The sequence below is a fragment of the Harpia harpyja genome, chromosome 7, assembly GCF_026419915.1.
Source record: "Harpia harpyja isolate bHarHar1 chromosome 7, bHarHar1 primary haplotype, whole genome shotgun sequence".
Lineage (NCBI taxonomy): Eukaryota > Metazoa > Chordata > Aves > Accipitriformes > Accipitridae > Harpia > Harpia harpyja.
This window is the reverse complement of record NC_068946.1, coordinates 44,906,819-45,029,207: the sequence shown is the minus strand read 5'-3', so window position 1 is coordinate 45,029,207 and position 122,389 is coordinate 44,906,819. Positions and strand designations below refer to the sequence as shown.

Here is a 122,389-nt window from a genome sequence, read left to right as displayed (position 1 = left end):
TCATGAAAGGTTCTCCAGTCTCCTCCATGTTTTAGCAGACCTTTTCTGTATCTGTTTCATTAAGAATCCAGCTTGCTTTAACGTGATTGATCAGAATCACGTTTTATTCTAAACAAAATCTTACTGGGGTCTTATACAAGGACATTTATGCTTGTCTTCCAGCTCTTCTGGAAATGTCTCTCCTATTGCATTTAGAGTTTCAGTTGCCTTTTCCATGCCCACACCGCACTGGGGCAAACGGTTGGAAATCTTTCTGTGTCATTGCTGGTTTCCTGCAGAATTTTTTCTGCTGCTAGGTCTCTTACTATTTCTGTGGCCTTGCTCTTCAAGGACATTCAGTTCTTGCTGTGGGATATTCTGAACTTTCTCTACACCGATGATACCTCCTAACTTTGTGACTTCGATAGATTTTAATGATCAGACACCTCTGTTTTCCAAATGGGTCATTAGTGAAAATAATAATAATCGGTCTTAAGATTTACTTTTTAGGAGCTCTGAATAATTCCCTTTCGACACAGCTCAGCTTCTCTTCTTCTAGCACTGTGCATGCCTTGCAGTTCCTCTATAAATCTCGGACTTCTCCAGGTAGGAGATATAATTTTATACTCGGTTCCTCATCAGCTACTTTATTGAAGTCCAGACAGTCAGATTTCCCTTCTTTGTCTAGCTAATTACTTACTGTATCAAAGAAAGCTATTGAATTAGTCTGGTATTATCTAGCCTTAGTAAATGTCAATTCCATTTTATTCTGTTTTCCAGCGATTGTCATGACTTCTATAATTGTCTCCTCCCACATTCTTTCCTAAAGCCTGACATAAAACATTCATGTACACAAAGCAAAATATATCATGACTTTTGAGTGAAATCCATGTTTTATTTGTCTTTGGTATGGATTAGTTATTTATATCAATATGTATTTTTGACTAGCAGGTAGGGTTGAGCAGCAGTTGTAAACATATTGGATGCCTTGCTGTATTCACTAGCAGAAATGTATATCCATCCTTTTTTGTTCTAAATATTGCTAGTACCACTTTTTTTAAAAGGATTGGAATATAAATTCAGCAGGCTGCTCTGACTGAGACATGGCCTCACATGGAACAGGGTCTTTTCCTGAACAACTCTGTAGTCCAACTCAAACATGATGCATGTTGCAGAAAATCAGAGGACAACATGTACAGTGACTTGACTTGTAAGGTGATCACAGGCATTGGGCATGGAAGAAATACAGGTTTTGAAGAAACAGAGAAGAATTGGGGAGGATTTGGCTGAGAGGTACTGGATGATTGTTCCAGATGGAGATAAATTACACATGGTATTGTCTTCTTCGTGCTTAATTTTTAATTACATTGTGGGCAGTACAGAAATTGAAAGAAGAGCTGGTAAGAAACTAAATCGAGACTTGAATTTCAAGTCCAGTGCTGACCCACAGACTTTGCGTGTCCTTGGGCAAAATGCTTTCTCGGGTTTTTTTCCTCTCACTGCCTCATCTGTAAAACAGAGATAACACTACTTCTTTTTTCCCAACCTGACTATTTACATAATAAAAGCCTTTCCATGCATGACAGCCTCTTATATATTTGTACAGCATCTAGCATAATGAAGACCTGGATTTTGGGACTACAATACAAACAATGCACAACAATTAAGATTATACATCCATCCAAAATATACCTAATGCACCTAATACTGCGGTACCTCACCAGAGAGAGATGACTTTATTACACAGTGAACTCTGCTTCTGTGACTTCCGCAGTCCCTCCTTTTGTTTTGCTCTCTCGCCTAAGGAAGGCTTTGCCAGGGAGGTGGGCTTCAGGAAAGTTAGGAGCCCTCCTGTGGCTATCCTTTTATGGTCTTCTGCAGGTGGAAGGAGGGATGGACCCCGAAGTCCTAAGGGACCTGCAAGGAGCTGGGCAGCATCATGCTGAGGCTCTGCATTTCTGCAGCAGCTCTCCCGTGGCCCTGTTCTCCTCCCACTGTATCAGGGAAGGTCTGCCGTGAAGGCAGCTTGTTCCTCTTTGAAAAGGGAAAAAAAAGGCCTTAGCCCGCAGTGTCTTGTCCATATGATCACCGGGGAGAACTGTGTACCCACTGCAGGCCAGCCCAAGCACAGAGCTGTCCTTTCCCTCTCAGTAAGCAAATCCTACACTCTTGGAGAGGTCTCAGTACTTTCTGGGGATGCAGTAGGGAACACTGGACCTGATCAACCTGTTCCGTGCTCATGGCGGGTGGGTACAGTAATAGGCATCCCCTCACCAGCAACCTGGATGCTACAGGATGGGAGCTTCATTATTGTACTGCACATTTTCCTAGGAAAACTTAGCTCAAGAAGTTATGCACATCTTGGAGAAAGACAGCTTCCCACATCAGAATTTTTGGGAAACGGGAAGCTCTTTCCCCATAACCTGTGTGGCCAGAAGATAATGCCCAAATATGGCTCTTGCTGGAGATCAAGCTGTGTCTGTGCTGCAGTTTCTCTGCACGCTGAGAGAAAATAAAATGGAGGGTGCTTGGCTGGCCCTAACTGGCGAGTTCAGGCCTTGAGGCTGGGTTGGCTCTGCAGCTACTTGGCATGAAGAGGAGTAAAAGCATGCATAAATTAGGAGCTCTTAAGGCCAATTTCCTTGTTTGGTCCCAGAGTAACTGACTGAGGGCACTTAACATTTGCAGCAGTAGACCAGCCCCTCCCATAGGCAAGGTGACATTTTTTAGTGCTTCCTTTGTGCTGGCAGAGACACTATTACATTAATTTAATTGTGCAGCACTGCCCTAGCTAAAAAACACAGACATTTAAAAAAAAACCAACTAATTTCACCCCCCCCCCAAGTTTTTTGCAAACAAAAAAGAACAAGAAAAGCGATGATAACTGGATTATTGATAATACATAGTTAGTAACTGCTTAATTTGGTTTCACGTACTGTGCAAGGAAGACTGCATTGTGTTGTGGCTATTGTTGTTTTATGGGAACTGAGACTAGATATCAGGTGTCTGTTACAAATGTTAGGCACAAAATTAAACACCCACACATACCGAAACGACCATCAACATGACAGAAAAAATTATTCATTTTGCAAGCAGAAAAAAATGACAAAGCAGAGGAATGACAAATGCTCTAGATAAATCCAGAGCTGCAATTTAATGCATGGGATAAGGACCTCTTTTTCCACGTAAAGACTTCCAACTCTTGCAGTTTCTTACTTCTCCATAATTTAGCTGTGCACATATTTGGCATTTGGAGTGTGACGGATTTACACATTTGCTACCAAATGAGCTGCAAGAGCTAATCAGCTCACACAGAATTGCACATATTAATGAAGAAGGCTCTTCTGCATGCCTGTGATGTAGACACCCACTTAACTGGGGCACCAGAGACTAATTTGAAAAGATTTTGTTCATGTAGAAGCTTTTTTTCCTATGATGAATGCTTGCAGGGAATTATGTGTTGGAGGGAGGGAGGGAGTGAGCAAGCAGTATCTGCAAAATCTGACTAAATGGTTCTCATTACTGAGTGATGGAAGAGCAATAGGAAAGATAATTTATTAGTGGCTCAAAGCTAATAAGAATAATTAGCACTATAATGCTTTCTAAGCAAACACAGAGTAACTGTTCCTTAAGGAGCACCGTCCCCCTGCAAGAGTGGCATGTGCTCTGGGCAGGAGGACAGAGGACTTCCAGGGGCCGGAATCTTACAAACCAAGGACCAGGTCCAGCAGCTGGGTGGAAACACCCAGACATCCTCCTGGCTTTAATTATGGGCCAGCACTGGAGCTGCGATTCCCTAAAATTTGGGCTAACAGACCATCTTTTTTTCTGACCTCAAAAACAGCTACACCGGCCTGATGAATACACCAAGTTTACAGTTCAGCTTAACTCCTCGGAAACCAGAGTCTGGAAATTGCTGCCTTAGATACTGAGATTTTTTGCAACATTGCATCATACAAATATATACATTTGGCATGCCTGCCAAAACCTTGGCAAAAGCCGAGCCAGTCGAGGGTGCTTCGCAGCAAGTATTTCAGCAGCAAGTATTTCAGCAGCAAGTATTTCAGCAGCAAGTATTTCAGCAGCAAGTATTTCAGCAGCAAGTATTTCAGCAGCAAGTATTTCAGCAGCAAGTATTTCAGCAGCAAGTATTTCAGCAGCAAGTATTTCAGCAAGCATTTCAGGCGTTCCAGGAGTCCCAGTTGCCAGCAGATAAAATGGCATTTGGAGTAATTTCCTTTGTAGGAACACTCAGGTACCCTCCTTCCTTAACCGGTAAATAAAAGCAGGATGCACAGAAAAAGCATAGCATCTTCTTACGACCAGCCAAAGAAAATAGCAGGAGAAATTTTAGTTTCCAGTCAGTTCCAGCACAGGACAGTTATGTACACAGCCAGAGTAGCCAAAGGGCTGCACACTCGTGGTTCCAGTGGAGCCATGGAACGCTCAGGGATGCTGGGCTGCCAAAGGCAAAGGAAATGCCAGCATTTGGCCCCAACGCTCAGCACCTGCTGATAAAAGCTAATTTCCCCCCCTCTCAGTTTTCAGAATTTACTCTTGCAATCCCAGTGTACCATTACAGACCCAATCACACTAAACTAAGCCCATTAAATTAAAATGAGGTGCATGTGGACAACAGTCCCCACTCCTCTGAGTGTCGTTTTCAGCGAAGGGCTTTTTTCATTGTTTGTAAAATGCAGCTGGCAGGGATTTAGTATTATTCTAGGAGATCCATATAGGCAACGTTTCTTTCTCATACTATAACACTATCAAGAATATGGAGTGATTTTGCTTTTTTTTTTTTTTAAAAGGAAAACAGACTAAGAAAACACCTGTAGGCTAAGTTGCCAGGTCTTGACTTCTGTTTTGAAAAGCAGTTAGTCTCTCAAATCAAAATCACCCATGAAGCAATTCCATCTGAAATGAGACTGAAACATTCTCTTAGAGCTTACTCATGACGGGAGTTGCATCTGCTTTTTTACTCCCAAATTAAATGCTGTAAAGAACATAAACCTTACCCCTCTAATCTTTTTTCACCATTAATATCAATCCATCTTTGTGGATGACTATTGAGACAACTCAGTCAGCAAGATCCGGGGACCTAATTTGGTCTGGGTGGGAGTTTAGAAAAATTCCCAAGGCTGTTTTACCCAACTGCAACTAGTTAGGAGGGACTTGGGGGTCAGTGGGGCTATCAGATCCAGAATGCAATTTTATAGGGGGAGGAAATAGAAAATGGAGATTTGCTAGGTTGCTTTTCTTGATTCAGATAGGAAAGCAAGTCTCTTCCAGTCTCTCCTGTAGGAGTTGCTCTAGTTCGAACAAATAAGGACATAGTTATTGGGTCAGAGATAGATGGATAACTCCTTTACAAGAGCAGCCAAATTACCTTCTCGGGTTGCAGGGGACTGGGATATAAGCTTATGCTCATCTTGGGACTCCAACCTGGGTCTCCCATATCCCGGAGTATTCACTCTCCTGGGATCTTGTCCAGGCTCCCTTTTTCCTCCTTTTGGTGGATGAAACAAATCCAACATCTCAGGCTCTTTCATTAGATGGGGAAAACATTTCCTATCCAGCAGCTACTAGTCTGCACAAAACGCTTCGTCCTGCTACCCTTTGTCTCTTGGTCCAACTACACAACAGGACTAACACAGACCTGTAGGCTATTTATATCTTGTTTCAGCCAACGCTGAGGAACAAAGTGCTACACAATCCTTGCTCAGCCTCTCTGCTGTGTATACGTTTTATCCCTCCTCAACAAGACTTAATCTGTAGGGTTAACGGTGTAGCAGATGTCCAAGACCTTTGAATCACACTTTAAATGGGCTGAAAGACCTAACCCGTAATTGCAAGTGCAGAATCTCTGATTCACTGCAAACCATTTGTTATCAGCAATTAAGTTTCTTGCTGATGATTCATGATTTGAAAGCCCAGATTACTCACTTCTAACCACGGCAGAAATTCTATGTGGTTATGAATGCCTGGGCTATGCATCTACTACGACAGGCTGGAAAGTCGGAATGTGTGAAATGCCCAACTGTTTAATTACACAAAATAAGAGCTCTTACATATAAGATACTTTTCATTCACAGTTTGTAGAAAAAATTTGAAAAGCATTTCAATTTCAACTTGACTGATGCAAATATAAACATAAACTGACTTCACTAGCAAACATAAACACCATTTTTTGCTTTACTGGAGGCAACAGAATTACAACAGTGTTAACTGAGATCCAGACCTGGTCTACTAATTAAAAAGGCTTGGAAGCAAAGCTCCTAGCTCATGGTACACTCTAGTTCACAGTAACTGAGGCTTTTGTCAGCCATTTGATGTAATCGTTTATGGTGTTAAAAACTGAGTCAGATGAGTCAGGACCCTGCAACAGAAGGTAAATTATTCTCAAATATTTTATATTTGTGCATTAACACATGATTAGCCAAGAAAAAATGAATGCCCAAGTCTGAGAAGTAACTGACAAAAGACTGAAGGGAAAAACAAGAATCCTTAATTTTAATTTTATTATGGTGTAACCAGCTGTAAGGAATTACTGGTCTGAAGCACAGTGTGCAATTGTCCTATCCTAAACATTTACTAAAGCCTATAATTCAGAATGATCCTGACTAGTGAAGTCACCATTGGCAAGCTATGATATTTTTTCTTTTTTTTTTTTTTTTTTTTAAGTAGTCTACATTTCTCAGCAATTAGCACAAACATAGGCACAGCCTATGCACAGATATGCTCAAGCATTTCTGGACGCTGCATTTCTTTAATGCCAGCTGCTTTGACTCTGAGATCAAAAAAAATGCAGTAAGTTCTGGACTGATCATACTTGATAGTTTGCTGGTAAGCAAAAGAATCTCTGCTTGAAATCAAATGGCATCAATATGTATTATTTCCTAAATACAGGGCAGAATGCTTGCTACTAATGTGAGGATACCTTAAATGAAAGAATTACCATGATCTTATGCAAAAATACTTAAACACAACATGAAGTAACTATGCTAACAGAAAAGAAAAAAAAAACCCAAACACAGTAAGATACTTAATAAATTAAGCTACTTTCACACTAGGATATTATATACTACCAGGCAGCTGATTTTTTGAGTGAAGAGACTCATCAGGTGCCTAATAAGAGAAGATTCTTGGCACAGCTCCATCGCCATTCAAATTGATGTCATGGTTAACAAGCTGGCTACCATACAAGGGCAATCAGGCTACCGGTATTCCAGATTACTCACTAATGGCTTCAGCAGCTTAACGAGTGCCAAACACACAGTGCCATTAATTGGGCGAGAGAGAGGAGGAAAAAATATCCAGGAAGGAGGTAAGATGCCATTCACCTCCTGAGCAGCACAGCACCAAGTTGTCCATTAGCACAGCCTCCACCGAGGATCCAAACTAGCAAAAGAAAACGAGAGGGGCAGACTGAGGAGCAAAAGGAAATTTCAGACCCAAGGCACAGTTCTTCACTGTAAAGAGCTGTTTCATCCGCCTGTTGAGTGCCAAGGCAGATGGAGGCCAACCCTTGCGCCACCGAGCACCCCGCCGTACTGCCCAGCACACCTGGACACCGGGCCGGCCCCAGCAAAGGGGCGGTGGGCGCCCGTCCTGTGCGCGCTGGCTTTTCCTAAACCACCACCAGCTACTACGGTCATTCACTCAGCAGGGAAGAAGCTGAACAAGGCTGATTAATGATAAAAATACTTGTCTTTCTAAAAATTTATTTTTAGGTCAAAGTGAATCACAACTTCCTGCCCCTCCCTCTCCCCTCCTGTGAAGACATAAGTACCTCCAGATCAATGTCTTTTTTCTTTTTGAGCATCAAGAGTGTAACACATTTCAACTGCTGCTAATACAGGTTTTACAGTGATGATTTTGTCAGAAAGAGATAGTTTATGCAACTCCTTAAAGAGCAAAAAGGAAAGATCCCACATACAAATGCAGATAAACTTTTGGAATGTAAACACGTAATATACATAATTGCTGCACTATCAAAAGTATTACGCATTTATCAAAACAGTTGACCATAACACTTTCCAACTCATATTTGATATGGCCCAATCATAATTTGAAGGGAGACTGTATACCCTATAAGGGTAACTGTATACCCCTATAAGATAATCACTCCTGCCGTAACTTACAGATGCATTTGACAATATTGATGCCAAAAAAGGAGGGTTTAGTTTAATTTTACCCATGCTCTGCTGATTTTTGATACTTGGCTTAATTCACTCGATACATTCTATAAAGGTATGTAAACAGTCCTGATTTAAAGACCAAAGATATTTAAATGAAATCAACAGATCTGGACTGGTCAGTGTTAATGTCTTCATTAACTCAGATATCTTATTTATCCCTGAGCACCTTAAAATTGTTCCCCCAAATCACACTGAAGAACATGTAACTAGTTCACAAGAATGTAAAACTGCATTTGGATAAATCTGTGTCTTACAAGTCCCATTTTCCTTCACTGGTTTAAAAAAAAAAAAACAAACCAAACCAGAAAACATGTCCCCTCCCCTTTGTTTTTTACATGTACTACAATACCTTTAAAAAAAAATTCACCCTATCAGACAACATCACCTACAGACACACTACAGACTACAAAAATATTGCATAGGAGTGTCAGTGGGCATAGTCTCACAACATGAGAGAAAATGCTAAGTTTTCTTTAAAACATTATGGCAACATTCTAATTTATTTTCCTTTTAAAAATCAAGTGGTTTCACTTTATTTCAAAATTGTACAAAATGGCCATGGCTGTTTATAAAAAAAAGTCTCTGTCTTGAGAATATGTGAAGTCTCAGGTGCATTAACAAAAGACCTGGAACTATTCACAGTGCAGCGGAAAGCTTCTTTTGAGGCAGAAACTACAATTCATCCTTCTTCTTTCCTACTCTTTCATGGTCTCTTTCTCTCAGGGTTCGCATGAAAGTGGTGAATCCGGACTCCTGGTTTTGGAGAAAGAAAAATATGGGTCATATTTTTACAAACAAACCAAAACAATTTGTCAAGAACACTGTTATTCTCCGTATCCCACAGCCCAATATAAACTAAGGAGCGGTTATTGCTTCTGCATTGCCTCATAGTGCAGTGCTCTGGTCCAGTGCTGCTCCACTGCAATGCAAGGGGAAAATATCCATGCAGATTCCACATGTCAAACTTTGAAGAGATGGGACACAGAGAAAAAGCCCCTAAAACTTACAGGACAAGGTAAAATCTGTCCATAGAAGTGCCATTGATGCCTTTTTGTTGAAAACACTCTAAAACATTCTCAAGCTGCATTTGTATGCTACATGGGTCATTTTGAAAGCAGTTAGTGCATCATTTGTTGGCTATACCCACAATTGCCACCATTCCTCATCTCTTAACAGTTTTGCTCATGATCTTTGTCCTTTTCCACATATTCAGATGATGGGAATTAAATTTTTTCAAGTTACTATCAAAATTATTGTCAAACAATTTCAAACCTGGATGCCTAGATGCCGATCTCCGTATTTCAACAACTTATGATTTCTGATTATCTAAGGCTGTTGGATGCCAGCGGTTTCCTTTTCCAAGGAAAGCTCTGAACACAATTTGCAGGCAAGTAACACTGATCCCACCCAATGTGACCATTTTTACTTTTAAGCAGTCCCAAACCACACCAGTCAAAACTGGTGATAAAAGAGGGAAAATACAAAGAGGTAGAGAACAACAAACAGAAGTTTGACTTAAAACAATGTTGTGGAACAACAAAAACCAGAAGTTTGACTTAAAACAATGTTGTGGAACAACAAAAAACAAAACAAAGAAAACAAAATAAAACAAAACCAAACCCCAAAGCTGGGAAGCTTTTGAGAAGGCTGAACAACAAAACACTCTTCTAAAACTATTCACTATTCTTCCACTGAAAAAAAGTGAAGTGGCAAGTTTTGGCCATATGTCATCTGGAGACATCTGGCAATCAACAGCCCCCATGAAAAGACCCCAGTTTCCAAAGCTGTGTGTCTGGAAGTCATTTAAAGTTCACTTGGTCAGAGGGTGTCCTCGCTCTTCCTTGCTTGAGCTGCTTGGGGTGAAACACCCTACAGTCTCTACTCTGGAACTGCAGTTCCCTTGGAGGTGTGGAGGACCCCTTACAGGCTACCTCTGGGGGTCATGCTCTTCCCCATAGCCAGGGTTCCAGTGTGGGGTGGCAAGGAGCTGAGAGCTCCTGCTCTACTGGCCATGGCTCCTGCTGTAGCATGTCGTGTTGCTCCCACAGCAGCTGACATTGCCTCTCTTCTTCCCTGCCCATGTGAAATGATGATACAACTGGTGGATCACACTGAACTAAATGCTCAGGGACGTCTACTGATTTAGTGCCAGAATCAGGAACAGAACACAGGTCCACTGGCTCCCACTGCTCTCTCCTGGGATTTCTTTTGCAAAGTAGGAGGCCGTTGGCCAAGGTGGTTCAAAAGGTGTTGTCATGCTGATGAGAAGTCCTTCAACAGTGCAGTCCCTTGTTACTGAAACAGATTTGTGAATAGACCTGGGAACTCCATGGAAGGCACTGTGCTAAGCACTGCCTCCAGCATTACCATGATAGATAAAAAAACCCTAATTTGATGCTGCACAAGCAGAAGACCATAGGTCCCAGGAGAGGTGGGGGGGGAACACAATTGCCAGCAGCAGAGAGATTGTGATGTTCCTGTTGGGTAATTTAATTCTACCCAAGAAAGGGTTGGCTGCACATATGGGATTAGTCAGTCCACTTTCCAGCATAGGGATAATCATCTCCCAACTGCTGTGGCCTCAGAGCACTCCCGTCTTGCTAAATTCTTTTTATCAGCCACCACAGATCCTTCCTTTCATATATCCTTCCTATAAGTATGGATTAGAAATACAAAAACTGCAGCTGAAATTTTACTTAATTGTTGGCTACTGTACCCATCTTTACTGTTAAGAAAAGATCCACAATTGGAACTAAACACAGTATCCATAACAATGCCTGGAGCAGCACCATAAAATGGTCATTACTGGGGTCCTAATGCTGGAGAAAACTGGGAGGCGAAACCCCATGAAGACTTCCCTAAGATCCTGACTGACAAAGAACCTCAGAATTTGGCTTTTTTCTTCATGCTTCTCTATAATTTGGTGAGCTGTAATAGCAGCAATAACTTTCAGGCAAGGCTGTTTTATCAAAACCACTGGATGGCTTAAGACCCCAAGTTTTCTTGCAGACCCTAGCTTCTCCAGGCTATCAATCACTGCTGAGGAGTAACCTCCCTCTAGGAGGAACACACACAAATAATTGGATTGCTCCCTTATTTTCAGGCACTTTACAACCACAGAAGGCATTATGCCATTTCTGCCCCTTGTACTCATAGCATATAATTAGCTGGCCACAGCAGGACAAAAGAATGAAACTTCAGCCCATGGGCTAGATGGCACAACTGGTCTTTCCATCCTGAGCTCCAGGAGTGAATCTGATTCAGGGCGAATGAGATATTTAGTTTCCCCCAGTCTCCAAAGGACAGCTTTGCTCCTGCTATAAAACCAATGGTCTGTCACCGTTTGGCAGCCTGGTGGACCCATAACATGCTTCCAGTATATGCACGATCCACATCCGGAACTGATAAGAGTAAGTTCTGTATTTTCTGGCATTTCTGCACCTAGCAGCAATAACCCTTCACTTTCACTTGGTCCAAATTCACTTGCAGACTTCAGCTTAAAGAATAAAATGTACAACAAAGCATTACCAAATCTACTCCTTTTTCCTCTTCTCACGTTCCTACAATAGACCAAGTATGTTCCTAATGCAGAGATGTACAGAGGTGTGGTACACAATGATTCAGCCATGTAAGACAGTAACAGAAGCAGTTAAACATCTTTTCAGCATGGTAAAAATTTACTCTGCAGTTTTCATTTGCAAGGCAGTACAGGCAGAGGAGACCTTCCTCCCTCTATCAGGTGATGACTCTTGCTTTCACTTACCCCTCTTTCTCCAGTATATTTTTCCACAAATTTCCCATAGTTGTAATAGTTGAAGGTGGGGTAGCCATCAACCCCCTCCTGCTTACACAGGTCGTGATTCTGTCCTTTGGCGCAGTCCACTGCAGCGTAGGCGATCTGAAACACAAGAGATCAGCATGAGGCAGAAGACAACAAAGCAAGACTCTACTTCATGGTTATGCTGCTGCAGCTTAGACTTAACACTAGGAGAGACCCAAGTCTTCTGCCAAAAACGCAATGGCTCAGCTGTGGAGGAAGATCACAGGGTGGTCATCAGGTCAAGGCACACAAATGGAAGAGCAGAAGCCTGCTCCCTCCCAATGAAATGCTGTGCTGCTCACACAGCACCCGGCCTGCGCAGCTGCAAGGTGTGTTCAACTCACAGAGCAGAAAATCACCTTCCTAGCCTCCCCATTGAGCACTGCGTTAGAATCCAAACGGGAAATCCAGAGGCTGTGTTAGTAAAACCGAATCTAAGCAAGGCGCTCACAGCTCTATCACGCTGCAGTATTTTTCCTGTACTTTGGTTTTAAGTGATGAACAGTGACAGGGTGACTTTAATAATGGTAACGACCCACCTAACCCAACCTCCTTCCTGTGGCATGGCTAATGCTCAGAAAGTTACCTCTTCTGTTCTTGGAGAAACATGGCTGATCAGCTATGCAGGCTATTAATAGATTAATGATTTCTACCCCAAATAGCTTTTGTAAACTCCATTCAGTTCTCCCAAGGTAAAATGGACATGGGTGGGAGACCAAAGCACTGTCTACCAAGTAATGCACATAGAGAAGAAGGGTGCTTGCTTGCCATCTCAGCCTGGGTTTATGTTTCCTTTCCTGTCTTTTTTCAGTCTATCCTTTAAGGTAAGGGACCATATGTTATATGCAGCCATTAGCAAAGTGGGCTTTAATTCCTTTTGAAGCCTCTAGATGCTACTGTCACACAAACAAACCCTGAGTAGGAAACAGCCTGACGTGCTCTCAGCCTGTTGGCAGCAGAGCAACACCCTCTGTCCCTGCCTGCTTCAGCACAGGCAGTGCGAGGAAGTGCGACCTCACAGCCCTTCAGCATCAGCTCAGGCTAACCCTAGTTTAGAGCAGTTGACATTTGAAACCTGAATCCGTGAAGTACTGAGGAGGGGCTGCATTTCACATTTCTGATGTTGAAACAAAATACAATTCATAGGCTTCTACTTAAAGCAGCCGAGCCCTCTGCTGTGATTTCACACTGACTGTTCCCGCGAGCGGCAGTTCTGGCTCTGAATGTACACGGCTGCTTACGCAGGCTTGCCTTCCCAGCCCCGTTACATGCTCTGCTGAAGAGCAAACAGGTTTAAGTACAAGCTATGTAAAAAACCCAAACAAATTAGAGGAACGATTTTTGCAATTGTGGGTTACAATGTATTACGTGCTAATTTCATAGCAGACACATCTTAACCTGAAATTTCCATTCCACAAGCCTCCTTCAAACAATCTGATCAAAATACCTTTTGCTTGCATGACTTTAGGGTTGCAGTTGAACTGTTCTTCCATAATTAAAAGATCACTTAATATTCCACAATGCCCTCCAGTTTCATGGTGACACTGTCAAAACGAGAAAACCTGATCTCATTATCCTAGCAGTAATTAAAGAGATTGGCAAAGCCAACTTCAGTTAATTTGCTTGTTTTGTTTTGGCTTTGAAAGCCTGACAAGACAATACTCGGTAAGATCTCGCTTGGGTCTATCTTCAGATGGAAAGCACTATATAAAGTGAACAGTGTTCTTACCTTAAATATTTGGTTTCTGTTTTCCCATTTAAAACATTAATAAGGCTATTACAGAAACAGGACTCTTGAGAGCTGTTAAAACCATGCATGATCACACTTTTTTTTCCTTTTCGTAAACAGAAAGACTCCTACTCATTCAGGGCCAATTAAAACGAAAGGTTAGGAATAATACACTGCAAAAGAGTTTCATCGAAGTATTTATGCCTTCCTGACCTTAGCAGCCAGCCAAAGTTTAGAGCTCTGTTGGCTACTTCTGTGTAAAGGAAAGCTTACAATGGAGACAAACATTTATTTCATGTCACAGTATTAATGTAGAAAGAATACTGGAAGTCCTGGTTCCCTGAAAACAGGAAGAATAAACAAACCTGTTTTTTCCTCACTGCTCTAAATATCACATGGGGAGAGATTACAGCCAGAGAAAGGGGAAGGTATATCTGCACTCATCCAGATATTAGTAGCTGGTCTGAGGCATGAAACTGTTGTGACTTATGACCCATCTGTTCTTAAATTGTCTCTTGGAGATAAAGAAAATTAGGTTTTAGTACATTGGAAGGAAGAGGAGCCCTCTTTATCTGTACCTCTCTGGAAACATCTAGACCGGCTTTGGTTGGAGCAAAGAGCCCAATTTCATTTACAAAAGGCTTTTGTGAGAAAGGCCCCCAGTGAGGAGAGGGTGCACTGGAGGAATGCAATGCCATAAGCCACTGTTAACCTTGTTCAGCACATCTTTACTTGTTGCCTCAAAACAGATGACTGATGAACTATAAGGAGGTGGCTTCTGAAAGAAATGCTTAGTAGTCTGCTTGAGATACAGCTCTCCTCTACAGCACATGGAAATCTAAGCTGGTCCATCTGTGCATTTGTTGTGCACTGAAATAATACACAAAGATCCCAGCCTAAGTCTGGCCACAACAGTCACATTAGCCTAATGCTATAGCTAATCTAATAGGTCTAATGGCGAGGGACACGTACATCTGGAGTAGCGTTTGGAGGACATGTCCGTGGTCTGTCATTCTCTGAAATGCTCATGACACAAACTCCCACACAGCCCCATGGGCTCGCCGCTGCTCCTGCAAACGTCATTTTGAGCTCAGCTCTTCAGAACATACATTCCTGTTGGGTTATTTTTACAGCCAGTGAGAGAAGAGAAACAGCAATTTTCAAAAGCCTTGTAACTCATACAGACCTGAGCAAAATTTCATAGAGAGACATCTAATTCCCAAGACTGTATCCGAGGCTGCATTTCAAATGCCTGCTGCCAACAGTAGCTGAGTAAGAGTACTTAGGAGAGCTTGAGTGATTACTTTAGAGTGGAAATGTTAAGGCAGCCTAAATATAGAGGTTGCTACCATCTCTATGCACTCATTACCATAGCATCAGAGTCCTAATTGTCTTGCCTGTCTCACAGCGGAAGATCAAATATAGTGCACTGCAAGAAAAGAAAAGTAATGCTGAAAAACATTTGTCGCAAAACGCACTTCTGGACTGAGGACCAATTCCAATCTCGGTTCTGTCAGCTTCAGACAGCTGAACTCTGAGACGTACCAGAATTTCAGCAAACAGCACCAATGACCTTTGCTTCATTCTGTTTGTGTTTTCATGGACTGTGACTATTAAACTCCATTTCTGGTAGAGGAGTCTCCTACAGTAGTTTTCAGTTAGGGAGAATTACTTCATTACTATACTGAAAGGCTGCACATAAAAAGATGCGGCCCACAAAAAGAAAGGCTTGCTTGACTCCTGGCTCAAGTGAGCAGTGATACACTGCAGGGAGGTTCTCCTCTCATTTTCAATCTTCTTAGCAACAATCAGTTCTTTTGCATCACTAAAGAAGGAAATTGAGTCAGGAAAAATAACAACCCAACAAACCCTCTACCAAAACGTGGTTAAAGACTTCTGGAGAATATTACTCTCAGAAATTATCTTCATATTCAACTACCAGCAACAAGTTCCATAGAAGTTCACCGGAAAGCATAGGTTAGCAAGACCTATATGCTTTGCCTTGTAAAAACACTAACTTTATTCAACCTGAAATTTCAAACAGATTAAGCATAAGACATCCCTGATATGTATCCAGGAGCCAAGACACTTTGCATCACCTCTCATCATGAGGGAAAAAACCTGTAAAAATCTGTGAGGGGGGTGTCTGTGTCTGTGTACACCCCCCCCCCCCCCATTATGGAAAAACCCAGTGTAACAGGTTTCAGAAGACAAGATTGATTTTATGGAGATTTTGACTGTTAGGGCTAAAATTTAATTTCTTGAGCTTTCCTAACTTTCCTCTAACCAGAGGGAAAAATCCACTGAAAAAAACACTTCAGGAGGAAAAACACCTAAGTGTCATACCTGCAACACGCACAAAACTCCACAGCGTTATGGATTCTCCATAACCCAATGCTGCGCTGCCTTAGATATTGACAATACACCATTATATACAAGTTCTCTCCCCAGAGGCAATGCCATTCAGGTTTATCACCATCCTGTTCAGTAGTTGTAGCAGGAATAGAATAGTTACCAAATGAAAAGATAGTCAATCAAAGACTGTGGACCCCAGAGGAAGTTCCTTGGAGTACATCCAGCTTTCTTAATGTTATTGGTAGTTCCTCACAACTGGTATGCAGCTCATAAAATTAATAATATCGGGTTAGTATGCATAATAATTATGCATAAAAATAATAAAAATTAAAAAATATTACCAGATTAGTGTGCATTTCTCCTTTATTCCATAGTCAGTATAGTTTAACGTGACTCTAGCAACATCTGAGACTGGAAAATACCTTTATCTGAAAAGGGAAGTCCCACAGCAACATTTCATGGTTTTACCAAAGAAGTGGGAGCTTAACTACAGAGTTGCAAACTTAACTCCGCACGGCATTAGAATGTGAGCAATGTACAACCAGCTCTGAAGAGCTACTAAAAAAGGAAATAGAGCATGGCATATTGTTCAGATTAAGTGGTCTGATCACGAACGCTGAGCTGTTGCAAAAATCAGAACTTTTCATTTAAGTGCTTAAATAGAAGTGGAGCTATGCTGAAAATGTGACCATTGATCTCCGTGTGCCTCAACTGTAACAGAAGGATGATGCCTTATTTTTTTTTACTGCGTAAGTGTTAGAAGGAAAAAGGACTTGCAGTATCATCTAATCATACATCAGGAATCACAGTTCCCTTCCAACAGAATTACGAAACAACTTTTTGCTCTAGAGGGATCTTGCAGGCAAAGAACACAATTACATCCAGCGGTTCAAATAGATGTGTAGAAAATTGAAAGTGGGATCCCTTGACCTTCCAGGTAACTCGTCCTTTCTATTCTTAAACCTCTTTCGTTTTAACAGTTCGTCTCCCAGTCACCGTATGATGATATAGTAAAAATACCCCCTGCAATCCTAGTTGTTCTCCTGTTAAAATATGGACTGCCACACACTGGTTTATTGATTCAAGGAAATAAATCTCTCCTGGAGCTAATATTGACTTTTGTTATGAAAATGGAAGTGAGTAACTAACTGAATATTGATTTGAGAGAGGAATGATATATGATAAGCTTAAAACAAATTAAAATAAAAGTAAAATTGCAGCATGGAAAAGAATGCTTCCAAGCAACATTTTTAAAGTATAGTCAACTCCTGTCATCAATAGATGACAATTACCTGATTATTAGAAAAAAAAGTCTGTTGTTGCCAAATGTCTTAAAAGCACCTACGAATAAGACAGATGCACATTCTCTATGATTCCTCCACAGGTTTCTATTTATATTACCTGTTCTGGATCTGAACGGCAGTTATGAGCTGGCCTGCTAAAGCCTGTTGCAAATTCAGCTACTGTTCTCAATGTGAAAGGCCTTGCAAATCAAAGATTCATTATTATCTGCCCTGATGTGCCATAGCAGCATTACCATAGCTGCAATTCATCAGCTATTCTCAAGGCAGGCCTATTTGCAAAAGGAAGATCCATGAGTAGGCACCATGATGTACAGTGCTAACATCACCATATTTAATGAGTCTAATTAAAAAGAAATTCAACACGTGCTTTTTAAGCAAAGAGAGGTCAAATTCTTGGCCAAAGTAAAACATTAATTCATTTGGATAACTCTGTACAGTGATTTGGTTGACATAATGATTTTAAGCCATGGTTCAAACCATGGTTCACCAGTACGCACTGGGGACTCACCAGTTTCACTGCTGTCTTTGCAGCCCCCTCGCTAGCACCCCAACTCACCCCATTAGCTGCACCCTTTCCAGCAATCTCGGCCACAACTGTTTCCGTACAAACTGACTAGAATGCAGCTGCAGTGCTCTAATTTAGGTCAGTGCGTTTGTACAGGAACAGTCTTCTGTGAAAATGGAGAAGATTGGTCAAACAGCAGCCCCTTTGGGGGAGTTCCAGAGATTTGTTACTGAGACGCCTTGAGAAGTCAAGAGCTTTCCTTCAGCAAATCCAAGCTGGAGCATCACAAATCAGTTCCTTCAAGCTGAACTTCAGGATCAGCCAAAAGGCAAAACACAGATTTTTTGAAGATTTAACTCGTGCCCTTTCAAGAGTCTCTGGAGTAGTTAGTGAATATGCCTTCCTGCTCTTCAATCTGTTCAGCAAAGTGACAATCCTCACATTTGCATTTTCTGATGTACACTGGTCATTGCCAAAACTCAAGCTGTGGAGCACAGGCCAAAGGCTTTCCCCTGGCAGCTGTATGTAAAAACCACAGCACCCCAAGGCAAGAATGCTCCAGATGGCTTTTTTTTTTTTTTTTTTTTCTCCTCTCTTTTTAAATAACTGAAAGCAATATGGTAACTGCTTCACTGGACTAGCCTCTCCACTGCTCTGGCCCTACTGGCACTGAATTTCTCCAGGTACATGGAAAGACACGGAGGCTCTGGTTTTTGGGTTACACGCAGAGCCGTGTTTTGCAATAGCCACACAACTGCCCTAGGCAGGCGAGCAGGCTCAGGATTTCTGCTAAAACCACTAGCAGTGATGTGGCCAACAAGAACTGACATTTGGGGCCAATGTTCTGAGCACTGCGTTTTTAAACTCCAACTCCAGCAGTGCAGATGATGAAAAAGTACACAGCATTACACACAGCCCCAGGGGAGGGGGGGCTTCTGTGCCAAAACCACCCCCTTACAGTGAATCTGCAGAGCCAAAGACACGTATTTAACAGCTTCAAGCTCTGCTCATCTTCAAAATTCCAATGTAAAGACTCAAAGTCTCCCAAAGGATACCTTTTAAGATACCATTTATAACCAATTCAAGGCTGGAATGTTTTTGATTGTTCTTTGGCTTCTGCAGAATTAAATGTTTAATTAAAGGACCACCCCTGTTGAAAAGAAGATACAGTTTAAATGCTACCATACTCTGTTAAAGTAAAAAAACCTTTCTCCAGGGAAAAAAAAAAAAAAAAAAAAAGACACTACTACAGACTAAAAATGAAAATTAGTAATCTCTCCCTGTTTTTGAAAGAAGAAATACTTCTTCCCTCTTAAGCAGTAATTTTACAGAAGTTTGAAACCCTACAGAACTATGAATTAGCCAAAGTTTGAAGGCTCAGCTCAGTTTGAAACATGGGAATATGCCCCATGCTGCTTGTGGGAACAGCCATGTGCCCTTCTGAAGTCTTAAACAGGTTTATTTTCTTTTCCACAAGGGCACAACTGGCAGCAAGAAGCACCTTGGCAGGTTATGGCTGTACACAATTAAATAGGGCTTCCCAGATAATCAATCCCTGGCACTTTCATAAGTCACTGGGGTGGAATAACGTCATTTTCCCTAACTGCATAGACCTCTTTGAAACTGTACCAGCCTAAATATTCCCTACTGGCTCTCCTGTTCCAACTCATTACATTTTATACCTCCCCACTTCAGCCTTAAACTGAAGTCAAGAGTTGCAACCGTCAATCTCTGCTCTGCTCTCGGAGTCCTTTCATAACCTGCAGTCTGAACCGAAAGCTTCACAAGCCTTCATTTACCACCACCATGTCCAATAAACTGCACCATGATTCAGATTGCTTGTTAATACATCCTGGGGCTCTAATAAGCAAGTTTCACATTGTTTGGTACATTTCCTTCACCTCCTCTGACTGAAATTTTAATGAGTTTAGGAGAGAGAGGCTTCATTGGGAACTACCAGAGAAGTGGGAAAACAAGGATACTTTCTCTGAGATCTTGAAACAAACAAGTAACCAAAAGGCATCTAAGCACACAAATTTACAGCAGTAAGAGAACTGAAAGCTGCACGCCTCAATCTTCTGTGTGCCAGAGGGCATAAGTGATGGACTTCTAATTTTATGCAGTCAGTGATATAAGAATGATTTGTTTCTTGCCAATCTGATGCATCTTCTGTGAGTTACAGAAAAGAGGAGAGGAAGAGAAAAAAAACCATGACAGAAATTCTTCTGTTATGGTAGCAGGCAGATTAATAGGGATATAACTGTTACAAAATTACCTCTTCATTTAGAATAGAATATAGAATAGAATAGACTATTTCAGTTGGAAGGGACCTACAACGATCATCTAGTCCAACTGCCTCACCAATTCAGGGCTGACCAAAAGTTAAAGCATGTTATTAAGGGCAAATGCCTCTTAAACATTGACAGGATTGGGGCATCGACCACCTCTCTAGGAAGCCTGTTCCAGTGTTTGACCACCTTCTCAGTAAAGAAATGCTTCCTAATGTCCAGCCTAAACCTCCCCTGGCACAGCTTTGAACCATTCCCACGCGTCCTATAACCGGATACCAGAGAGAAGACATCAGCACCTCCCTCTTTGCTTTCCCTCCTTAGGAAGCTGTGGAGAGCAATTTCCATATTAAATTGCCAAATCTTTTCCATGCCACACCTAAACACAAAGCAATCGTGAAGTTGGAACAAAATCGGAGCTCAGAATGAAATATGGTTCATGCAAAGATAATAAGCAGGTTTCTAGCTAGTTATCTGGTTAAATCCAGTGGCTCAGGTGTTGTTGTTTTTTTAATGCCAGATATGCACACACTCAATTAAAATGGTTCAGCTGATGCAAGGATATTAACTGGTGTGCTTCAGCCATCAGACGTATTTTCAAGGGAGAAGCACAAGGGTTCTAGAATGGCCCGGCATCCTGGACTCAAGTCAGCCAACTTACAGAAATACATTATATTTATGCTATGCAAGCAAAGATTAGTTATATAATTGAGGTCTTCAAGACTGTCACACAACTTGTGGTTTCTCCACATGCACCCCAACGGCTGACAAAAGTTGAAGGGGAATGGAGATGAGGTAAATTATCTTTTATTAATCTTTAAATGAGAAAGAATGTGTTTTGCTTCATAGAAAAGAACTCTTACCCAAAGAATTAAACAGAAAAGACAAAAAATTAAGGAAAACAGAATAGCTTAAAAGTGTAACTCAGTTTGACCAAAAAAGATGCAACCCCTCAGATGCAGATACATTTCTATTAGTGTAACAGCAATTTTATCTATAAGCCTACCACCTTCTCAATAAGGAAAGCCTATAAAGTACAAATGGTGGAAAACATTCTTAAATATCTCAGAAATAATTAACAGCAAGTTACCTTTCGATCTTCTTTAAAGACTTCGGCAGCAGTTGTAAAATGCGGAATGGCATTTTTGCAGTGGGGACACCCTGTTTGATACAGGAAGAAAAAAAGAGCATAAACATTAGTTGTAAATAAGATACTGGGACAAACTCAAGACACAAGGTGAATTAGTGGAAAATTTGTATTAAAAATAATTCTAGACAAGAGTTCTCCAGTTCTGGGAAGAGCGGGACAAGGCATCTGTAGATCATGTGTCAGCTACATGAACTTAGGCACATGTTTAAAATCCTTCTGACTTCAGGCAGTTTAAGTGTATACTTACAGTTACATGACATCCCATATAGAGACCATGGTGCACAGGGCTTTTCTCTATCGCCAGTCCCTTAAGATCATTTTAAGATCACTGGCCACAAAAAGAAAAACTATTTCCCTGCTGCTCTACCTCCTCATGGGTATTACTACATAGGTTATTACCGCTGTTGCCACAGATACCAGCTACATTTGGACATGGGAATAAAGACAGCGCAGTTGTGAATAGGAGGAGGTTGGAAGTTGGAAAGGAAGTCGCCAGGAGCTTTTAGAAGTGTTCGAGAACTGCCTGTGTTAGAGCCAAGCCATCAGGAACACAAGGGAGGGGAAGAGAAGCAAGTCCAACAGGATACACATCTTTCACTTAGGGAGAGCAGAGGTCCAGTCCCAGGTTAGGATGACTGCTGCTGGCCTTCCTGGAGACCTTCCTCCTGTTCACCACAAACAGGCAACCCCAGAAGAGTTTTACAGACACAGCACACAAGAACCCCACAGCTCTGTGTGGGAGATGGGCTGATACTTGTTTGTACTACCACAGCATTGAACAAAAGGCCAGTTCATCCCTTGCTTGCACTTGCATATGCTAAATTTACTCAAACATTTCAGAAGCAGCCACAGAAAGGGAACAAGAACTGCTCTCTCGATTCCAGATTCAGATGAGAGTGCTCTTAATGCAGAAGCAGTGTTTACTGTCTATGATTAATCTAAGCTACTCTCAAAATATCAATACTAAGTAAGGCATTGAAAAGGAAAATACCTGCATATGCATAACAAATTACTTTTTTCAAACACAGTATAAGAGTTTGTTCCCAAGCAAAGACTCAGGATGCTATTCTTTGCTTAGCTGAAGGGAAAAAAGGAATGGACACACTTCTGTCAAGCCTGTATGATGCCAGCAAAGGCAAAAGAGTTCATCCTGCTATTATTTCTAGATAGGAACAGAACAGAGCACAGATGAGTTGCTCACAAGCTCTGATCACAGCTTCTGCTACTGTTCTTTACCAGTATTTCACAATTATGAACAAGTGGCTGTGTTACTTTTAAGTCAGTACTGAACAAATGCCCTCTTAGGAAGCTTGCAGCCACCCTCTCAAACTGCACTCACCCTTTTGGCTGACAAGAAAAACAGTATCTGTGAATAAACACTACACACCTCTTTCCACAAAGGAAAGGCTGCACACCCCTTTCATCTTCACCAAAATGCAATTTCATTGCTTACCTGCACTGCTTTGAATTTTAGAGTATTTTTTTCTTCAGAATAGGATTTTCAAAGCACTGCAATGACACACATGTGCATAAATACACTGAGAGTCTATGCAGTAACTAAGAATACCAAAAAGTCAAGGGGACATATCCTGGGCAACTGAGGCACTTCTGCAAATCCATATTAATGGCTTCAAACTCCTTATGCATCATAATGGCAGTCTATCCTGATGGCAGCTGTGTTTCAGTAGGGAGATAGTGCAGGTCCTCTACAGCTTGCAAACTATTAACACTGTTGAGTCATTCGGCATTTGCCTGGGAGAAAATGGTCAAGAAAGAAAAGGAGGAGGAAGAAGAAAAGAAGGAGGAGGAGGAGGTGGAGGAGGCTAGGGTTCCAGGCTGCTCCCATGTCCATCAGTCTACTTCGGTGACCCATTTTCTCTCTCACCACTTGCCTGTCCAATCTCCTGATACTGAAAAGCCTTTGGGTCAAGCCTGCCTCTTGACACATCTTGGATAATTTCCTGTACTGTGGGGTGACTGCCTTCGTTGACTTATTAACACTGCTCTACACAAATACATCAGAACTGGTGACAACATCTAAAAAGAATTCCAGGGACAAAAAACCGAGAAAGATCAGGCACCCCTAAAGCAAGAACACTTGTTCTAGTCTACATGCTTACATGCTGTAGTTTACCGGAAAACACTTCCAACTGTTACACTAAACCATAAAGGCTCCTAAAAACTTTAACCTTTCAGGTTCCCCTTTCTACTTATGATCCTGAGCTTGAAATGTAGATTTCACCAAACAGCAACTTCAAACCCTCAATAAAAGATATTTCAAGAGAAACATAAGACTTCCTGTCTTCTTATTCCCCTCTAATACCTTTATGATACATCAGTTGATGTGCTTCCCATCTCGCGGGTGCTGGATCTACAGAGGATGGGGTATTTGATAAAGCCTCTCTCTAAGCCCCCACTAAAGTTGCAGCACGTAAGAGCTCTCTGTAAGTTATGCTTTTCAAGAAAACCAGAACATGATTCAACAAATAACAAGCATATTCTTTCAGACAGAAAAGTCCAAAAGCTATTAAAAATGCAATCTGCCATTTTACAGGGGCCAACAGATAGCTGGTAAGAAAACAGCCCGAGTGGCTGTTTAGCTGGTGACTGCTCAGAGAAGCATCAGCAGCTGCTTAAAGTCCCTTCCACACTAGCGAGTCACCACTGCACATGCTGCTGCACAGTGTTCAACAGGTGGCATCGAGAAGAGCTTTGAGCATGGTTCTCAGCAAAGATGCACATCTTGTAAGGCCAAAAGGAAGCATCTGATTATCTAGGCTGTTACGGCATTTTGGAAAAGGCAGGCAAAACCAAACATGCTTTGAGGTTGTGGTCAACACCACCACACAGAGGAAAGGCACGCCACGTAATTCAAAACAACTGATAAAGGAACCTATGCTCACAGCTTTTGTTTCCTCTTCTCTCTGATCTTCTCATCTTCCCACTCTAATACCAAATAATAAAAAGTTACCTTCATTTACCAATGTGAAGCTCCATCCCTCCTCCCCTCACTTCTCTCTTGGCCCAACCTCCTTTCTTTACTGCACTATGCTTGCAAAACTAAAACACAACCATATGGCTTTTGGCACAGCTGACTCAAAGTCCAGTAGGCATTTTGTTAGCCTTGGACATCCATCCATGGAACAGATGTGAATGCTATGCTGAATTCCCAAGGAGTTTCAAGGAGTCACCAAAAAAGGGGGAAGGAGCACATCATATGGAATAGCAGAACTTCATCTGTTACAACTTACAAGGATTGCCAAATGCAGCAAACACTTGGAAGTCACCCAACCCAGTCATTCTATTTAAAGCACACATGCCAAAAAAAATAAGAGCAGAGGTTGATGTCTTCATTTTGACAGACGGAAAACTTGTTCTCCCCATTCCCTCTTCACACCCACTATCACACATTTATTTTAAGTGTTAACACTATCTTCCAGATTTGAAAGTGCAAAGAAAGGAAATGTACTGAGCACTGTACATGAGGATAGGAAGCGTGCAGGCTTCTTACAAAGGATTTTCCAGATGGGCTGCAATGGAAAGAGATTAAACTGGTGGCATCTGAAGGTGTGGGTAAGGTGTCAAGAATCAAAAGGTCCTGCCCCTTCTCACTAGTATTTATAAGACAGTAAGTTACTATGGACTAAAGAAGTGGGAAGATTCATTCCATTTCATTTTAGCTGAATAATTTGGGTGCTATGGTAGGCACACAGGCTTTCTACAAGGCCAAGAGGTGGACTTTCAATTGAGCAGCATTGGAAGTAGCACTTCTGGGAGCAGAGCCTTCTAACATAGGTCCAGGGCTTTGCTTTACCAATTTTCTTTCTTCGCTTTTACATCATTGTCAAATTTGATCTCAACAGGGTTAACAGCAGATGTGAACTGAACAGTAATTTCCTGTGCCTGACTTGAGCAATCTGAAAGAAATCTGCTCCTGGAACATCCAGCCTTTCCACAGGACCTCAGCACTGGCGCTCAAAACCTCTAATCACTTGTGCAAATCTTGAGCTAACTTCATTTCCTAATGCAGAAACACACTTGCATCACCTGGCAGGAAAGCAAGAGAGCTTGACATCTAATGTACATGCAGTAGCATGTGTTAAGGCCATTCTCTGTTCCCAAACAGCAAATGATACAGCTTTATTACACCTCTGGCCAGATGTTCTCACCTCTCTGTCCTCAAAACTTTGCATTTTGGAGGCCCCCCCAACATGCAGCCCATGGTGGTATCTGCTCTACCTGACCACTGAAGCCTGCCAGCAGATGAGGGCTGCCTGCTTAAACCACAGGTCTGTGGATCCATAAGACACCACCTACAATGAAGGGGTTCTAATTTCTCTTTACCTTCACACTACAAATTTAAAATTTTACATGAACCCAGTATTTTCTACAGGTTTTTTTTTCCACCATTCATGCTGTAAAGTTGGTAAGGGCTGGGAAGGCACACTGCAGTACAGTCACAGTAGGCACCATCACACTCCTCACCCTAAAACCCAAGCAGTTCTCAACTGATCCAGTACATGAAAAATATGGTTTCTGTGGGTAAAAATTCAAGAGGAATGGCTGATGAACAGCAGACAAGGGAAATCAAGTAGGCAAGCAAGCAGGCTTCATTCAGACCCATTATCACTGAGGGGGAGAGGGAGTCAGATTAAATCTCCTCTAATTAGAGAGACATTTAAAGGAAAGCTAGTGGGTCTTTTGAGAGATGAAGTGATGGAAAATATATATTGCCCAGCTTATTTTCTGTGGACTGAATTTACTGACAGCAGGAGCAACCGCACAGTACAGGATCTTCCCTGGGTGTCTTTGAGGAAAGAACCAACGAGCCAGCGTTGATTTGGGCACAGAAAGGTGTTGGAGAGGCCAGCACAGAAGCTGGCTTCATTCTCACAGAAACACTGGTTTGAGGACTCTGAAGAAATAAAGAACTGTAGGGTTGAGCTGGATGTGGTTTCAAGCATGATGCTACAAAACATTTGTATACATGATGTAAAAGAAAGGTATCGCATGGGGAAATAGGAAAAGTTAGTAAATGCTCACATCACCTTGCAAACTATTTTTTTTTTTTTTTTTTTAAAACAAAAAGCAGACTGAGGAAAAAACAATACAAACCCATTTGTCAGGTAAGGTAAGAAAGACACGAAACTGATATTAAAAACCAAGTACACATTGCCCCAAACATAAGAGTAATCAAGCACATGTTGTGGTAGCAGTTCAATAAATCCACAGAAATAATATCCTGTATTCAGAATTGTAAACATTTCCCATAATTGCAGGGTCCCACGGGATGCAAAAGGAATGCAAAGAGGATTTCAAAGCAACGGAACAATCAAGTGAATAACCTACATATCTTTATTACGTTCAAATGGAGAATTTTTCATTGGACAGGGTTTCTTTTTTTAACCAAGTGAATTGTTTAGAGATGACAGCAAGTCAAAAGAAAAACTTAGAGATTCTTAAAACTTCAATGTACAGAAGTATTAGGACCAGATTGCAATTATAAAGATGTCTCCAGAGTAGTGCATGAAACAGATGCACCCTGTTGGACAATAGTCACCGTATTACATTTAAAATAAAATTGCGTGAAATTTTCAAATTGCCTAAAGTAATCAAGTTCTCTTTCCAAAAAACACAGGTTTCTACTTGCTTAAATATGAAAAACGTCCTTTAAGTTACTTCATGCATTGTTTAATTTGAAACTACAAAGCCCAGTGATATAATATAACCTCTCTACAGCTGAACAGTACAAGGTTAATTCAGTTTCCTTAGAAGAGTGGAAGCTGTATTAGCATAGCACATAGAAGAAAGGTGAAGCTGTTTTTTAATGAATATAAATCAAAAGCTAACAATTTGTACAAAATAGATAAAGGAAGCAAATGGACATCAAAGCAGTAACTACAGTCAGCAGAGGTAATAATGATATTTTAAGTATAAAAGGGGCTTTAAATGTATTAGAAGCAAAAGAAATCCAAACAATACTAGCAATATACCTTTGAAGGAAAATGATGGAGTTGTCAAAAGGAACTTCAGTGAATATATAAATGAAAATATTAAGTAGGTGTGGAGAGGGCCTCTATGCCTGGCACCTCCAAAATGCTGTTTGCAGTTCTGGGTCCACAAATCAAGAATGAGTTCAAACTGGAGGGGGCTTAGAAGACCCATAAGAAAAATAACAGGACTGGAAGGCGCATTTCATGGCAAAGGGAGTCAGGAAGCTCAGTGTGTCAATAGCTTAAATCCAAAGATTGAGAAGTGATAGAAATCAAAAAAAGTCAGTCTAGTTTTCATTATGACAAGCTACTCAAGCTGGGTGCCAAAGGCTAAGTAACCTCCAGAGCTGGCTGCGTGCTGAAGCCAGTCAAATTCAGACAGGAAATTCACATTCCCAATCACTAGTGATTTCTAGTCTGAAATGAAATGGTTTTCTAAAAAAGATGCTTTCATGCAGTGGTTCTCCACCTGATCAGACTGCAGCCTGTCCCTGACTCACATCGCCGAGCTGAAACTGCTACAGAGGTGATATGGTTTTGCTGTCCTTGTATCACCGTCTTCCGAGCGGCCGGGAGCTGCGGTGTGCCAGCACTGCCCCACAGGTCAGGTGAGGATGACAGCCCCTGCTGACCCTAACCTGAGCATCCCAACTAAAATGACTCTACACCAGTGCAGATCAGGCATTTTGACTTCAGAAAGCACTGCGTTATACTTTTTGCTCACCATTAATACATAACGATGTATATAACCCCACCCATGTTGTTTCTGTGTGTGCTTTTAGCATCTTGTACATAATAAGATCTGATAAGTAAAGTAACAAAGTGGTGTGCATATATTTTACATGAGATTTTTCAAAGAGATAGTTTAAACATGCATACATTTTAATGTTGTAGACTGTTTCCGTATCAAATATACTAACTTAACCTGTCAGTATTTTCATAGCAAAGTCCTGGCCAGCTCCTTAGAGGGGATGTGAAAGCCCAGTGATTTGCGAGACCATGGCATTTGTGCTGTCTGTGCTCTATTCTCAGCATGAGGAAGGGCTCTGCTCCCCCTTCAGCACTCAGCTTCCTTTAGTACTTCTCAATGGGTAATCGCAAATGCTTTAACTATTATCAATTAATTACGCTTCAAATTGCCCCTAAGAGAGACAGATGTGATTATTCCCCTCTGTCATTACACCCAAGGTTAAATGGAGTCAGGAAGAGGTTAAGTGACTCTCAGGGTTCACAGTTCTGCTTGACAGGGAGAGGGCTGCAAGGTGCTGACTCCATTCATTCAACTGCAAAACCATTGCGGCCTCAGAGGGCTCAGCACGTGGCAGGATGGAGCCCTCAGCATGCAAAGTGAAGAGCAGGGAATGACTTACCGATTCTCCCATCTCTGCTTGAAATCATCACTGTCTAAATAACAGGGGCAGATACTGCCCTCCGTTATTGGTTTTTAAATGACTGCAATTCTAAGCAAGTGAAAGCAGCACATTGCACAGCTATCAAAGCAAACCCCGGAGCTTGTAGACTGCAGAGTAAAGCAAAGCCTGTTTCCACTTCAAGAGTTCCAAGTGATTAACTAGAATTAAAACAAGAATATTACTTGGTCAATCAAGGCAAGACAGGCCACAGACAGTAATTGCACAGATAAGAGCTAAAAATGGGTATACTGCTTAAACCAACACAGTTCGTGTAGCTACAGAAGTTGCTGAATCCACAGGCAGATTTGAGAAAGGCATCTGGGGATGTTACTGAAAGGTTAATTCACTTTTGTTCTACCAGTAGAGAATTGGAGGGCCTTTTAATTGAATATCTGGAACCAAAGCTCATTTTATGACATGACCTGACACATAGCATAACCATATTTCCAAGACACGAGATACTAGTAATTGAAAGAAGGGGGATTTGTCCTTTGATTTGAAAAAGGTCATGAGGTTTTCAGTGAAGCATCAGGTCAACCAGGGCTTGCCTCGCTACTCTTAACAACAACAGGCAACCTACTACCAATTTCACAGCCTGCTGTTGCATTTTGTTGCGCTTTATTCCAAGCTATCTGAACTCTTATTTTGTAGCACTTCGGGGGTATACAGAGGAGATGAGGGATACAAAAACCAAATCTTTGGAAACCACAGCCTTAGACGTGAACAATTGCAATAGCAGCAACAAAGTCATCAGAACAGGCCAAATTGCAAAGGTGAGAAGAGGAGAGACTCAGCGCAGAACTCCTGGACTGCTTTATCCACTACAAAAGGCAAGGATATGACCAACTGCAGTGAATTACAAATTACATGACAGCACTTAGCATTTGGCAACAAGCAATCCTTTAAGATGGAAAGCTGTACAGCAAGCCATCTCTGGACAGAAAGGGTTAAAGAGCAATAGTTACATCCAGAACAAAACTTAAGTGTCAGTTCCAGCAGACCTGGATTTTTCAGATAAACTGTCACTGGCACATGTGGCACAAACGAAGCTGATAACAGCAGTTAACCAAGTCAGCATCAGCCTTGATTAACTGCAAACATAATCAAAGAGCAAAAAAATCATTCTGCCATCTAACACGCCAGCAGATGCAACTGGTAATCAGAAGATAAACTGCTCTGAGTTAGCAGAGGTCCAGCAGAGCACTGGGGGAGGCACCATTGAATTACACCTGTGTTAAGTGAGGCTCAAAAGCAGCCCCTGTTATGATAATGTTGCATCACCAGAAAAAGCATCTGTCTTATTGGAAATGGGTTTGATGACAGTGCATAAGGGTGGGTGGCATATTCATAGTCAAATGTCTCCTAATGTACCCCACACAGACTTTACGTGACATTGCACCAACACAGCTGCGTGTCTGCGAGGAGAGAATTTCATGGGGCAAGGGCAGGCACTTCTCCCTCCCCTTCCACTTCTCGCAAGCCTGAACTGTTTATGTACAGGTAATATTCTTCGTACCAATTCAAGCAGCTGTAACATTTTAGGGTTACAACAGATTTAAAGTGTGGAATTTGTTTTACAAAACAAGAGGAGCTGGATCACCCTGACAAATTTTAGTTTAATGCCACAGCTCCACAACAGCCAACTCTGAGCACTTCCATCATGGCTACATGCAGTCCTGTGAAGTGCCTCAACTTCTAAGTTGAGAGCAGTCAAACCTGTTCTCTCAGTGCTAATTAATATCCTCGACACAAACACTGGGGCTAAGAGCAGTTCTGCCAGCCTGATTGCAGAGACCACTCTATAAATTCATCCTTTATCAAACCCAGCCTGTTAATGGGCTCTGTGGCATCAGCACTATTTACACCAACAGGAATGCACCTTGCTAATGCAAGCCTGTAGCAAGAGCACCACTAATGCAGGAGAGAAACCAGTTAGTGGCAGAGCTAACATATCAAAATTCTGCAGTGCCAGCCCACGCAGGATTTAAAGCCTCATTATCAGAGGGTCCAGACCTCGCTTCTGCCTCAGTCAACAACCAGAAAATCCCTCCTGCAAGGGTTTTTGCCTAGAAATGGATTCTTTCTGTTCAGCATGTTTTTAATAATTTTTTGATAGCTTAAGCTTCATTTACAAACACGCACATTTTGTTCAGGCTCTTTGATACAGCCTCCTAATGAAAACTTAACAAGATGTGCTTGCAAGCGCTGGAAAACCTCTTGGTGGGAGCCAATCCGAGGCCATCATGGGACACTGAATTAATCTGTGCTGCTGCTTTGCTCGGTGCATCTGGACCCATTAACTCAACTGTTGAGTATTTTAGCCCCCTCTGTGCATCCTTCATACAGAACTATGCCACACAGGTCTGCTCAGCACTGAGACTGAGAGTGGTCATCTCAGGCCCAGCAGCCACTGGCTGAAGCCTCACAGTCAGTCAAAATTGCCGTGTTTTGTTACGGCAGTCCCGCTTAGCCAGAACACTGCATTTTCCCACCAAACCTTCCTATGCAAAGGCTGAGATAACGGTGCAACCAGCTTTGTCCCAGCTTACTTCAAAAAATGGGACAGAAGGAAAGTAAACATTACCACTTTAAGGACAGCTTTTTGATGACAGCCTGGATCCCACGAGCAAGCTAGCAGGGCTAGATGAGCATAATGGCCCTCCTGGCTGTTCGCATGAATAGCCAAAACACAGTCTGCACCCACTCTGCACACAGTGCAACCCACTCTGGCAAGGACTTTCAACTAAGTGCTTTTTTGTCATTGTATATTCCTCAATGCATAACTTGGACAGAAGAAACTGGGCAGTTTTTATTGTGAAAAGACAGAGAAGGAGCATACCAGGATACGGAATGATTAATATTTTGAACAAAGCCTGTGGGTAAAATTAATGCAAGTTTGCTTTAGCTCTCAGCATTTTCTGCACTGCTGATGAGACACACAGGGATGGGCAGGACTGATTTAGTCAGAACTGAAAAAAACGTGATCCCAGTCTGATTTCTTCTTACTGTTGAAGAAACCCTTATCTGATTTCTTACTTCTTACTGATGGCCAGGAGATGACCCATCAGACTTGGAAGCCAAAGAATTCTCTTTGTTTTGTATCAGAACAATACCCAGGTACCATCTCTTAGAACAACACAGAGCTTTTTAACGGCTCAAACACCATCCCGAAGTCCTCTGTGATTTAATCTGTGCAACAGATTAAGCACCCCCATTCACTTCTACCAAGTCTGAAAGAAAAACCCTACAAAAAATTTAAGTGAAGAGCTAAGGAGGCTGATGTCTCTTAATTGCACATCCTCTCATCCCAGTACAGCCACTTACTCAATACAAAAATACCTCATTAAAATCATCCTCAGTTTGTTTTATTTCTGGGTGTTCTTTGGGTAACCCCTGTGGGTCAGGCTTCACCAGAAAATAACCTCTTCCAGCTGACAAAAATAATTTCCAGCAAAGTGAAAGTTTCACTGCTGAACAGAGAACTGGAAATCAGCTCCCAGCAAAGTATTTATTAAAAATACCCATTCTGCAAACCCTGTTGAGTCCCACAGATTGAAGCCATTTGGCAAGTTAATAACATTGGCAGCTGCCACCCTTACGAACCATTAAAAGGGAGCATTTTCCCCCTATTATTTCTTATTGCCGCTGAAAGTATTTTCTAAGAACGCTTATTACCTGTGTTTTTACAAAAGTAGGAACTGAATGAATTTGCTCAGTGCCGAGCCCTTCCACTAAAAGTGACTGACCTAAAAAGTAAATGCCCCCGCCCCCCGTTATTTGGACCTGTTAATGACTGGTCTATTATATATAATTCCTGTTTCTGGCACAGTTGATTCATTTGTAGTCTCTTTGCAGGCAGCAATCTCGACAAAAAAATGATACGAATGTGTTTTCATGTTTTGGTCTCATTCTTATAAGCCACAAGTGGATAGCTTCTGTTTCTATGCAAGAATTAGTAGGGGGTGTTATTAAGCCTCTCCTATTAAAAGAAAACCAGAACGCGATGGGAAGGGTAAAATAACCCAAAACCCAAACCAAAACCAACAAAACAAAAACAACCCCCAAAGCAAAACAAAAAACCACTGTGTATTTCAAACTCCAGTGTTACTATTCTTAGAAACACAGCATTGCTGTGGTTGGAAGGCACTTCTGGAGATCATCTACTCCAAGTCCCCTGCTCAAAACCAGGTCAACTCAAGCAGGTTGCCCAGCACTGTGTCCAGTTAGGTTTTTAGTATCTCCAAGGATGGAGACTCCACACCCTCTCTGGTCAACCTGTTCCAGTGTTCAACGAGTCCCACAGTAAAAAAAACCCTCTTCTGTTTAAGCAAAATTTCCTGCGTTTCAATTTGTGCCCATTGCCTCTTGTCCTGTCCCTGGGCACTGCAGAGAAGAGTCTGGCTCTGTCTTCCTTACCCCCAGCATTAGGCACTTACGCATACTGGTAAGATTCTCCTGACTCTTCTCTTCTCCAGGCTGAACAGTCCCAGCTCTCTCAGTCTCTCCTCATATGTCAGATGCTCCAGACCCTTAATTACCACCACGGACCTTCACTGGCTTCACTCCAGTATGTCAATATTCTTTCTGTACTGGGGAGCCCAGAACTGGACAGAGCAATCCAATTGTGTCTCACCAGTGCTGAGTAGAGGGGATCAGCTCCCTTGACCTGCTGGTGATGCTCTGCCTAATGCAATCTATGGAGGATGCCCATCTATGGAGTCTGTGTCCCCAGCTCTGAATTGTTTCTACAAGAGCACAAAAGACCTAGCATAAGTTTGAGGGAGCATCACCCAAGAATAGCTAAAACTGGACAGTCACATCCCCAAATTATGACATCAAAAAGGCATATTAAATCCCAGGGATGAACCAGGCAGAAGAGGGAACCATGTGAGTTTTAGTTAGAGAATGTGATGGTCATTAATTTGGTAGGGGTCTTTGCATTGGCTCAACAAGAAATTTCATATAGGACTCCAAGGGCCACTCCAGACAGAAGTTTGGGTTAAAAACACAGTACACTCCTGAAGAACCATCTGCATCTCCCTATTTCATTGAAAAATGCTCACCTAGCTTCAATCACATTTTTTTTTTTCCTTAATTCAGTTTGAGTAATGCAGCAAAAACATCTCCAACTGAGAAGACATGTTACTTACTGGAACTTTGTTGACCTTTGTGATTCTGACAACTAATCACAATCAACTGCTTCTATTTTGCACAGTTTTCAGTGCTACAGTAGGAAGAGGTTAAAATTTAATCCATTGGCAAAGTCAAACCTCAATTAGCTGGGATAACGGAGTGGAGAGAGCACATAAAAGTAAAAATGCAGATAAAACACATTCAGATAAGCTATATGAACAAACAGTGAGGACATAAGAGAAAGAAGAAAGAAAAGTCAGTGAGTTGATCCCAGAAGAGGCACTGATGCAAACTAGTCAGTCCAGAATGCTAGGCATTTAATGCTGTGAGTCTTGAAACAAGCTCTAGACATAGACCACAGACATGCAGCTAGTGCACTTCTGTCCATAGCTGGTTAAGCACTGCAGTCTAACTGGGCTAGGCTGGATCTATTCTTGTCCATTTGGCTCAGTTCCCAGTCTGGCCCACAGCCCCCCCAAATCCTGATCACCCACATACCAGGCTATGTGTGTACACCAAACTATACTCAGACTAGTTGTCTCCTCTCCCTATTTCTGGACAAAGCCAAGCAGTTACAAAAGGAAACCTGGAGTAGTTGATGGTATCCAGTACTCCAAGGAGTGGTCTATGGAGATAATACAGACACAGATCCTATAAACCCTCCCAAAATGCCTCTCAAATGCTGGTGCAATAAGCTTACTGCTTTCAAATGCTCCTCAAACCCCTCATGGCAGTCCCTGGGACACAACACACACCTGTGGCATCATGCTTCACTTCAGCAGACTGTATCATTGTCCTCCTCTTATTTTAGGCATTTTGAACTCAGAGATAAGGGAGTGGGATGACGATTACATCTTAGGACCACAAGAGCCCCACAAGGGTCCAGAGAAGAGCCAGGCCAGGTGGTGTGCAGCACAGATGCCAGCAGCCTGCTCCAAGTGCTAGCCCTGAAAAACACCAACAAGTGCCAGCCTGCACCACGAGCCTGCGTGGCATGGTGGCCACAGAGGATACAGACCTACCCAATGGACCCAAACGAAGAGCAGGCCCAAGGCAGTTATCAGCACAAGTAGCATTAGCTTTTCTGCAGCTGGCACTTCTGCCCCAAGTCAGTACTGGGGACCTGCCCCTACTGCTGCCTCCTGCCCCGCATCAGTCATTACAGTGCACAGAGATGCCACTGGGGAGGAATGGGAATGTGAAATCAAGAGCATCACTCTCTGTGGGTGTCAAGTCCACAATAGTGGATTTTTCTGCCAGTAATTTCAAGAGTTTTGATTCTGATTCTCAGTCCTTAAAATATTCCACAGGCACCAGGAATAACCTTTATGCTTCACCTACATTCAGGGTGATGGAGTAATGAGTTCTCCATCTTTTCTGTGTGGATGTAGCAGTCTTCTCTTCCGGAGCTAAATCACTGTGAAGCACTGTTCAGGACCATTAAAGCACTGCTCAGCTCAGTCCAGAGTTATCGGCATAGCAGGAGATCAATTGTTCTCCTATACATATTAAGTAATTTGGACTGGAAGCTGCCACAGAAAAGCTGGATCCGATTTTAATTTGCATGTAAGATATATATCTGTGGCCTTTGCCTAAAGGTTTGTCACTCTAGCCAAAAGCTTTACAAAGGTCAGAATATTCAACTTTCTGCTTTAAATTCTAATGACAGATGAGAGATACATTTCTTAGCATAAATATTTATATATAAACATACTTTATATATATATGCATGTATACACACACCCTCAATCTTAAAATATCTCAGCATATGTGTAAGTGTAACAAATACTGTCATAGAGTCAAAAGTGAATGGAGTAACATACTGTGAGTCTGCACTGACCTAAGATGTGGATCTGAATAGGAAAAGAAAATTATTTGAGATAATGGGGCCTGGCAATTTTATCCGTGTTCCTTCTGCACTAAAATAAGCAAGTTAAGACTAATTGGCAATATAAGCTCCAAGAGGTCTCAAGATTGAGAAAATGGTAAACAAAAGCTAATCTATCAAATTTAGCAGGAGGCACATTATCACTGCAGAAACACTGAAAAATAGAATGATTTGTACCATTCTATTGCATTAATGATTGTTTCACAGAAACCAGAGATTTAACATACTCATCTGCTACTTTCCCCTGCACCCAACAAAGGGCAGGCTCGTTGCAATCCCTCTGTGCACCTGCTTTCTCCTTTGCACAGACACTTCCACATTTAGAGAACAAATCTGACAAATCAGAAACTGTGTGTGACCCACATACTGACAACACAATAGCAACGCTGACTGTCTTAGGAGCCACGGGAAGGCCAGAAGTGGTTCCAGTTAACTCCCCTCTGTCCTGTAGATAGGAGGTCTCATGCAGCACTGTATCCAGAACAGTGCAAGAAGAACATGTCTGAAGGGCATCCTTAAAGGACCCAATGGTTACATCATGAAAGCCTTGCTTATACAGCCCGTTCATACAGACAGGGCTAGGCTGATCTTTATTCACCCCTCCTGGTGTAAGGGCAGAAGTCAACCTGCAAACAATGGTATCATAATTAGCCCATCAGGCAAGTTGCCTCATGCTTTCAACCCCGAGAGGTACATACTCATCGTACATAGTGTCTTTGTTTTAAATGTGGCCTTAAAAAAGACCAAGAATTTAAGTGCCTTAAAAAGATGCAGGTAAAAACCAAAAGAGAACTGACTCTCTTCCACAGAAAGTCACTCATCAGATAGAGAAAACTCGAGAGACGGCAAACTTCTAAATCCTACCATCTCATCTGCAATCATTTGATTTTACAGTTACGGCTTGCTCTTAACCAGTTGAGGTCCGTGAATTGGAAATTCCTGGCACATGGGCAATTTTTAGTCAATAGGTGGTGGGAACTGGAGTTCAGAAGGGATTAAGTCCCCTTTCCTTTTCTTTTACAACCTTCCAGAAATCTCCCTTCTGAATTGCACCCCTCCCTTCTCCCACATTCCACATCCAGCAGGGCTTCATGGGAGCCCAAAAGCATTCATGTTTAATTCTCTAACAGAAAAGCAAAATAAGGGGCTGCCTGATTAAACATTAAGAACCTGAGCTTTTTCTCCCTTCCTGGAAAATACCTTCAGTTTAATGGCAACAAGTTAGTAACTGCTTATTTGAAGGTTATCCATGAATTGCAGGGCTGGCTGTGTGATAGGGAAGAATTTTCCTTGCATCTGGGGCGGCTGAATCATGGTGCTATATAATCAAGTTAATACTACCTAATACTAAGTGCCAGGATTATCTTCTCCCTTTGACAGACCCCTCAAAAGTTAAGAACCTGTACCAAGTCTGCCTGTCTCTGGGACAACACAGGAAAACAGAAGAGGTCCCTCCCATTCACCTAATTTATAAAGGGCCTGATTCAAAACTTTTCTAGAAATATTCTCAGGAGCTTCAAAAAGAAAGCATGCGTGCAGTGCACGCAAAACAATCTGGGAGGAAGAAGCTATGTCCATATTCCCAGTGGAGATTTAAATGTAGATTTATTACAGACAAAATTTATTCCATCAAAATTTTTTCTCAGACCCTGGGGACCGATTCCTCCTACACCACTATATCGATTTCACTACTGAAGTGTTGCACTAATGAGTCAGGCTCTCCATGTCCATTGTGCTACTATAAAGGATCACATTTTGTTATATGGACCATAAAATGCAGCAGAGGAAAATAAATCTGTTTTCGTTTTGTACCCCTGCCTGCTTTGGTGTCTGCATTAACGCAGTAACTCTTTAAATAAACACTGTATACTGTTTTGTTTCCATTTATAAAAGATAAAAATGATGGTGCCAATGATGGTCCCATGCAGTTATATTCAGAAGCAGCTATTTACCCTTAAAAGTCTGGGGACAGCAAGGGAATTAATTCAGGATTTCATGAACTGTAGGGTTTATAAAACCCATCCATGTAGAGAGGTATTCACTCACATGGTGCATAGAACATGACAAGGGTGTGCTTCTTCTTCTTCAAGGACTCCCTGAAGTCTTCTCCAGCAAGGTGGATAACACTAGTCTGTTTTTCTTCCCACGCAGGCTCAGGTGGAGGTGGTGCTTCAGGACTAGAAAAGAAATGAGACTGGTTTGAAAATGTTTCTGGAAGCAGGCAAAGGGGCATCACGTCCTGGTCATAACTACCATGAGGGAACTGTGGTCGAAAAATCCTTCAGGGTGACAGTGCAGTAGAAAAACCTGCTCGGTATTTCCAACACCAGATAACAACAAAAAAGATCCAAGTTAATTTCTGTAACTCAATAAAAATATAATTTAAGTGATTGTACTCAGGCATATGAGTAGGAATGCAGAATAAAGATTTCCTACATTGCATCCAGCATCTGGGTGAAAAGAACATTGCTCTTGTATCAGTGTCATCCATAGGCATGAATTGAGAAGAACAGCAAGCAGATGGAATCAAAAGGCAACCAATATAGAACAGCATCTTCCATTCAAACATCCTTTTTGTACTCTTTATCGCTATCACGCAAACTTCTGTAAAGAATTTCATGACCTTCTCTTGAATTCAGATATTAAAGCCAGGATGCAATAATCAGCACCGTTCCACTTGGAAGACTGGGAGTGACTGAACTGGAATATTTTACCTTGATAAAGAGAATGTCAGGTTTCAATTATGACTGCACATACTGACTAGATCAGAGCAATCCTGCACATCTAGAGTGCCTCTAACAAAACTTCTGCTATTCAACAGCTCACAGTCTTCTCTCAGACTCATTAAATTCATTCCTGCTGTATCTTAAATAGTGATTACTTATATAAAATCATCAGAATGGTGCCATGGTATAAAGACCTTCATATGTCGCCTTGGTAATAAATTAGCTTTTCAGACTTTCCTGTCACTTTGAATGACACCATTTTAAATTGTATCAGGTACATAAAAAGCAAGTGGAAAAAACCTCAATTTTTAAAGTCCTACTCAAGGTCATTTGGTGGACATCCATCGTATTTCCATCAATACTGATTTGCCAGTTGTTAGTGAAAGAATTAGGGCAGCTGGTCTGAATTTTCACAGGAACACAGTTGGTGGGAGCTATCATCGATTACAGTTACACTCAGAGGTGTGACTTCATCTCACACAGACTTTCCCATGCTGACCTGAAATAAGCTACCCAGATACTGGTAACAACCTAGTGTGGCAGCACAGACTACAGTCACCGCAGAGGGACCAGAGCTGAAACCTGCATGGCTGCGACTAAACCACTCATTGGGATAGGTTTACACAAGCTGTACTTTTATCTCCAGCCTGCACCCCAGATGCATCCCTATTTCCACCAACTTCAGTGCAGCTGCGACAATTTTATCCCTGGTCAGCAAACAAGGATCTTACTCTATTGCGTCTCTAGTTGGGAGAACATCCAGCAGTCAAGAGCAGGAGACAAGTTGTCTAGGTTTCCCCTGTGTTGCTGACTACCTGAGGCTGCAGACAAAAGTATTGCAGAGGCACAGCAGGATCCAGAAGGGATTAACAGCCCTTCCTTCTTCCTCATTGCTTACTCACCTGCCAATATGTACAGACAGCATCAACCTGACTCTTTAACTCAATATAAATTATGTAGCCCTCAAAATACTCCAGCAAACTGGTGAAACTAGGACAGTAACTTAACATCCAATATTGACACAGCAGCCTGGAGCCTGAGTATGCAGGGAGGCTGAAAAGGAGTACTGTGTCTAAATGTAAAATATAGATAAAACTTCCCAACATGCTACAAAGATGCTGCCAGAGCATATCTATTACCTGATTTGAAGCACGAAGAGAAGAGACAACCAAAAAACCCCCCCACACACAACCTCTCTCCCCCCACCAAGTAAGAGGGGAAAAATTAAGATTACATTCCTCAAGCCAACTACACTTAATGGTTAAATGATTTAAAAACTTCACAGAACACTGGCAGTTTTTTTCCCATTGAATAATGCAGAAAATACATTAGGCTTACAGTACCTAAAGGAAATGCATATTTTATTCTGGAATAAAGAGAATTGTACCAGCAATTTACTTCTCTGAAATGAAATTATTTTCATAATACATCAAACTTAATTCTGCATATTTTAGCACACCACCCAAGAAAAGTTTGTTAGTGCAGACAAAGGTGCTGGTTTTGTTGGTCTTGCTGGCTTTCCTTCAGCCCCATGTAGCTGGTATTCTAGGCGTTGGCTCTGAAATGCTGGAAAGAGAAAAGTACAACTGCAGAAATTCAGTTACTAACAGTGAAATCTGCTGCTTAGTATAAAGAGGGAACAACAAATGTTCTGTTTATTTTTCAGAGCCATTGCTATTCCTTTTCCAGTGAGAGGCTTAGGGTATATTTGAAAAATATTTATTTTGGGAAAGAATTACCAGGACAACTATGAAAAACCCCACAGCAAATAAAGGATTTGGTGTATTAGAGGCCATAATTAACACACACGTTTGTATGGCTTTGAATACTGGAATTCAGTTTGTTTTTGTTAGCAAGGGATTTAGGCAGTTGGCAAAGCTAGGTTTAAGATTTACTTCCTCACCAAAGCAGTCTCCAGGAGCCAGTAGCCAGGAACCCAAATACTATCTCAGACCCTCAAAACTTACTTTAGCAGCCAGTCTATGATCTTCTTCTTTGTTCTGAGGTGTGGCAGAGTGTATTTCTCCTCTCCATCCTTAAAATACTTCAAAGTAGGAAACCCTGAGATGTGGTATCTTTCTGCCAGCGCCTTGTTGACGGTAGCATCGACTGCTGCAAGGACACCTGGACTCTAAAAAAGAAACCACTAACTGTAAATCCCAGCAACATACACTCACCCCTTTGGCAGGAAACAGTGGACTTGGGGGCAATCACTCGTGATCTAGGTGTCTTCACTTTCTCAGGTACTCAGCACAGACACACACAAAGACACAGAGGACTGATGCAAAACCAGGAAGGGACATCTTATGGACTAAGCGTAACTAGAGTGTTACCAGTTCTCCTCCCATTTCTGACAGGATTCCCTGTATATAACTCACTTTATAATGCTTAAGAGCTGTTCCCAGGAATGGCATTTCCTCCCACAGATCCCAATTTCTCCCAGAAGAAACAAGCACTGTTAAAGACAAGTTTACTTCAAGGCAAATTCATCTTTCCCTAACTTGAGGGCATCTTTACATGGACCACCTTTAGAGTCACAGGAGAACAGACGCTTCTAGAGCGTGATTCATCTGACCTTTGTTTTTCTCATCTCCTCCTTCTTCTCCAACAACTACAAAGGAACTCTAGATGTCTCTACTGAAGATGCTTGAAGTAGGGGGGAGACTAATCCTACTTCTCTTCTTGCATGGAGTACACAGTGTGAGACTGAATCAATAACACTAATACTTATATTACTGGATCTCTCTTCTCCAGCCATGCTGATGGAGCACTTAAGATGAAGCTAATGGAGTGATGCAACCATAAAACCAGGGTATTTCAAAGAGGGATCAAGCCCCTTTGTTTTTTTCCAAATCTAATTCATAAATAAAAGCCTATGTTTCTTCACATTCAATGCCTTTAAGTAAGGGGAAAAAAAAAATCCATTTTGGATTTGATCATATTATGTATAAGGCCTACAGCAGAATACATAAACATTTTTCGATTTTGTTTTCATTCAAGACAGAATGTTCTTTCTAAGACTTTGGCAGGGCTCATGCATTAGCGATGAGACTGTACTTTGGAAGCACATTTTGAAGGGTCCTGTGGGAGGATGAGAACAGCTGAATTTGTTGTAGGGAGAAAAGTCACTTTTATTACTCCAGTTATTTATTACTGATTATTTGAAGGATATAATAAAGGAAATTAGCTTACATCACTGGCTACATGGAGAAACTCTGCAGCCTTCTCATATTCTGGCTTCATTTTCTTACAGTGCCCACACCCTGCCAAAAAAAAAAAACAAACAAACCCAAAACCAAACAATTAGGTTGTACACGCCATGGTTATTCATTGACCCATCTAGCCATTATTAAAATCTAAAACCATGTGGTAGAGATTTACTAGAATTTAGTAAGCATTTTACTTAATTTATTTGTAAAGCCTTAGTATGATGTAGGATCTTTTCCAAAGTGGTCACTATGGCTTAAACAAAGAATTTAATCTACTAAAAAAATAATAATAAAACCCCTGAATTCACATCCACACCTCTTTCCTCCCAGAAAGTACTATAAACACAGTATTTGTCAAGCCCATCGCTTCTACCGTGCTCTCAGGAGAGGCACAGCCTCACCCATTTCAGTTTCCAAATCTTTATCTGCTTTAAAAAGAAACAACACAGGCCCTCACGTGACTTCCTGACTTTAAGCGGAGGCTTATACTAGCACAGCTTAATTGAGTAATGTAATTTGAATTAAACTGCACTGATAACAAGCCCCGTTTTACAGTGGTGCAGCATGTCCCTCTAGCAAGGATTTGCACTGATTTAATCACATCAGTGTAATTACACCACCACATATGTTCTTAACATAAGCAGGGCCTGTAAAACTGAGATAATGGTGCTTTCTCACTCGTGCAAAGTTCTCCAGAGATCTGCCATTACTTCACTGCTAAGTGCTGACATGACAATAAAATAAAATGAATGCATAAGCGAGAAAGGCAGATTTAAAATAAATTATTTGGGTGTCAATTAAACTGCTTTCAGCCAGTGCAATTGCTTCCAGGCAAGCTGAATTTTCAGGACCAGGTGAGGTTCCTGCCGTGACATCAAGTTATGCTTCAGCACCTTCGGCGCAGCACGATGTCCTCGCCCCGCACAGCCCCTGCTATTGCCCCCAGGGGACCAGCACAACCAGGGACCCTGCAGGGTCAGAGCAAAGGGACGGAGTGGCCGAGATCGATGCTCGGGCAGGGCGAGGGCCAGCTCCTGCGCGCAGACCAGAGACGCAGAGGGCTGTATTAAGGCCCGTGGCACGACCCAGACGCACTGCACTTGCCTGCCCCGGTGCAATGTAATCTCAGTGCAATCCCTTGCCGCACTTTCTCCTCTTGTTTGCAGCAGCAGCCAGCTTTACTTTCTTCAGCTGTTATTGTTGGAACGGGCACTTGAAAGGCCAGGCTTTGCTGAGCTTTTGAAAGTCGCATCAGAAATTACAGCTAGAAATCTGTCTCAATGCAGCTTCAGCAAAAGCCATTTCTGAGGTGTATGGGCAACAGGGTTGGAGCTATTTTTACACCACTCTCTAAAAGAAGAAAATAAACCAAGGACTCTGAACCTCAGTGCTGCTTTGAATCCCACCAATGGGATGACTGCTGAGGCCAGCAGATGCAAACCTAAGCCTGAACTCAACCAGACGACCATGTTCTATACAGCACACGTCAAAGAGCGTTCACAACCAAGAAGTGATAGGACATCCAGGTATAACTTCACCACAGCAAACAGGGACTTCAGCAGAGCTCCAACCACCTCAGCACACCATGAAACACTTTCAGGGCATGTTTATAGAACGGGGTGGATACATTTAAATAAAGACTGTAAAACCCACCTGAGAATTACAGCAAATACACAACCGGTTGATCCCAGACCAAACTCCAGTTCAAACACCAGCTAAGGTCCATACCACTTAGTCATCTGCATAGCGACCACAGCATTAAAAAGCCCCAAGTCCTTCTTCTGAGAAAAAAAATAATGCTTTAATGTGGTAGGAGCAGCAGAACGAGGGGATTTCAGCTGGAGGAGGAAGCTTTGCTGTCATTTTACACAGTGGTGGGAGCACATGCCACCAAGCTGGGAACCTGATGCGACAGCTTTAGAGGTGAATTCAGGAAGAAGCTGGAAAAGGCTGAGGAAGAGTTACTGTCTCAGCACTGCTTGTCTTGGTTAAGAGCACAAAAGAGGCTGGCAAAATGATTTATTTGCCACCCACAGAAAACTTGCAGGCATATGGCTTTGCGGAAGGGGCTGACAGTTCCCTCTGACACCTGCCCGAGTTGATTTATTTCTCCTCTTAGGAGCAGGGAACTTTATTCATTCTGTGTGCTCTTCCTCACTTCTAAACAAAGGGCACCTCGAGTCCCAGCTCAGATACCTGGGAACCTCTCTGAATTAGCTAGCTCAAATTTATACAAAAAAATACTTTTTTGCAGGGGTAGCTTCACCTTGGTGGGCTTTACACAGCATGTCCTCCAGCCAGAGCAAGCTTCACACCGTGCTCTAGATACGGTATCCACACAATCTATGCTATATTCCAAAATCATTAATATTAGATCTGATCAACCAAAAGCATCAAACAACCTGAGTTTTCACAAACCTATGCAGAGAGAAAAAAAAAAAAACCAAAACCAAACCAAACAAGCTAGACAGACTTTGCCCAGGAAATAAAAAACAATCCAAAGCATCTGAAATTCATGTAAGTAATATTTTGGAGAAAGATATCCAGACTATGAAATGTCACTGTTCCGGGTTCTTTCATGAACATCACACAGACACAGCACTACTGACTGCCACAAAGCTAGCTCACTCATGCTTAAAATAAAAGGGAAGCAGGATCAGGTCTTTAAAGGCACTTAAATGCAAACTGAAGTCCTCAAATCTTTATCATGCAATGCTTGTTCTACCCCTGACAGAGGACAGCACAATACACCAGCCTGGAAAAAAAGCCACCACATTAAACTGAGTCTGAAAGAGGGACAACAAATCTTTAGAGCTTCTCCCATGATAAAAAATGCTTCTCTGGCCATCTTTCTAAGAATTTTGCTATTGCGTGCTACAGCCTGCTTCCACCTACCATTGCGGAAAAGGGGAGATGTGAATTAGAAGTCAGACCTACACACTACAAATAAATTCATCTCTCCTACGATTATTTATCCTACCTTTCAATAATCCCATGAGGATTGCCATTAAATTCTCAAGGCCAATGAAAAAGTCATTTGAATGAATTCCAAGGTCACTGCCTCTCCTTTGATTGCTACATTAGGTTGTTCAGCAGCAGCTGTATCCCTCTGCGCTAAGCTCCTCTAGTTTTAGATGTTTTCTGTTCATAAAATGAATGGGAAAATAACAACAACCCTACAGGCCCTTAGCCCAGATGCTCCAATGTGCTGCATAAGGTCTGCTGGGATGGTAGGAGGCCCGCAGGTCTGTAGTGGGCATCTGTGATAGATGTGCTCTTAGAAGATGCACTGGCATGTCAAGTGTATACTGACATTAAAACTAAAAGCTAAGCAAGGGAAGTGACTCGTTCAGTCCCAGGTGAGAAGAGAAAGGTCACAGTCAACACAAGGATGCCCCGCAGTCTACTCTAAGCACTGACATCCTCTGAGCCTCTCTAGGTCATGGCTGGTGCAAACACCCAAGGGACTTGTAGGTGTCTACACAAGAGGACTCCCACAGCCTCAGTCTTTTCTCGGAGAAGACAAGTAGCTCCCCTGGAGGTACAAGACAGAGTTACTCTCCATCTGGCAGCAGAAACCACTCAGGGTTCAGTGCCTGGCTCTGCTGAACAGTTCTGGACAACTCCTTTGACGTCTCAACACCTCAACTTGCTCCTCTTGCATGAAAGGAGCCCCAGGCTCCAAGGGCCAGGGCTCAAATGGAAAAGAGCACATGGAGTAAGTGTAAAGGAGGAGTGTTACAAGACAGGAAAAAAGTCAAAGCTTACAAAAATCAGTGCTAGGACATCTGGTACAAGACAGGCCCTTGCTAACCATTTTTAAAACATATGTCTAAATGAAACAAGGATTCTGTTTTCCCCGATTATTTATAATCAATCTTCTTATTTGCACTGTGCAGCCAGGCAAATAAACAGCTCATTCCTTCAGTGCAGTCACTGTCACACAGACCAGCTCAGCTGTACCCCTGGAATGACAGCAATCAAAGGTCTCCACATTGCCCCAGTGCAGACAAGTCACTTCCCTCCAGAATCCCACAGAATCCCACTGCAGGGCAGAGGACAACACTTGCTCAGCACTTTGTCCTTCCCAGAGTGTGACCGTATGCAAGTGCAAAGGCAAAGGCGATGCTAACGTGCAAGGGCGAGCAGCACACGGACAAAGGGAAGGTTAAGAAATGTACCAAGCAACTTTTTTTCCAAGTAAATATCTATATTCATTTGCAGCAGCCTGTTTGGCACCATGGCAAAGACTCACAATACAGAGCACAGTTGCTCCAAACGTTTTTGAAAGCGAACTAATGCAAACACTTCTACTGTTAAAACCAAGTTTTGCCTGCAGAAGACAGGCAGAAAACCAGTCAAGCAGCTCCAGCTAAGCTCCTGCATATGCTGTCTTAGTGCTATCCACAGAACATAAATCTCTTTCTCTCTGTCATTCACTGTTTGCTTCTTTCAGGTTATTATAGCTATATAAATAAACACCATGCTTTTGGTCATGTCCTCTCATTTCAAGACAACATTGTCTGAGGATCTGAAATGTACGTGACAAGCAAGAGATAAAAGCCAACATCCAGGTAGTTGTGGACAAGGAGTTTCTGACGTGAGGAACCCTAGAGATAAATTAAATGGCAAATAAAGATTTTAAAGAATCATTACATTTCTGCCATTGACAGACTGCTTGAGTACTGTTATCATGTACCAGCTATTTATTGTATCATGCCAGCTCTACATCCATCTATAGCTGTATACCAAAAATACCTCAATTAGCCTGAGGAGAAAACAAATTTGAAGCACAAAGCATGTCCTGCTTTCAGCAAGTAGGTCCCTCGCAGTTCAGACTACAATCATAGAAGATTTACAGACAACTTCAAGAAGAGGGAAAAAAAAAAAATCTCAAAAAATTCAGACGTACCTTCTCTCTCTAAACATTTAACACTTGGGGATACACCTTTGGTTTCTCCATTCCTAACCCCAGAGGAACAGTGACGTCTCAACACAGCAGAACAGCCAGCCCTTATGCATCCCCTGTTGTTAACTTTGAACGTACACCTGTGTATATAAAAGCAAGAGTATGTACACGTGTACATGATGGAGAGACACAATCCTTGGAGCCAGGGCAAGGATACACACAAGTCCCAGTCGTCTTAGCACCAATGCGAGAACACAAATGTATTCTCTTCTGCCATGGAAGTCTTTAACACGCAAAAGTTTCTTATGCATCACATAGAAGAGTAGCTCTAAGGTTTGACATGAGGCAGCTCACAGTTCTTTCACTGGTGTAGGAGAGCATAAACTACAACAGCTGCAGATTCTCTTGCATAATTTAGCCATCTGCATTGCAGACATCTGATGGGAAATCATCCACAAATTTGGCAGGGAGGGAGGATGACAAAAGCAGCTGTTTCTCCCTGTAATCACAGGTACAAATTTGCAACCGTGTTGGTTGCATGTTCACTTAATAGTCATAATGGTCATAGCCATCAGGCCATGCCCAGATCTCCAGGTTTCCGCTTTAAAAAAAAAAAAAAAATCACCTTATGAAGGATCAGGGACTTAAGAAATTTCATGCATCCTTTTCCCTCTGGGTACTTACTCCCACCAAACCGTCCATCTCGTTCTCACCAGCAGCACTGCCCACTCAGGTAAAATTCCAGATACTTAAAAGACAAAGACATTTCAAGGCTTGATGCTTTCTTATAAAATCAGGAAGAACAGCTTCAACATCTTTAACATGACATTGAACTCAAATTTTCAACAGCTAGAAATATGTGCATGCATACACAAATTCAGAGCCCCCACCTCACTACTATACTTCTAAAGGTAGGTTTGATTTGACCAAGTATTACATTGCTTAGGGATCAGTGACAAGCAGACAGCTTTATGGCTTTACAAAAGACAAAGCCTGTGAAAGGTCAGCCTGGAAAAGACTCTGAGGAACTAGAAATATAGAATTAAAAGGAAAATACTTCAGCAGTTTGCATTACTGCAGTCATGCTACATTTATGGGGTTGCAGCCTAATGCCTCGGCTGCGTGGGCTGCACAGTTCATCCCAGTGACAGGACAGCAGTACAGCGTCTCGTTCCCACCATTATCACCATCTCACTGGCATTACCACAAACTCACAGTGCAGTCAATCTGCGCGTGCAATGATCTGTGCAAATCCAATCTCAGCATGTATGCACAGAAGAAAGTGCCTGCCTGCTTCCAGCAGCTCTTCAGCGTGAAGTCGGGGCCCAAAATGACTACAAATCGGTCACCCCTTCTCCTATCCATACGACTTGCTGAGGCGGTAGGGACCCCACCCCAGCCACCGCCTCTCTTGGGAGCACCTCGTGCATGTCTGCAGAGCACACACGGCAGGCACAGATGTCCCTGGGGGAAAGCCTCAGGGCACCGAGAATAGAGCAGCACAGCACGGGTCACTACCAAACGATTCGGGCGGACACCAACGAACTCCTGATCAGGCCACAGGAGCAGACCACCCCATGAACTATCTGGCACCTGCCTCGAACATGGGGATGCACACTGAGCGAGCCAAGCCTCACATCCCTAACTTGATCACCTTGGTTGTAGAGGTGAAAGCATTTGAAATCCAATTCTTGATTGTCTTTTCTATGCTGGCACAACTGTTTCCCCCCCAGCATCACTGAAACTGCTCAGCAGCAGAAGATTCGTAACAGTTAGAATACAAGTTCAGATTATTTAATTTTTTTTAAGACAGACAGTCAGATCACTGCATTACGTAAGATAAATCAGATCAAACTGAGAAGAGAGCTTAACCAAACGTATCCTCCAAGAACCCTGTCTGCATCCATGCCATATTCACAGCTCTGGCAGAAGAGCTACCTTCAGCCAGAAACAGACCTGGGCAGGGGAAGGCTCAGCACAGAGGGGAGAAGCACCGAGCGGGTCCTGCAGGCCACCTCCACGGGGTTTAAAAGACAACAGACCTGATTAACTGCTTCTGCCTTCATTTCTGGTCACACTGGAGCATATCTTCTCTTGACATAAAGGCTCAGGGGAAAGGGTAAATATTCTCCAAGGCTAACCTCAGCCACAGGCTGCTATGCTACCTCCCAGGGATCCCTGAGAGTTAAGCAGCAAGAGAGATTTCTGCTCTATCTTGCCCTCAGAGTGCGCTCTCTCTGCTTTTAACCTCACAGGGAGCCCTGGCTGAGCCGGGCTTCTGAAATTAGCCTTTGAAAAATATACCCCCATCTGCAACGGCACGGACCCCAGCACGTGTCCAGGAACTATCTTTAAGCTAATCACCATCTTTATTTAAAATAAACTAACAACAAAAAATCACATTGTTCCTTATTTCCATTCCAAATCTGGTTTCAGCTTCCAGCTATTGGAGATTACGCTACATGTATATACCCTCAGTCAAAACTATATGGTGCAACTGGTAGAAATCAGTGTTGGTAGACGATGGTGCCTCCTACCATCTCTCTTGGGTGGGAGAAGAAGTGAAGGAAGGTGGATCAGCTGGCATCAAGAGATATAAATTACACTTCCTACACCAGCTTGGAGGAACACGGCCCTGAGTAGGTGTTGAAAATTAATCTTCGCCTATTGAAATGTGAAAGAAAGACAACAGCATGGTTGCCTTAAGGTGAAATTGTTGAGAGTTTATGAAAAATACCACCAGAAGGTTTCCTTCTCAATTAAACCATAATTATTCCACATCCAAAAAAGACCCCCCCCCTTCTCCACTGCCAGATGATCAACAAGATTTTGCCTTGGGGAGGGAAAAAAAGTTGCACTTCACACTCTTACCCCACTATGGAAGATGACTTTATACTTTAGATTTAGCAATGAAAATGCCAGAGAACAAAGGTTAGCTGAAATAGCTTTGAATGTCCAGCTCAGGAAAACAGTATAGCAAGCAAATGATTTCCTAGGATGCAATTTGTATATAAAACATCAGCAAAAGGGATGCAATGCAAAGATATCTTCCTAAGAAAGGTACATCCCAAAGCACTTAAGCTTATGAGGCAGGGATGTTAAAAGCAATGGTGACATTGGCTGTTACTGTGAAGATGCATATAAAAGTCAAGTATCAGGAAGGGATACTATGCAGAATGCACAGTTTTTGTCTAAAATCAGAGCAAAAGTGGTTACCAGCTGAGATGCATTCACCTACTTAGAACCGTGCTGCGATGCTCGCTAACCACAAGCAGTCAGGACCCCAGAAGACAAACCTCCACCATCAGCACAATGCCCCAGTATCAAAGCAATGGGTTCATTTATTAGTAACTTGGAAAGACAGCATCACTTGCCGACTCACCATCTGAAAGGGCACAAGGAGCAGACAGGCAGGCAAGCAATCTTTCACTGTAGGTTTCTCTGTTCATTATTTGCCCTTTAAATAAGTTCTCTACCTTCCACAGGATAATAAAAATTGAAGCCAAAAAGTATTTAGGAAGATAAACTTGATAATGAAAACTCTACTGGTAATGATTCAAGTAGCAGAAATACTGTAAGGCACTTTCCAAATGAAAGCCCTGCACTGTATATTAAGCTTATCCAGGCAAGGAAATTAATTTATTTCAGAAGAAATAAACCTGGTGCTTAATTCTTAAAGCTAATTCCTACTGTTAACCCATCATTAGAGGCAAGCAAAGTAAACCTATAAAAATAAGTTATGCTTCGCTCCTATTAGAACTTGCCATGAGACTGTTAAGGGCTTACACATACACTGGAGTCAAGCTTGCAGGACAGTCACCCAACGCACACACTCAAATGTGGACTTTCACAGCTAAAGTTACAGAAGTCTTTTAAAAGACCACTCTGAATAACTAAATAATCTACAACAGATACCCAGAGAAGGGGAGAATGGGGCAAGTCTCCCTTCAGCTGTCACCTCTCAGCTGCCCCTTGGCCCCCCGGCAGCCATAGCTACTCCTCTGCAATAGTGTCAGTCATCAAGGGCTTGTTAGGAGAGAGGGAAGGCAATAGTAATGTGAGAAATGAGGCAGCAAATCCCCAAAGAAACTAATGTTCCCTTCACATCACCTGCCATACATTCGCAGGAAGATTTTTTTCTGATTGGAATAGCCTTCACAAATGTCTTCTTTAACAGAGAAGCTAATTTCTCCCTACTGGAGGCGACCATACAGCGATGCATTTTGAACAAATCCCCCAAACTTCACAAAACCTAAGTATCTGCAGTTCAGCTCCTTTCTTTCCTCCTTTAATACTGTCCTGAATACTGCTCTCGATACCCACAACTGCTAGCAACTAAGTTATTCAAAGTACACGCCGTGTCCCCCACAATGGCACCATGGCACAGAGCAAGTCAAGATGCAGCCTGACGGCAGAGTAACCATGAAAACCCCAAAAGTCTGGGTTTGCCTCTCTTTCTCTTACGAATCTGAACCAGAGCAAGCCAAGGCTCCTCCCTTCAAGTCCCAGCATGGGCAGTAACCAGGCTGCAAGTCATCAGTTCTAGCTGCAATAATCTTGTCTGAGCTGTGTGCTCACCCAGTGGCAGATGGGGTTTTCTCAACTTGGGGGCCAAAAACCCGATTGTCTGCCACAAGCCAGGGAACGCCGAAGGCAGAATCCTACTTCCCTTGTGTTAATCAAGTCTTTGCAATGTTCATGTGTCTTTCGTAACCCAATTCTTGCAATACTGGAGCACCTTGCAGTCTGGATGTGGCTCGCTAGATAAAACTCCCATGCAAGGTGAAATGTTATCTCCACTTCACAGATTGGAAACCGATATAAATATTTAGCGACTTGGGTCATGACTGTACAAATCAAAGCCAGGGAAGGAACTAAACTTTTACATCTCCAGGCCAAGGCTATCGCTTTTATCACTGGATCATCCTTTTTTATGACTTTACCCTGCTCAAAGAGCACAAACTGCTTCAAAAGGACAATAATCTTATATGAACTGTGTGCTCTAGTATCAAAAGACCGACCCAAAAGAGACAGTGGACTCAGTCGTTACTGTCTTCACCCTTTTCATTAGGTATCCTATCAAGTTTTACTGCACAAGCTAGTTATTAGCATTTTTATACTCTCCACATTCCTATTTATATTAAGTACCACTAAAAACCCATATTGATTTTTTTATCTTTAAAACCTCGAGAAACGTAAGTGGGATGGTCATCAAAGAAAAAATCCATGTCAGCTTCTCCATTTTTCCAAGAACTCCTGTTTTAATGTGTGATTAATCTCCACTGAAAATCATTGCTGGAATTAGTTTAATGAGGCGGGTCATTGCACTTAACTGTTTACACTCCCTGAGATTTTTGGTGATATTCAAACATATGTAATATCAAGCAACATCCTGTTGTAGACTTACATGCTTTCAAATATTGATGAAACTAGTCTGAGTGTCCCAGTCCTCCTCCTCCCTGAAATCAACAGTCAGAACTTGCTCACTTCAGTGGAAGCAGATTCAGGAGCCAAGAATTTACCTGTTTCTAACTAGTTTATAGGAAGAATATATCTGTTCCAGGAGCCTGCCCGTAACGTGCAGCTGAAAAGTACACACATACGATGAACAGAAAGTCAGCACAATTTACAACTGTCCAGGGAAGCATTTTATTATACGTTTCATTAAAAATGCGCTAAGGCAATGTTAAAGTTAGGCACCTAAGGGATGTAGAGAGTCAGGAAACACGATGCTGAAACTGAAACAGATCTCTTCACCCGTCTGTCTAGACTCTTAAACCAGCAACATTCACCATCCCAGTGCCCTTGCACAATTCAGTCTTTCAGTGATCGGGGCATTGCAACAGCCCATCCTGCCATCCACACTGTTTTACCAAGAAACCCAACAGAGCTAGGTACTGCCTATGGCCTACATAATGGTCCAGAAAGTTTGCCTTGTTCAAAGCTTTCTCTAATTACTCTAAGAGCAAGGTGAATGTTTTCGCAGGGTCTAGTAGAAACAAGATTGAGCCCACAGCAAGCAATGGATGCTTCCTTGTGTATTGTCCCATGGACTAGCATACACAGCTATATCACGTGGATATGGCATCTGCCAAGCTTCCAAATATACAAACACACAACCTGCCTTACACACTACAAGCTTCCAGTAATCCTTTCAGGCTGCAGCCAAGGCAGCACAGAACAGCTTGCCTTCATTTTTTTCTGACTACAGCATCACTGAATAACAGGCACAATTGTTTCTTAAGTATTGCCCGTACGGAAAGTCCAATTTAAAAAGCAGAGTTCATTCGTGAGGTTGGATTGTCAAAGCTTATAAAGACCTTTCAGGAAACTCTAAAGCAAACCCTTGACCGAGGGCTACATCCTGCCAAGTTTTTGGCTTCCAACTCTCTGCCATTTCACACAACTAAAGAGCATTTTGAAAACATGGCTCTTCTCTGCAGCTTCTGGCTTTCAATAAGCTCTTCTCACACACAGTTATCTTCAACGAAGGACTGATCAACATTATACAAGTGGAAACAATGGCAGAGTGCAGATGTGGAGGAACACTAGAGTAGATGCTATTACTGCAGCTGCTGATGCTCCTCCTGGGAAGCTACCTGAGACCCCTCCATGAGGACACCAGACAGATGTACAGCTTCTCTTCAAAACATCTGATTTGGCTGGTGCCAAGGCTGAGGCTCGAAGGCAGACCTTTAGTGATGAAAGAGTATTTTCCACCTGAACTAAACTGATACCATCAATAGAGACAAGCAGAAGCTTCTTATGAAGAGCTACCACTAGGTGATGTCAAATAAATTAAGAGGGTTCCTAGCACAGGTCTAATAAGAACAGCTTCCCAGCTACCTACCTTTTGTCTTTATCCTAGAGGCTGTGTATCTGAATGCAGATGCCAAAAGCTCTCTACATAGCCACTGAGCACAGCCAACATTTTATTTTAAAAATCACAGATGTCAGATACAACAGTGACAAAAATTAAAGGCTATTTCCATCCATTCTATATTCAGTGCTGCTTGTTGTTTGGATAACCCACAAGCCTGTAACCTCCACTTGTGCAAGTGCATTGGTTTACATTTAAAAAAAATATCCTTGACTGAATCATGAATTAACATGGAAAAACTTAAGGATTTATTTATTTATTTATCACAGGCTGCCAATGTTAGGCTGCTGCTGACCTGTGCTAGAAAGGCTATTTTTTCAGGCTGCACAGTAAATTAATTCTTCAGCCTTTTCAACTCCTGGCCTTTCTGTTGAGGCTGCCAACAGACGTACCAATTAGCACTCACTGCAATGGTAGCCTGCTTTCACAAGGAGCTTTCATAGGGAACCAGTGGGGGTCTGAAAGGGAGACTTATTTATTTATAGTTGTAAAACCCAGTTAGAAAAAAAACCAGATTTGATTTTGTGTGCACATTTTGGATTTGCTTTACTTTATATTTAAAGTGAGCAATGGATTCCTACATCCTAATCTCACCACATGCAGCAGTAAGAAACAAAACCAAGTCTACTGAAACCAATGATGGTGCGCTGGCAGGGAGAGATCCAAGTCCGTTGCTTGGTTAGAAGCTGGAGGCCTTCATCTTGTACTGGGCTAATTGGTTGGCATTCTTAATAATGAGTCCACAAAGTGGCTTAAAACCTTGGGTTTTAATGCACCAGAGGGAGGAGGGAAGGAGTGAAGGGTGTGAAAAGCTGTTTTTCAAAGCTAAATTGATAAAACAGCTCCCTGTGCAATTAAAAACTTGCACAGCTGAATAGTTGGCTTTGGAAAGCATCAACTGCGTAATTTATGGGGTTGGTTTATAAAGGGAGAGAAAATATCCGAGGACAGGAAAGGAATTTCACGGACATTTCAACAACACATCAAAACTATAGGACATTTTATCATCTCAAGATTTATTTTTGCCCTCCCTTCCATCAGAGGGGAGCAAGAAAAGGTATATCAGGGCTGTATCTCCAAAGCAGTTTCCAAGAACAAATTGGGGGGTGGGGTGGGGGGAGGAAAGCTGCATTTTCCCTGCCTTCTCTCCTTATCAAGGGAGGAAAACCGTGATGGCTCCAATATCCCACAAAGGGTACTGGCATTTTTTCTAGCCTTAAGTCCTGCAACTACAGCTTATATAAAGTCTCTGAAGAAGTACTACGAAGAAGGCTGGGAAGAAGACAGGTTTAAGATGAATTTAAGCTCATGTACAAGGAAGAAATGTTGCAGGAAAAACATTTTAATAGTTTAATCCTTTAAAAAGCAAAGGCACACTCACACTAACAGTACAGCCAAAGCGCCTTTTTACCCTGTTACCTCTGGCATCAGTACTGGACCACGGACTTCACTACGGCTAATGGGGCATGAGATGGAGGAAAAGCAACCCCAAGCCACCGTCAGAGGTGACTGACGATCACCACTAATTAGCATCAGAGACTACTCACATCTGTGCTTGCTGAATGTACACAGAGAGGCTACATACAGCTCATGGTGGCACCAGGACATTATCCTGCATGAGGCTGCAAGAACGGGTACACTTTAAAATGTTAGCAATGTCATTTGTGTTAATAAAACATAATGAAAAGTAACTCCTGTGCATGAAAAGCAGACACTTTTAGAACCCATTTCTGAATTGACTTTAATTTCAATCCTAGACTTTAAACACCTTTCAGTAGCATTTAAATTGACTTATCAGCGACTTGGTTAGGTTTGTTTTGTGCAAGACTCTGAGATGTGCTTTGGAGAACAATGCTGTGAAAAATGTAGAAAGGGCAATTCATGGCGGTTTTATTCCTTTGAAAAAATTGAGTCAGAAAGACTGCAACCTGCACTAATTTGGCAAATATTTCAGACAGAATAATTTTTAAAATTGCATTTGACTCCCAAACAGTTTGATGGGGAAACTGAAAACATAAACAGGGCTTTTTTGTGCTCAAGTGACTCAGGAGCATTTTAAGTCCCAGCGAGTCCCCATGCTGCTAAAGCATTTAACAACACTTGACTGGCAGCATAACCCATATTTAGAGACATTCAGAACTCAGCTGTTGTCTTGGGCACCTAAATAAATCGATCAGCTGTAGGCACAGATATCAAGAAGCACATAAAGACATGGAGTCTTTATTCTCATTCCTAGAAGACTATCATAAGGAGGATAGGTGTCTTTATATTATGGTACAGAAATAGCTTTGGTTGGTGCAATACATCTGCTCTTACAGACTCGGAAATATGCCCACTAACATAACTGTGCTATCTCATGTTAGCAAATATGATCAACCCAAGAAAAAACTCCAAAACCTTTGGGGGAGAGGGACATTCATTTGTTCTTTTGTATAGTGCAGGAGATCTCAGTTCATAACTGAAGGTTTTGGGTCCAACAGCAACACAGAGAAAAAACACTTCAGATGTCCGCAAGACTCCAGCCTGGATATATTCAGGATAACACTACGCTCACCACCAGCAATTATGAAATTTCAGCAAAGTGCTTGACTAAGGAGCACAACATTGCACACCCTTCACAGATGGCTGGGGAGAGAGGGTGCTTTCAGACTCCTGGCTGGTTGGGTCCCTGTTTACCTGTGGTAAATATTCAGATTTATTGAACATCCTCTTAAGGGCTTTACAACGGAGTTTCAGAAGGTTAAAAATCCTGCTTCATGTCCCTAGTGACCTGCAAAACAAAAGCAGGATGAACTCCTGCCCACCCACACTCACCCACGTTTCTCAGGGCCAGCAGTAACGACTAGAACCAGCACATCTTCTGTTTAATGGTTGTGCTAAATTATTGCAGTAAAGGTATAAGGTCTCTGACAGCAAGAGGTGCAAGTTGCATGCTGCAGACCTTCCTGATGTATTTAAATTCCACATAGCTGCTCTAGTTGAACCTAGTTATGCTAGGCTGCACTTAACACAAAATGCTATGACGCCTTTAATTGGGCTAGTAAGTGCAACTGATTGTAAATAATTATAGTGTGGTCCACAGGGATGATCATTAGTAGCCACAGGCATGGAGACCCAATTGGCCACATTTATCACAGTGCCTAATTCTGCAGTTCACAGGTACTTACCAGGCATGCCTTTGGTTCAGCTGTATCTTCAGCACTCAGTGGGGCGGGGGGTGGGGTGGGTAGGGTGCAGATAAAAAGCTTACAATTCCCAACACATCTTTCAATACTACACTCTACTAATGCATTGGCCATCTGACCATGCAATTAAAGCATCACTGAAGTAGTTCCTCCCTCTAGTAAAAGAACTTCTCATGAACACAAGATGGATAGTATGCTAGAAAAACTCCTAAGTCATGTATTCTGCATGGCAACGCAGGGTTTTAAGTACTTTCTAATTCCAGGCCAGTGTTGAAATCCCCTTGCTTATTCTTAATTACACAGAAGTATATCCTCCATTCTGGGCCTATTTTGTACATCTGTTTCAACAATTTTTTTTATTAATACATAATTTTTAGAAAAAACTTTCTCATCCTAAGCTACCAAGGTTAAACCAAGTAAGATGTCCTCTGTTTTTACTGCTTCTTTTACTGGAGTAATTTACCTTCTAATATTCATAAGGCGACTCCATTAGCACATTTAAGAAGTGCTAGGAGAAGATCTTTTAATCATGGAGATAACTGTTTATGATAGTTGTCTGTTGTTAATTAGTTTGCAAGCCTTACACTCTCTGCTGAGGATGCCCTGAGAGGATTCTTACGAACACAGACTTTTACACATGTACAAGCTGGATTCTGCACGTAAGCATACCACTACCACCTGAATGTAAATAAAATGCCCCAAATATTCAAGTTGTACTTAAAATGGAGTTGTTCTGGCAAGGAACATTCTTTATCCCAATTCTGAGCAGCAGGAACATGTTATCAGGAGATTGCAACAGCCCAATTCAGGCATTTGATTTACTTCTAAAACAGCATTTGCCAAAGTACTGCTGTACCTTAGCACAGAATGCCCCTCAGTACAAAACATACCTAGCTGGAAATGCCCCTCCTCTAGGTCACATAATATCATTACCCCTAAAATTGTATTACTTGTGTTTTAGAAAATATTAAAAAAAATAAAAACTGAACAGAGGCCTGTTCAGATTTATAACTAACTTGAAGTTACTATAAAATTTGATTGTAGTTGTGTGTATTCATCTATTTTTAATCTGACTTCCTAAAGGAATAAGGTTCGCAGGGCCAACTGTCCATTTCTTCCCCCTCTTCTTCCTTCCAAACACGACTGGACTCCTTTGCCCATTTACAAACTCAAAAAATGGCAAAGCTTTTAAATACAACTAAATCTCTGTAAATATACAGAAATCTGGGGCTAGAGAGAAAGGACACTTATCCCAAGCCATTGTGCACAGAGAGGGAAAGGAAGGAAATTCAGCAGTTATGTTTCTGTTTGGCAGCAGTTGTTCAGCCAAACCAGCAAGCGTACAGCTCCCAAGGAGCAGCAGCCCATGCCGTCGCTTGCACACCGGGGTGCATGGAAATCTGGGGAAGGAAGGATTTGGGCAATGAAGGATAACTCCTGAGCAAACCAGGCTTCATCAGTTCTGCTACTTGTGTTTTGGTTTTCAGACCAGGCGTTAATCTCCAGTCCCACTTTTATTAGTACAAATAATCCAGTGAACACAGTGACAAAACAGCAGTCAGAGACCTGCTTCAGGGGATCAAATCCCTAGATATTTCATTGGGCAAAAGAAATTCATTATGGTATGTTTTTCAAATGAGTCTTATAAGCAGACCTTCAAAAAAGGCTAAAAAAAAAAAAGCTAACTGCTGCTGGCTTAAAGGGAAGCAGGACTTCAGCCTCTGTGCCAAGACCCTCTGTTGTTCAGCTGTGAGCACACAGCCTGCCTCCAGAGCCCTAACCTTCAAATCTATGCCCATGAAAATGAACATCTCGCCCAAGTGCAACTGCTCTTGCAACTGCACAGCGGCGAAAGAAGGCAGAAGCTGTGCATCACCCAACATAGCAGATTTGAGCCTGAACTTTCCATCGCAGACACAAAGAATTGGTAGAACCAGCTACGTAGCTGAAACAAGTTGCATCCTAAGTGAACTAAGTGGTTAACGCACTCTTCCACCCAACAGCATACAGGAGGATGACGTGGCTGGAACAGCTTTCTGAAGGCAACTCGCTGCATTTTATTGCTCAAGCTAAAACCTCAAGTCAAAAAAAAAATCAGCCCAATGCATTCTCAGCCAAACAGTATCACTACCAGCTCTGCATTAGTTTTCAAAAGTCCTGGGGCCTTTCTGAACTTAGATCAAGTTTTGACATACTTCAGCACAATATGTAATCACCATCACCCCTTACCACTGCCAGGGAACAAACCGTGTCACAGGAGTGAAAATGCTCAAAATGACACATCAGCAGCCATGAGCAAGGACTCAGGAGCTCACGGTTCTCAGGTTGAGTTGCTCAATCAAACAGAGTTCTGCTTTGAAAGCAAACAACACAGAACACGAGCTGAAAATAGGAAATCATGCTGTAAAATGATGAGTCCTCAGACTATTTAAGCATCATTACACTCTTCAGTTATGTTTTGACTCACCCTACAAAGTGTCACTTCCAGAAGCACATCTCTGTCCTAAACTTCAAGTCAGCAACTTCACAAATATTTCATGCCTTGTGTATTTAACAATCGTCGCAAACAAGAAAAGCCTGGACTTTGAGTTCATGGCTCTGTGAAACCTCCACAGACAATCATCATTGGGTTTGTTAGCAAGCATTTGGCTCAGGGTACAGAATAATAGAAAAAAACCAAACTCACATGGTGCATGGAACATCACTAGCACAGATGAATGATCTTTTATAAACTTGTCGAAGTCCTCATCAGTCAGGTGATAAACTACATTTTCTTCATCTGCCCAGGGAGTCTCTGGAGCCTGTGGCTGAGGTGCCTGTGGGCTACAAGACAAACAGACACAGCTTAAAAGCAGCTCTCTGGTGCTAAGCAGTCATTTTGGCAAGTTGGACTGCAAGGAATCACTTTGTGCAGATGTCCATATATGTATGACACACTAACCCTACTGAACAGCTTCCACAATTGTACCCACCCAGAACTCATAAGCACTGAAAATCAGATAAAACTAGAGGAGGAATAAAAGAAGTCCACAAGAAGCTCATGAGGACAGATCAGCAATGGAAGGGGATGGAGTGAGGAGATAACCAGACTGCTTGGGTATTACATTATAGGAATCAGATGCATCTTCTGTTACTCTTTTACCTTCCTCAGCAGGATGCTCCCTTTTTCACAGCATTCACACTTTGTAGTTCACAGGAGCCATTGCAAATGAAAGAAAAAAGTAGTGAGCAGCAACAGCCAATCTAACCAGTCACCTTGAATACCGACAGCATGATTAGGGCTGACAGAGAAAGAAGGAGGTGCGTTGTTGGGACCACAAGCTAGCTACGCAGACCATTTCTCCAGGAATATACAGGTTTACCCTGAACAACGCTGTGACCTGGGGAAGCATCGTTATGTCCTTACTTGGCAGTGGGCTTGTAGACCTAATTCAGCAAAGCTACTCAACTGCATGCTTAACCTAGAAGATAACTGACATGTTCTACGGACTTCACTATGATTGCACTTGAGTTTAGCCATCTTTGACGGATCAGAGCCAGAGCTCAAAGACAAATCTGTGGCAAATCTGGAAACTGAACCCAAGCTCCTCTGGACCAGTTCAGTGTTCATCATCCCGCTAAACAATTGTTCTTGGCTTTTATTAATGTACATTAAAAAGAGAATTTGGCAGATATGAAATAAACTACGCTAATTGACATTTTATTTATTAAAGCAGTGTTCACATAAAGGACACCCAAACATATGAACATTTGGAGCCAGACTTTGAAGCTATTTTATCCTTGCCAGTTGCAGTAATGAGTTCTAAATACCCCCAAAATTCCCCAAATTCTTTGGCAAAGTACAGGTCTGGATGTGACCCCATCTCTGGTGAAAGCAGATTTACTATTTTTGATTAAATGTATTATTGTGTTAGCTGCCTGGAAAAAGGAATGGCAAACGGATGATAACTCATTTATCCTGCCTTGCTCGTTTCTAGGCTGAAAGCCTAATTTGATAAAAAAAGCAGTAGAAAGATACACAGATTCAGATAGTAAATTCTGTTGATGTAAGCAATGGGTATGATCCAAGAATATTAAGCAATCTATGCAAAACTGTAATGCACACCTCTGCTGTTGCTTATGTGATAAACGAACCAAGAAACAAAATCAAAGCAAAGATTGGAGCTGCACTCGGCCAAGCAGCCAAGAGAGAAAAAGAAGCAGGTCCCCGTCCACAAGCCTACTGTCTAGAAGTTTAGCAGATAATCAGTTTGCTTGTTGCCAAGCCTGTAAGAGAGCCATAATCTGCAGGTATCCTGGCAGAGTGAAGGCTTTCCAGAAAACACCATGACACTTAATGAATTTGGAAGGGGAGTTGGGTTGAGTAGTCAGAGCTTGATGAACACGGACACAGTGGCTACAAAGCACTGGGAGAACGCTGTGTTTAGCAGGGCCTGGCATGACCTATTTCAGTAAGGAATTAGTAAAGCAGGGCACAGGATGTTTATTCAAATGGCCCAATTTAAAATGCTGTGCATGCTAATAAGCCTACACAGGAGTTGGTAAGAAGCACCTCAAGGCCTGGAGGAAGTAACAAGCAAAATCTAAAATGTCATTTAAAACTGAGACAAGGCACATCCAATGCCTGAAGACCAAAAATAGAATGACAGAACTCTGGAAGAGTTATCAAGAGCTAATTCAATTAAGAACAGAGAACAAGTTCTTGATTTAACTGAGTAGCTGGTGCTAAGGAAGGGCCCCGAGAGGAGTTCATAAAAACAGCAAGACAAACTAAGCAGCTATTGAAGGCAGCAAGAAGCTGTCTGGCTTGCCTACCACCTAGGCTGATACAGCTGTGTATCAGATTTAAAAAAAAAAAAAAAAAAAAAAAAGAAAAAAGAGAAAGAATTGTGGTATGTACAAGACAGCATCTCTCATGTTAACAATGCTGTGTGTTGGAGTAAGGCTGTACGATGGTTTCTCTCTATTGCCTTATGAAAACATCTGAAACTCCGTAAGATAGTAGCCAGCGCCTATTAGGAAGATAAGAGAGGTTAAGTATCCATAAGACTGATGCATTAGCACACTTCAGCATAAGAAAGAAGCACCTTCAATAAGTAGTAAAAGAAAAGGTGTTGGAGCCCTCCAAACTAGCAGCTCTTATTCTGAGAGGAAAGAACATGGAAAACATCCTTTCAATAATTGAAATAATTCTAACCTTAATTAAGTTATATCATGCCCTCCCCAAAAAATTAGCATAGATCAACCGCTTTCAGCACTCTACCAGTAACATTTAGAGGGGAAAAAACAGAGAAGGGGGAGAGAGAAGAGAAAACAGTTGCTTTTCTGCAGTGTGTACACAAAAAATAGGTCATTTCATACGGCTCAATATCTGCTGGATTCTCTTTCAAGAATCTGTGATGACAGCACATGCATGCACAGTATAAAAATGTACTGGCTTTCCTCACCATGGGCTGCCATATACACTCTGGCACTGCCATGCCCCTGCTCCACAGAGCAACGTCTCGCATCCAAGTAACTTCCTGACACAATTTTAATGTTATACTATTCTGAAATATAGCCTATACACCCTGCAGCTATCTAATTACACTCTTTGGCTTTCCTAAAGTTCTTGCCATACCAGTTGACTACTTGTACTGCAGATTCCTCAGAGTAATATAATATTATGCATGTAGCAGATTTACCCCATGTACGGTTTTAATTGCAACATCAATTACTGGCAAAATCCAAGTATGCATAATTTCTCAACGTGGTTTCCTTAAAAGTTGTACTTATTATACAAAAAAGGGGCAAGAAGGCTACTGCTCAGATCATCTTTTGGGAAACTAATAAGCATGCACTAACACTAAGTGAGGACAAACAGCTGTCTTTAGCTCCGGACTGCTGAAATATCAGCCAAAGCCCACAGTGGCTTGTTAGCAGAGATTATCATTGGAAAGAGCTTGCAGCTGTTCTGCTTTGCCTCCAGTAGCTGTTGTGTTCACTTGCTGTCACAGTTCTGATACAAAGGCACTGCATATTACAGGGATTATCTCGATACTATGTGGGCAGACAGGGCTAAAAAACCCACCCCAAACATCTAATGTTTCATATGAGGTAGCCAAGAGAGAACCACATCTTTGCAAAACTGCAAAGCATAATAAAGTGCAGGTGATGAAGTCATATCCTTGCTCCAAGGGCTAATCATCTCCTCAGCATTGCTGGAGTTGCCATCTTGATCATTTATATCTGAAGGCTTAATGGACTAAATGAGGCTTAAAGACTATGGCTAAATTCCTCCTCTTTGATCCACTGGGCAGTACTTGCCTGCAGCGTTTGTATCTCCTGCTGCTAACAGGAATGCTGCTGTCATTTCATTCGTGGGTTCCCAATCCTGAAGCACCTAGCCTACCACTGCTGAAGACCCTGGGCTACCTGCAACCACTCACATCCTCAGCATAGCCCCACTGGTACAGTAAAACACATGTATTCTGAGCCAATTTTGCTAAGCCATATTATCACAATAGTTTGCAACTGTCTGTTCCTTCCCATGCATTTGTTTCCTTTTATTAGCTTCATTTCAAGATTATTTCTGTGGCTGCAGCAAACAAGGGAGGGTTACAAAGATGACATAATGCCCAAGAGCTGGGGCTAACTGCTAACAGTATTTCTCCATCACCAGACTATCTCGGCTCTCTCCAGCTGCTCTATCAGCTTCACTGACAATGTGCTGATTTGCACCAGCTGAAGAGCAACTACATACACACACACTTTTTCTGTCTCCCTGTCTCAACTGTTAGGCCCATAGGCTCATTCAGCCCTCAAAATATTTATGACTGCAAATAGCTCTCTTTAGGTAGAACAAGATGCTTTCTACACCACTTCATGTCATGACAGGAAACACAGACTTTGCAAAAATGACTAGCAATCCAGGGTGCCTTGATCTCCGGTTTGGCTCTGTGAGACACTTGAAAGGCTCCAGCTAGAGGCTGAAGAACCAATGAGAACTGCACACTTGGTATATACATTTTTAATAAAACAACAGAAGTCAGACTTTTTGCAAGGTATTAAGTTCTGGCACCCAAGATCGCTGGAAATTTAAGTTGGCATTTTTAATGAAGCTGAGATCTGTGCATCTGCATTTATTTTGGTCCACAGACAGTCTCCTATTACAGACAAAATGCAATTGTGAAATGCAAGGCATGCATGCTAAAAACCAAACATTAGGCAATCTCTCTGTACTAGTTTAGCCAATCTCAGCGGGGTAGTTTTGTTTGCTCTTCTGAACAGAGGGAACGAGGGAGAGATGGCTGTTCCTAAACCATTACATTCTGTAAATAATGAAGAGTACATAAAAGGTGGAGTGCACGAAGTTCAATGCCTTACTTTTTCAGCCACTCTGCTATATCTGCCGCAGTAGCACCATAGTTCTCAAAGTGGAACAGGAACTTTCCTTTCCTGTTAAAGCAACAAAACAAGGTTTAGTCCTTGCCCTGCAAGATAAGAATATGCAATTATAGTTGAGCGTATGATGATTTCTAAAGTAGTAGCAAAACATAACTGACTCAAAATAGCAGATTGTAGGATATCCCCGGACATTGTATTCTTCCTTTATCCTTTCAAATTCAGCAGAGTAAACATTCATCCCCGCAAGAACCTGAAAAAACAGAGCATAATCGTATTGATTCCTACAATATAGCAGGAACATTAAAACTTTTTTTAAAGAGTTAAGTAAAAACAACTTAGCTGTGGGCAGATTCTGATTTCATTCATGTTGCAGTAAAGCAAGGGGATCTCTGTAAAAGGCAGTGAAGTTTTTCTGAATTTGTGCAAGGGGGAAACAGAGCAATATTTGAGTCCAGTCCACAGAAAGTACACGCCAATCAGCTTGTTACCTCCTCCTTGCCCTGGAAGTGTCTCTGTTTCTTTTTATTCACCCACTAGCAGAAATACCTAAAGGGAATGCTCTCAATCACACTACTTGTGCTCTTCTTTGCATATTTGGATTTTAAGCTACAAGCCTAACCAGATTTCTTTTTTCTTCTTCTGCAAGTACACGGCTTAGTTTGCATCCAAACGTTAGCTAGGACACAAGAAGTTCCACCCTCATCTCTCTGGTTTCAACTCCAGCAATGAATTTACAATCTCAGCTAACGTCCAGAAGCTCTAACCAACCAAGCACTGGCATTATCCCAGTTCAAAAATACACTTACTGAATGGCAAGGGGAAATCAGCATTACTTTGATGTGAAAGTAAAACATGCCCTATTTCCATGAGCCCAGGAAATACCACATGGCATTTACATGCTTTAAATATGTTAACTAACCTGACTGGTAGGGTGTAATGAGAATTAAGAATTAACCTTGTCCTACAGATATCAAAAGGGGCACAGAAGCATAGTAGCTTTTCAGACTAGCAAGTGAAACAAAAAGCCTGTCCTTCCCTTCCCTTACCTCTGTCCCAACCCATCTTCCACCTTAAGAGCCCTTCACCCCGAGCTTCAGGGTCAGGGCTTCTACAACTTACCCTGTGCCCTGCAACTTATCCTGTGCCCTGTCCAATTCTCTTCAAAAATTTCTGACCTGAAAATTTGAAGATGGGACTGATTCTGAGTTTCTGTGGGTGTGGGATTCATACAGAGGTCATTCTGCTGTCAAACCTGCAACCTGTGAGTTGCTGAGATACCACTTCATGATTAACTTAGTTTAATGGCATTGACAGCTTAAATCATTTCAGCAGCAGGGTCTTAATCCAAACCCCTCCTCCTTCCCCCTTCAAAAACAGGATTTTCTCCTTCCAGCTGAAATACCACAACAGAATTTAATACCAGGTTCCTGACTGCAGCAAACTGCACAGACCAACCAAATGTGCTCAGAGCCAGCATGACATAAATCTTAAAGCAGAAAATCCTCGTTTGAAGGTCAACCTTTTCTAAGAATGTGCTGGAAAGTCACAAAAAGATACTTTGTTTTCCCTCCCCTATCCTGAGAAAGGATGAAGGAAAGCTAAGTGAGAAGAGTACAGAAATAGGGTTTATACTGGCAGGCCAAGTCTCTCTCTTTGAATTCTCCTTGTAGTTCCAACAACCAGACTCACTTAATTCATATAATATTATCTAGACCCAGTTCTCCCCTTCCCTTATCCTCTATGTCACCACTTGAGGGTACGTAAATGCAATAGGATCAAGACACAGTGGTTGCTTTATAAAGCGACAACCAGGTTCATTAACTAATGCCCTCATAAACACCAGTCTACCAGATTTCATGTTTGCTATGAACTTTCAGAGGATTTCCTAGGTCTTAAATGGGCATTCCCGGCCATTTCAGATACTCTGCTACAATTTCACTGTGTCCACCCAGCCTGCAATGATTGATACGAGTCAGTAACTTGGATTCATTCTGGTATTCATACATCATATGAAGCATAATTAGCAAAAAGCCCATTACAATGGGATTCATTTTTAATGACAAAAGTAACAGCTTTAGCTGGCCTATAATGACAGAATTATGTAATATCAGGCTGTCAAGGACCATCAAAATACACTACCCAAAGCCAGGATCCTCCCTCTATACCTAAGTTGTTTGTGCCAGATGTTTAGCTAATTTGCTTTTAGCAAACAACTGACCGACCCTGACTTCAATTTAAGTCCATTACCTCTTTTAATAGCCATAGAAGATGCAAAGATCAGTTTATTCCTTTCACCTCCGCAGTGACATTTGACATATTTCAACACTTATCTGCTCTCTATCAAGTTACCTATAACCTAAACTGACTCTGAACTTTTCCTAGCTGGCCATGTCTTCTGGGCTTCTGACTGTTCCTATTCTCCTGTGACCCCTCCCTTGCTTCACAGTTTTCTTGATGGGATTGCTCCAAAATTCATACCTTACACCACCACTTGAAGCCTTCCTAGAGCTAAGTTTAATGAACAGGTTAAACAAAGGCTTCCTTTATTTGATATCTGAAATAAGCATAGGAACTTGATGCTTTTCAAGTATATATTCTCAAACACATCAAGTCTCATGTGTTTACCAAAAAAAAAAAAAAAAGACAAGCACCAAAGGAAGAAAGCACTTAAGTGCACACTGAAGCCGGTCTTTACCAAGTAAACCATTCTGGTACACTCATGAAGTCCATGGGTATTAAGGAGATGCTGAAGTGCTTTGCTGACCACCAGTTCCTCCCTGCACTGGGCCCATAATTCATCTCCGAGTCACTCGCCAGAGCCCACCCTATCCACAAACCACAGGAATCTCTCGTGCCAAGGATAAAATAAGCCATCCTCTTCTGATTCGGAGCCCCTTTTTTCCTTCTGCACTGGGTGTAATGGAATTGTAAGATCTAAACCGAATGTAACACTGAAAATGCCACCTTGCCTTCCTCTCAGTAACAGTACCAGGACAAGAAACAAACAGTTCCAAGAGAACACAACAACCAGTAACAGGTACAGTTCACCTTTTCATTTTTATGACCTATTAAATAGGCAATACTGTATTTCATTTTCCTGCTATATAATAGCAATAAGCGCTTTTGAGCCTGGCACATCCTGACAGCTAATGACAGGTCAGATTAAAAGGCCAAACCCTTCAGCTCATCCAAACCAATCATAAACTTTCCAGCAAAGTCTGATCTGGAGGTCAACATTGCTCTACAGTACCCCGTGGATAATTTATGATGGATACAGTGCAGTTAAGTTTAGAGATGGCAAACTGTGTACACATACCACTCAGGAAGCTAATTAGGTCAAATTTAGATGAACAAACTGATTTTTGTGAAAGACACAAGTGGCAGTGGCATAACTGGACTTTCCTCTGAACTGATCCTGCACTAAAAGCACTTCAGTGCAAAAAGCACCCCTGACCTGAGCTGCATCGAACACAGGCACTGTCAGTCTCAGAGCTGTGTCACAGCCCTGTCACTCAACTGCGCAGGATTAGTCTTGATCTACAGAAACCATTTCCAAGTGAGGAAGGAAATAAACTAGAAGAGATCTGGAGTCTAAATTCTCCGGTCTGAATTTAAAAAAACAAGCTGCACATGGACAAGGAAAGGATAACTGCAGGAGAACATAGCGCTCTGCAGCATACCTTCTCTCTGGCACTACCTCTGTAGGTGATTCTTTACATTCCTAATTCCTGCCCACCCCACACCTTGCAATGTACCCACTGTGCAAGACAGGAGTGCCTACCCAAAGACCACAGCACATGCTCCACCAAGGCGAGATGGCATTAGAGTGCTGCCTGGCTAGATGAAAACACTCTTGAAAATATCTTCAAGGGTTGTACAGTCTCCTAAATAAATCTGAACAAATCCCACTCATTTCAGCCCTAAACAAACAGGGATTTAAAGAAAACACTTCTGAAAAACAACTAGCTGGGAAAACATGGAGAATCTGACAGGACTCAGTGCTTATGAGCAGCAATGGCCAGAGCTGCCCTAGCGATGAACAGCAGTGCTTCATCTTTGCCTCATCACGTGCTGCCTCTCCGGAGGAAGCCTGTAAACTCAACAGTGAATGATCCAACAGGTAGGATGAGACCAAAGCCAACTAACCAAAGCCATGAAACAACAATCCTTTTTCTTTGTCACTCATGTGTTATTGGTATCATATAAATTATACATTAAGCACATTATAAAACCTTAACTAGAGAAGTGCCTTTGACTTGCTTTGAGACATCAATACACCTTATTAGTACAAACAGGTAATTAAATTATTTTGACTGCTGTGGATGGATTTTACTACAGTCAAAACTTACTTTCATTTCAATCCGGTATGAATGCTAACTTTGTTGACAGAGCTATAGTAAAACTGTAAGATTTTATTAATGCTTATGCTTAGTGGCTAGGAGGACAATCAGTAGCTAACATAGGGAACCCCCCCTCCCATGACATTGATTCTCCACTAAAAAAGTGGATTAATTATTACTATAATGGCATCCATCCCTGACCCTGCTATGAAATATCAGGCCAAAAAGCTGATCAAACCCATTATGGCAAACATTTTTTTATCTTTACCAAAATGAGCTCAAAAGGACTACAGACACACAAATTAGAGGCTAAACATAAACCTACACAGTGTCAGAACCCATTTTTCCATGGCAAGAACTACACTGGATCTAAAGGGCAAGCGAGTTAACACCTCATTCTCCAAAGTTTTAAAAAGAATAAAAACCAAGAGAAAGAATCCTGATGGGATCTGGAACAGAGTCATTAATTTCTGTTTTGTTTCAACTTGCTTAAAAACTCCCCACTTCAATAAATAGTTGTGGTTTTAAATACTAAAAAAAAAGTGCATTAAAAGGATTTTTTTAATTTCATATAAATCTTATCTTCTCACTTACATATTTACCCTTCAGTTCTGTGGCTGCCTGCTGATAAGATGGCATCATTCTCTTACAAACACCACACCCTGATAAAAAAAGAAATTGTGTAAGTAATATGCCAACAATTCAGCCTGTTCTAAAGGATCTATGTTCCAAACCATAAGAAACAACATTTTTTTTATATTAAAAAAATTTTAGAACAAAATTCTTTATGTGTTTCATTAAATAATTATGAGATTATTAGTTTCTAAGAATATTACTTGTTACACGCTGCTAATTGTGCATGTTTTTCATGCTATTCATTTTCATACTCTTTTCTCATCCCAGTTTTGGAAAGAATAACACCATCTTATATTCCCCAGGCTCTGAGCTGAGCCCAGAAGGGAACATAAGATGAAACTCGCATATCAAAAGTCAATGGAAGATGTCATGCTTGTGAACTCAAACAAAAAGCTTTGTGCATTTCTGGTCTTTAAGGGACAGGGGGAGGTACTTCAGGTTCATCCCAGCTTAACAGGTCTTTGAAATTAATTTGAGAAGCATTCCCTAAACACATTAAACAGACATCAAAAGTTAAACAGTGCTCCGTTAATTGAGAAGACATAACTCAGAAGCAGTAACAGCCCTTTTAAGATACAATAGCTTTATGTGCTGAGGAAAAGACAAACGGCGAGTAAGGAAGACCACTGACGTATAGTTGGAGTGTACTAAGAGCTGTTTGGTGACGCTCTGGAGTGCTAAGCAGATTAGCAGTAAATCACCCTGTAAGCAGCAGGTTTCACCCCTGCCAAGTAAAATACGTGCATGCACATGGGAAGGGACAGGAGTGCAGACAGCATGAAAGAAAGGAAGCTGTGCCCAAGCACTCCAGACACTTATTGTGGAAACTCTTGGGTCCACCACGGGACAGTAGTCAAAATTTTTGTTCCAGTGAAGAGACAAGAATTTTGAAAGTAACTTCCAGAAAGGAGGAACAGATTTTGCAGCCACTGGTTTAGGATCACATCAGCATGCCTGGGAGGAACATCCTCTAATCAGAGAAAAGAGAGCTCTTGTTTCTGCAGTCTTTCCACTTCTGATCTCTCTGCTCAAATTGCCAGTGAGGTTGTTAAATTAGTGCTGGTCAAAATTACAATTTCTTGGTGGGCACGGACCACTCATTTGAGGCCCGCTGACATCTTGCAGCTTCATCCACACCACTGGACAGACATCAGAAGATACGAGTTGTTAACACCATCTTGTGGATCCTCTGTTTCTTCTCTCTTCAGCAGCCTCAGGCCCCGAACTCTCCCAGCTATCGATCTCCCTCTCTTTCCCTCTTCTACCTCTTACCACTCCCTAGACTCCCTTCTGGAGCACAGGCACATACCAGCCTCCTACACCCAGCCATCAGCCCTACAGTCCTTCCATTCCCAGCTCTGCTACTGCCTCAAACTCGTTACTCCCAAACCCACTTCAGTACAACCTCTCCTGCCTGTGCATTTCTGGGTTATACTCTTCAGGATGCTGTCAAGCCACACATATCCCTATGCAGGCATAAAAGAGTAACCTCAAAAAACTAGGTTTTTTCTGTTCTCTCTTCTTGTATTTTGTGTCAAAAGGGGGGGCTTAATTAAACACATATTAGCTTTTCCACAAGTTAACACCTCCATTTTTAAAGCCCTGTTTTCAATGATGTTATAAACTGCTCCTTTTTGTTGCCAAACCCAGATTGTCTCCTGCAGGAGTCTTCTTTGACAGGGTTAACTACAAATAAATCTGAATGCCTATAAGTATACCTAATTTTTCATCTTTAGTGCTGTCTGACTTTATAATATAGGTCTGAAAGTACAGTGAATGGTCTCCAAATGGCAGGTAATATCTTCTAAGGAAAGCATGCCTTTGCTCTGAGTTGTTTTACCCAGACCAAGCATTCCTGAAATATTAAAGAAACTACATATAAGTTTGCAGTCGCTTTCATCTTCCTCTGCACTGATACGTAATGAAAGAGCCCATTTCCTATGAATCTGCCACAATGAATCTAAAGCCCCTGCTTCCAAAAAAGCAAAGAAATAATGCAACTGTCTTCCCTGTAGCTTCCCAGACAAATCCTCTGATGTCCTCTCATGCCAAAGACCTCCCTGAGTCACCCCTTACAAGTAAAGAAAAGCAGAATTTCCTTTAGTGACCAGCCTTGATTTGCTGCTCCCAGTTATGAAAGGTAACACCTGTAATGTAACCAGTAACTTCAGCTGCCCAAAGCCAGTATTTTAATGCAACTGCTGGATGTATTCTGTCTCCAGTAACAGGAGTAAGAAAAGAAAAATTGGACAAGAACCAAGTCAGAAGGTCTGATGTGTTAAATAAAAGATGAGGGAGTTAAGAGTTGTGAAATCAGAGGGGAGAAAAAAAAAATTACAAGTAGGCTTCCTTCACAGCAGTTTAGAAAGCAGTAAAAGTATTACAGCACTGAAGACTAGCAGGTGTTTTGCTACTTCAAATGAAGAGAAACTGGAAGGAGGAGGGTTTCTGGGGGAAGGGTTCAAAGAGAACAAAGGGTTAGATAAGGCACATTTGAGGAAGAGACTCGATTGTAGAAAACAATTATTCATGATACAGGTAAACTGTGAAAGCACTCTGCAGCTGAACTCTCCCTGAAGGGGTGATTTACAAGCAGAGCAGGCCTATCGTCTCCCACTGATGCTAAGGCAGCAGCGACTGGGAATAACCACGCACCATGCCAGTCCACGCAGGACCATCCTGCTGCAGAGTCTGAAGGCACAGAGCTGCAACTAATTTAATTGAAAGAAAAAACATTCTCTTAGTGATGCATCAAACTAAGTCTTGGGCAATTTTGGCCATCTTGGCAGTATTCAGATGAGATTAAAAAGGTAGAATGGCGTTTCAGGCAGTAATTACAAGAGAAAATACACTGAGAAACACCATAAAATGCTGCCGTGGGACACCATTTTAAAGACCATCAGCCAGAAAATTCCTAGTGGTGCCTAACATCAATTTCCCTATCAGGGCAGTGCTGGGAAGCTTTTCTAGCTTAGGTCACACGTTCATTCCTTTCTCATGGCTCCCCTGCTTTTTATCTGAGCAACAACTCCGGTGTAACGCTATCTTGTTCTGAAGAGCTGGAAAGCCTCTCACATACCAGTCACCAGGAAACACAAAAAAGCATTTGTAAATCTGCAAAATTAAGGAACAAGTGGCCAATGCAATGACAAGATAGCAGCAACACAAGGTCAAGGTCACAAAAGAAATGCAATTACTCCAATGTGCTCTTCTCTTTCCTTCCTGCTCTGCCCCCCGCCATGAAATCCTACTTGTATTCAAGTTACTCCTGCCAATGTGAGTAGGAACACCCAGGGTACCTCCTGGATGAAGTAGGAAAGATATTCCTGCTCCTGACCACTGCACTGTTCCCTCTGCCTGCAGTTTGGAAGAACAAATATATTGGGTTTTTTTCAACTCCATGGTCTCCTCCAGAGATCTTTTGCTTGTGTGGAACCAACTTGTCTTATGCTATGGCCCAAACTGCAAAAGTAAAATGCATGTGCAATACTCGTTTGCACTTACAGCTCCGTACAGGCCAGAGGGCTAGGCACTCTGAGACAGATGAATTAACACTTATGCACTCAGCATACAGTGTTTCTGTTTTGTACAACACAAATATAGAAAGGACAACGGGTAAAAAAATTACAGAAAGCAGCTGCTTGAAAGAACAATGAGCAAGAGTCATCATCACAAGAGAAAAAGGCAAGACTAGGATACAAGCGATGGGCAACTAGGGGAAAACTGAGGACAAACAGGCAGAACAACACAAGGAGTTGAATTATAAAGGTGGGACAAGATGGTATTAGCAAAACACAGGTGAGGCTTCTAGTCAGAGTAGGACATCTCTCAGTGGAGAAGGAAGAGTGACATGACAGGACATGCTGGGTTACTTACATGGGGCATAGAACATCATCAGAAGGGGTTTGTCTTCCTTCTTCAGAAGCCTTCTCAATTCCTAGTGAATTAACCAAAAAAAAATAAAAACAGACCTATACCCAAGGACACCTCTTGTTATTTGTGTTACAACTTTAAAAAGTTAATATATGTATTCATAGAGTACAGGATCATTTATCTGAGGGAAGAGGAGTCATCTTTCCTAACAGACAAGACTTGAGTTTCTTCTCCTTGCTCAATTTTAACTTGAAATCAAGATGGCAAAATTTGTTATAGATTCAAGTATCTGCTAAAAATCCTAGACCAGTATCTTCACTGTTAAGATGTGGAAGTTGCATGGCTTGGTTTATTCTCACTGCAGAAGCTCTGACTGGAAATTTTTTCTTCCCTGACCCATCCAAAAAGCCATACTCTAACTCAAAAAGTCAGACAATAATAGACAAACCAAGTTCAGCTTCCACACTATGAAACCTTGTCGAATCTATGAGAAGCTATGAGAAAAGATTTTTCAGTACCAGCATGATAGAGAAACCAGATGAAGTTTTCAAATTGAATGCAAGCCTTGGAAGGCTTGTAATAGAGCACAGAGGGTGAACATTAAAAATTAATCTTCCTACAAAAACTGAATGTCAAAATAACTGTTTCTAATATTAAAAATGAAAGCTAGAAAATTGAAAAGGCCCTTTATGAAATACCAGCTAGAGTCCAATCAATTAAAGTTTTAAAAATCTATAGACTAGAAAACTAATACAAAAGACCAGGCTGATCATATTAGAGATAATATAACAGGTAGCTCTGTGGTGGCACTGGCTTTTTAAGGTAGTTTCGTTGTATTTGCTGCTTTCCCACTTAACACCAAGAGAACAGTTACTGTACAAGGTTACATCACTCAAGATCTGGATCCTGTTCCTTTCTGCTCCAGACTTCCTCAGGCACATGAGGGAACCCAAGATTTAATGACAACTTGCAGTTGTAAGAGCAGCATTTTACCTCCTACTTGCATCCTGCAGCAACTGCATCTTGCAAGCTGCTACACTTTCCTGAGACAAACAGGTCTCTTACACACCATCCACAATGCTTTGATACTTGCCATGTAGCTGGCAGACTAATATCATAAACACTTGTAGGGGCGAGGAAGGCAGGAAGCAGGAGACTTTATAGTTATCACAATCCACAAACTTTCTCAAGTAACTTAAAACAGTTTGGATGCTTTAAACTTCCCTTCCAAAGAAAGGAAATAATGGTGTTTTATTAACACAAACATACACACTCCCTTCATCCTCTACATTTATAAAACATATAGAACATCTATCCAGCTAATGTACCTTTTCACTGTCAACATGCACAACATCTTTGGCCTCAGGATCTTCCTCCCACAGTGGGGCACCTTCTGGATCCTTGAGAAAAGCCACCATAGACTGTAATAAAGAAGGAAAAAAGCTTTTAAAGCAAAATGAATGGAAACCATGAGACATCCAATCTCAAATCCATGCTGTCATGCAAACCCCATCCAATTAGAGCCTTTGCTTTTCTGCTCATATACTCATCTGCTCTAATGCAGATGAACACAAATCTCCTATTGCAGAACCAACTGATACATGGGTGTGTACTTTCCTCATAACTGATATCCCAACTTACCATTCCCGTTTCCACTACAAAACTGGGGGAAACAATGTGGAAGTAGACCAGCACACAGACAGCAGCTTCGAGGATCCATCAGAGAGCTCTTTCAATGGTACTAGATCTGCAATACTTCCACAGCTACTCCCTGACTTAGCAGGAAAGATTTCTCTTCATGTAGAGCTCAGGTTCCCATGCCCTTCACCATATCTAAGTAACCTATGAATCCAACAGGACTAGTTGGAGGCCACACTGATACTTGCTGTGAGCAAAAGCAATGAACTCCACACTTAAAGATCAAATTGCTTATTTGGCCAAAGGAAGAAAAATCCTACCACTAGTTCCCTCTATGACCCATCTACCTAGAAACTGCACTCAAGGGATTTTTAAGTAGGAGAATAAGAAGCAAATGTGACAAGTGGGAAATATGAGACCCTATGATTCTGCAGCTCCCTTATTCAACAAGCTGAGTACACATGCATGCATACTTTATAACTCCTTTACCCGACTGACACACAACGAACAATCCATTTCAGCAGACTACAGATATTCTCTTTATCATAAGAAAACACTCTCTGATGGTTCTGATTTCAGCCTGAGCCTGAGGGAAACTCCAGCCCTCCGAAGTCAATGAGATGCTCTCCATGGATTCCAGCAGAGTCGCACTGCCCCCCATTTCCAGCTGTACAGGGAAGCACAGGCTTGATCACTGTTATCCTCAGACTTCTGTGCTCTAGGAAACATAATACTTGGTATTCTGTGTTGTCCCACAAACGGGGTCCGTTTACCCAGTATGCAAGCCAATAACACACAGAGTCGAGCTATTTTCAAATTAATTTAATTGATGTGCATGAATGGGTGCCTGTCTCAAGACAGCACCCCTTTGTCTCAATAATTTCCACATTTATATACTTAAGTAATACATATTTGTTGTTATTTCCCTTAATGATTGGTTCTTTCTTCCTTACCCCTCATGTAAATTAGTGTGCAGACTCTGTCTTCTTTCTTGTCTTCTTTTGAGTAGGTGGTCAATGAGTTGGTGGTTGCAATCTCCACCTTTTACCTACTTCTTCCCTGATCTTGGCAGTTCCAAGCGGTTCTTCAAGGTTTATTGACCAGACCACAATCCATTATCTTTTCTAACATAAACATAAAGCCCCATTGTCTAATAGTTAGTTCCTAAACCCTAAATCACATCTAGTTATTGTTTCCCTATTTTAAATATTAACTGATGCGGGCTGTACACAGGACTTTAGCAGCTCCCTGGTTATTTCAATCATATTATACATATTAATTGATAACAAGATTGACCCTGTTGCTTTCTCTGTGGCATTGCTTGTAGGTACATGTCCACTTCCAGACAGGATCTCTGCCGCACCACTAATGTAGTGAGGTCCTGAGGAGCTTCCTTCAATGCAAGCGTGAGTGGATGATGCTGCCACAGCACTAAGTGGACTTACTTGCAGTTGGAGCAAAGAAAACCTTCATTAAAGCCTTTTTCAGCCCATGGGATATTTTGCCAAAGCAGCTCATGACTGAAGAGCAGAGCTGAGTATATAGTAACACACACCAAGAATATCCATCTAAAAGCCTAGGTTTGTACTCCACCTTCTCAAGAGCAGGTTAGCAGCACACCTGGTGACACATGCCACTGAAACAGCCCCAGAGACACCTTTGCCAACCTCTCTGCCTTTGGTAGGTCTGCTCTGGTACAACATCCCAACAGCTTATCAACAGATAGTGGAGTTCAGCTCATTTTCCTGCATCTCAGTAATGCAAGGCTCGGGAGGATTCAGAGCTTATGGCAGGATCCATTTATTGCATTTATGTTTCTGTCTACTTGCACAGCTAATATTGAAGAGATTTGTCTTATCACAAGAGGCAGCATATATTTAGTCACCAGACAGCAAGCAAAGCACTTAATGTACACAGTAAGAAGACGTAAGGGGTGAGGTAGTAGTGTTGGGACCACAAACACTTCAAGGAGAAGAAATTTGTTTTAATATGGCATTAACAGAGAAAGGAGCTAGCTAGGAAAAAAAATAAAATCAAGTGATTTATAATGGAGTTACAGTTGTAAAAAGCTCTAAAACTAGAGGCATTAACATCCCAAATGATGCCCTAAGAAGACTTAATAACATATGAGGAAAGGAGAGAAGACGACAAAACAGTGGAGATGTTCTACGTTTAGGAAAGCTACATCAAGTTCTGCTCGCTCTGAGTCTGCACAGACCTCAACTATACACTGGAGGGGAGGAGAGGGGGGTCAACATTTTAAACAGCTAATGAGTGCAATTGACTCTGCTAGTTTCAAGAATTCCTGCATGCCACGTTCAGTCATGTAGAAACAGATGTGGTTAGAGGATGGGGGATTAAAGAGATTTAATTCATCCAGCCTCTCCCTCTCAGCCAAGACAAAAAATTAGATGTGTAATGTCTTCTGGCAGGAGCAGGCAGTACATTGCCTTGCGCTCATTACTCCACGCAGTGAAGAGAACTTCCTGTGTGCCTTTAAATAGGAAAAAAACACCCCCACCCCACCCCGCCAAACAAACCACAGCACTTTCTAATCACAGAAAAGCAGTGGTCCCCAGGCTGCTGGGTTAGAGACCAGAGCAAGGTCCAGGCTACAGCAAGCCCCACGTTGAAGAATCAGCTACGCTCCTGTCCTGCCATGACATGGTCAGGACCTGCTTTGACCCCACAGCACCCACAGAGCCACACTGGGCTGTAACCTGCCACCCAAATGCCTGCGACAGCTTTGAACCTTAAGCATTGATTCAGCAGAATACAGGACATGGCTTCAGCCAGCCTATGCTGCTAAAAGCAAGCAAGTTTTAACAGCACAATAGCTGGCTATCATATATGGACCTCGGTTTTAACCTGAAAAATATATATACATACACACACACACACACAGAAATGCATCCCTGTACTTTTCACTCCTTGGAAGCATAATGCAATAGGGAAGCTAATAAAAAGACTTCCCTTGATTCCACGCACATGTTCCTTACAACAGCAAACTTGAAAAGGATTCAGAGTATACAGCAGGACCAATTTATTGGGTTAGTCTATTCCCTTTGCTAGTACTGAGCAGATTTATACTTTAATGAGTTTTCTTCATTTTAGAAGGAGAGCAAAACTCTCCCTGTACTTTATCCTCCAGAAAGGGCTTCATCATGTAATAAACACAGCCTGGATACTGGCCTTATGGCACTGTCAAGGATTAGGACACGGTGTGGCTAAAGCAACATATGAACAGATGTATCAGTTAAGATCAAAGACTCATCTAAGCTTATATCTCCAACAGCAGCTAACTACAGATACTTGGGGAAAAACTATGCTAGTACCATTCTTAAATAACATACACTGGTATATGCTCTCAATTTCTGGCAAAAAGTAATTAAGTTTATGGACTCTGCACCAGCTGTTGTATTTGGACCTCTGTGCTCGCTAACTATCAATGGATCTATCCTTTATGACTATCTAAAACTGTTAAGACTCCTAAATTCTTGGCTTTCACAACATGTAGCTACGAGTTCCACAACTACTTTTTTTTTTTTTTTAAACATTGCAGTTATTTGTTTCAAATCAGCCATTCCAAAATGCCCCTGTTTGCACCCAAGTCTGGAGAAAAAAATAGGTTAATCGTTCCCTTTTTCAAGCTACTCAGTTATACAAATATCTATTGTAATCTCCTCCAGTTATCCTTTTTTCCAAGCCCAAGAATCTTCATGTGAATATTCAAGCCATCCATGCCTCTGATCATCCTCACTGCCCTCCTGCAGTACTTCCACACCCTTCACTTGATGGGGCAACCAGAATCACATACAAGACACAAGATGAAGGAACCCAATGGACTCGGAGGGTGGAATAACATTTCCTCTTCCGTTCTCTGTTCCTTTCCTATCATTTGACTTTTAAATACTGTTAAGTGCAGGGCCAGTATTTTCAAGCCGGGCACTGTCCTGTCTGGTAATTCAAAAACCATTACGATAGTCTGCATGACTCCAGCATAGCTGGGCCTGCGTCCTTTCCTTCCCTCATGTTCATTACCCCACAAGTTCCTACTTTCATATTGACAAGCCACTTGGTATTGTGAGAACCTAAACCCTTCTGCAAAGAGTTGGAAATATTTTTTTTAAAACTATTCCTAATAATTTGGCAACCCTGAACTTTGTTATCTTGCAGTCCACCACCCTTTACAAGATACCCCAAACAGCTCAGATCCTAACACAGGTCTCAGCAGCAGGAGGTTCTGACTGCTAACTAACTTCACCCCCACTGTGAACACTGAGCTATCCTTTATTCCTCATTTTTCTAACAGTAAACCCACAAGGGCATCTCTGCTAATTACATAAGGATTTAGTTACTTTAAGAAATGAAAAGCTTTTCTTAAAAATACAAGTACACTATCAGCTGGATCAGCCACGTCTATGAAATTGCCATTACTTCAGAAGAATCCTTTTACAGTTCTTCAGAGCTGTGTCCATCATTCTCCAAAATGTCATACGTATATTAGTATGTCTACTGGATGCCTGGAAAGAACATCCAAGTTTTATTGCCACAAGCTTGCTGAATGATGTGAAACAAATCCTTTAATCTCCTTGTTCTTCAGTGTGTCCACCTGTCCGTAAAATGAGTATGATACCCTAAGTAATTGTGTTGCTCTGCTGCTCATTGTGATGTACTGGGAGATTCCTGACAAACACAGCCGAGAGAGAAAGAAAGGTCACTGCCTCAACAGAAGAAAACAAGAAGTGGTATAGAGGGAGAAATATAGAAAATGTTCAGGCAGCTGTGAGCAGCAGAACAAGTAAACACTCAGATGAGTTATTTGACCACTGCCCAGATCTGATGCAACTGTCCAACCTGTAAATCATAAGCAGCTGGTTTCACAGGGGCAGTTAAAATAAGAAAGACTAGAGCTCCTAGAGTGAGGGAGCTTCAAAACACCTCTTCCACCCACACTGGAATCCCACATCCCTGTCCACAGGATGCTGCTTCCTTCTCCCCAGCAGGCAGGGCAAAAGGGAAGGGGGAAATGCTCATCACAAAACACCAACTGAAGGAATAAATGGTATGGTTCCTGTTGTGCTACGATTGCCTCTCAGCCCCACGCTCCCTGGGGCTCTGCAGGTGCTTTCCAGTTGATCTGATCTGTAAAGAAGAGTCACAGCACTAAATTCTGGTTGCAGCACTTCATGGAGGGCAGGAAAGACATGTCATGCATCGTTTAAATCACCCAAATTTAAGCAACTAACAAGTCTCCCTTGCCCCACCACCCACCAAGAGGGAAAAAAATTCACCAGGTGCATTCCTTCACTAAGTGCAGAAGGAGCTTCAGGCACTCGCTGACTAGGCGGGGTATCTAACATTGCCCTTCCTAGTGCCAGGCAAGATTTCTACTGCAGGAGATGGGAAGATACACCGTCCTACTCTCCTAACCTCAGGCGAATCCTGCATGACAACCTCAAGTGCAGGCTGAATGGATGATTCAAGCCAGGGCGTGCTTCCAAGACAGTCCTCCCATCACTACCCCACAACAACTCTGCCTGTAAAAGGAAGGTCCAGAGCAAGCGCGCTTAGGAACGGCCACTCTGACAGACTCAGGTTCATGTAGCATCTCACGCAGGCTTTCCTCCATCCCAGGCCAAACCCCTGAACAAGCCAGAAAGGGGAAGTAAACACAATGATGTCAGCCTGGGGTGGTGCCATCAAGCCTCCACAAGACCAACGATGGTGCAGTGCCTGCATTTGCTGGAGGAGGAAGAGAAATGGGAACTGGGCATTAGAGCTGGACAGAAGTCATTTCTGGAAGCCAAGACATCGCAGGGCTGCAGCCTGACGTGAGGCTACTCCCAGCGCTTCACCAAGGCTTCACAGAGGAAGGCTGCAAACTTTTGGCCTTACTGTGCTTTTAGTCCACCATTTCCACAATCATCAAGATCTACACATTCATTTCATGTTTCATGTCCTCTGCCTTCCATTGCCCTCACAGAATGTTGCTTTCTGTTGCTTTGTGTCAAGGTTTGCAGGAGAAGGAAGGTCGTTTTATCCCTGCTGCACTCACAGCATATCCATAGGAACTGTGGTTCCATAATCCGATAAAAGATAAGGCCACTCAGCTCTCTTTAAAGTTTATAAACACACAACCTAAAAACCTCAGAGAACTCCTTATCAAAATGCAGTATCAGCTAATGCTTTTTAGTTATACTGCCATTAATAGCACCTTGTAATCAAACCAAGAATATCCCTATTTGTTACCAGCCTGCAAGTTAACTCACAATTTACATTAAAGTTCAACATGGGTTCAATCTTTTTAATAATACACAATTTTCCTGGATCTGTGGTTGGCAGACACGTACACACACAAAAACCTTTAGGTCATTCTGACAGCTGTTTATGAAGATTAACCCCCTCCCTTTCATGCCTTCAGCATGAAAAAGTACCGACACCTTTTTAATCCACAAATGCCTCCCCCATATCTAGCAAAACCAAAAGAATAATAATCAAATATTTAAATTTACCTTCAATGTGACCGCTCTGTTATATTCAGTATGAAATGCACCGTCCCTGTTGAACAAGGAGTAGGGAATAGTGTTAACTTACAGAAATGTTGCTGGAAATCATACAGCTGCTCTTCCTCACTTCTCACTAACCAGAAAAATGTTATCCTGCTGAAGCCACAGAACTAAGTAGAATTTACAGTACAGTAATTTCAGGGGGAAAAAAAGAGTAAGGAAAAAGGGAGGGTGCAAAAGAGAGCGTAAAGCAAACAGGTTTCTAGTAAATAATTTCCTCCCTGACACCTTAACAAGAATATTTACTAAGGCACAATCTTTGGAGATGGAGATGCAGCTGCTTGGTGTCTCTTACACTTAACAGTACTCCCACTCCTATTATTTCCAGGAAGAAAATCTCTTGCTGTCTCACTACACTTGCCTTTCTCCACTTACTTTATGAAGTACTATCTCAAGTCTGAAAAGCAAGCATAGAGAGGTGAAGCAATTTGCCCAAGGCACATGCCAGTGGGCACGTGACAGAGAAAGTAAGAGAGCTCAAATCTCAGGCATCAGCCCTGTGCATTGGGTAGTTTTAGTCCACTGGGCATCTCTCCCAGGCACCCCGCTCGTGCTTTTAGTGTACTCTTCAACAGCAGAATAAATTTATCTCAACTTCTGTCACAACACATGCTTGCAAACTGAAGAAACAGCAGTCAATTTCACATGTCAAAGGATAAAAAATAAGAAGTCTTTCTTCATGCTGCAGCATTATGGAGCTGCAAGGAGAACAAATGGTCCTAACAGGGGCATCAACAATTAGGAACTACAAATCCCAGCCCAGCACTCACTTATAATGGAGTAATTCCACTCCTTTCTCCTTTGAATTAGGATCTACTTTCATCTTCTTGCATAATTTTCGGCTTTCAGTATCACTGCAAAAAACACATATTGGAAGAAAAATGGTTACAAGAAAGGAAATCAAATGCATTCAGTTCTGAAAACTCATTGCTGTGCTCCCTCATCAGCAATTAGTTGCAACTAACAGTAATTTGGAAGCTGTTCAGCTAAGTTTGTGGGACAAGCATTGTGGAAAGCTGCGTTAGCCAATTTAGTTTCTCCGTTTGCTTGGTCAGGACACAGTGAACTGTGTTAAAACCACATTCCAAAGGCAGACCCTAACCAGTAGAAAAGCAGCCTGTTCTAGCATGCACGAGTACCTCAGTAGACCTTCTGTCCATGGGATTAACATAAAATTTAGGAAGTCAAGTTTTCAAGAAGACCATGCTACTTTTAGGGTGGTGTTCAAAGAGTACTATTTGTGAAAAGATTCAAAGAAGAGGAACAGGTCAGCTTTTATATCTGGCAGAAACTAACTAAAAAGCAAAAAGAAACATCTTCATGGTATCTCAAAGCCCAGATCACAAGTGGCTAGCCTTAAAAGGTCCTGCAGAAAACAAAACCCAATTCAAGTTTTGGAGGCCCAAGCCCAGCAACCCCATTCACTCTAGGTATGAGGGATGTGTCCTGGAGCCACACCTGGCAAGTGGAGGTAAAGACCATCTGCCACAGCTCCTGAACAAGGAGGCATGTAACAGCAGACAGACCTGCTGGAGGTGGTTTTCAAACTGAACAAGAGTGAATTGCTTCCAGCACCAGATCGGCTGAGTTGAAGAACAGAGAAGGGTCACTGGAGAAAACTGCATATACATTTGCTTAGGTGGGCAGGTAAAGGGTCTTCATGGCCTAACTGCTGTCCTAAACAATGTAGAAGTGAAGCTATAAGGATACTTTAAGCTGAAGTGAATATGAAGTCAAAGACCTGGGGAGATGAGTGAAACAGTACAACTACAAAGAAAAGAGGATGATTCACACTGACAAGACTATTCTTTGCATTGACAAACAGAAAGATTAAAAAGCTTGGAAACTTGTTCCCAGCAGAGGACAACTTGTACCTTTTACGCAGATAAATCAATTTAGAAAATGAAAACACTGAAAACCCATCAAGTTTAAACTGATTAGAGACACATTAGAGACACCAAGATGCAAGGGTTGCAAGAACTCCACCAAATTAAGTGCTGCTGCCAACACTAGTGCTAATTCTCCCAATGTTCTCCAGCTGCCTTTCTGCAAATGTAAGGAACAACAAACAGTAAGTTTGCAGTGTGCTGCAGATGAGAGCACGCCTTTGTGGAAACTTCCCAAATGCTTATTGTAGAGGGAAATGAGGAGGGATGTGCCATGGACACATGCATCAAAATCAGAATATTATGCTGAAGACAGAAATGAGCATTTTAAGGAACCAACAAAGCATGCAACTACCTCACTAGGAAGGAGCACCTGTAATCCCAGTTGTATGTTTATCTGAAGAGTCTCACTGAATTCATGTCAGTTCTGCATTTTCAGATCATAGCCAAAGCTAGGCATTGTAACCCATAAATGCCACCTTTGCTTCTCCAGGAGGCTGGAGATCTGAGCCTGAGAAGACAGTTATTTTCCTGTTATCTGCTGCATCTTTGTTTTCCCCAGACTGTAGTGGAAGGTGGAGCTAAAACATGTCATCTGTTCATTGAGTAACATGAACACGTCTCCTTGTAACAAAACTAGATTACGAAACAAATAGCCTGGATTTGGAGTTTTGCTGAAAAGCTGGTTTGCCATGTGGAGTTTGTACAGAAAGTCTGCAGCAACATCAAACCCAGGGGCCAGAAGCATCCTGTCTTCTCTCACCTGCAGCCCTCCAACAGGCCCATGGGCTAAACCTAAGCGACTCGAAGGTCAGGGAATCTCAGGAGGAGGCACCAGTTTCAGATCATCCTCCTGTCCTACCCCAGACAGATCTAGAGGCATAGAGAAGCCCTTGTGGCCCTGCTGCAGCTGACTGCCAGACAGCTAACTAAAGTCAGCCCGCACCACAGTCAACATTCGTAAATGCTCTTCTAGACACTTCCAAATGTTTCCAGGATACACATATATTTGTGGCCATCTCAGCCTTGCCAAGACAAATGTCAGGTGGTTGACGTGAGCAAGTGTGATGCTGAAACCTACCTCCAGCAACAGGGTCTGTGAAACCCCGAGATGTACAGACAATTGTTCCAGCATCAGTAGAGGACCAAAATGGGTATCAAGACAATTCTGCTGCCAGTTCTGCCACCAATTTGGTGCAACTTCAAGCTAGGTGGGGAAAAAAAAGTATAATTTTTCCTTATGTGTCATTTAGAGATCCAGATACTCATCTTAGAAAAGTTCTGCAAGCTTTATAGTGGAAAAAGGCTACAAAATATTACTACTGCGATGTACCTCTGAGCAAGCAGCTACCAACTCCTACCAATTCATTTTCTGTTTGCGTGAGTTTCTGTTAAAAAAAAGAAAGATATGAACAGCTGTTTCACTGGAAGGAAACAGGATCTAAGCCTGCCCTGCTTTCAGGACTGCTCCATTTGTAGAGATTCACATAGCTGCCTGAATGCACATCCATTACCACGGGAAAGAAAGCAGCAGTTTGCTCCAGTATGTCTCTTACCATTTAGTGGGCAGATTCTCTGCACCGCTGCATTGGGAGTTCAGTCTGTTTATGCAAGCTATCTGCACTGATGCAAGGGATGGAAGAGGAGCAAATTCCCAGAATAGGAAGTGTCTAAATATGTATCAGTAATTTTTTCATGCATCAGTGCAGATTTTTGCACATGCCAGACCCCCCCAGCTCAGATGCTATACTAACGATTCTTCGGAAAAAGCAGAAAAGGAGGCGTATAGAAATGACAGAGATGGACCCATTCTGCTTTTCCTTTCTGCTTTCACTTACAGCCAGACAAAAATAACCTGGAAAGAGCAACCTGCTCTGATATCACTTGGTAATGACCATTATCTTTAATAAGAGTAAATATCAACACAGATGCAGCCTCTGCTCTGAGATTTGTCTCTTTTGGATCTCAGCCAACAGCCTCTCTCTGAAGATGAGCTCCTCAACTCTCACATGGGAGAGGGTAATTAGGACTCCAGTTCTTGCAATTTAATTATACAACTTGAAGAGGCAGTGTAAGAGTTTGTTATAAAGACTAAAAGAAAAAGAAGGAGGGGAAAAAAAGGAACAAAAAAGCAACAAAACCCCAAAACCTAAAAAGCCAGAAACCACCCCCAAAATCAGCACGCTACCACCCAGGCCAAGACACTCCAGACAAGGCACCAGGCTCAGGAAACACTGGTTTGAAAGATGAGGTCAGTAATGTGCCCCCAGCAGCCATCCTTGGCTGCCTCCTGGCATTTCTGTCCAGAGCAATTTGAACCCTCCCAAGTCCCTGCTGTGCTACTGCTGAAGGGACCCCTGCTTTGCCTGCAGGCAGTCCTACAAATCATCCAGCTTCATCTCTGTGGAAAATCATCCAATACATCAACCTATTTGCAATACCACAAAGGACCTAACCATCAGCTGTCTATGTGGTAACAAGGTCAAACCTTAAGCGGCACCATGGCACGGCTTCCTTCCACTCCCACAGGCATGTTCCCCGCACTCCCACTTCCCACAAAACCAAACCAGGGCTCCAAACGGCTCCTTTGCTACAGAAGCAAAGACATATGGCAGCTTGGTAAAAAGAATGATAAAATGAAAGATCCAAGTTGACCTAACTAAGCAAGAAGTCTAAGTAACAACAAAGGGTGCGTGCATCACAGGAATACTTCACCCCTTTCCACTCACATCCCCATCTCCTCTACTGGGAGACACTTCTGTCGTTTGGGGTTACGATGGAGCTGGCGGGAAGCCCGACTGGAGCACTCCCTGTAAACCTCTGGGGTCCACTGTCAGCATTAGCATGCATGAATAACCACTTTACCCAGGCAGCCAGCTGTTACCGGGGCAGGAGGAAGGCGAAGGGCTTGTGAAGGAGATCTGACCTCCTTTGGCTCACCACCAGCGAAGCCAGCCCCTGAAGGGGACATGCCACAGGCATTCCTCAGGAGCAGCACAGGATGCTCTGCCTGTGCAGGGCTGCGCACAGGCCTGGCAGCTCATGGTCGTAGGATGGAGAAGCAGTAAGAGATACTGATGGCAGTCCACAGTGGCAGGAGCAACCCAGAGAAAGGCTTTTGCAGCAATGTGTCAAGGTAATTTGGAGAGAGAAACAACAGAGGACAAAGCCAGACAGGAGGAACACAAAATAAGATCCAGGAGTTTGGCCGCAGTAAGTCCACGTCGGTTTCTATAAACAAAACAAGTCTGAACTGGGTAGATCCTGAGTAGAAAATGGTGCATGGAGGTGGCAGTCCAAAACACCCTTCTTGGGGCAAATCCAAATATTGTCCTGGCAGGTCCTGAAGGCAGCAGGGTAAGACCAAATATCCTCGGCACCATCCTCTCTCACAAGCACAAATAAGATCTTCTGCAGCTCCTTAATTATTTCCCTTACCACGTAATTCTGCCCATTGGCTTCTCATCAAGAAGAGAAAAACAGCCCTACAACCACATCAACCTCTGAGGAGGAAGGATCTGGAATGACTGTCAAATCCCCTCTTAGGAAATGGCAAAAATGCCATCCAAAACCAGTTCACATCTCCATTTGCCAACGTAATAGCAGCATGTGCATGTGCTGGCCGTGCCACTTTGATGCCACGGTGCTGGCATCTACTGACACTTTGCAACACAGACCGGACCCAGCCTTCTTTTTCATCTCTACCCACAGTGTTTCCAGGCACAAGAGAAGTAATTAATAAAAACACCAACAGCACCAATTTAAGTAACAAGGTCAGTAAATCTGCCTGCACAAAACCTCACTCCTCTATCAGCATATCATGTAACCACATGTGAACCACAGACCTCACAATCTGTAAACAGATTTTCTCTCTCCTATATGTACATCTCTCCATGTGAAACAAGGCTCAACAACCCACATAAATTACGCTTCAGCAGTCCCTTACATCACAGTTGTGCCTGTAGACCCCAACGCAACGGAGGCTCTGTTGTGTCAGTGGCTGTACAGATACAACACTGTCACTGTCCCAACAGCTGGAAGAGACATGACTGAGCAGGTAAGGAGGAGGTACAGGCTCTGAGAGCAGGGCAATATGGCAAAGCAGAAATAGGGCTGCCTACAAAGCAAGCCTCCCAACACTGGAAAAAGCTTTAGAAGGTACCAGTCAAAGCCATCATCTTGTTACCAGCACGCTCTCTCATTATTGTCTCTGTTGTTTAATTGCTTTCATTCTTCTATGTTATGGTGAAAACCATCGTACAGAGAACAACTCCAGTTATAACTTCAGGGAAGTGCAACCGCAATTTCAGACCAGCCCTCAGAAGTGAATTATCAAACAGGGTTTCCCAGCCCAATGCGCAGCCTCTGCAATGCCCTCTGGCTACCTTCCATAGAACACCCTCTCCAGACAACAGACTGATGAACATCCTGAGAAAGCATGGAGTTGAGATCCTGCCAAACAATTAATTGAGCTTGTGACCCAGAAAAGCAGCAAAAGGGGTGTCAACACCAGATATTTCCTCAAGCCACCTAAAAATAAAAACCACATTTGCACTTGCAAACCTAATCTGAAAGAGGAAGTAATTAACAGTCAGTTGTAGTTAGATGTGCTCCTACAAAGTTTCAAAATAAAAAATGTAATTCATTACCCATTGTTGGGGTCAATATGGGATTTTGACTATGCTCCTTGCACTCATCAATCCCACCCTCCAACAAGGACTGTGATCCCTTTACACTACAGCAGTTGGTGTACTTTGCTGACCAAACAAAAACAGACAGACCCCCTGCAAAACTCTCTTCCTCTCAGACTGCGGGCATTGCCTCCCCATCATCCTCACTCCTCCCTCCCAGCCCGGGGTGGCAGCTGCCACAACTACTGCTGCTGACAGTATGTCACATTCGTCAGGCTCCTCATATTCTCTAATGATCCCAGACCTTTCTGTATCACTCTCTTGAGAGATCTGAAATCAGAGGGAAAAAAAAAAAAAAAATCACTTCTTAAACCATCAGCCTAGCTTGCAAGAGCACTTCTCCAAAGAGCTGTGCTAAGCAGCCGCTGGATGGTAATGGCTTACATCTACTTGAACAGAAAGCCCATACACAGCTCTCAGTGCAGACAGGCACTTTGATACTACGTTCCTGAGTGGGGTTTAAGAACCTGCAGACACCAAAATAGGAACAAGACCCAGGAGAGACAAACACAGAAGTAATCAGCACAGGAAGCTTAAAACACAAGATTTGTCTTTGAAAACAGAGCAACATTTTGCCACCATTCTAGGTTCCTGATGGAAATTATCTTATAAAAGAAGTAACAATAGCAACAGGTTTCCATAGTACAGAACAAACGAGCCGTTCAAACATTGTGGCAGATGAAAAGCTTGAATCGTTTAAGGGATGGGGGAGCATGAAAACCAAAACCAGAAAACATGCTGCTGAAAAGAATTAAAGATTAGGATTAGCAGACTGACAGGACAGAGTCTCATCTGAATTTAGGGCCTGATTTTCCCCCCTAGAACACAGCAAAAAGCCTCCCTGTGACCCACGAGGCAATCGCAGCCTTCTGCTCCAAACACTCCCCTGGAACGTGCCAGGAATGCAAACAGAATAATCCATGTGCTGCGGAGACCCAGCACCACTCGTCACCCAATACAAATGACTCCCTGTGCCCATTAGTCAATTAGAGAGGCCAGGAATCTATATGAATGAGATTAAAAAGAAGTATTTTCTGAAAACTAAAACCCATGAGATTAATTCTCACTGGAAGCATGAGCGAGCCAAAGAGCAGAAAGAAACCCAAGACAAAAAGGTAACAGGTATCATCAAGCAAAAACAATTAAGGGAAAAAATTATAAGCTCCAGCCCTGCAGAAAGTCAAGAAGTTATAATGAACGGTACTTTCCATGGAAACATAAATTAGTAAGAGCCACTCTGCAGCCCACATACCTGCACAGAAATAAGGTGAACACGTTCACAGGAGCTACCAAAGGCTTTGCAGGAACTTCTAGAAACACTGAACACTTGAACTCTCTTTGCAAAGCAGCAGCTTTCCTCATTGGACCCATCCAGACCTCCTCTAACTCACACAACCTGGTACAGCGGAACACTGTCCTAACCTGGGACACAAGACAGCTACCACTCTATCTTTGAGTTCACACCAATCTAAGATCCCCACAAAAGCAGGTTTTGAATGTATCACCCACAGGCACACAGACAGTGCAGCACATTATACTGTTCCCTTGGTAGCCTGTTTTATGACCTTTAGCTGCACTATGGGTCTGGAGAGGATGCTAGAGGATGTTTCAAATGAAGTATTGAATGCAGGAAAATGGAGGTAACTTTACATAAAATCTTAGCTCGCTTACTCTTCATTTTAGTCTGAAAAGCAGCAGCATTTAAGCTGTTAATGAGCAATTCTAGGCAAAATCCATGGAACACACAGTTAGGATGAAACTGAGACATAAGCCCGGGCGCGTACACCCAAACACTACAGTGGATTTTAGCTAAACACTGTGCATTTCTGAATTAATGCAATACACCAGACTAAATGCGTTTATGTTAGAAACTGAGAGCTTACTTAAAGGAATTTTTTTCAGACTGGCATGGCACTTCCTGCATGGTCACTCTTACAGGAAAATAAAAGGGCTTTAATGTGAATTAGCATTAACCACAGAGAGGTTATGGCAGAGACAGGAGGAAGGCATTGAAAATCTATGCTGCAAATGCACAGTTTGCCCATATAAATTGCATCCACACAAGGACCACGTTGTCAGTGTAACTGCACTTGCGAAGTGTTCCTGATGGACACCTGGCTTACCTCCCCTGGACCAGCTGCAAACAGAGCCCCTGCTACCTCCCCAAGCCTGGCACCTAACATTACGTGCCATCCACTCCTGAGCTGCCACTGCCCTTCGCCTTCAAGGCAACTGTCGAAAAAGGCAGAAATCCCATGCACAGCAAATCTACTTGGATGGAAGGGGTCGCATCAGTGCAAGAGCAGCGCTCCTTTCTTCTTCCTTTTTTCCCTCTCTCCATTAGATCTGGTCATTTTTATTTGCAATTTCAAAGCTTTTCATCAGCTTTAAAATTCAACTACAAGGAAGGGAGATGAGTAGACTTATTCTCTTAAATAAATCCTTCTTCTGATCAGCTTTATAGGAGTGAAGGTAAAAACTAAAGAGCAAAATGACACTTAATGCCATCTGTACCAGCAGCCTTACGTCTGAAATTCCTCCCTGCTGTTTCAAGGCATTAAAGAAATTCATTTATGATTGTGTTTATGGGTAAAGCCTTTCTGTATCAATGCATTAGGAAATTAGAAATTTGGGAAGGAAGATTTCATCTAAAAGGCAGATAAACACGGAAATTGGGGGAAATCCCAGAAAAGACAACTACTCATTAGATTTGGTGCTCTTGTGAACCAGCACATATTTAGATGCATAGCCTTGAAAGGCCTGCTTTACCAGCCAAATTACAGTCTTACCTTTATGCTAAGTGTCATGGGATTGCAACAATAACAAGCAATTATTGGGAATGGGGACTACAAGAATGAAGCACAGGACACACAAAAGGGACTACAAGAATGACAGGCAAGAGCAGAAAAAGTGGGATTAAAACCAACCAAAAATTAGTCAAACATTTTAACCAGATGGCATTTACTCTTCCTAGCAGTCTGATGTGCTAAAGCCAAGCACATGCGCTATGACAGCAGATGGAAATCACACAGCTTTGTTTATGTTTGGGACCTACAGTAAAGGGAACCATGCAAGTTTGAACAGAGAATAATTACCCAGAGCCAAAGAAAAGGGTGCTTTTTTGAAAATACCAGTCAACAATTAGGCAGGAGTTATAGCCAATAAAAACCTCAAGACAATTCAGTAACAGGAAAACCAGGAGTGTTCACTAAATCACATTCAGGATGGAAAGAGCTAGTTTCAACCTCTTCTGCCACCTCCTCAAAGCTGCACCTGACCACAATGCATTTCATAACCCGCCAAACACATTTTCTTCTCTTCAACAAAGCCATTTTACTTTCTTTCCACTTCACCCAAACTAGTTACACTCTTCCAAGTAACATCAGTCCTTGGCCACCCCATGATCTATCACAAAACCTACTCAAGAAGGCTAGAGGATAACTTGTTAATGATTATTCTTCAAAACCAGACCTCAGGGCATCACAAACTGGGACTGGAGCTTTGCCTGCTTTAAAGACAAGCAACAAAAATTTTGTCTTTCACTCAAGCAGTAATTCCATCTTATTGTGTTCCCAAGCACATCACTTTGTACCTTTTACTTGCCACCACAAGGATTTGCTAGGAGTTTCTATTCTTCACAAAACTCCTCATTTACTTGACCACATCGACGCTTACCTCCAGTTGGACTAAGCCTCCAAAGATGAAGGTTTCAGGAGACGAGGGGGGATGCAGAGGGTCTGCAGCACACACACCGACCATCCATCTGCCTATGCAGCACACACCAGCTCCACTGCACCCCAACCTGCTGTTACACGTAGCAGCAGCCAGACTCTGAGATTGCACAAAAGGACATGACATTTTCTTTTTTGCAGACATCTTAAGCTTTCAACTCCCTACGGAGCCCTTCAATTTTCAAGATTTCTATCAGCGTACTACTAAAAACAATTCAGTAAAAAACCCAACCCTCTGCTTGCTTACATGCCCATCCCAATAGCATCTGAACACACTAAATGAAGAGCGCTCATTCATGCTGCTGTAGCATTTTTCCTTTCAAAGTTCTCCAAACTCTTTATAAACATTGACTAATGAATCAGGTAATATTTACCCAGTTGCCTGGAAAACAGATACACCTTTTTTAACAGCACAAAGTAACAGGAAGCGAATAATTTGCAGAGTCAGGAACAGAAGCTGGGACTCTTGGCTCCTATTAACATGGCATCTCCCCAAACACGAGTCCCAAAACACTTGCTCATAAGATGACTGATCCATCTCTCTGGGACACTGAAGATTTACCAGCCTGCAACATTGTGCTCTATCCTTTATACCATGCATCTTACCAGGCATGATTAATTCAATATTCTGTTGACTCTCACACCACCATTCATTCAATATCAAACACCTCAGCAAGCACTTCCTAATTAAAACATGGAAAGGCTACAATAAAACATATTTTATCACATTATTTGTGGGTCTTTTATTCACAATTGAAATAGCTTCATGTTTAATTGTGTACAGACCCACACATGCTATCTCAGCACACAGGAGCAAACAGTGACCACTGTAATGCTGCAAGCAATTCTCGTGCTGCCCCTTCATCTCTAGAAGGAGGCCTGGGCAAACTGCTTGAAATCTCCTGTGGACGAGGACCTTATCTGCAATACTGCACACAGAGGCGTCCCTGGGCATGTTGCACTCAGCATGGCCCTGCTCCAGCATGGCACTTAACACAAGTGAAGCTAACTGTGCAGGAAAGGCAGGTACCTGGCACTTCCCAGCCCTACATCTCCTATGCCCAGGTGCTCTGGGGACCTCTGCTATCCTGCCTCAGTGACAAACTAAGTGGCAACCTCCTCTACTCCACACTAACACTCTCAGCAAGAAACCAAGTATTTCCCCACGTCGTGCTGGAAAACAAACCTCCCTGGTCTCCCCGAGACCACTCAACCTGGAACTGAAAGCTCAAGTATAACCTCTGTCTCATACCACAGACCCAAAAAAAGCTGAGGCCAAGGAACACGGTTTTCACGTAAGCCAGCAATTCAGGAAGCCTGCCTCCAGCCGCCAACCTGCACACATCCCTGTGCTGTATGAAATACAGAACATACTGCTGAGACTTTGTAATCCATAATGATTTCCATCAGTGGAGCAGTATGTTCTTGCTTTCTCCTGAAAATGAGGGGAAGAAGGAGAACGACAAGAAACAAAAAAGCACCACCAATAAAGAAAAAGAAGAGAAAAAGACTGCCGACATCGCCACAGGGAAGCAGAGACACAAACCAGAACTCTGCATGTATGCCAGCCTTGCCAATGCTTGGATCTAAAGGCAAAGAAGTCCACTACAGCAGGATGTGAAGAGCAAAGCCAAAATTCCCTGCTAAATATTGCTGCCAAACAAGCCATTTCTTGTCAGTATTTGTAAAACAAATTGAGCCTGTGCTGTAAATATCCCTGCATCTGTGCGCTGTTTGTTTCAGCATGAAGACTTGCAAATAAGCTTCACAGCATATTTGCAGTGGGAGAATAGCTTGAGGAACTCTGGTAGGACTCAGCTGTTCAGGCCCTACAACCGGCCCTTTGTGACCAGTGACAGACAGCAATACTGCAGCCTCTCTCATATTATCACTGCAATGAGGTGGGCAGCAGTTTGCAGCTACCTGTATACAGAAAAAAAAAAAAGAAAACCAATAAGCAAAGGAAAACAATCTTTCAAGGAAAGAAAAAAATTGTTTAAAAGTTACCTTAACACTATGAGATTGACTTCTGAACACTTTAAAGGTTTAACAAGCAAATCAACCACAAAACTTGGTTCAGGCTCAAACTGTTTGGGGGGGGGGGGGGGGGTGGTTTGCATGCGTCAAAACCTCCTTTGCCACAAGCTAGTCTTCCAGCTCACTTTGCCCCATGAGGCAAGTTCACAAACTCTGTTATGACATCCCTCTGCAGGACGGAAGGATAGAAGAGACATCTCTAACAAATACCCAGCTACAGTTGGACAGATCATCTATTTTTCCCAGGTTCTTCCCAAATGAGTGATCTGAAAGGAAGCGCTGCTCAACCCTTGAAGAGAGAATTACAGCTATTGCCATGTTACAGCACCCTGCCCACTGCCTGTCACTCGGCAGTGGCAATCTGATTGTGATATTACTGGCATCAAAGCAAATTTTGGGAACCTACAAATCCATTCCCAGGTCTCCCAACCTCTTACAGCATGACCTTCACCAGGCTGCTTCACTCTCTGGGAATAACTCTCCTTTCATTACAAATAGGAAGCTTAATTAAATATTTCCCCACCATGGTCAGAAGAAAGGCACTGCAGGTACCAAGCTTCCTATGAAATGTATTAAAGCACTACCTGGAGGAGACTTTAAAATACATTGATTGCAAGTAAATCCCATAACAAAGTTTGGTTTAGATGACAGCATTTGGAAAGGGAGACCATATTCAGTTTTGATGAATTGAAGTTTATTTTACAGCAAAACTGAACAACACCTTTCCCTCCCCATCACCATCACTTACAAACTCAGGAGCAGAGACTGACACATTGAACTAAGTACCAAAACTTCCCTGGATTTCAAATTGAAGTCCTAAACACTGAATCTTTCCTTCTCCAACCCAGAACTAAAATAAATCCTGGAGATGGTTATTGCTTAGTTGTATTATAGCAGCATTTTGAAGGGCCAGATGAACAGCCTCATCATTCCAGCAGTTGTATACACATGCCACGTGTGCACACACACAGTAAGCAATTAAGTCCCCCAACACAGAGGTAGCCTAAAAGAGAAGGGAAACAGAAGACACAAAAAGATAGTGACCACTCCACAGTCACAAACAGGGCCAACTAGCAACTAAAGCCAAAAAGCTGGCCCAGTATCCTATCTGCTAGCCATCATTACTGACAACCAAAAATTGTTTATCAGTGCTTTCGTTAGAAAAGGAGACTGGATTTCAAAGGTATGCCAGATCTCCACATAACATTCTCCTCATCAGGGTCAATACAGTTGGCTTGCTTTTCAGCAGGTGGAAAGTGGTACAGGCTTCACTGACTTCTGAGGAGCAGACCTGCTTTCTGCCAGTGGATGACTTGGAACACTGACCCCATCAGTTGGGCAGAGATTAAAGTGTTTGCGCATTTGGACGAGCCCAGCAGAATGCAAACAGAAGGCAGAAGCAGAGGACTCCACGGGAGAGATACCTGCCTGGTGGCAGGGAGGGAGCAAGACAGGTTAACCAACAACAAAAGCACGTTAACTCTGATTTACCAATTACTTATTCTGGGTCACTGCTTGATGGACGGAGGTTGGTTTCAGAAATGTAATTTTAAGGGAGCCACAAGATTTTCAGAGCTGACTTAGATTTGTGCACAGTGTACAATTTGTTCATACTATGGCAATCCACCCAAACACACAGGTAGGCAGCAAGCTGTTCCTCTGCAGCACAGGAAGGGGAATTTGCCACCTGCAGGCAAAGCTCTCAAAGTTGCAGAGGCAGAGAGGCACTACGATACACAAGCTAAAACCACAGGCAATGTGTTATTGAACAGAACCACAGTGGAGGCTTTCACATCTGCAAACCAGAAAGTACACACCTGTTCATTCCTCCCCACACAAGCAACCACTTACAAAAACAGGTTTCCCTGCCTTCACATCAAAAATTGCCATGAACCTATACAAGCACAGAGGAAGTTCTTTAAAAAAAGCACATTTTATTGAGAAACACAAATGGGTGGACGTTTCAAAACCAAGCAAACTGCCCTCCTGCTCATGCAACATTTGCTGTTGGAGCAGAACTGCATTGCCTTCCAGCTGAGGCACAACATGAGAGATTCCTCCTCCCCTGGCTTGTGGAAAAGCCAGAGCAGTCAGAGTTTCCGTGCTACATGCCCCCTGTGAAAGGCAATGCTAGCTGGGGTGTCCAGCTTCAGACTGAAAAACATGCTGTCAGAGAAGAAGTGACAACAGCCATAAGGAAAAAATGATTCCCCACCACTGGTCCAATGGAAGAAAGGATGGTAAGATATAGGCTCCCTACAGCTATGAAGAAACTGCACAGAATGATGTGGGTTCCGTTACAGGCAAAAAGCTTCAAAGCCATCAAAAAAGCTAAGTCAGCAATAAAAGCCAAAAGGGGAGAGGAAAAAAAAATGGAGAAAAACAGCGTGACACATACCCGCAGTCTATCCAGCTTATAGTACCTCGTCCTTTCACCTCCTGGGCCACGCTGGAGAGTAACCTGAGTGAGCTTTCCGCAGCAGCAGCTGGAAAACAAAATAATAACAAAAATAAATCAACAGCAGCATTATTACTCCACAGAAAAACACAATGGTGCATTCCTTTGTTCTGAAGCACTAGAATAACATTTTGTCTAATTTGAAGAAACCAGTATGAAAGGGATCAGTAAAATCTTCTGTAAACTAGATAGAATGCTGGCTGCAGCTGAAGTTGGGTGGTTCCTTCCCTCTTCCCCCCCTTAAACAACACACTGAAATTCATACCTCCAGGCATGCTCCCTGACCTACATTTACAGAGCTATACTGTGTCCTCTCCTGCAAACCGGCTTCCATCCCAACACTGCCTTTTTCCTGTGGCTGGGCATTAACCAGTTTGTACCACTGCTTGCTAATTAGAGCAACCTCATTTAGGACATTGATCAGCTGTAAGGACAAATCATTCAGCATCTCTGCCTGCCTCAATTCTGTCCCTGTCATACACAGAAAATAACACACTGTTATTCCCATGACCCTGGGAGATACCCAAACTAACAGTCATGAGGAGCTCAAAACTATTAGCAGAAAGCACCCAGAAAAGGTCCTTCCAAGAACTTGCTGTATTATAAATGCACAACTGAGATTTTTATAACGCCAGGCCACATGTGTAGATTTTGCAAAATACTTCCATTCCAAAAGAGTCTTATAAGTGTTATTAAAAATAAACACAAAAGAAAAATGCGACAAGAGCTTGGGAGAGAAAAATATAGAGGTTCAAACAAGTATCAATTCCCCCCAAAATCTAACAGAAAATGTTTCCTGCCTCAATGAACAGAAAATAGAAACTCAGAGCCTCTTCCAGATCTATTCAAACTGCTGCTGCTCCACAACTACTTCAACTAATCGAATACAAGAACAGCTATATTGGGTCAGACCAAATGCTTCTATAGACCAATATCTTGTCTCCAACGTTTGAGAAACTGAAGTCAGAGTAGAGAAGTAGAGCCAGAGGGTAGTGATAGCCCCCTCAAATAATCTCTAAACCTCCACAGTTTTTATCACAACAATCCCCGGAGCCAGAAACAGATTCTTTGGATTCGACAGCCTTCGCTTGGGCCTAATGCCATCAGAGACGCTAGCCCACACGTTAGCTCTCAAGAAACTCTCCTACCCCCAATGCTGATAACATGCAACTGCCACATCTCTCCAACATAGGGACGTAGACACGTAGGGGAATTTTTTGCATGTACTTAGAGTGGAACAGTTTGACAAACACCCTTTAAAAAGTAAGCATTCAAGATACAACAGACTTGTCCCAGAAGACTCACTAGTTGAGCAGCCCTGGCAGGATACACCAGCAGCCAGTTGGTAGGGTGAACTAAACATTTCCTGTACATGAGGACATCTCCTGAAACCAATGTATTTTCTGCATGAGAGAGAAATATTCATCTAGTTTCGCTCATCTGAGAAGCAAAGCCTTTGTTCCAGCAGTATGATCAGATGCTGGCCAACAACTCATCACAGCTGGGGGATGTGTATCTGGGGTTAGAATTGCACATCCAGCTTCATATCTCTTTTTTCCCCTCCCCTCTTTCTGGGTGACAGTTAGGCAAGAGATTTCTAATTGTACAAGGATCACTGTTCTAGGAAGAAACATTAATCCCACAGTCAGCTCTGCCTGCAATGCTTTAGACTGCTAAAACCAACCAATTAAATAACAAAAACAGAAAAAGAAATCTCCACAACACAGCTTTTGAACAATGCCCATAGGGCAACATTTATTTGATGAGTGTCAGAGCTGAAGTGTTCTGGTTGTGCTTCTAAAAATGAAAGCAACCATCACCTAAAATCTTAAGCGTAAAAAGAAAATTTTCCCTTTAAAAAGCTCAATAATACAGATGTCCTTTTTATCTAAAGCGTTCCTTTCAAAATCAAAACGCATTAGAAACTCTTTTATGACTTTCACTTTGAACCTGTTACTACAAAACCATTTGGCCAAGTTTGAGCACTCAGTTTCCCACTATAGCAAAACACAAATATTTTAACAAAAATTAAGTCACATATATCTTTTTAACTGTTTCAGAATAAGCATATCTTTAGGAAACAAAGTTAATTATCCCAGCACCTGCATCTTTTTGTCTGCAAAATTCTCTGATATTGGGGGGTAAGGGAGAGGGGATATTGGGTCACCACATACCGCTCCAATTTGCCACACTATAAACCCAGAGCACTCTGCCAACGTCATTAAGCTTAATTGTGATAAGACCTTTGCAACAGGTCACAAAGGGAGGACCCAACCCCCAAACAAAGCATTATCTTGTATTGCTTGCCTGCAGGAAGGAAAAAGAAGCAACAACAACAAACAAAAACAATACAGCACTAAGGAAAATCATCTTAGTGACACATTTTACTTCATGCTGTCCAATGACTTCCACATCCATAACAGCATTCTGCACTTGCATATGAAGCTTAAAGATTGTTTCTTCATTTTACATAGTGTAACACAAAACAACACACCAAAACAAACCAGGCAACAAAGGAGAAAAGGTACATCAGGAGGAGAATAGAGCAAAAGAAAGAACAAACAGACAGGTAAGAGCAAGAGTGAACAGCCAGAAAGGAGAGCCTGAATGAGAGAGGAGACAGCAAAGAGATTCAAGGGGACAGGTGGCATGACGTGAAATGAGCCATTTCTCCCTCTTACACAAGCAGCTCGTTTTTTATTTTTATATTTTGTTAATTAAAGTTGAAAGACAACCATGGGACACTCAAAGCTGTCAGAAGCAAAGATGGATTGATTTCAATACTACAAACACTAAGCCTTTCAGTGTGACCAGGAAATCGAAACTTGCAAACTACTGTGATAAACACACCAGAAAGCTCTGGCTGACAGCTATTATGAGCAGCCAGTTTTGGAGACAAAGCCAGAATAAAATGCATTTTTGCCAATGTGACAGAGCTATTAGAAAACCAAATTAAGACGACTCCAATCTTGAAACATCAGGAGCCTCTGAGCTGGAACAAAGGACACCAGTCCTGAAGAAGCCCTTGTAGTCACATAGTAGCACCTTGCAGTCACGTAAGGCAACACTGAACAGAGAGCAAGTAAGGGCAAACAGCTTAGTCATCTGAGCATGTACGCAGGTAACCAAATGGGCACACAGATGTTCAAACGCACGCACCTTGCTGGGCACAAAGAGCTGTGACATCAAAAAAAAAAAAAAAAAAAAAAAAGACTTACCAGATTTGGAATACAGCGCTAGTATGTTATTCCGTGTCCTGAGAAGCTTCTTAAAATCCTTGTGGTCACTTATTTTTTCTATGAGTGGAGACACCTTCAATGAGTACATGAACGCCGGCAAGAATGCCTACAGAAACATAAAGCCAGAAACATTAGTAACAGGGTCCATGCTGAGAAACAAGACATAAACTGCTTTTGAAATTGCCTTGACCTTTTTTCATGATCTTGAGACATGCTGCCTTAAATAAACGATCATATCGATTTGATCAGCAAAAGAAAAATAAAAAACCATACACGTGACTTACTGAAACTGGACCAATACCACTCCCAGCAAGCATCCTTAAATGGAAAGATGAGATAAACACATCAGGAATACTGTTTTAGTTAAGAAGCCACTCCCTTTAAAAGTGGAGTTCCTTAGTCAGATAATCAGATAAAAATTATTATGTAAATTTAATATACTGTAACAAGAGAAGCAGCAAATTACCACTTCAAGAGCACTTTTGTCCCTAGATCTCAGAATACACTGCAAACTCAGTCGAGTACTTGGATATCCCACAGAAGACAGTAATAGCCAATAAGTTAAAATAACTAACCCACACTGACACAGAGCAGATGAAGGAAATGAAAACAGAATTTGCAAGTAATCCAGCACCCGCATCACAGCAGTAACCACAACCCTCTCCCACCCACCCTTCCAAAGTGGAACAGGGCTTATGTTTCCCACTGGCCATACCATACCTCACGCACACACCAGTGCTTTTGCCGCAAGATCAAGTTTGGCTTCCACTGGCCACAGGGAAGGCATGGCATTTAATCTCTCTGCATCTCAGTTCTGTATCTATGCAAAGAAATTATTTTTTGTTGCATCTTTTGGTCTATTTAAATTACAACCACTCCACAGCAGAGTCTGTCTTTTATGCTACCATAAAGTAAAACACTTATCAAAATATGACCATAACCTCGGCTGGGGCCTCTACTGCTCATTTGTACTGTAATAATCATCAATAATAATAATAATAATCTTATCCATCGGGCTATGCTGCCTCCCTACTGTACTGAATTCATACTAATGGAATGATTATAGGAAGCTTAGCTGGAGAAATTGTCTAGTTTACATTTACCTTACAGTAAAACCTTAACACTTAATTGCTCAGCTAAAAGCTTTAGCTCATTTGCCTAACACACACAAGAGGTTCAACGTTTTCTTAATTACAGAAGTAATTTTTATCATGTCTCACTCCAACTGGGCTGGAAAATACGTCCAGGGTGGATGTGAACAAGTAAGAGGCTGTTCTTCTTGCATCCCCTGTATTACAGATTGCAGCATTCAAAACAAGGCACTAAGCCAATCAAAGTCAGAACATGCAGCCCCAGGCACTACACTTCATTACAAATTCAGCTATTTGCAAACACCACATCACTAAGGCACAGAAACAAAAGACTGCACCTACAAAACATACTTTATAAGTGCCAGAAGTTTTTACATGTGGAAAGGGGAGGGGGAGTTTTGTGACCCACGAGGTAGAGGTAAGAAGCCGAGCTGAAACGGAGGTCATCCTCAAAACGAGCCCAGGACATGTTCAGGAATTTAAAGTCACTAGAAGATACACCTATAACATGAAATATAAGAGCACAATAGGCCACACAGGCTTAGAGCAAACAAGTTATCCCACTCCGCAGGCAGGATTCCTACCACCGAGCCCTGCTGACCAGATGGTCTAAATGTGAGAAGAGAAAAAGCACATTTGAAAGTCAGCCCCTACCTTCAGCATAAATGTTCTTGATGCTTTAATTCGACTGACAGACTTGCATTCTTCTAAATCCAGATGTCCAGAGCTCAGCCTTCCTACTTCAGGCTGATGTATACGAATCATTTGTGTATTTTCTGAGATAAATACATGCTGTTGCCAATCAAAGTAGACAAATATAGTCATGCTAAGTGAGGTGACAGAGACATGCAAATTCCTGCTCAAAACTCATCGCAATCAGAGGCTGTACAGGAGGGATTAATCTAACATTGACTTATGAGCAATCTCTTTAATCCCAAGTATTTTTTCTAAAACTTTTCCCTTCACCTCAATTTTTTCTAATTATCCAAGTGTCTTAAAGTTTTATTTATGCCTTGAGTTACAGAAGACTAAAACTAAACTTTACTGAAACTAAGGCTGAACACAGAGGGAAAAAAATGAAACTACAGGTTGCTTCTTTGGTTTAGAAAACCGGACTCAATCAGGGATACTGTAGTCTGTGAACTCAGTGCCAAAAAAAATAATTGGACCAAAAAAGCCACAAAGGCCACTTTCAACATGACATCAAATGGTATTATGAACTTTGTTTAAACCATCTGTACAGTTTTACCAATAGGGTGGAAGTATGTATATTTCATGTCTTTTCCAGATGGAAAAGCTGTTTAGCCAATTTCAGCAATCCCCCCCCCACCTCCATAATGGCAGAGTTATAAACCTCTTGAAGAATTGGATTCTGGAAACAGCGACAGCTTTAACTACCGCCTTGTCCGTGTTGCCACTAACTGAAAACTCGCTGCCCTGGTGGAACAGCAGGCGCCTGGAGGGAGAAGCACGTCACATTGCATATATCCACTGCTACTTTGCCCAATTCCTCCCCAGGTATCAAATCAATACATGCTACTCATTTTCCTGCAGTTTTACTATAGCAGCTCTCTCTGATCCTATGGTTTGTACCAAAACCCACTGGGAAATGCATTGTGCATACAAGCGCACCAGTCAGACCTGCCGAATAAATCATCATCTCCCTTTAATTAAGATTAATGTTGCAGCCTTTCCTGGTTATAAAACCCAAAAGGTCCAAGCTTAAGGCATCCAGTTGGACAGAAACACCCTGCCTGCACATTTAAGGCAGCCACAGCAATACCAGGAGGTTATCGGCTGAGTGGAAAAGTTCACCGTCTCCCAATACACATTTGCACTACATGGTGTTTGCAAACTGATAAGAATTAAGTAGTTCCACGCTCTCCAGCCTTCTCCTGCTGAAATAAATGAAGACCCTACCCAGGAATGAATGAGAAGCCGGTGTATTACTAAACCTCCCAAAGAACCTCCGTCTTCGCTACCAGCTCCACTGAAGGCAAGTGATGCCAAGCAGTCATTTTCAACCAATGCCAGTCCCAGCCACGGGGCTGCTTTGCCCTGCTGCAGCGCCAATGCTGTGATGAACGTACCAGCAGCTACAGCCTCACCAGGGCTACAGCCACTAGTTCTATCAACAGCATGAAATTAAGAGGATGGGAAAAGAGAATCCTATGGAAGCAGTTACACACTCTTCTTCACGGACAACCAGGCTCTTATTCCTGCACAGCCCACAGGCAAAGCAGCAGCAAAGACAAGGTTCATTTGCATGTACTGTGCTATGTGACTTTAATTGTGAGATATGACTCAGGTAGATTTACTCCAGACATTTTGCAGGAGAGCTCATCAGCCAGGCACTCCCCGATCAAGCACGCTGCTTCTTGTTTAAATCCAGGGCACAAGAGGAGATGAGCTCATATTAAAAAGAGGTCAAGAAAGGTGACAGTCCCTCCTGGGCAGGAAGCCTCTTTTCATATGCGTCAGGAAGTGCTACATTCACACATATGGAACTCTATAAATAAGAAACAAGCTAAATTCTCTTGTCACTTGAGCATCCTAAAGCTTTAAAATCTATTCACCACCACTGCTGATAAATTAAGAAACACTCCAAACATTTTTCTCAAGAAGCTGCCTACCTTGGTACCTGTTAAAGTAGAAGGCATATTGGGACCAGCACATGCAACATCTGTGCCACTCCTGCCCTGCGACAGTTAAGCTGACAAGAAATTGCAACAAAACTGAGGGAAGGTCTATTTTATTTCATGCTGTTTGCGCAGTGCCTAGCATAACAGGTCCTCATGCGTGGCTGGCTCAGTGAGCTGGAACCAACACAATAGTCACCTGGTGTCCTCAGATGCAAGAAACTTTGGTGGAAACCTTCAGAAAAAGGCAAACTACACACGGCAGACTATGAAATGCAAATCTGGTAGCACTTCTAGTCTACAGATTTTCCCCAGCTCAAGATCTCAATCTGAATTTATTTTCACAGAATTTTTTATGGTGTAGGTCACATATCAGTTGTGCGATTATAGTGTCTGATCTAAGATGCATGAAGGATACTCAAGTAAAATGTAAGTGAACCCAAACCCTCAAGACAGTCAATGCAAAACTGCTGAGAGACACTGCTATTCAAGTACAAGGTACAAAACCACATGTGCTCTAGCTCTGCCTCTGCTCTTCAAATCAAAGCATGTATTTAAATATATAATCTTGCGAGCTAGGTGGAAGAAGTCTGATCAGTCAAAAAGGTTTAATTTTCCTTTTTTTTCCCCTACTCTCCAGCAACTCCTTGCAGAGCTGCCGAATATATGCAAGCGTTAAAGAGCAGCAAAACACTCCACAACCCCATTCCCTTAGAATTGGTACCCAAGAAACATCTGAGCTTTCAGAAACCCAGAGGCAAAAAGAGTTACAGGCAAATAACTATTTTCTAATTACACTTCCAGGACTGACGCTATTGAAAAATGTGGTCATCCCTCAGGCTGTGTTTTCTCAAAACCATCAAGGATCTGAGAAAGCAGAGTTTATTTCTCAAGTTTTTACTCTTCTCTGAATCTCATTTCAGAATGAGAAAAGGGAGTATCTTTCAAGCAGCCACAAGAACGTATTTTCATATTTTACATTTATTATTCAAATTAAATGTGATAAATGCTTAACTGATGTTCCCACAGAACCCAGTTCAATTTATGAGTTGTGCCCCACAAAAGCTTTGTGACAGCACGGTCTTTTGCTAAGGATAAGTAGCATGCCTGGAGATTTATTTATTTATTTATTTATAATCAAGGGCAATGAAAACACATGGTTTTAAAACCAAGAAAATACAAATCAAAATTAAATAAGGAAGAACTATCAGAGGACTAGCATTGTACACTGGACAGAAAAACTCTCCTATTTCTCCTATTTGCAGCTCAAGAGCGTGAAAAAAATGTATTTCCCTGGACACAAATTATGCATAAAAAAATATAAATGGATACACGGCTGAAACAGTGCTTAGGTGCCTGAATCCATATGTCAAAATACAATTTTTATGTGCACACTACCACTTAGATGTATAATTAGGTAGACAATTTGCACACTATTCATAAAGAATAGCTGGGGGTGACGCGAACAACGCTGATTCTAGCACAACTGCTGCTTGGCAGGGACGCAGTTTTACACTCAACCACAATTTCAAAAGCCCATTTTTCAGCAAGACGTTGACTTTGATTTCTGTCTTAGCTTAACCGCCCACTGATGTCATTCTCATTTTGGGACAACATTCAACCCACTGTAAATATGATCAATGAGCAACCCTGTACATACAAAACAGATTGTGTCTGACAAGGCATTTTATGGGAATCTAGCTGAAAAGCAAACCTGCCTCAGAATTCCGAGCAGTAATGGAGATAACTGAATTTAATTTCATAATTAATTTCTTTAGGAGGGGAGTAGTTCACATTCTAAGCAGAGGTCTCCTCTGCTACATTAAAATGGGGGGCAGTGGGGAGGGAACAGGCAAGAAATCCCAAGAACAAGACCGGATCTCACCTTTCCTTTCCCACTCAGTTTCCAAAGTGAACCCTGTGGTGAAGTGCACACTTAACTTCAGAAGGTAGATTTGAAGGAACATCTCTGTGCTGCAGTGATGGAGGTTCGTAAACCTGCAGATCAGCCGGTGGCACAGCCAGGTCCTGGGGTGCACGCAGCGTGCACGTACTGAAAATACCAGGTCTAAGTCATCTATCTCCAGGCAAGAGCAAGAGAGAAACAGATCTGTTGCTCCCTTCCCCCCAATTTGTTCTCACTTAAAAATACAAGATGTTCAAATCCAAAGTCCCCTTGTTTACAAGAATCACAGTTTGACTGCAGATGTTTTATCTTCCTTGTTCATCATACAAACCACTCTTGACCTTGTGCAATAATTGCTTGCTTTTCACTTACAAGCCCTCCCTCTGCTGCTATTTACATTCAGGGTTGTGCTGCTTTGATCACTGAGCCATTTGTAACAAATGCCTTCCAAGATGGATAGTGATAAGTAGGACAGTCCCCTGTTTTCATTCATGATTAATATCCAAAATAGCTGTAGAAACGTTTTAATCAAATCAGATGAGGGGAGACGGGTTTTCTCTGTTACCCAAAGGTACCTCAAGGAAGCCTGCTAAGAATTTATTATTTGAAAGAGGGGGGAAGAGAAAGGGTAGCACTTGGGTCTCAGACTTCAGGGGTCACAACTGAAATAGCCCCTGCAGTAGCCAATGCAATCCCACTTGGACCGCAAAACCATGTTCTCCCAACCACATCTGCAAGGGATGGCCAGGTGAGGAGCGCCCCAGAAGATACACCGGAAGATCAATAACTTCTGCATCGGAAGACTGACAGCATTAAAAAAACATGGTTTTGCCTGACAGATTTACATTTGCAGACACTCCCATCGGACACTTCTTGGTTTTTGTGCATTTCCCATGAGCTCCACGGAAGAACGCATTCCTACTCTGTATATAATCCAGATCAATTAACTCTCACCTCAAGCCATTCAAGGAATAAAAAAAACCCCAAGCACTGCTGACATTTTATTGTGGTGGGTCATAGCTACAAGAGGCAAGTGTCATATCTTCTTTTGTTCACGAAGGAAGGCAAATTAAAATCCTGACACAGAGTGTCTTGGTATTCTTTAACTTAGGCTGAAGAATGCTACAAATAAGGCACTCCACTTAACGTGGTGCTTGCTATGTTCATTTTCCAAATATAGAAGATAGCAAAAAATACCATGGAGACGTCAAGATTTGACTAGACTCTACTGTTCATATTGTTCTTAAACACTGGGTTTTAAGGAACATAAGCTACGGGCATAATAGTCTATACTAAAGGTTGTTCTTAGGGGCTCTGCGTAGCTAATTAATTGTATGGTTTATCACTGTTTTTCAAGTGCTTAGTGAAGGAAAACCTGTGCAACTATTTACTAATTAACAACTGACTGTAATAGGGTCAATTACTAATGCTGACAAATAACTTTGTCCTTATTAGGAATATGAAGCTCACTCTCTCTTCAAGCCAGGCATTGGTGCAATATATATTAAACAAGCTGTTGATGAAACAATGTTTCAGGCATCACTTTTGAATGAGTATATTTGGATGACTTCAGAAGCTAAGGGCATGAGCAAAGCATATGCCACATAATCCCCCACTAAAAACTGCATTTTGAAGAAGTTTAAAGAAGCATAACCTACTCAAAAAACACATAGGAGATGCTATAAAAAGACAACAAAAAACACAATTAATGGGACTTACAAAGAAGAGAGGGCAAAAAATGACACCTGAAAATCCTTAGCACTTTATATGGCACCTGTTAACTTCAAAGCATTGCGCAAATATTAACTAATTAATCCTCAGATTTTTCTGCCAAGTGATAGGAGACAAAGCTTAATTTAAATAGTTGGAGTAAAATTCACACAGAAAGGAAGTGATCTGCAAGAGGCAAAAGGAAGGATACATCAGAGCAAGCCAGCACACAGCTGATCCTAGAGCAGCACACAACCACATGCTCATGGCGTGCCGTCTCCTGAAAAGTGAGGGGCGGGGAGAAACAGTCTATTTGCAGTCACCCAGCAAATATGCTGTATGACGATAAACCCAAAGACAACAGACAGGACATCATCAAGGTGGCCGCAAATGAGATTAGCTTTGTTATCTATGTTCTGCAAGCGCACAAATCACAGCACCCTCCACCAATGCTACCAGCTACTTTCAGCTAGCAAGTGCTAAAACTTAAGACCTGCTTTGCCGTCACAATTTTTTGCCATTCACAAGCTTGAAATGGTGGCGGGATCAAGGTAAACCATAACTTACTTCCAAAGTGACCCTGTCTGCATCAAGAAATTTAAGGCAATGCTAGTTTGTGATTCTGGTCGCAAATTGCATTGAATTTTTCCATTCACGGACCTCCAAACACAACTCTGAAGAAAGGTGAGTCTCATTACCTCAGTTTTACTGAAATGAAGGAACTCAAGGAACTGCATCACCAAAAAGCAGAAGAAATGGTCAACAATGGAACAAGAACCTCTTCAATCACCAATTGCTCATGACACCGTGAACACACCCCTGGGCAGAAACACCACCTCTGATGACCACACCACACTTGCAGCAATATCCCAGGCGCTTTGGCACCAAAGCCAATGTATTCAAAACATCACTCCATAAGGTATGGAGTTGAATAACAAAACCAGTCCTGAAAGCCAAGGTTTGATTTGGGAGGTGGTGCTGGTTTTGGCTGGGGTAGAGTTAATTTTCTTCATAGTAGTTGGTATGGGGCTGTGTTTTGGATTTGTGCTAGAAACAGTGTTGATAATACAGGGATGTTTTAGTTATTGCTGAGCAGTGCTTACACAGTCAAGGCCTTTTCTAATCCTCATACCACCCTGCCAGCAAGCAGGCTGGGGGTGCACAAAATGTTGGCAGGAGACACCGCTGGGACAGCTGACCAAAGGGATATTCCATGTCACATGACATCACGCTCTGCATATAAAGGTGGGGGAAGAAGGAGGAAGAGGGGGATGTCCAGAGTGATGGCATTTTGTCTTCCCAAGTAATTGTTACACATGATGGAGCCCTGCTTTCCTGGAGGTGGCTGAACACCTGCCTGCCAATGGGAAGTGGTGAATGAATTCCTTGTTTTGCTTTGCTTGCATGCATGGCTTTTGCTTTACCTATTAAAGTGTCTTTATCTCAATCCACAAGTTTTTTCACTTTCACTCTTCTGATTCTCTCCCCCATCCCACCTGGGGGGAGTGAGCAAGTGGCTGCGTGGTGTTTAGTTGCCAGCTGGGGTTAAACCACGACAGAAGGGCATCTGAGTAGACAGAGCATAGCCCACATCACAAGTTTTAAAAATCTGTATGTCAAAGAGGGAACAGGCGAAGTAGGAATGGGGTGGCGGGACAGCAAGTAAGGGATTTGCCTCTGCAATACCCTCTTCTCTGACTGTGGCAAAACACTTCCCAAAGCAGCTCCTGTAGAATAAACAGAAACTGGATGGGAAAAGGTACTCTCAAATTCAAGCTGAAGTACCACCACAGGAAACAGCACCTGAGCACTGCAGAGGAGAAGCAGCGCTCACACCCTGCCTGCAAACTCACCAGAGGCAAAGGCACTGCCGACACGCTGCAGGGCTACCTGCAACACAAAGAGTGAGACAAGTCCAAGCCCTCCCCACAGGCCTGGATTCACAAGTCCACGTCAGTGCTCACCGGTGCATTCCTGTGATGTTACTGGGACTTGAGGAGCTGGAAGCCCGAAATGTTCCTTTCAAGCCTTTCTTTGAAGGCACCAGGTTCCCAATGGCCGTAAGTCGGTCAGACTCAGAAGACAAAATGACCTTTGCCATGTTGGCCTGAGATAACGTTCATCAGTGTTTGCAAAGCAAACAAATCCCAGATGCGTAATCCTGTTGGAAGCAGTGGCTGGCCTCTGCTAGGGAAAGGACAGTACCGAATACATCAGAGGAAACGCAAATCCACCTCGGTGTGAAACTCCTTCCCAATGCCTTTAGCAGTAAATTCAGTCCTCCAAGCGTGAAATATAGTCAACTACTTGACATACCAAATAGGGAAGTATCTTTAAAGTTAAACCACAACTTCCCTATGACTCTCCAACTCATTCAAGAAAAAAAAACTTCACAGCAGGCAGAGATCACTGCAGTATCTTCCTCACGTGTGTATGTCACATTCACAGTGATGCAGAAGATAACAACTTAACATTAGAAGATACTGAAGTATTTTCTTCATCCAGCTTTGTAGTTTTCCTTTTACAAATGCAGGAAGTCTTACAGAGATAAGGATTTCAATTCTCGGAAGCCACCTCCAATTTTGGGTCCTACTTTAAAAATGAGCCCTATTTTTCAGGAGTGCTAGGCATGCATATCTCTAGCTGCTGTCCCAGGTGCACTGCAAGCACTCAGCACTTGTGGAAAAAAAAAAAAAAAAATCACGTTTGGGTACATAAAAAAGGACAGGCTGGAAGGAAAGACAATGTTCTCATTAACCTCTGTCCTACCAAGCAGCTGGCATTACCTTCACTTTAACTTTACACACTGAGAACGTCCCGATTTAACAGTCTCACTGACTTTGCAAACATTGACTCAAGAAAAATTTAAAAGCAGGTTTTGCAATGTCACAGCTGTAGGCTAGTTTTTTAATCCTGGCGTACAGTTACACATTTCAAGATGAAAAATCGCACCTTCAAGTGCAAGATAACACAAACTGAAAGAAATAATTTAAGCTACTTGAATACAGCAAAGGGGAAAGAATTAGCTGAATCAACAGCTCAATTAAGACATCTGCTCAGCATGCAGTATCACACAGCAAATAAAATGCTGGGGCAAATCAAGAAGGATAAGAGAGAATAATGTGGATAAATTATAAGGGCTTCATATAATTTCACTGACAACGGCAGGCCCACTCTGCTCATCTCAAAGATACCAGCTCTGCAATACAAAAGGTCCAAAGAAGGGCAACTAGAATAGTTAGGAACAACAGATTCACATGAAGAAAGCGGGGGGGGGGGGGGGGGAATTTTAATCTACAGAAAGAAATCACAGCAAAATGCTTACATTAACATAACATGAATGTTACAGTAAGATAAGGTCTGACAGTTGCAGTGGATATAGAAGGAAATACCACAAATAACTCTGCGTGCTTAGTTATTTTAAATTAAGGGAAAATTCAGTCCACTTGTAACTTCACTTGCTCCACAGTATATACTTAATCTGAGGAATTCACTGCCAAAAAGTATCGTTGAGAAAAGTACTGTGAATATTACAGATGAGCCACAGGTAAAAAAAAAGCCACACTAAGACCTCTCCAACATTTTAGGAAGAATTCAGCCTGACTTCAGTTTCACTTGAAATCAATAACTAAATTGCAGATAGCAGAGGTCTGTGCTTCTAGACCAAGCTTAGAACAAAACAAAAATTGTGCAGGATGCACAGCATTTCTTTTCCCTCCTCCTGAATGAGCTGATAGCGAGGCCCCTGGCAGGGGCAAAAGGCTACATCAGACAGGGCCAATTCTTTCTGTCCCACAATGGCAATTCTAATATTAGTACAAAATAAGCATAGGGCAATTAGCAATTCCACGCTTGATCTGTATGAATTAGATGAGCACTCCTAAGTCATGCGTTTCCAAATACATTTCGGATCACGCGTGCGTAAAAAAATTAATGTAATTTTCATTAATTATTAACTCTATTTGTCCAGGCAGAAGGAAGAACTGCAGTTCGTGCCAATAAAGTAAATAAAGGAGTGCTTTAAAGCATGTCTTCGCCAATCTTTTGAGCTATTTATGCTAAATTCTGTGGATAAAAAAAAGAAAAATCAGACTTTAAAATATTTCTGTAAGTCTAGGAGTCTCCCTGAGGTAAGGGGTGTTCTACTTACTGTAATTTCAGTGAAACATACCCAGTTCCTCCGGAACGCACTAAGATGGAGAGCGCCACATTCGAGGGACGCACGGGCAGGGGCGGCAGGACTGCCCACGGCCGCCCGGACTGCCCACGGCCGCCCGTGCCCGCGCACAGGTGCACAAAGCCGAGCGAGGCCAGCTTTGCTGCGGCAGAGCCACGACGGAGGGAAGCCCGCTGCCGCCGCGGCACCGATTTTCACACGAAACTTACGAACGAAGCGCCCGCCGATCGGAGCCCCCGGGGCCGGTGCGGCCGGGGGCTCCAGCCCGCAGCCGCTCGGCGAGACGCCGCCGCACGCCGGGGTGGGTTTTTTCTGGATGTTTTTTTGAGAGACACAGAGAAAGGGAGGGAAGCAAGAAAGCAGCGCACGGGCAGAGGGCTTGGGAAACAGCCGGGAGGAGAGCTGCCGGAGCCCAGCCATGCCGGGCTGTGCCCTGCCGTGCCGAGCCCGCCCAGGGCGGCGGCGGCGGGTGCGGGCGGCGGGGGCAGCCGCCGCGCCCAGCCCGAGGGGCCCGTCCCGCTCCCAACTTTCCCCCAACTCCGCCGGCCGCGCCGAGCGCCCCCGCCCCGGCCCGGGGAAGGGGGACACCCCGCGCCCGCCCCCCGCCGCCCCGGGGCGCGGCCGCCGCCACTCACCGCCAGGCCGAACAGCAGCAGCGGGAGCCGCCCGCGGCGCCGCGCAGCCCCCGCGCCTTGCCCCGGCGCAGCCATCGCCGCCGCCGAGCCGGACCCGCTCCGGACCCGCCGCCGCTGCGGGCTGCTGCCACGTCTGGCGGCGCAGGCGCGCTCCGCCGCTACCGCCCGCCCGCGCGGCGGCATGACGGGGCTTGTAGTCCGCCCCGCGGCGCGGGTCGGGGCGGGGGCGAGCATCCCACCCCCCCCGGAGAGCGTGTGCAGCTCCCACAGGGATCCGGCGCATGGCAAAAGAAAAACAAAACCAAAAAGCACGCAACCCCCTCTCCAGCTACCGCCGGCAATCACAATTAAAAAGCAATTTCAACAGAGGTTAAAAAGAAAAAAGTTCCAGCTCTTCTTTTCTAACGTCCCACTGGCCTCCCCGCTAGGATTAGTTTTTTGTGCCTCCACCCCTCTCCCAGTGTGTACCTTGCTCTAGAGAGCCTTCTGGCCAATAACCTCGTTCTTGATGCTTTTTTGTCAGGGCCTTTAAAAGCTTCTGCTGGTCTGAGATCTGGAGTAAGGAGTGAGTAAGGGAACAAAAAATAAGGGAAGAGAGACGTAACTGGAAGAGAGGCTTAGAAACTAGGACCTGTTCTCCTTTTAAGTTGGTTCCACTGTTTATCATTAAATCCTAAACGAGAACTCTGCTTTATCCTCACGTGTCGGCAACGATGCCAAAGTGCAAGCAAATAAATACACCGAGTCTGACCAGGATCAATTTGTGCAACCTCCATTACAATCACGCTGTTTGAATGATCGCTGCACCCAGACGAACAAATCGGTCTGTGCCCCTAGTTAGGCACATTCGGTGAGCCAGCTCTGCCTTGCAAGGACATCCCAGATGTCCTGCCAGTAATCTTAAGGTCAAAGTGGGTCAGCTGCGTTATAATTGGCTTCCCATAAACAGAGGGGATCTTCACCTACCGCCCAGTGGCCGTGTGAAATTCTTCCTTGGCTCAGGAACATCAAAGGAAAATCAAAGGCATCTTTTCGAGTCTGATCCTCACAGCTGACTGTCGCCTGAGCATTAGACTAAGAGGCTGGCTGCAAGGGAGCAATTTGTAGATCCGTACAGCTGACTGATCACTTCAAGCGGTGATCATGAAAACTGAATGCCGTTGACATTAACAAGTCCCCTGGTGGAGATGTAATTTTGCAAAGCAGAAACACACGTAGAGAAAGTTATTACTATTAACATTTATACTTTTGTGGCATCTTTTGCAGCAGAACCAGAGCACGCTTTTCTCAGTCACAGCTGGATAACCTTTAGCAAATCATTTCACAGTGCTATGCCTCGCTTCCCATTTGCAGAAGGCCTCAGTTAGCCTGCCTTAAAATGGGGTTAGCAATCCTTAGCTCACTCTAAAATGCCAGTGAATGTACACAAGGCACAGCCCAGGAGCCATCAGAAGGCGTTTGGGATGAGGAAGGACACACAGCTGGAGAGACTTAGAGAAGGAAAAGGTAGGAATTTTTTCACCTACAGTGGAAGGACCCCAACCAAAACATCCTTTGTGTCAACTATCTGTATCCCTAAAGTATATGCTACCTGCACTGCTACTTCTCACCCACAGTGCTTACTGACTGCGCTGGGATGGATGGAGGGGTGTGCTGCACTAGTCACCCCCACCGCTGGTGCCAGCTTCCCAGTCTGTAATAATCAGCCTGCTAGCAAAAGGGTCCAGATCCCCAGTTGAAGCCCATTTCAAATAAGCTATCAAAACCTCCAGGAATAGGTAACCTCTTCCAGGTGCTGTTCACCTTCAGATCCCCAGCCTAGAGCTGAAAGGCTTCTGCGCACAACTACCCTGACTCATCCAGGCCTCTAATCTCAGCTGGATATCCAGGTCCTCAAAGACTGTTTGAATCCTCCTGTGACTCTTTTGTGTAGAAAACTGTTATACCTTCTGACACTTCACATCACGGTTACCAGTATCAGGCAATGCAAAAGTAACCTCAATGTGGTGGAAATTCTGTGCTGTGTCATCACCATAGGGGATGTGCTGCCATTGTGGTAGGAAAGGATAAAATCCTGGGACATGGTTGTTTTGTCACAGGAGTACATTTTTATCACGATGGCAAGAGGAAACATTCTCAGGAAGGAAGAAAAAGTGAAAGAAAGAAAAAAAGAAGACAAGCTATTTCAAACTCTACTTCTGAAAGGTTATATAAAAATTCCAGTTTGGGAAGCTGCAATTCTTATATACAGTAGAATATAAAAAGGGTATCCATGTGGCAACTACGGCTTCTTTCTTTCAGTTCAGCTCAATAAGTTGTATTGACATGACATGCATTGCCAAAACTTAAGAGACAAGATCATTCAGCATCTCTCTTGGGTCAAAATAATATATCAAGTATCAGCGCTAGACAAGGCTTTACACAGCGGCAACTACTTAATCAATCCAGTCCTGCATTACTAATGAACTCATTACAGTTGTATCTGCATGCACCGCTATCCAGAATCCCAAGTTTTACCCCGTATCTGTTTGGCATTAATATTATATGCTGCTTGCTTGTCTGTAATATTTGTATATGGCACCGCAAAACACTGGGAAAGCATTCATTAATTCACCACTGAGAAGCAAGAAAGAATTACTGCCCTTGGATTATAGATCAGAAAACAGTAGCAGAGAGATTATATGATTTGCTCAAGGCTATAAAACCAGACAGTTTCAGATCATGTTCATTTCCAAAGTCTGCACTGGGTCTGCTAATCCTTACTTGTCTTACTATATTCAAACACCTCTTTTACCAAGAATAAAATACAAAACTGGGCTGACAGTAAGTATGTCTGTAAGGAATTACACCTTCCACATTTCCTATACGTTGCTGCTTTATTTGACAAGCTTTATTCTTTGTTCTTTTTTTAAGCTGAACAAGTCTCTGGTGGCCTCTCACAAAAGGTAAAATGAGTCACCTTTACCACAAAAAATGACAGCAGAGCAGACAGAAAAAGATACAAGCACTTTGCAAGCCATACGGAATCCAGGGGCAACATGGTCTACACTGGGACCCCAAACTACACAGCATTTGGCCAAAATCAAAGCAGGATTTGCTCAGTGCCTTTACATCAAGTTCTCCTCCTTCCTTCCAGCAACATCTCTTCCTTCTTTAGTTCAGCTTCAGCCAACTCATTTTGATCTGTGGGTTTATCCCCTGTAAGTTTTGTGACATCTGTGTCATAGCACTGACTGCATCGGCTGAAAAGAGACATACGAACTGGTTGCCATCAACAGATTGATGGTATTGCAGCCCTTGGCTCCTCATGACCTTTTCTACAGCTCTTCAGCACATGATGAAAAGTAAAAGAGACAGGACCAGCCCCTGTAGGACTTCACATGGGAGTGGTCTCAGAGAAGAGGCACAGCTGTACGTTGCTTTTCTCCAGCTGACATCTGTCAGAGGGGACAGCCTGAAGGCAGCTTGCCATTCCTGCTGCCTCCTCAGCACCTGATAGCAGGGCTGCAATACACTCAGCTAACAAGTTCCATGGAAGATCATTAGCACACCAAAATAAGGGATATGAAGGTGCAACTGTTGCATAAAAAATTGTTGTTTAGGTCAAACATTCCAGTTTCATACTTTTGCATGAAGTTTTTTTAACACTATTTTGTTAATCATAGAATGATTTCGGTTGAAAGGGACCTTAAAGATCATCTAGTTCCAACCCCTCTGCCATGGACAGGGACACCTTCCACTAGACCAGGTTGCTCAAAGCCCCATCCAACCTGGCCTTGAACACTGCCAGGGATGGGGCATCCACAGCCTCTCTGGGCAACCTCTTCCAGTGCCTCACCACCCTCACAGTAAATAATTTTTTCCTAATATCTAATCTAAATCTACCCTCTTTCAGTTTAAAACCATTACCCTCATCCCATCACTACACTCCCTGTTAAAGAGTCCCTCCCTGTCTTTCCTGTAGGCCCCCTTTAAGCACTGGAAGGCTGCTCTAAGGTCTCTCCAGAGACTTCTCTTCTCCAGGCTAAACAACCTCAACTCTCCCAGCCTGTCCTCATAGGGGAGGTGCTCCAGCCCTCTGATCATCTTCATGCCCTTCTCTGGACTCACTCGAGCAGGTCCATGTCTTTCTTATGTTGGGGGCCCCAGAGCTGAAGGCAGTACTCCAGGTGGGGTCTCACGAGAGCAGAGTAGAGGGGGAGAATCACCTGCCTCAACCTGCTGGCCATGATTCTTTTGATGCAGCCCAGAGTGCAATTGGCTTTCTGGGCTGCGAGCGCACATTGCTGGCTCATATTCAGTTTTTCATCCACTAATACCCCAAGTCCTTCTCCACAGGGCTGCTCTCAATCCACTCATCGCCCACCCTGTATTTGTGCTTGGGATTGCCCTGACCCATGTGCAGAACCTTGCACTTGGCCTTGTTGAACTTCATGAGGTTTGCACAGGCCCACCTGTCAAGCCTGTCAAGGTCCCTCTGGATGGCATCCCTTCCCTCCAGCGTGTCAACCGCACCACACAGCTTGGTGTCATCGGCCGGCTTGCTGAGGGTGCACTCAATCCCACTGTCCATGTCACCGACAAAGATGTTAAACAGCACCAGTGTCAATACCAACCCCTGAAGAATGCCACTCATCACTGGTCTCTACTCGGACATTGAGCCATTGACCACAACTCTGAATGTGACCCTCCAGCTGATTCCTTATCCACCAAGTGGTCCGCCCATCAAATCCATGTCTCTCCAATTTAGAGACAAGGTTGTCGTGCGGGAGAGTGCCAGACGCTTTGTGGAAGTCCATGTAGATGACGTCCATTGCTCTTCCCTTATCCACCAACGCTGTAACCCCGTTGTAGAAGGCCACCAAATTTGTCAGGCACAATTTGCCCTTAGTGAAGCCATGTTGGCTGTCACCAATCACTTCCTTATTTTCCATGTGTCCTAGCATAGCTTCCAGGAGGATCTGCTCCCTGGTCTTGCTTGGGCACAGAAGTGAGACTGAGTGGCCTATAGTTCCCCAGGTCTTCCTCCTTCCCCTTTTTAAAAATGGGGGTTATGTTTCCCCTTTTCCAGTCAGTGGGAACTTCCCCAGACTGCCACGATTTCTCAAATATGATGGATAGTGGCTTAGACACTTCATCCACCAGTTCCCTTAGGACCCATGGATGCATCTCATCAGGTCCCATGGACTTGTGCACCTTCAGGTACCTTAGATGTCTTGAAACTGATCTTCTCCTACAGTGGGCAGTTCTTCATTCTCCCAGTCTCTGCCTTTGCCTTCTGCGACTTGGGTGGTGTGGCTGGAGCATTTGCCACTGAAGACTGAGGCAAAAAAGTCATTGAGTACCTCAGCCTTCTCCATGTCCCGGGTAACCAGGTCTCCCGTTTCCTTCCAGAGAGGGCCCACATTTTCCCTAGTCTTCCTTTTACCACCAACATACCTATAGAAGCTTTTCTTGTTGCCCTTGACTTCCCTGGCCAGATTTAATTCTATCAGGGCTTTGGCTTTCCTAACCCAATCCCTGGCTGCTTGGACAATTTCTCTGTATTCCTTCCAGGCTACCTGTCCTTGCTTCTATCCTCTGTAGGGTTCCCTTTTGTGTTTGAGTTTGTCCTGGAGCTCCTTGTTCATCCACGCAGGCCTTCCGGTGTTTTTGCCTGACTCCCTCTTTGTTGGGATGCATCACTCCTGAGCTTGGAGGAGGTGATCCTTGAATATTAACCAGATTTCTTGGGCCCCTCTTCCCTCCAGGGCTTTATCCCATGGTACTCTGCCAAGCAGATCCCTGAAGAGGCCGAAGTCTGCTCTCCTGAAGTCCAGGGTAGTGAGCTTGCTGTGCACCCTCCTTGCTGCCCTAAGGATCTTGAACTCCACCATTTCATGGTCACTGCAGCCAAGGCTGCCCTTGAGCTTCACATTCCCCACCAGCTCCCCCTTGTTGGTGAGAACAAGGTCCAGCATAGCACCTCTCCTTGTTGGTTCCTCTATCACTTGGAGAAAATAGTTATCATCAAGGCATTCCACGAACCTCCTGGATTGCTTATGCCCTGCTGTATTGTCCTTCCAACAGATATCAGGGTAGTTGAAGTCCCTCATGAGGACCAGGGATTGTGAACATGAGGTTGCTCCTATCAGTCTATAGGGGGCCTCATCCACTCAGTCTTCCTGGTGGGGTGGCCTGTAGCAGACCCCCACTGTAATGTCACCTGTCCCTGCCCTCCCTTTAATCCTGACCCATAGGCTCTCAGCCAGTTCCTCATCCATCCCCAGGCAGAGCTCCATGCACTCCAGCTGTTCATTGACATGGACGGTAACACTGTCTCCTTGTCTCCCCTGTCTGTCCTTCCTAAAGAGCCTGTAACCTTCCATTCCAACACTCCAGTCATAGGAGCCATCCCACCATGTCTCTGTGATGCCAATAAGATCACAGCCCTGCAGGCATGCGCGCATCTCTAACTCCTCTCGTTTATTCCCCATGCTACGTGTGTTTGCATAGAGGCATTTAAGTTGGGCCCCTGAGGAAGCTGACTTACTGGCTGGAATTTCTTTGTGCTGCTCTTCAGGTGCTCTCCTGCTGACCTGTAATCCCTCTCCAGGCTCTGGGCATCTATTGCTGGCACTGGCATCAAACTGCTAGGAGTGGCATGTATTGAGGCTCCCTTCCCCTGGCAACTTTAGTTTAAAGCCCTCTTCACCGGCTTGGCAAGCCTATGACCAAAGATGCTCTTCTCCTTCTCTGACAGATGGACCCCGACAGCCCCCAGTAGACCAGGTTTCTCAAAATGAGTCCCATGGTCTAAGTAGCCAAAGCCCGGGCTGTGGCACCAGTCCCATAACCATTTGTTGATTCGCCAGATTAATGATGGAAATACATCATAAGTCTTAAGGGACTGCTCTCTGTTATTCAGCTGTGACATATCTGTGCTTTTCACCTGGTTCGCTCGCTGCAGTCAATGAGAATGGCATGGAGGCAAGTCAGGATGGAGCTTAGTCTGAATGGTTTTACCTCAATGCTCTGCAAGGATGCTATACGCAGCCATATAACTCAGTGCCTCTATTTTCTGCATCATATCCCTTTACATTTCTGAGGTCTAGAAGGACTGTGGACTTTTTGTACACACCTTGCACAGCACAAAGAAGAAATACACACAAGCTGTGTGCTTTCATGGGAATTTTACTTTTGTACTTTATTATTGTTGTTTCCTTCATTCTAGAATAAAAGTACTTTTGGACCACAGGTAGACAGATGCTCTTTATATATGGGAGGTACTGCAGGAGTCAGTTAAAAGTTGAGTACAGATATTTTCCAAATATTTCTTCCTAGAAATTTTCCATTACAGTTTTTATTGCTTTCCTTAAGTCTGAGGTCTGCATGCCCCTTTACATTTAAGTGGCCCTACTGTTAAGAACATTGTCGTTTCTTTCACTGAATCTCCAAAGCTGGATATAATGTGTTCCTGAGTAACATAAAAACCTTCTACAGTACGGGCACCTTGCTGGCAGGTAGTAGATAATTTATGTCTCTCAGTTACCTGCTGAGAGAATAGTTTAAACAAGATTAAAACAACCATTGGAGTCTAGCTGTTGTGCACTGACTGCAGCACTACTGCATGTTTCCAAAGTACTGCGGTCAAGATAGTTTTCCAGTGATTTGCAGAAGCTTTCTAAAATATTTGCAGGCTGTTTTACCTTTACTGCATTATCAGGAAAGTGTCAAACAATGAACTTGTGAAGAGGGCTGAGATCTGAATCTGAATTCAATGCATAGCCCAACCACACATTTCCTGCATGAGGATTTACATGTCATATAATCTAGCAGGGGCTGACATCTCCACCTGTAAATCAGAAATAGGTGCATTAGTGGAGTTGTTTAACTAACACCCCTTGGATTGTGATGGTGTCTATATACTCTAGTAACAGGGCCCCAGCTGGTTATTTTAGAACCATATAGGTCTCTATTCTGCTGGCAAAATATTTGCCTTCAATATGCAAGTTCACATATCGAGACTGATTCTGCGATGCTGTCCAGTGGTAGTCTCACACTAACAGCTGGCAATAGAGAAGTAGATGGGGCTTCTCTTGCAAATAGAGTTATTATGCCTCTGGTCTGGGTACACAAAATATTCATCCATATGAAGGACTGAATATAAAGGTAGGGCTATAAATATACAATCAAAATACCATTCGGTGTAAAACAGTGTTTGCAATACTTGCCTCAGTCTTCAATGGAGCTGTCTCCATCCACAATAGCTGAGCATCTGTCTCCATATTATATCCAAAAATGTATTAGCATTCAACCATCAGTATATATTTGCTGCAGACAGTGTTCTACTAAAATATTTTTTGTACATCTATCCTGTGAGAATATATCCCTCTCCATATGTAGACAGATAATTTTATATCTACTTTTTTTGCACACGTGTATACACACACACGTGCACACATATACATGGCATATATTAAACAGATGCTTTGTGTGGATTTATATGATTGTATATAATATTAGTAAATATCCAGTCAATATGGTTTTTTCTCTATTTTTCAGTCTTCCTGGAGTTAGTTTGTGTGATTAAGTACTGCCTGTTTGAGCTCAAGATCAGCAGCCACAATTAAGTGTTTGACTATGTGGTTACTAGCTACTGCATGCAATACGGCAAAGTTTAATGACAGGGATTTTCTTCCTGAAAGACCTTGTCTTTGCAAGGACCACTACTCAGAGCCATATGAAAAAAGCTGTGCTGTGATGAAGCTAGCATAAAAAACCCCAACCTTATGATCAAATCCCTTGGCTTTCTGCAGTTGTACAGTCAGAGTAGCAGTTTAAGCAATTCAGTAAGGAATTTACTAGGTCCTTAGGATTTTATCTCTCTAAACCTCCTTCCTTCCCTGCATATTGCAGTAACCCATCTTTTAGTAGGGAAACACCACAGAGATTGCTGCATGGGAAAAGAGATTGTAGAAGAAGCAGGGAAGCAAGCAGGAATAAGATCTTGATCCTAAACTCTTTGAAGGTAATGGATTGACTTCAGCAGGCTTTGGCTCAATCCCCAGCTGTCAGGGAGAAAAGTCAGTAAAGGAAGGAGGAAAAACAGCTGAGAAACAACAGGGAAACAAAGGAGGCAGAAAGAAAAAATACTGAAGATAAAAGGAAGAAATCAGAAAGGGTAAAAGGTAGAGTGCCAAGGGAAGAGAGGCAGAAGAGAGCAGTAGTGGACACCACTAAACCATAAATAGAGTGAGAAAAAAACAACAGTGAACAAGCCATTAAATGGATTGTGCAGGAAGCTGATATGCTCCTGGTTTTTAAGCTGGTTGTCTACATAGCACAACCTCAACATTGCCGTGACTGAGGCTGCAGCTACATTTACCTTTTGATCTGCTTTATGTCATGCCCTGCATCCCAGCTCCTCTGGGCAGCCATGCCAGCACTTCTTTAGAGAACACCACGGCTTCCAACTGCGGTATGTGTCTAGGTTTCCTATACAAGGAGGAGTCTGGTGTGCACCTGGATCTCACCTTGAGTATGGAGTTGAGCTCCTGCAGAAGTCAATGGGAGTGGAAGGAACTCAGTGTCAGAGAAATATGGAGTCTTGCCTCTTGCTTCCACCACAGCAATGAATAGATAACTTAAGGTGTGACTTATAAGCACAAGATTGTTTTGCGGACCAAGAATAGGAGTTAGGAGACCTAAATTCTGTTTCAAAGCCCTGTTACGTGGCTCTGGCAACCATTAATAACTCTATAAAGTATCATTTTTCTCATTTTCTTCTCTTGAAATATGCATAAGCCTGGTGACAGGTGGTTACTCAGCTGCTGCTTGTGAAACAGTGAGATTTGTGAACAGTTTCCACTGTGAAACCCTCTGGTAAGGTCTGTGTCAAGAATGGACCATCATAGTAAGATTCAGTTGTTCTCCCAGATCTTCCTTTAACAATACATTCAATTTTTAAAGATACTTAGCAATACCTCTATATGGCTCTAGGTACCATAACACAATGATGAAATCCTTGCAACATTATAACAACATTGGGAGAGAACTCTGACAGCCAGGTGAATTCTTGTCTATATCTTCATTATCAAGGGTATCCTCATGCCTGCCTTCTCAAAAAACCTTATTAGACAGATGTTTGCCAAAGCTGAAAAAAATTTCTCACCTCCTGGGATTCATCCTAGGTCTCTGGAATTGCAGTATTGCCCCAGGACAGCCAGACAACACAGTTCCCTGGGATCCAGAAGAGTGATTGGGAGCTCCAGACAGCATCTCACCTCCCCTCGCCTCCCCGTGCCTTTGGGAGAATACTGAGCGGAAAAGCCAGCCTGACACTCCAGTCAGATGCAGCCAAAACCAGGATCTCTGCACAAGCAGGTAACAGTTTGGATTTTGGACAGTAGCATCTTTGCTTTGACTTCATTTTTGGCTTTTCAGGAGCACGCAGGCTGAGAAGTACCCCCAGCATCAGATGAGAACTAGAATGAATCTGTGGGAGAGCAGGCTGAGCAAGGAAACACGACCAGGAACCAGTGTGGAAGTGTGGAGGGAAGATCTAAGGGAGATTGTAGAGATACAGCTAGGGATGCTGGGCAAAACTCATGGGTGGATGAGGAGTCTGCGACTGCATGAGGACATTGGGGACAGAGTCTAGGACTGAATGATGGGATGAATGAGGAAAACTCAACTGAATTTTCAAGATTGGTGGATGAAGCTGAAGGTAACAAGACAGGAGCTAGCGGGACAGAAGAAGCTGTAGGCACACTCTTCCCCAGAGCCATTAGATTCCCAGATTTCTGCTCTCAGTAAGTATGTGCCTCAACACACTGATCTACAGAGGGCAATTTGCTATTTCTATAAGTTAACTCTGCTGTCTCAACTACCAGGATGGGAATGTTGAATTTTACTGATGTCAAAGATGTAATATAACCTGCAAAACAGAAATCTTTTTTGTCTGGGTTGCTTTTTAAAAAAACCTAGGAAATCTCACACACACAAACTCTGATCAGAGGGAACAAAGTCACTCAAAAGTTAGGAGATGCTAGATAAAAATGCTTGAAAAACTGTACTAGCCTTCTTGAACATGGTTTGTG

General features: G+C 42.7%; 1 protein-coding gene across 2 annotated transcripts; it reads right to left on the bottom strand.

Annotated features, from left to right (window-relative positions):
• Window positions 1–8,647: 8,647 nt before the first annotated feature.
• Window positions 8,648–111,434, bottom strand: PDIA5 (protein disulfide isomerase family A member 5). 2 transcript variants are annotated; one of them, XR_008235967.1, is made up of 18 exons: window positions 111,309–111,434; window positions 99,130–99,256; window positions 95,852–95,939; window positions 81,879–81,962; window positions 81,055–81,100; window positions 74,230–74,322; window positions 72,905–72,965; window positions 68,987–69,054; window positions 64,211–64,302; window positions 64,032–64,103; window positions 59,353–59,489; window positions 41,676–41,746; window positions 40,451–40,614; window positions 37,804–37,934; window positions 21,272–21,342; window positions 13,448–13,544; window positions 11,944–12,078; window positions 8,648–8,933 (listed from the first exon to the last, which is right to left on the bottom strand). XR_008235967.1 is itself a non-coding variant. In XM_052792361.1 (17 exons), the coding sequence occupies exons 1-17, from the start codon at window positions 111,381–111,383 to the stop codon at window positions 8,853–8,855; spliced, it is 1,596 nt and encodes a 531-aa protein (XP_052648321.1). In that variant the 5' UTR covers window positions 111,384–111,434; the 3' UTR covers window positions 8,648–8,852. The 2 variants fall into 2 exon arrangements, 1 of the variants encoding a protein (XP_052648321.1); XM_052792361.1 differs by lacking the exon at window positions 13,448–13,544.
• Window positions 111,435–122,389: the final 10,955 nt, after the last annotated feature.

What these genes read in the sequence shown, in the direction of transcription:
- PDIA5 (XM_052792361.1), bottom strand. Translation starts at nt 111,383, where the DNA reads ATGGCTGCGCCGGGGCAAGGCGCGGGGGCTGCGCGGCGCCGCGGGCGG. An exon ending in ATAAGCTGGATAGACTGCGG is followed by an intron (nt 81,963 to 95,851) that starts GTATGTGTCACG and finishes TGTTTTTTGCAG; the next exon opens with TGATACTGAAAGCCGAAAAT. An exon ending in ACAGAGCGGTCACATTGAAG is followed by an intron (nt 74,323 to 81,054) that starts GTAAATTTAAAT and finishes TCTTTATTACAG; the next exon opens with TCTATGGTGGCTTTTCTCAA.